This window comes from Pristiophorus japonicus, chromosome 4 (assembly GCF_044704955.1).
Source record: "Pristiophorus japonicus isolate sPriJap1 chromosome 4, sPriJap1.hap1, whole genome shotgun sequence".
NCBI classification, from domain to species: Eukaryota; Metazoa; Chordata; class Chondrichthyes; family Pristiophoridae; genus Pristiophorus; species Pristiophorus japonicus.
Window position 1 is genome coordinate 61360695 of NC_091980.1, and position 144179 is coordinate 61504873.

A 144179-nucleotide genomic window follows, 5' to 3' on the forward strand; every position below is an offset into this window, starting at 1 on the left:
CATTATTGACCAGAAAATTAACTGGATCAGCAAAAGTGGCTCAGAGGCTGAGTATTCTGCAGTGAGTGTCCTCACCTCCTGACTCCCCAAAGCCTTTCCACCCTCTACAAGGCACAAGTCAGGAGTGTGATATAATAATCTCCACTTGCCTGGATGAGTGCAGCTCCAACACCACTCAAGATGGTTAACACCATCCAGGACAAAGCAGCCCGCTTGATTGGCACCCCATCCACCACCACCATAGTAACAAATGGGGTGCCGCAGGGATCAATGCTGGGACCCCAACTATTTACAGTCTGCGTTAATGACTTGGAAGAAGGGACTGAGTGTAACGTAGCCAAGTTTGCTGATGATACAAAGATAGGAGGAAAAACAATATGTGAGGAGGACACAAAATATCTGCAAAAGGACATAGACAGGCTAAGTGAGTGGACAAAAATTTGGCAGATGGAGTATAATGTTGGAAATTGTGAGGTCATGCACTTTGGCAGAAAAAAATCAATGATCAACCATGATCTTATTGAATGGTGCTGCAGGCTCAAAGGGCCGAATGGCCTGCTCCTGCACCTATTTTCTATGTTTCTATGTTTATTATTTAAATGGAGAATGATTGCAAAGTGCTGCAGTACAGCGGGACCTGGGGGTACTTGTGCATGAAACACAAAAGGATAGTATGCAGGTACAGCAAGTGATCAGGAAGGCCAATAGTATCTTGGCCTTTATTGCAAAGGGGATGGAGTATAAAAATTGGGAAGTCTTGCTACAACTATACAAGGTATTGGTGAGGCCACACCTGGAATACTATGTGCAGTTTTGGTTTCCATATTTACGAAAGAATATACTTGCTTTGGAGGCAGTTCAGAGAAGGTTCACTTGGTTGATTCCGGGGATGAGGGGGTTGACTTATGAGAAAAGGTTGAGTAGGTTGGGCCTCTACTTATTGGAATTCAGAAGAATGAGAGGTGATCTTATCGAAACGTATAAGATTATGAGGGAGGGGGCTTGACAAGGTAGATGCAGAGTGGATGTTTCCACTGATGGGGGAGACTCGAACTAGAGGGCATGATCTTAGAATAAGGGGCCGCCCATTTAAAACACAGATGAGGAGAAATTTCTTCTCTCAGAGGGTTGTAAATCTGTGGAATTTGCTGCCTCAGAGAGTTGTGAAAGCTGGGAGATTGAATAAATTTAAAACAGAAATAGACAGTTTCTTAAACGATAAGGGGATAAGGGGTTATGGGGAGCAAGCGGGGAAGTGGAGCTGAGTCCATGATCAGATCAGCCATGATCTTATTGAATGGTGGAGCAGGCTCGAGGGGCCGTACGGCCTACTCCTGTTGCTATTTCTTATGTTCTTATGTTCTGATAATCATTCATGCACTCCTCCACTGGCGCACCATGGCTGCAGTATGTACCATCTATAAGATGCACTGCAAGAACTCACTATAGCTTCTTCAGCAGCACTTCCCAAACCCGCGACATCTGTCACCTAGAAGGACCAGGGCAGCAGGCGCATGGAAGACCAGCACCTCCATGTTCCCCTCCAAGTTACACACCATCCTGACTTTGAAATATATTGCCATTCCTTCATCGTCGCTGGTTCAATAGCCTGGAACTCTCCCTAACAGCACTCTGGGAGTACCTTCACCATAAGGACTGCAGTGGTTCAAGAAGGTGGCTCACCACCACCTTCTCAAGGGAAATTAGGGATGGACAATAAATGATGGCCTTGCCAGCGACACCCACATCCCGCAATGGATTTTTAAAAAAAGACTTTCTTGTTTTGTATTTTATTACCATGGCAATACATCCTAACACTCTAATGATTTTACAATAGTATTGCAACACTGGTCATAGACCTTCACTGGTTCATGCCCTGCAACATCCAGACCCTTCTTCCACTCAGTAACCTTGAGCATGCTTGGTGTTGCCTTATCCAGGTGCACGACATCTATATTTATCTATTTAAAAAAATGCCAGATATGGGCCTATTCCCCCACTGCATCTAGATTTGCCCCAATCAATTGTTCTCATCTGAAGTTCTTACACCCACACATATCTTCATATCATCTGTAAACTTGTGGATAGCTCCCCCCATGCCACCATCCAGATCATTGATAAAGATGCTGAATAGAAATGGCCTTAACAGAGATCCCTGTGGATTTCTACTAATAACCAATTCCTATACAGAATAACTACCTTTTGCAACCAGATACTTATCCATCCCAAAGCTTAGTGTAAATGCAAACTGGGGTTTCAACTCCATGCTTATGCTAACCTTGTGGATTTTGAATGCACATTTAAAAATACAGGCAACTCTCGATTATCTGGGTCCCTCAGGGATTGGGCTATTCCGGGTAAACGATTTTTCCGTTAGGGTGAGTCTACATTTTAAAGTTAAAACTTTAATGAATTAATGCAATTATTAGGGCGAGTTTACATTTATAAGTTAAAACTTTAATGAATCAATACAATCAGCAACAAAAGATGGACATTACCAGCATGCATGTACAGGTTCTGTGCCTGGAACCCAGTGCCGGCACTGCCCCTGTTCCCAATGTCAGCGGCGGCTGCGAGAGACAGCGGCTGCAGCAGCGCACACACACACACACACACACCAGCAAAGCAAGGGCAGAGGAGGGTGATTTTACGGTGACTGAGAGAGAGAGAGAGATTGTGTGAGAGAGAGAATGTGCGAGTGTGAGAGAGAGAGAGAGAGTGTGAGAGAGAGAATGAGCAAATACAAATGAGCACAATGTTTGGAAGGCAATTTTTCCAAATTATTTGGAGCTGTCTTTTCACTTGTTCGCAACAGAATTTTAAATCCCGTTACAATGGTTTCCCGTTGGATCTGTGTACGGATAATCAAGAGTTGTCTGTAGTATCAATGCACAACCAAACTCATACCTATTTCATAAGCAAGCACTCCTTTTCTGTTTTAAGTACCAGTCACAACTTACAATTAATAATTTCAATACAAACACCAGTATTTCCAACAATTTCTGTTTTTATTTCAGAGTTCCAGCATCCACAGTATAAGGTTACGAATCTTCAGGAAAAAGCACAGACCACGAACTAAAAATTGATTGATACAAGCTTTGGAATTAAACTGGACAATTAAGGACATCCTGTGGTCAGGAAATAAAACTGACTTCATGCATAATAACAATGGAGTTGTTACGTGAGATCCTGAACTTGATTGATCAGGGTGGGGAAAACAAACCCACTGGAGATACCAAGTCTGTAAAAGGACCAAACAACAAAGGGCCACCCAGTTAAACGGATCGATAATCAAATTTCGTCACAGCAGGAAACTTATAAGATCAGACAACAAAGGACCAACCAGTTACATGGATCGATAATCGAATTTTGTCACAGCGGGAAACTTGGATATAAATATACGGACACAGACTAGCACGAGAAGCAACAGCAAACAGAGAACACAGCTAAGTTAAGCAAGAGGAAGAACAGGAGAAGCAACAGCTAAGCAGAAGCAGGAGGAGGAACACAAAAAGAAACAGCAAGCAGGCACAGAAGGAAAGGAACAGAAGCTGCAGTTAACGGCCAGAAGAACCATGAACCTACAATAGCTACAGCCAGGGCTGGTGATCGTATGTCTTAGGTCAATTTCTCTTGGCAGTCTAGTCCTGTAGTTTTTAGTTGGTTTTTGTTGCGTAATAAAACGAAACTGGGTTAAGCCTAAAATTTTGTGCCACATGTTGTCCTTTCCCACTATAAGTTCCGAGATCTAAGAATCAGGGTAGAATGAACAGAACAACCACCCTACAGCAGTATTTTGCTTTTGTACCAGTATTTATCATTTGTAAGGAGGAAATTACATTTTAAAAGATATTAAAAAGTAGACATCAGATGGCAAGTATTCTTGCAGGAGCTTTAAATAAAGACATTGTTCTGTGCCTAGAAAATCTAAGTTATCAGGAATTTGCTTCATTGTCAAAGATTTGCTTCAGTCAAATCATAATGGATCTCAGGCAAAGTATAGAGAATTCTCACCAGGTGGTTAGAAATACTGTTAGCAGTAGAATTATGGATTATTACAAATGTTGGTTGTAACCATTTTGAATATATCATCTAGTCGGGAGGACTTGTACTATCACAGAGACTAACTAATGCAATTTTTTGTTGCAACAGTAAGTTCAAACTCATTAATGCTCTTATATCAAAGTCACAAGACACAAATACTTGTCTGTGAATGTTAATATGTATCAACAATTTGATGGCCGAGAAATTGCGGTCAGAGGCGTAGCTTTGGAGTATGCCTCCGATCCACGAAACGATTCCGAAAGTACCTCCTGGCATCCAGATGTACGCCTGTGTAAAGGCCCACGGATCCCATGGGCACAGGTGGTTTGGAAGTGTCCCTGGGATCACATGGGCCCGGTCCTCCAATGACAAAGGAGGATTCCATTGCAATCATTTACAAAGGGAATTCCCTAATGATAGGCAATGAAATCCCAAAATAATTATACAATGTGCAGAATTCTAATAAATATAAATAAGGCTGCAATTTCAGGGCTGATATATCCTGGCTGCTGTCACAGACAATAAATAACTCAGAAATAAAATGTCACCCGTCAAAGACATGAATCTATATAAAACTATCAACAAGTGATGAATTCAAGGCTGTAAATTAATCAGAGTTCAAATCAGAATATAAATTCATATAAACGGGATGACTTTTGAGGCTTATGATCTTATCTGAAATCGTTAAAGTAATTACAGCCTCATAGTTCACTCCCAATTTGCATCAATATCTATGAAAAGAACATAAATATCACCTGCAGAAAGAGGAATATTAATTGTTCTGTTGCTGTTACAAATGTAAAACAAACAGAAATGCTATCTGATACCAAGCAGGGGAATGTTAATCAATGTGCATTGATGCACTGTGAATACAAAATAAACAATGCTACTGAAGCATTCAAACAAATTACAATTCCATTTCATTGTTCAGAGGATTCTGCCAATTAAACAGCATCTGTGTATTCTTATGAACTCTTTTATCTTACAATATTGAGGAACAAAATAATCAGATTTTGTGTACTGAACTGAATTTGGTTTTGATACCGTGGGGGCATGAATTGTGAAAACATATACTTAATATTTCTTTGCATCACCAAATTTTGGTATACCATACAAATATAAAATTTATAATATAGCAACCTTATACTATATTCTCAAACCATAACCCCTGGAAAGGTGGCAGGATTGAATGCTCATAGCACCAATAAGTTGTGGGTTCAGGCCCCACTCCACTACTTGGACACATAATCGAGGCGGATACACTTCATTATTGAGGCAATGCTGAATTGTTGGTTGTGTTGTCCTTTGAATGAGACATTAAACTAAGGCCATGCTGCCCAATCCAGTGATTCAGTTGGATGCTAATTCAAAGACTAGCAGGGAGTTTTCCTGTGGACATAGCCAACATTCCTCCCTCAAACAGCAAGAAAATCAAATGAGCTGGTCATTTATTTCATTGCTGGTTTTACTTCATGGCAGTGGCGCATCACAACGTCCTATCCCATCATTTAAAGGGGAGGGCTGCTGTGAACTCTGCAGCCACTTTAGTGGCAAACACTGAGCCACCAGGGAGGGTTTCGGCCAGGCCAGTGGCCTGGCACCTAACAGGGCGTGCCAGGCTGCCCATCGGCAGCCCAGCCGAATCCGTGGCCATGATTGTCGGCCTGACCTGGCCGTCGGCCGACAAAAATAAACATGACGTCGCCTGCAGTGCCACCTCCTCTTTAAAGGCAGCCACGCCGCCAAGCCACAGAAAGGGTACCAACAGCAAAAGCTGTCGGGGGGCACCGACTGGCGGCAGCGCCGCTCCCGCATGGCAATTCCGGGAAAGGGATAATTTCCCGCTTGCCAATTTCGGGAAGGGGTCGCCGGCAGTCGGTAAGGGGTTGGCGCGTGCATGCCTCAGCAGGAAAATGGGCGAAACTGTCCTCTACACTGCTCCAAACCTGAGGAAGGGAAATTTATTCAATGGCGGCCCCTCCGTGAAGATTCGGCAGCCATTCCGCACCGATCCATGGCTGCCGCTTTCAGGCAGCCATTGGCCTTTATAGAAAGGGGTAATTTCAGCCCCAAAATCTGCTAATATTTACAGTTCCCTTAGAATTACATTTCATTACAGACTGGAGGATAATTTTAAATGTAATATGCTGGCTGCAAAATTCATTTCCATAATGCCCATAGTTTGGGCATTACAGGTGCTTTTTTGGTTCCAAAATGACATCCTCGGTGCCCGCACATTTCTGGTGTGGGCCGTGCCGGACAGCAGCTTGAGTAGGGAGTTAGAGTGGGTGTCGGGAGATTCCGGCGGGAGTGTACAGAGTAGGCAGATCATGTAGTCATTCAGCATGTAACACTGAATTGATGTCAGTTCATTAGATATATTCAAAAGGGAGTTAGATATGGCCCTTACGGCCAAAGGGATCAAGGGGTATGGAGAGAAAGCAGGAAAGGGGTACTGAGTTTGAATGATCAGCCATGATCTTATTGAATGGCGGTGCAGGCGCGAAGGGCCGAATGGCCTCCTCCTGCACCTATTTTCTATGTTTCTATATTTCTATGTTTCTATGATGTCAGTGCTGCCATTTTGGAGCTCAATGCTCCAGCTAACACCTCCTCTTAATGTGTGTTCAGCAGCTTAAGGGAGGCCCCACCAGTGCTATTTAAGGGATCATTGCTGGTTAATTTCTACTGGCTGTTGTTGATTTTGTAGAAGTGTTTGGTGCTTTGTGCAGTTCTTTAAAGTTGCTAAAGTCTACAAGGAGAGGGGTGGCAAGTGCTGAAGGACTTTGTCCTGACTTCAAGGATTCCGCACAGACCACTTGCTCCCAGACATGGATGCAGTAATAGGCATTCCACTTGGCCTGCAGCATGACAGGGAGCATGAGCAAAGGCAACACAGAGCAGGACAAGCTGCAGGAAGAATGAGGAGGTGGAGGGGGAGAAAGGGCTCTCAGCAGGAGGCCGTATCAGTGTGTCAGACATCTGTGCTTCACCAAGGACATCCTCACTGAAAGCTGCCACCCAGAACAGGGTGAGGACCACTTTGCCAGTAGCTGTGAAGGTTACGGTGACCATGAAATGTGAAGCGTCGGGCTGCTTCAAGATTGGAGCAAGAGATATTTGCAACATCTCCCATTTGGCTGTGCACTGTTGTATAAGGGAGGTCACTGAGGATCTGTATTCCAAGAGAGCTGAATACATTTCCTTCTCATGGCTACATGGGGCAGAAATTCAGCATGTAGCGCCCCAGTTAGCGTCTGATGGGGGCGCTAATGGGGCACTCAGGCAGTGGGGACACCAATGGGATGCTCAGGCAGTCGCGCCACAGCGAAGTGAGTCCTGTGCAACACGGTAAATTCAATGGCTCCATAGCGCCGGTGATAGCAGTTTGCACCTCGGCACCTTTCGCCATGCAGATCATGATATCAGCGAGCGTACGATGCTCGCTGGGCGCTGGATCTGAAAACTTCAGTAGCGTTTTACCGTCTATGTGACAGGAAGTGGAGGCATGAACTAGCCGGCTGGCGGCTGGTGGCGTGCTACTTATCGGGATGCGCCCCAGTTGTCAAGGAACTTGCGTTCCAAAGATCAGTTCTAAGTGGCAGAGAGCGCAGGATGTATCTGCAGCATATAAAGGCTGCTTAGTCCCCGGAGTGTTGCAGGCCATCAAAGGATTTTGCATTTCATCCCACAGCTTAACACCCTTCTGAACTCCGCAATTCATTGGGAGCTGGTCGGCAGACTCCAGTGACCCTCCCCATTAATGGCTGGAAGGCGCCTTCGCCAATGCTTACTCCCGATTATACAACACCTCATTTTCATTATCGCTTGGAGCCTAACGCCACTCACCTAGACACTAGTGCCTGATTTAGGGTACCCCTGCATTATTTCAGCGCTGAGACTTTTAGCCGACAGTGAGATTGATTAGCGCCTGGCGCTAAACTTCCAGCTTCTGAAAAGTTAACGCCCTGACTGGGACGATTCTGAATTTCTAGCCCAAGGACTGATATTAGGAAAACTGGGGACGTTCAAAGTGCTGAAAATCCTTTTGAAGAGGAAGAGCTGCAAATCATGGACCGGCAGGCAGGAGAACCTATGGGAGAGGTTGGTGGTAGCAACAGAGGTATGTAAAGGCTGGGAAATACTCATCGTAGGCAATCTCTGATTCATGTGCTTTGTCAAAGGATTGCAATGAACATACACTCAGCAACTATTCCTTCAAGGGAGAAATGTCAGCGTGTGTGCAGATAAACAAGCTCCCTCTGTTACTCATCACAGGGAATGAATGCCTTGCAGGAAGTAGCTGATCATTATGATGACCCTCACTGGGGAATTCCTTACCAGCACAGTGATACATACTTGTCATTGGGTGAAGCACTGTGCAGTAGGGAGAACGAGAACCTGAGATTGTAAATGTTATGTATTTAACCCTTTGCAACCTGTATCACATCACCACCAGAGGGCCTTCCTGTTGGAGTCCCAAGGGATCCCAACATCCCTTGGGAGCATGGTATATAAGCAGGCCACCCACGAGGTACCTGCACTCTGGAGTCTTATTAAAGGAGCTAAGGTCACACTTACTCATTGTTCACAGTAGTCAGTTTCATCCATTATTATGAGCGTATCAATTGGCGACGAGGTAACGAACAACTGCGCAAAAATGCAAAGAACAGTCGGTATCCTGGAGAAGTTCTCAGAAGGGGACGATTGGGAGGTCTTCGTGGAGAGACGCGACCAATAATTCGTGGCCAACGAGCTGGAAGGGGACGAGAACACTGCCAAAGGAATGGCAATTCTCCTTACTGTCTGTGGGCAACAACCCATGGCCTCATGAAGAATCTTCTAGCGCCAGTAAAACCAACAACTAAATCGTATGAAGAATTGTGTACGCTGGTCTGGAAGCACCTAAATCCTAAGGAAAGTGTTTTGATGGCGAGATATCGATTCTATACGTGTCAACGGTCGGAGGGCCAGGAAGTGGCCAGCTATGTCGCCGAACTAAGGCGCCTCCCAGGACATTGTGAATTTGAGGGATTTCTAGAACAAATGCTGAGAGACTTTTTTATACTGGGCATTGGACATGAGGTAATCCTTCGCAAACTGTTGACTGTTGAAACTTCGAATCTAAGCAAAGCCATAACGACAGCCCAGGCATTTATGTCCACCAGCGACAACACCAAACACATTTCGCAGAGTAAAGGGGTTTCGGCCAGTACTATGTACAAAATAATGTCATTTTCGAGTAGGAATATACATGGCAGAAAATAAACGCCGGCTGCTGCTGCATGACCTCAGATGACCCAGAGTCTGCCATCAATCGTTAATGCGAAGCAGTTGTGAAGGTGAAAATCGGGCCCATCAATGTCGCTTCAAGCATTATGCGTGCAACGGCTGCAGAACAGTGGGACACCTCCAGCGAATGTGCAGGCGAGCTGCAAACCCTGCAAACCACCACGTTGCAGAGGAAGATCGATCCACTGTGGATCAGGCTGAATTGGAGACTCGTACCGAGGAGGCAGAAGTGTACGGGGTACACACATTCACCACGAAATGTCGACAAATAATGTTGAAAGTTGAACTGAACGGAATTCCAGTATCCATGGAACTGGACATGGGTGTGAGTCAGTTCATTTTGAGCAAAAAGGCCTTCGACAGGCTGTGGTGCAACAAAGCACACAGGCCCAAGCTCAGCCCCATTCACACCAGACTAAGAACTTACACCAAGAAACTGATCCCTGTAATTGGCAGTGCAGAAGTCAAAGTCTCCTATGATGTAGCAGTGCATGAACTCCCATTGTGGATCATGCCAGGGGATGGCCCCACGCTGTTTGGCAGAAGCTGGCTGGGAAAAATCCGCTGGAACTGGGACGACATCCGAGAGCTTTCGACCGTTGCCGATGCCTCATGTGCCCAGGCTCTGAACAGATTTCCATCATTGTTCGAGCCAGGCATTAGAAGCTTCTCGGGGGCAAAATACATTTGGTTCCCGGTACACGACCCATCCACCACAAGGCACTGGTGATACCATATATGATGCAAGAGAAAGTGGAAATTGAGCTAGACAGGCTGCAGCAAGAAGGCATCATCACACCGGTGGAATTCAACAAGTGGGCCAGGCTGACTCTCCTGGTACTTACAGGTGACGGCACGGTCAGAATATTTGGGGACTATAAAGTAACGATTAACCGTTTTTCGTTACAGACCAGTACCCGCCACCCAAGGCAGACGACCTATTTCTGACCCTGGCTGGAGAGAAGACATTCGCCAAGTTGGACCTGACCTCGACCAACATGATGCAGGAGCTGGAGGAGTCTTCGAAAGGCCTCACCTGCATCAACACGCACAAAAATCTGTTCATCTACAACAGATGCCCGTCTTCCAACGGAACATGGAGAGCCTGCTAAAGTCAATTCCTCGCATCGTGGTTCTCCAGGACAATATACTGGTTACAGGTCAGGACACCATTGAGCACTTGAAGAATCTGGAAGAGGTTCTGAGTCGGTTGGATTGCGTGGGACTCAGGTTGAAACGCTCGAAGAGTGTTTTCCTGGCACCGGAGATCGAGTTCTTGGGAAGAAGAATCGCAGCAGACCCACCAACACCAAGACGGAGGCCATCAAGAACGCGCCGAGACCACAGAATGTGACAGAGCTGCGGTCGTTCCTGGGACTCCTCAACTATTTTGGTAATTTCCTACCCGGGTTAAGCACCCTGCTAGAACCACTACATGTGCTACTGCGCAAGGGAGACGACTGGGTATGGGGGAATTCACAAGATGCTGCCTTTGAGAAAGCCAGAAATCTGTTGTGTTCAAACAAACTGCTTGTCCTGTATAACCCTTGTAAACGATTAGTGTTAGCTTGCGATGCGTAGTCATATGGGGTCGGATGTGTGTTACAACAGGCTAACGAATCAGGGATCTTGCAACAGGTCGCTTATGCGTCCAGGAGTTTGTCTAAGGCCGAAAGGGCCGACAGCATGATTGAAAAAGAGGCTCAGGCGTGTGTTTACGGGGTAAAAAAAATGCACCAGTATTTGTTTGGCCTCAAGTTTGAGCTTGAAACTGACCACAAGCCGCTCATATCGCTGTCCTCTGAGAGCAAAGGGATTAACACAAATGGCACAGCCTGCGGACTTGCTCATGATGATGGATGCAATCGAAAACGAAAAGTCACCCGTTACGCTTGCCAGATCAGGGCGTGGACCAGCCAGTATCCTTTATTGTCCTTGGTAAAACACTGTGTCCTCCGTGGGAGCTGGTCCAGCGTCCCAGCGGAGATGCAGGAGGCGATTAAGCCATTCCACAGGCGCAAAGACGAAATGTCCTTGCAGGCAAACTGTCTGTTGTGGGGTAATCGCGTGATCTTGCCCAAGAAACGTTCATTTGTGAGCTACACAGCACCCAACCAGGCATTGTAATGATGAAAGCCATAGCCAGATCCCATGTGTAGTGGCCCGGCATTGACTCAGATTTAGAGTCATGCGTGCGCCAGTGCAACACTTGCTCTCAGCTGAGCAATGCACGCAGAGAGGCACCGCTAAGTTTGTGGTCGTGGCCCCCCCAAACCATGGTCGAGGATCCACGTGGACTATGCGGGCCCATTTCTAGGCAAAATGTTCTTGGTTGTCGTGGATGCTTAATCAAAATGGATTGAATGTGCAATAATGTCTGTAAGCACGTCCACTGCCACCATTGAAAGCCTACGAGCCATGTTTGCATGCACGGCCTGCCTGATGTCCTAGTCAGCGACAATGGGCCGTGTTTTACCAGTGCTGAATTCAAGGAATTCATGACCCGTAATGGGATCAAGCACATCACATCTGCCCCATTCAAGCCCGCATCCAATGGCCAGGTAGAACGGGTAGTTCAGACCATCAAGCAAAGCATGAAACGCGTGTCGGAAGGCTCCCTGCAGACCCGACTGTTCCGCGTGCTGCTCAGCTACCGCACCAGACCCCACTCACTCACCGGGGTTCCCCCAGCTGAGCTGCTCATGAAAAGGGCACTCAAAACAAGGCTCTCGCTTGTCCACCCTGATCTCCATGATCACGTGGAGGGCAGGCGGCATCAACAAAGTATGTACCATGACCGCGCAAATTTGTCACGCGATATTGAGGTCAATGACCCTGTTTGTACTCAATTATGGACATGGTCCCAAATGGCTCGCTGGCATGGTCATAGCCAAAGAGGGGAGTAGGTTGTTTCAGATCAAATTGGCCAATGGACTAACGTGCAGAAAACATTTGGACCAAATAAAACTGTGATTCACTAACAGCTACGAACAACCCGAAGAAGACATCACCAACTTTGACCCTCCAACACACACACAAGTGGCAACCGACATCATGGTTGACCATGAAGCCGAACTCACCATTCCCAGCAGCCTGGCAAGGCTGGCTGCCCAGTGAAGAAATAATCAAGTCACCCACACCCGCATGTGTACCGAGACGATCGACAAGGGAGCGAAAAGCCCCAGATCATCTCATCCTGTAAATAAGTGTACTATTTACTTTACGACAGAGTGATGTTATGTATTTAACCCCTTGCAACCTGTACCACCAGAGGGCCTACCTGTTGGAGTCCCAAAGGATCCAAGCATCCCTTGGGAGCACTGTATATAAGCAGGCCTCTGTAAGGGGTTTTTCCAGGGTTGTTGTTGTGCCTTGGGTGTCTCTCTCTGGGCTTCTGCCCTCACAGCTTATGCCTGGCCTGTGAGGTACCCTGAGTGCTGCAAGAGCACCCCTGGAGAGACTGTGTCCACAGCTTATGAAGGGGGTTTTGAGACTCGTGCGTCCCCACAGCTTATGCCTAGCCTGTGAGGCACCTGTGAGTGTCAAACACTCCTAACCCCTTCTTCCCTAGCCTGTGACACACAGTTGAGCGTTTTCGAGGCGCTCCTAGCTTCCCTTACACGGTTCTGACATAAGACTCACGATCAGGAGATGTAATACAATAGAACTGAGACAAGGTTATTCCAAGAGGAACTTTAGGCTTCCAATTTATTTGGCAAGGTGTAACTCAACAAACAGCAATACACCAACAAAACAATCCCCCTAAATCCCACTAAACGGACACAACGAAAATCTTTACACCAGTTTAGCAGTACAATGCCCAACCTCCCACCTTTCCTGGCCTAACTGAGTTGGGAGTTCTGGGGACCAGAGGTTATACTCACTACTGTGCCTTCCGCAGTCTGGTGGTTTGTTTCTTCTATCTTCGGTGTCTTCGGACACTGGTTTTCCTTCCATGTCGAGAGGCCTGTGGTTGTGGTTGTTGAATCACCAGGGCAGGGAAAATCATCACTCCTCTCTTTCACTACGTCAGAAACCCCTTTTTTATAGCCAGATTATCCAGTCCGCCTCTCCTGCTGAAGTCGATTCTTCTCATTGGTGGACTTTTGATTTTGAAAAATGCAGCAGTATGAGGTTTTTAGTTTTTTTTCCCACTGATCTTAACCTACTCAAGGTTTGAGTGGGTGTTGATTGCATTGGCCTCCTGTAGCCATTGTGCTAGTCTGGCCTGAGCCAGATATTTCTATGCCTGATGAAAAAGGTGTTGGAATATGTATGTGGCATTGTTTCAATGCTAATGTTTTCAAGGGGCAAGTTTCGAGGGTATACAGTTCCCAGACAATTTGGATTAGTTCCAATGTCCAAACTGGCCCTTTTGATATTGACTCCACCCCTTTTCTTGCAGACCTTTAAAAAAATCCCAAATTCGATTAAAGTTCATAGTTTCTTCCATGTGCACTTTAGGATTTCAAACTTTCTGGTAGATAGTTCCAAATTACATTCCCTTTCCTATGAGTCCAAACACTGGGGGGGGGGGGGGGGGTCTCCATTTGTGTCCCAAAGTTTTCCTTCCATCGGTTTCAATTCACAGCACAGACTGATCCCACAGCCCTTTTCCTTCTGGGTAAAATGAGGGGGTTTTCGTCCTCCCCTACACCTCCCATGCTGTACCAACACTCTGGAGTTTTATTAAAGGAGCTAAGGTCACACTTACTCATTGTTCACAGTACTCAGTTTCATCCTTTATTATGAGCGTATCAGTAAGGGAGGGTTATCTCCATGGAGTTTGGAGGAAAAAACACCTTCTGCCGATGAGCCTCAGAATCTGGATTTCAGGGATCCAGTTTTCTGAAGAGCTAAGATTAAGGAGCATGATCTCAAGTGGAGGCAGTGGAGATGGTTTCCACTCATATGATTAAAATGACAGACAAATGGGAAGGGTTCACTACCCACATCTGTAACACATTACAGGAAGTTACCAACGACCTACAAAACACCCTGAAAATGATGAAGCCCAGGATATTTCTGCAGCATCAAGGTGCCAGGAGCTGCTTCTAAGGTAATTGATGGCTTCTGCAGTGAAAACTAACAACACTCGCATATAAGCTGAACAGGACTTTCGCCCCCTGGTTGGGACTATTTGGTCGGTACTGACACTGACCAGTAGCTCATCGGAGTCTGTGCCTAGCTCCATTGAGCTGCAAGGAGAGGTCACATATGTTACTCTGGATAGTAACATTGAGCCTGCTGCTTGAAGGTTCCCTCCAATGGTACACACGAGGCAGCTTCACTCATGGATCTTGAACCCTTGCCACTGCAAGAGAAAAGCTGCAGGAAAACCCTGAGACAAATACCGTGGCTCATTTTCTCAGAGCAGGTGCTATTGCAAGTCTGTGGTCACAGAGATGAGGCTTTTGAAATTAAGATGTTATTGGCCATCGGTTTTGTAAGAGAGTCATTTGGGTAATAACTTCAACGTGCAGGCTTTTCATATCGCTGCCACTTGCCTTATCAGCAGCAGCACATGAATGCTTTACTGGCATTCATAATCATCCAGGCTCCAATTTTGAAAAATATATATAGTTTGTTCTCAGGATTTCTACTGCTGCTGCCAGTAGCTGCAAATCTTGTAGAAAATAACGATGAAATAAATGAACTCTGACAATATTCAGATGTTCTTCCCACACTCCCATGTAGTTCGATTGATTTTTTTTCTTGCTGCAGATGTGTTCCCATTTTCTGAATCTTCAGGATTTATTCATCCTTCGTTCAGAATGGTGGACAGACTTGACAATTGACTTCCATATTGTTAATCTAACCACAACACTTTCTTCTCTTTGTCCACCAATAGTCATTTTTTTGCCCCATCTCTTCGAAAGTTGGTGCTGTGATAATGCTCATGGCTGCCATTAGCAGTACCTCGCTGAAGTGAGCATTTTTCATCGACAACCTGAGGCAATGGACGTTAACAGTTGTCCTATCGGGGGAGCGATAAGAGCAGAAATCATAGCTGAGCCCACGTCCAGCATTCATGCACATCCATTTCTAGTATGGATCATTAGATGGTGATCGCGATTCTTGACTGCCTTATTTTTTTATGTTAACCCATGGACACCAAGTCCTATCATACATACCAACTATTTGGGGCCAAAATTCAGCCCCGCCCCAAATGGGCGAACCTATCATTTTTAAAAGTTTTTCTCTGCCCTAGTCCATGGAGCGGAGATACCGGAGAAATTCAGCTCTTTGAAACATTTCCTTCCTCGGTGCAGTGTTCTGATGGGATGCGGGCCGGAAGTGACCTTGCAGCGAGTCCGCCGTCCCGACCAATCATCAGCGCCGTGCTGATGCGTCACAACATCTCTATCCTTCAGTTAAAAGGGAGGACCACAGCGAACTCTACAACCACTTCAGTGGCAAAAACTGGGCCACCAGGGTGGGTTTCGGCCGGGCCAGCGGCTTGGCAACAAAGTGAGGGTGCCAGGCTACCTGTTGACGGCCCAGCCGAACCCACGGCCATAATTGTCGGCCCGCCCTGCCAGTCAGCCGATTTTAAAAAAAATATGGTGTTGCTGCAAATGCCACCTCCTCTTTAAGGGCGGCCATGCCGCCAAGCCACAGGGAGTACCAACAGCAAAAGCTGTTTGGGGCAGCAACCGCTGGCAGGGCTGCTCCTGCAGGGCAATTCCAGGAAAGGAGCAATTTCCCGAAGGGCAATTTCTGGAAGTTGGTAGGGGTCGGTGCGTGCACGCTGCAACGGGAAAATGGACGGAGCAGTCCCGGACACCGGTCCAGACCTGAGGAAGGTCAATTTTTAAATTGGCGACCCCTCCGCAGAGACTTGGCGGCCATTCCTCACCGATGCATGGCCGACGCTTTCAGAAAGGGGCAATTTCAGCCCCTTTGGTGTTTTATGTGGACAGCCACTGTTTTGTACCTGATGTCCGTGCTTGATGTCCAACCTTCTCCCGTTGAACTGAAGTTGACCCATGAGACACTTTGGCCGGAATCTTCCCAGCCCTGCAAGTGCAGGTTTGGAGGCTGTCAAAATAGCCCTGATTGACAGCGGGGCAGAAGTCCGCTCTAAACCCGCCTCCGTATCAGTTTCTCAACTGTCAAGTCTGCGTGCGGATCACAGACCCGACACCAAGCAGCGGGCCAGTCAATTAAGATGCTAAAGAGGTAATTTAAAGGTATTTAAAAGAATTTTACCCAGGCACTTAACATTTTACCAAGTTTTCAATGAGTTTGTCATCCCTCGGGTTTCACATCAGGTAAGTGCAGTCGGGTTCTCAGTGACTCTCCATTGCCTTGCCTTGTTGACAGCTGCAGAAGTGGTATAAAAGCTACCATTTCACAGCTGTGCACTTTCCAATGAACTCTTTATTCACTGTCATCTGCTTGGAGCAACCTGATTTTGAGGGGCTGAGAATAGAACTTGGGATAATAAAATGGGCAAAAACATTGGCAAACAACGATGTAGAACGGCAATGGGAAATATTTAAAACGGTATTCAACAGAGTGCAGCAACAATATATTCCACTAAAAGGAAAGAACAAACTAAACACTATTGAGACTCCATGGATGAATAAATGTATAAAGGAAAAATTGAGGGTAAAGAAAGAGGCATGCGTTAAGTACATGGACAGCAGGAAGGAATGTATGATAAGGGAGTATATGAAGAGATTGGGGGCTGAAATTGTCCCTCCCGATAAGGCCTCTGGCCATCAGAAAGTGGCGGCTACAATGTGGCGTGGAATGGCTGCCGGCTCTCCGTCGAGGGGCCGCCATTTTATAAATTGCCCTACCTCAGGAGCGGAGCGATGACCGCTTTGCCCATTTTCCCACCGCGGCGTGCACGCGCCGACCCCTTACCGACTGGCGGGTATCCCCTCGTGAAATTATCCTTGTGAAGTTGGCACTTACCCGAAATTGCCCCACAGGAGAGGCCCCGTCACTGGCTGGTGCCGCTGACAGCTTTTGCTGTCGGTGCACTCTGTGCGAAACAGCACCACAGCCGCCCTTAAATGGGAGGGCACCATGCCGCAGCCGCCATGTTATTTTTTTTGTCGGCCGACTGCCAGGTCAGCCCAAAAATTACGCCCCCAGGTTTAGCCAGGATGCCATCAAGCAGCCCTCTTGGGTGCCAGGCTGCTGGCCCGGCCGAAACCCACCCCGGTGGCCTAGTGGACCTAACTAAAATATCTGCAGAGTTCACAGCGGCTCTCCCCTTTAACTGAAGGGGAGAGACGTTATGACGCGCCAGCGCGATGACGTCATCAGCACTGCGCTGATGACTGACAGCTGCGGTCATTCCGTCCCGGCCCCATTTCCGCCCCCATGATGACTCACTTCTGCCCCGCTGGGAAAAAAACCCCAAGGAGCTGAATTTCGGTGGATAGGCCGCCACATCCATTGCGGTGGCCAGCACACTTCAGAAAGGGTAGGTGCGCCCTGGTTCTGACAGAGGGCAATTTCTAGCCCTAGGACAGAAATCAAAAAAATAATTAGCAAGGCAAAAAGGAACTATGAAATTAAATTATCAAGGAACATAAGACAAAATAGTTAAATATTTTACAGGCACATCAATAAAAAAGGAAGGTTGGGACGGGAATAGGGCCATTAAGGGATAGACAGGATAATAACACAAGTAATGATAGAGAGGTGGCAGAAATATTAAATAATTATTTTGCTTCAGTATTTACCAGGGAGATAGAACAGGTGGACATGACATTGGATGATGAGATTAGTAATGAGATAAATGCATTTAAAATAAAAAGAGGGGATATATTAAATAAACTAATCAAACTCAAAGAGGATAAAACCCCTGGTCCGGATGGATTGCATCCTTGCATTTTAAGATGATCTAGGGAAGAGATAGCAGAGGCATTACTACATATATTTAATAATTCGTTTGAAAAAGGTGTAGTGCCAGAGGACCGGTGGATAGCTAACATAATACCTTTATTCAAGAATTGGGATAGAACATGTCCAGGGAACTATAGACCAGTCAGATTAACATTGGTAGTGGAAAAATAATGGAATCCCTACTAAAAGAGAAAATAGAAGAACATTTAAAAAACAAAAATATAATAATGAATAGTCAGCATAGATTTCAAAGGGAAAGCCTTGCTTAACCAATCTCATTGAAGTTTTGAAGAGATAACAGAACGAGTAGACAAAGGTGATGTAGTAGATGCAATTTATCTAGATTTTCAAAAGGCCTTCGATACGGTACACCATAATAGACTGATGAACAAGGTCAGAGAATGCAGAGTCAGGGGACAAGTAGCAGAATGGATAGCTAGCTGGCTTCAAGACAGAAAGCAGAGAGTAGGAGTAAAAGGTAGCTATTCACAGTGGCAGAAGGTGGGTAGTCGTGTTCCACAAGGATCAGTGCTGGGATCACTGTTGTTCACAATGTATATTAACGATTTAGACTTGCGAGGATGACATCAAATTGGGGTATAGTCAATACTGAGGAGGACTGCAACAAATTACAGGAGGACATTAATAAACTTGCAGAATGGGCATATAATTGGAAAATGAAGGTCAACACAGATAAATGTGAGGTATTACATTTTGGTAGGAAGAATAGGGAGGTCACTTATTACTTGGAGTGTGAGAGTCTCGGTGGGGTAGAGGAACAAAGGGATCTCAGAGTACAAATACACAAATCACGAAAAGTTGTGACAGCAAGGCCATAAAAAAAGCAAACAAAGCACTAGGGTTTATTTCTAGAGGGATAGAGTTGAAAAGTAGGGAAGTTATGCTAAACCTGTATCAAACCTTGGTTAGACCACACATCACTGCGTACAGTTCTGGTCGCCATATTATAATAAGCATATCGAGGCACTGAAGAGGGTGCAGAGAAGATTTACAAGGATGATACCAGAAATACGAGTGTATATTTTCAAGAAAGGATGAACAGACTAGATCTCTTTTCTCTTGAAAATAGAAGGCTGAAAGGTGGCCTAATAGAGGTCTTTAAAATTACGAAAGGTTTTGATAGAGCGGATACAGAGCGAGTGTTTCCACTGGTGGGGAAAAGAATAACTAGAGGCCATCAATATAAGATAGTCACCAAGAAATCCAATAGGGAATTCAGAAGAAACTTCTTTACCCAAAGAGTGGTGAGAATGTGGAACTCGCTAAAACAGGGAATGGTTGAAGTGAATAGTATAGACGCATTTAAGGGGAGGCTAGACAAGCATAGGGAGAAGGGAATAGAGGGTTATGTTTACAGATTTAGATGATGAAAGACGGGAGGAGACTCGAATGGAGCATAAATGCCGGCATGAACTGGTTGGGCCGAATGGCCTGTTTCTGTGTAGTATATCCTATGTAATCCTATGAGTCCATTTCCAACATGAGCATCACAGGCGATGGTGACGATGTGTTGTTCCATGGAAAGGATGGCCACCTGCACGGAGCAGCAAATGCGCTAGTCCAACAAGAACATGCGTGCTGTGAACAACAGATTGTAGTCACTCATTGACCACATCTCGAGGAGGGATATTAATGTAGGCTTTGGCATTCATCGCCCCACTGATGTGCAGCAGGGTGCCCTCCAGTTCCTTGCTAGCAGGGAAGTGTGGGTGGCCCATGAAAGAGATGGTGGTGAGAGGGGACATGGAAGTGGGGCTTTTCTTAAAGCATTCCCACTTGGAAAGTGAGCAGCCTGCCTCGACTTCAGCTGGAGCCACAGGGGTTGTACCTCATAGAAGTACTCGGAAAAGAAAAAAAGAAAAGAAAGAAAGACTTGGATTTATATAGCGCCTTTCAAGACCACTGGACATATTAAAGCGCTTTACAGCCAATGAAATACTTTTGAAGTGTAGTCATTGTTGTAATGTAGGAAATGCGGCAGCCAATTTGCGCACAAGCAAGCTCTTACAAACAGCAATGTGTTAATGACCAGATAATCTGTTTTTTTTGTCATCTTGATTGAAAAATAAATATTGGACAGGGAACCGGGAATAACTCCCCTGCTCTTCTTCGAAATAGTTCCATGGGATCTTTTCTGTCCACTTGAGACAGCAGACGGGGCCTTGGTATAACATCTCATTCAAAAAACAACACCTCCAACAGTACAGCACTCCCTCAGCACTGCATTGGAATGTCAGCCTAGATTGTTATGCTCAAGTCCCTGAAGTGGGACTTGAACCCATAACCTTCTGACCCACTTAGCCACAACTGACAAACGACACAATCCTAGATGCACAAGGGTATACACATGGGTGCATGAAAAAATGTTAATGTTAAGTTTCAGTTTTATTTTTAATGCACATCAATTTATTTATTTGCACAACTTTCTCGTCTTGTCCATTTTTGCCTGTTCCCTGGGAAGTGGCTTTATCTTTTGGAGTGAATGGTAAGACATTACCTAACGTCGAGCAATGGGGGTTTAGGTGACAGGAAATGTAGGGATGCTTTATGCTGTTGGTTGCCGGGGGCGGGGTAAGTTGATACAGCATCTGGCAGCCATATGGGTGCACTGGTGCAAGTGGAGCAAATCTGGCCATTATGAGGCCATCTTGGGCCTCCCAGGCAACAATGTGCGCCGCTGCTGGTGCCATCTCCACCTCGGGTTCCTCCTCCTCTTCCTGCTCATGTTCCACCTGCTCCTCCTTCTCCTCCTCCTCCTGCTCTGAAGAGGCTCTGTGCTCAGCGCCTTGCTCCTCCTGCAACTCCAATCCTCACTGCTGCACTAGGTTGTGCAGGGCACAATAGACCTTGATGATTCTGGAGATCCTGGCTGGTGCGTACTGAAGGGCTCCTCCAGATCTGTCAAGGCATCTGAAGGGTATCTTCACCATGCCTATTGCTTGCTCTGTGACACATCTGGTCAACTTGTGGCTGTCATTATAGTGCCCTCAGTCTCCTCAAAGGTGTCATCAGTCACGTCTTCAGTGGATAGTCCTTGTCTCTGGGCAGCCAGCCAGTAAGTCTGTTTGGAGGTGCGACGAACTGAGGGAGGGTGGACTGGCGCAGCATGAAAGAGTCATGACAGTTGTCAGGGAATGACGCACACGCATGCATGATCTTTTTATGGTCGCAGATGAATTGCACATTGAGGGAATGGAAGCCCTTGTGGTTCACGGACACTCCTGGGTGATATAGGGTGCCTTGATGTCCACATGTGTGGCATTGATGGTGCCCTGCCCCTGTGGGAAGTCAGCCAGAGCTGCAAAGCCAAGCATCCACTAAGTAACACTGGTTTCATCAATGGCAAAGTTCATATAAGTGGCTGACTTATGAAACATGGCATCGGTCACCTGCGTGATGCATCTGTGGGTGGCTGTCTGTGAGATCCCACAAATGTCTTTTTCAGATCCCTGGAACGAACCTGCGGTGAAGAAGATGAGGGCGGTGGTTACTTTGACAGCCCTGGGGGTAAGGCATGTCCACCAGGGCCTCTGGGCAGCAGGTCTTCTTCCAGCAAGCTACAAATGTCTGTGATGACCTGGCGCGATAGCCTGAGCCTTCTGAAACACCGCTGCTCAGTCATGTTGAGGAAGCTCATCCTCTGCCTGTATACTCTGTGTTGTGGGTATTGCCTCTGGTGCGGTGCAATCCTGTGGTTCCCCCTCACACCTGCGGGACATCAGGTCATTGAGGAGAAGGCTGCTGTTGTGGCTGCTGGTGTGGCTAGTGCAGTGGGGGCAGGAGCAGCGAGGTTGGGGAGAAGGAGCGGCAAGAGTTCGTAGAGGGTGATCGGGGCCCAGGAGAGGCAACAGTTCGGGGCCCAGAAGAGGCGAGGGCCATGGGGCAGCACGTACCAGTCCAAACTGCACTAGGTCCGTGCAGCAGAGCTGGTCTCCAGTCATCTTGGTTAATCCTTGCCACTGGACCAAGACCTAGCTCTGTCAAGCCCGTGTGGTGGCTGGGGTGCAACGGTCACCACACGTTAAAAAAATCCACGCACAGGCATCTTCCACCCTTCAAGATGTAGTTCAGGATCCAGAATATTAGGTCCTTCATTGAAACACCTGTGAACTCATCCCTTTTCGGCGCGGAAGCAGGTCAACCCCGTTTCGAGGGACTGCCTATGATGATGATGATGGCTGGTGTTGTTGTTGCCTTCAAAATGAAGTTCGGGTCCTGGACATCAGGATCCACATGGACAACCCAAACTGTGACAGACCAGAACGTCCACACTGCTATTGTTGCCCGTGAACTCAGAATTTATGATGTTGACATCGCCGCCTGAAACAAGACCCGGTGGGCAGGGCAAGGCCAGCTCAAAGAACAAGGTGATGATTACACCTTCTTCTGGAAAGGGAAACCAGAAGCAGAATGTCGCCTGCACAGAGTTGGTTTCACCATCAAGAATGAGCTGGTCAGCCGTCTCAGAGACTCCCCCTACAGGATAAACGAATGTCTCATGAGTCTTCGGCTCACCCTAGCCCGGAACCAGTGCACTACGGTCACCAGTGCGTATGCCCCAACACGGGAAGCTACAGATGAGACCAAAAAGGAATTCTACTCCAACTCGAACAATCCCTGTCCTGAGTCCCAACGGACAACAAGCTGATCCTCCTTGGCGATTTCGACGCCAGAATCGGAAAGGACACAGGCCTCTGGGGAGGTGCGATCGGCAGAGAGGGGGTAGGGAAATTCAACTCCAGCGGTACCTTGCTCCTGACAAAATGCCTAGAACACGGCCGAGTTACTACCAACACCTTGTTCTGTCAGAGAGACAAGTACAAGGCATCGTGGCAACACCCTCGCTCCAAGCACTGACAGCTGCTTGACTACGTCATCGTCCGAGCAAGGGACAACAAGGACATGCCATGACAGGAGCCGATGACTGCTGGATGGACCACCGACTAATCCGCTATGTCATCATCATCAATATAGCTCCAAAGCACCCAGGGCAACAGAGACAATGCCGCAGGAAAATCAGCGCTGGGGCACTCAAAGACCCTGCTATGAAAGCTCTATTCAGCCAGCACCTCACTGCCAACCTGATAACATCCGTTGATCCAGAGATGCAGTGTGTCCACAACGCCTGGTGTGTCCTCACGGCCTCCATAATCAGCACCTGTGAAGAGACATAGAAACATAGAAATTAGTTGCAGGAGCAGGCCATTCGGCCCTACGAGCCTGCACCGCTATTCAATAAGATCATGGCTGATCATTCAACCTCAGTACCCCTTTCCTGCTTTCTCTCCATACCCCTTGATCCCTTTGGCCGTAAGGGCCATATCTAACTCCCTTTTGAATATATTTAACGAACTGGCCTCAACAACTTTCTGCGGTAGAGAATTCCACAGGTTAACCACTCTCTGAGTGAAGAAGTTTCTCCTCATCTCAGTCCTAAATGGCTTACCCCTTATTCTTAGACTGTGACCCCGATTCTGGAACTCCCCAGCAATGGGAAAATTCTTCCTTCCTCTAACCTGTCCAATCCCGTCAGAATTTTATATATTTCTATGAGATCCCCTTTCATTCTTCTAAACTCCAGTGGATATAAGCCAAGTTGATCCAGTCTCTCCTCATATGTCAGTCCTGCCATCCCAGGAATCAATCTGGTAAACCTTCGCTGTACTCCCTCAATAGCAAGAACATCCTTCCTCAGATTAGGGGACCAAAACTGAACACAATATTCCAGGTGTGGCCTCACCAAGGCTCTGTACAACTGAAGTAAGACCTTCCTACTCCTATACTCAAATCCTCTAGCTATGAAGGCCAACATGCCATTTGCCTTCTTAACAGCCTGCTGTACCTGCATGCCAAACTTCAATAACTGATGTACCATGACACCCAGGTCTCGTTGCACCTCCCTTTTTCCTAATCTGTCACTATTCAGATAATATTCTGTCTTCCTGTTTTGCCACCAAAGTGGATAACCTCACATTTATCCACATTATACTGCATCTGCCATGCATTTGCCCACTCACCTAACTTGTCCAAGTCACTCTGCAGTCTCTTAGCATCCTCTTCACAGCTCACACCGCCACCCAGCTTAGTGTCACCTACAAACTTGGAGATATTACATTCACCCCACTGGTCACTGCCTGCCATTCTGAAAAGGACCCGTTTATTCCAACTCTCTGCTTCCTGTCTGCCAACCAGTTCTCTATCCATGTCAATACATTACCCCCAATACCATGTGCTTTAATTTTGCACACTAATCTCTTGTGTGGGACCTTGTCAAAAGCCTTTTGAAAATCCAAATACACCACATTCACTGGTTCTCCCTTGTCTACTCAACAAGTTACATTCTCAAAAAATTCCAGAAGATTTGTCAAGCATGATTTCCCTTTCATAAATCTATACTGACTTGGACTGATCTTGTCACCGCTTTCCAAATGCGCCTCCCTTTCATCTTTAATAATTGATTCCGACATTTTCCCCATCACCAATGTCAGGCTAACCAGTCTATAATTCCCCGTTTTCTCTCTCCCTCCTTTTTTAAAAAGTGGTGTTACATTAGCTATCCTCCAGTCCATAGGAACTGATCCAGAGTCAATGGATTGTTGGAAAATGATCACCAATGCATCCACTATTTCTATGGCTACTTCCTTAATTACTCTGGGATGCAGCCTATCAGGTCCTGGGGATTTATCGGCCTTCAATCCCATCAATTTCCCTAACACAATTTCCTAATTAATAAAGATTTCCTTCAATTCCTTCTTTTCGCTAGACCCTCGAACTCCTAGTATTTCCGGAAGGTTATTTGTGTCTTCCTTAGTGAAGACAGATCCAAAGTATTTGTTCAATTGGTCTGCCATTTCTTTGTTCCCCATTATGCGAGACGCTCAGTCACTCGACCAGGAAATACCAAGACTGGTTTGACGAGAACGACCAGGAGATCCAGGAACTAATAAGCCGCAAGCGCATGGCATTTCTGAATTTAAAACAGCAACCCAACTCGAGAGCAAGAAAGCAGCTCTACAGATGGCTGAAGGCCGAGGTCCAACAAAAAACCCGCAACCTAAAGAACAGATGGTGGGTGGAGAAAGCACAGGAGATCCAGCAGTTCGCCGACAAACACGACGTACGAGGATTCTTTAGCGCAGTCAAGACTACCTACGGCCTACGCACCCAAGGCCCCACCCCACTGAGGGCCAAGATTGGCGAGGCAATCATCAAGGACAGAGTGACAGTCAGTGCCCATTAGAAGGAACTTTTCGAAGATCTCCTTAACCGAGACGATGTCTTCGACGCGAGTGTCCTCGACTCCATCCCGCAGCAAGCTACCCGCCATCATCTCAGCACAACCCCAGCCTGGCACGAGGTAGAAAAGGCCATCCATCAGCTGAAGAATAACAAGGCAACAGGAGCAGATGGAATTCCTGCCGAAGCACTAAAGCATGGCGGAGAAGCACTATTGGCGCGGATTCATGACCTCATTTTTCTTATCTGGAAGGAGGAGAGCATGCCAGGAGATCTCGGAGATGCCGTAATCATCACCATCTTCAAGAAAAGGGACAAGTCCGACTACGGTAACTACAGAGGAATCTCCCTGTTGTCAGCCACAGGGAAAGTCATCGCAAGAATCCTCCTCAATCGTCTTCTCCCTGTGGCTGAAGAGCTCCTCCAAGAGTAAGCAATGCAGATTCCATCCACTAAGGGGCACAACAGACATGATCTTCACCGCGCAACAACTACAAGAGAAATGCAGGGAACAGCACCAACCCATGCTCATGGCCTTCTTTGACCTCTCAAAGGCCTTTGACACTGTTAACTGTGAGGGACTATGGAGCGCCCTCCTCCATTTTAGCTGCCCTCAAAAGTTTGTCACCATCCTCCGTCTGCTCCACGATGTCATGCAAGCCATGATCCTGACCAATAGATCCACCATAGACACAATCCATGTCCACACCGGGGCAGGCAAGGCTGCATCATTGCACCAACGCTCTTCTCGATCTTCCTTGCTGCAATGCTTCATCTCACCCTCAGCAGGCTCCCCGCTGGAGTGGAGCTAAGTTGTAGAACAAATGGGAATGTGTTCAACCTCCTCTGCCTTCAGGCCAGATCCAAGGTCGCCCCATCCTCTGTCATTGAACTATAGTAGGCAGACGATGCTTGCATCAGTGCACCCTCGGAGGCCGAACTGCAAGCCATCATCAACACCTTCACCAAGGCATATGAGAGCATAGGCCTCACACTAAACATTTGTAAGTTAAAGGTCCTCTGCCAACCTGACCCCGCCACACAGCACTGCCCCCCCCAGTTATCAACATCCATGATGAGGCCTTGGACAACATGGACCATTTTCCATACCTCGGGAGCCTACTATCAGCAAGAGCAGATGTCGATGACAAGGTCAAACTCCGCCTTCAGTGTGCCTTCGGTCACCTGAGGAAGAGAGTGTTTGACGACCAGGACCTCAAATCTGGCACCAAGCTTATGGTCTACAGGGCAGCAGTGATACCTACCCTCCAATATGGCTCAAAGACGTTGACTATATACAGCAGACACCTGAAAACTTTGGAGAATTACCACCAGTGCTGCCTCCGCAAGATCCTGCAAATCCATTGGCAGGATAGAGGCACTAACATCAGTGTTCTCGCTTACGCCAACATCCCCAGCATCGAAACATTGACCACGTTCGATCTCCGTTGAGTGAGCCACATCCTCTGCATGCCTGACACGAGACTCCCAAAGCAAGCGCTCTACTCGGAGCTATGACATGGCAAGCGAGCCCCAGATAGGCAGAGGAAACGTTTCAAGGACACCCTCAAAGCCTGCTTGAAAAAGTGCAACATCCCCACTGACACATGGGAATCCCTGGCCCAAGACCACTTAAAGTGGAGGAAGAGCATCCAGGAGGGTGCTGAACATCTCGAGTCTCATCACCGAGAGCAAGCAGAAACCAAGCGTAGACAGCGGAAGGAGCGTGCGTCAACCCAGGCTCTCCACCCACCCTTTCCTTCAACCATTGTCTGCCCCACCTGTAATAGAGACTGCAGGTCCTGCATTGGACTCTACAGTCACCTGAGAACTCACTTTTAGAGTGGAAGCAAGTCTTCCTCGATTTCAAAGGACCGCCTATGATGATGATGGTCTGATTCTGAGAACCAGGTTGAGACAACACAAGCGGCACCCATGCAGATCTGATAGATGGCAACTAAAGTGGAGATCAGAGGCTCAATCCCTCAATGTTCTGATAATGACTAGCAATGTGGTGAGAATGGCTTCCGAGGTTGCAGAAATGACCTGCAAACTTCTGACAATTAAATCTCTGCACAAAATGGAGTCAGCAAAGGTCTTTCCATTAGGCAAGTTTGTGAGTTTTTATGTGTTTTTCCCAGCTATCACTTAATGCCTTCGCACAATGGCCACTGAACTTCCGCCTCCCCTTCACAAGCGAGGTTCCCGAGATGTGTGAATCCCGTGTTCAAGAAGTTAAAGCCAAAACGTGATGTTAAAAGGCAGTTAAGCATCTCTCAATAAATAGTTAATGACCGAGGTCACCTGCCTTTCCCGAACGGGATCAGTGCGCACGTCAAAACGCCCCTGAGTTAAATGCGTAAATTAGGGGGATGATGGCGGGTTCCCGATGCACTGAGAATTTCCACAAATTTAACTGCCCCAAACCCGCAGGCTCAGCACCGGGAAAGTTCCAGCTGTAGAGTACAAAAACATGGAAGTTATGCTAAACATTTATAAAGCACTGGTTAGGCCCCAGCTGGAGTATTGTGTCCAATTCTGGGCACCACATTTTAGGAAGGATATCAAGGCCTAGAGAAAGGATGCAGTGGTGATTTATTAGAATGGTACCAGGGATGAAAGACTTCAGTTTCGTGGAGAGAGTAGTGAAAGTGGGGTTGTTTTCCTTAGAGCAGAGAAGGTTAAAGGGAGATTTGATCGAGGTGTTTAAAATTATGAAGGGTTTAGACAGAGTAAATAAAGAGAATCTCTTTCCAATAGCTGAAGGGTCGATAACCAGAGGGCACAGATTTATGGTGATTGGCAAAAAAAAGAGGCTATAAGAGGAAACATTTTTTTACACAGTGAATTGTTGTGATCCGAAATGCACTGCCTGAAAGGGTGGTGGAAGCATATTCAGTGGTAATTCTCAAAAGGGAATTGGAAAAATACTTGAATGGAAAATTGTATAGGGCTATGGGGAAAAAGCACGGGTGTGGGATTAATTGGATAGCTCTACCAAAGAACCAGCACATGCACGATGGGCTGAATGGCCTCGTTCTGTCCTGTATCATTCTATGATTTATAGGATGGTGCGGGCCACCCTGAATTAAAATGAAAAATGTGCACTATTCAGAGACTTCAATCATATTCTGAGAAGGCCCCCTCATTTGCATAATTTTGGGGGCCTTAATGAGCCTTGTGCACAATTTGTGTTCAGGAGTTGAACCTACGTTCGGGGATGCAGAGTACATCGTGCATCCGGCATTGCATTATTGGTCCCATTTCTAAGAAGTGCTTTTGAAAAAAATAAATGAGCAAAAAACTTTTAATGTTTGTAATGTGAAAAATGCTTTTTGTAACATAATATGATTCATAATGAAAACTGTGAAATGAGTGCCTTTGTCAGTGACAGCTAAAGAGCTGATACATCTATTCTTGGTAATTCTCATATGTCACATCCTTCTGAAAGCACATAGATTTTATTTCCCCATTCTTTAATTGAGAGATTCATGGGTCAATCCGGATGCAGCCCATGCCACTGTCTCCTGGTCAGTTGGAGCAAATAGACAGGAACGCTGCACTATCACATCCATCACTGTACTACAGTCTTCCTGGGAATAGCATCAAGCTGCATATGGATGGAAGCAGTTTGTTCAGCCCCAACCATATGCAAAATAATAGCCTTCATCATTGGGATAAAGAAATCCTGTTGGAAATTAGAGTGCTTTTATAAAATTTAAAAATGCACTACGATTGTTCGCAGTACCCTTGGATTTGGACGGAATCGGTGGCAGATCATCTATCACTCCCAATTGCTACCCATGTTTGAAAGTACACAAGTCGACAGTATGCAAGTTGAATGAGGGCAGGATAATCTTGGCTATGGATTTTCCCAATGATCAGACAGCTTGCCAACACCCACTGTCTTGGCTCACACATGAAAATGGTGACTTGGGTGAGATATCAGAGGATGTTGGTGCCCGCAGAAGCAGAACTCAGCATTCTCAGCAGGGAAGGAAAGAATTTGCTAAATTGTAGACTGCGGAGCCACATAATTCCTAATTACAATATACATTTCCTCCGAGCTAGTCAGAAAATGTTTAACATATTAAAAGAATGCTCAGTTAAAACAAATGCTGAAATAAACATTTCCAAGGTTATTGGAGGAAGTAACTGAGACCATTTCAATGAAGGGGTCAAAGTTTAATTAATTGTTTTGAAATAATTGTCACCTAATCCTCTTACATGGTTCAATTAACCTGTTGACCTAGCCTGCCTTGTTTTTTCTATTTTATTAAACCACAACATGTTGATGGATCCCAAAGTGTCACCGAATTTAGAAATACCACCATTGGCAGTAAAAATCAAAGTAAGAACTAAAATCATAAGTATGGGGGCAGGGGTGGGGGGGGAGAGAGGTGCTGCTGGTGGTCATGGGGGGTCGTGGGGGAGGCCGGGGGTGGGGGGGGGTGCTGCTGGTGGTCGTGGGGGGTCGTGGGGGAGGCCGGGGGTGGGGGGGGGTGCTGCTGGTGGTCATGGGGGGTCGTGGGGGAGGCCGGGGGTGGGGTGCTGCTGGTGGTCGTGGGGGGTCGTGGGGGAGGCCGGGGGTGGGGGGGGTGCTGCTGGTGGTCATGGGGGGTCGTGGGGGAGGCTGGGGGTGGGGTGCTGCTGGTGGTCGTGGGGGAGGCCGGGGGTGGGGTGCTGCTGGTGGTCATGGGGGGTCGTGGGGGAGGCCGCGGGTAGGGTGCTGCTGGTGGTCATGGGGGGTCGTGGGGGAGGCCGGGGGTGGGGGGGGGTGCTGCTGGTGGTCGTGGGGGGTCGTGGGGGAGGCCGGGGGTGGGGGGGGGTGCTGCTGGTGGTCGTGGGGGGTCGTGGGGGAGGCCGGGGGTGGGGTGCTGCTGGTGGTCGTGGGGGGTCGTGGGGGAGGCCGGGGGTGGGGTGCTGCTGGTGGTCATGGGGGGTCGTGGGGGAGGCCGGGGATGGGGGGGGTGCTGCTGGTGGTCATGGGGGGTCGTGGGGGAGGCCGGGGGTGGGGGGGGGTGCTGCTGGTGGTCGTGGGGGGTCGTGGGGGAGGCCGGGGGTGGGGGGGGGTGCTGCTGGTGGTCGTGGGGGGTCGTGGGGGAGGCCGCGGGTGGGGCGTGGAGGCGCAAAACAAGTTTTAAAGCTTCTAAAGCAGTTAGATATATTACTTCATTGATACGGCTCAGTAAGAATAGTTAATGCAAGAGCAAAATACTGCGGATGCTAGAATCTGGAATAAAAACAGGAAATGCTGGAAATCTTAGCAGGTCAGGCAGCATCTGTGGAGAGGAAGCAGAGTTAACGTTTCAGGTCGATGACCCTTCGTCAGAACTGGAGAGTGTTCGAAAAGAGCAGATTCTTAACAAGCACTGAAAGGTGGGGGGGAAGAAAGAACAAAAGGGAAGGTCTGTGATAGGTTGGAAGACAGGAGAGATTAGAGAGACAAAAGGGATGATGGCCCAAATTCAAATGGTAATGTCAGGAGTTAGAAAAACATTCGTCGATATAGTGTGTGAATGGTACTGCCATTAGAGAGAAGGAGAAAAAAAGAAAGAAAGAAACAGGTTTTGAGAGACGGGTGGGTGCAGGAACAGGGAGCCAAAGATTGGCAGCGGTTATGTTCTGAAATTTTTGAACTCAATGTTCAGTCCAGAAGGCTGGAAAGTGTCTAAACGAAAGATGAGGTGCTGTTCCTCGAGCTTGTGTTGAGTTTCATTGGAACAGTGTCAGAGACCGAGGACAGAGAGGTCAGAGAAGGAATGGAGTGGAGAATTAAAGTGACAGACGGCTGAAAGCTTTGGGTCACAGTTGCAGACTGAACAGAGGTGCTCCGCAAAGTGGTCACCCAATCTATGTTTGGTCTCTCCAATGGAGAGGAGACCACATCGTGGGCAACGAGTACCGTACACTAATTTGAAAGAAGTACAAGTAAATCGCTGTTTCACCTGGAAGGAGTATTTGGGGCCCTGGATAGTGGTAAGGGCAGAGGTAAAAGGGCAGGTGTTGCATCTCTTCTGCTTGCACGGAAAGGTGCCGTGAGAATGGGAGGGGGTGCTGGGGGTGACTGCAGAATGAACCAGGGTGTCGCGGAGGGAGCGGTCCCTTCAGAATGACTAGAGGGAAGGGGAGGGGAAAATGTGATTGGTGGTGGGATCATGCTGGAGATGGCGGAGGATGATCCATTGAACGTGGAGGCTGGTGGAGTGAAAGATAAGGACAAGGGGAACCCTGTCATGGTTCTGAGAGGGAGGGGAAGGGGTGAGAGCAGTGGTGCGGGAAATAGAACAGACACGGTCGACGGCTATGTTAAACACGGCGGAGGGGAATCCTCTGTTGAGGAAAAAGGAATACATGTCAGAGGCACTAGTGTGAAAGGTGGCATCGTCAGAGCAGATGCGATGGACACAGAAAACTGGGAGAATGGAATGGAGTCCTTACAAGCTATGAGGTGAGAGGAAGTATAGTCCAGGTAGCTGTAGGAGTCAGAGATGGAGATGGTGAAGTCGAGGAAGGGAAGGGAAGAGTCGGAGATGGAACATGTGAAGGTGAGGAAAGGGTGGAAATTGGATACAAAATGAATGAAATTTTCAAGTTCAAGACGAGAGCAGGAAACGGCACCGATACAGTCATCAATCTACTGGAAAAAGATGTGCGGGAGGGGACTGGAGTAGAACTGGAACAAAGAATGTCCCATGAAAAGGCAGGCATAGCTAGGACCCATGCAAGTTTCCATGGCAACACCTTTAATTTGGAGGAAGTGAATGGAGTTGAAGGAGAAGTTGTTCAATGCGAGAACAAGTTCAGCGAGGCGGCGGAGGATGGTTGGGCCTCTGCTCGAGGAAGAAGCGGAACACCCTCAGGCCATCCTGGTGGGGGAATGGAAGTGTAGAGGATTGGACGTCCATGGTGAAAAGGAGACGTTTGGGGGCAGGAAACTGGAAACTGTTATAAAGTGACGGAGGGCGTCGGAGGAGTCGCGGATGTAGGTGGGAAGCGAGTGGACAAGAGGAGAAAAAATAGAGTCGAGATAGGAAGAAATAGGTTCTGTGGGGCAAGAACAGGCTTAAACGATGGATCTACCGGGGCAGTCCTGTTTGTGGACCTTGGGAAGGAGGTAGAAGCGGGCTGTGCGGTGTTGGGGAACGATGAGGTTGGTGGCTGTGGAGGGAAGATCTCCAGAGGAGATGAGGTCAGTGACGGTCTGAGAAATTATGGCTTGATGTTCAATAGTGGGGTCATGGTCCAGGGGGAGGTAGGAGAAGGTGTCAGAGAGTTGGCGATCAGCCTCTGCAAGGTAGTCGGTTCGCCAAACAACAACAGCGCCACCCTTGTCAGCAGGTTTGATGACAAGGTTAGGGTTAGCAACATAGAAGCACAGAAAATAGGTAGGTCATTCGGCCCTTCGAGCCTGCACCACCATTCAATAAGATCATGGCTGATCAATCCCTCAGTACCCCTTTCCTGCTTTCTCTCCATACCCCTTGATCCCCTTAGCCGTAAGGGCCATATCTAACTCCCTCTTGAATATATCCAATGAACTGGCATCAACAACTCTCTGCGGCAGGGAATTCCAAAGGTTAATAACACTCTGAGTGAAGAAGTTTCTCCTCATCTCAGTCCTAAATGGCCGACCCCTTATCCTAAGACTATGTCCCCTGGTTCTGGACTTCCCCAACATCGAGAACATTCTTCCCGCATCTAACCTGTCCAGTCCCGTCAGAATCTTATAAGTTTCAATGATATCCCCTCTCATCCTTCTAAACTCCAGTGAATAAAGGCCCAGTTGATCCAGTCTCTCCTCATATGACAGTCCTGCCATCCCTGGAATCAGTCTGGTGAACCTTCGCTGCACTCCCTCAATAGCAAGAACGTCCTTCCTCAGATTAGGAGACCAAAACTGAACACAATATTCCAGGTGAGGCCTCACTAAGGCCCTGTACAACTGCAGTAAGACCTCCCTGCTCCTATACTCAAATCCCCTAGCTATGAAGGCCAACATACCATTTGCTTTCTTCACCGCCTGCTGTACCTGCATGCCAACTTTCAATGACTGATGAACCATGACACCCAGGTCTCGTTGCACCTCCCCTTTTCCTAATCTGCCACCATTCAGATAATATTCTGCCTTTGTGTTTTTGCCCTCAAAATAGATAACCTCACATTTATCCAAGTTATACTGCCATGCATTTGCCCATTCACCTAACCTGTCCAAGTCACCCTGCAGCCTCTTAGCGTCCTCCTCACAGCTCACACCGCCACCCAGTTTAGTGTCATCTGCAAACTTGGAGATATTACACTCAATTCCTTCATCTAAATCGTTAATGTATATTGTAAAGAGCTGGTGTCCTAGCACTGAACCCTGCGGCACTCCACTAGTCACTGACTACCATTCTGAAAAGGACCCGTTTATCCCGACTCTCTGCTTACTGTCTGCCAACCAGTTCTCTATCCACGTCAGTACATTACCCCCAATAGCATGCGCTTTGATTTTCCACACCAATCTCTTGTGCGGGACCTTGTCAAAAGCCTTTTGAAAGTCCAAATACACCACACCCACCGGTTCTCCCTTGTCCACTCTGCTAGTTACATCCTCAAAAAATTCCAGAAGATTCGTCAAGCATGATTTCCCTTTCATAAATCCATGCTGACTTGGACCGATCCTGTCACTGCTTTCCAAATGCGCTGCTATTTCATCCTTAATGATTGATTCCAACATTTTCCCCACTACTGATGTCAGGCTAACCGGTCTATAATTACCCGTTTTCTCTCTCCCTCCTTTTTTAAAAAGTGGTGTTACATTAGCTACCCTCCAGTCCATAGGAACTGATCCAGAGTTGATAGACTGTTGGAAAATGATCACCAATGCATCCACTATTTCCAGGGCCACTTCCTGAAGTACTCTGGGATGCAGACTATCAGGCCCCAGGGATTTATCGGCCTTCAATCCCATCAATTTCCCTAACACAATTTCCCGCCTAATAAGGATATCCTTCAGTTACTCCTTCTCACTAGACCCACTGTCCCCTAGTACATTCGGAAGGTTATTTGTGTCTTCCTTCGTGAAGACAGAAGTGAAGTATTTGTTCAATTGGTCTGCCATTTCTTTGTTCCGCATTATAAATTCACCTAAATCCGACTGCAGTGGACTGACATTTGTCGTCACTAATCTTTTTCTCTTCACATATTTATAGAAGCTTTTGCTGTCCATTTTTATGTTCCCTGCAAGCTTCCTCTCGTACTCTGTTTTCCCCCTCTTAATTAAACCCTTAGTCCTCCTTTGTTGAATTCTAAATTTCTCCCAGTCCTCAGTTTTGTTGCTTTTTCTTGCCAATTTATTTGCCTCTTCCTTGGTTTTAACACTATCCTTAATTTCCCTTGATAGCCACTGTTGAGCCACCTTCCCCGTTTTATTTTTACTCCAGACAGGGATGTACAATTGCTGAAGTTCATCCATGTGATCTTTAAATATTTGCCATTGCTTATCCACCGTCAACCCTTTAAGTATCCTTTGCCAGTCTATTCTAGCCAATTCACGCCTCATACCGTCGAAGTTACCTTTCCTTAAGTTCAGGACCCTAGTTTACGAATTAACTGTGTCACTCTCCATCTTAATAAGAATTCTACCATATTATGGTCACTCTTCCCCAAGGGGCCTCGCACAACAAGATTGCTAATTAGTCCTGTCATGTCTTCAACCAGCATTGTAACCCATGTATAATCTGACCTAAGTTGTACACTGTGAGAATAATGTTGAATCTCTGTCCCAACCATTCTTTAACACAGTACCTCTCGTCTGTTCTGCTAGTGGCCATGCTTGCGTGGTTTAAATCCCAGTTTCTTGTCGCCATTGATATGTCCTTACTCTACAGTATAAATGCACACGAGGCCCATGCTTGAGAGAAGGTCAGTCAGTCCTTTATTCCTTAGCACTCAAGTGATGGAAGTGGGTGGAGCTTCCCCTTTCTGCCTGGGACAGACTTCTGAAGGCATAAGCTACCAGCTGTAACTGACCCTTGGCATTGACATGCTGCAACACACACCCGACACCATAGGACGATGCATCGCATATTAACACAAGTTTCTTACATGGGTCATATAGCATTAACAGATTGTTGGAACATAACAAATTGCGTGCTCTATTAAAAGTCCTTTCCTAGCTGTCCCCCCAGACCCATTCGCGACCTTTGCGTAGGAGCACGTGTAGCGGCTCTAACAGTGTGCTCAATTTGGGAAGAAAGTTACCAAAATAGTTCAGGAGCCCCAGGAATGAACGCAGCTCTGTCGTATTATGGGGTCTGGGTGCTCTCTGGATCGCATCCGTCTTGGACGCAGTAAGGCTGATCCCGTCTGCTGCTACCCTCATCCCCAGGAATTCTACCTCTGGAGCTAGGAAGACGCACTTCACCTTTTTCAATCGCAGCCCTACCCAGTCCAGTCTGGGTAGCACCTCCTCCAGGTTGCGGAGGTGTTCTTCAGAGAACTCCACAATGAGCACCCGGGCATTGTCATGATGAAGGCAATTGCCAGGTCACACGTTTGATTGCCAGGGATAGACGCAGATCTGGAACTTTGTGTTCGCAGGTGCAACACGTGTGCCCAGCTGGGCAATGCGCCCAGGGAAGCCCCCCTTAGCCCCTTGCCATGGCCCGCCAAGCCGTGGTCACGCATCCATGTGGACTACGCAGGTCCTTTCATGGGAAAAATGTTTCTGGTTGTAGTAGATGCCTACTCCAAATTGATCGAGTGTACCATTTTAAATTCAAGCACATCCTCTGCCATGGTAGAAAGTCTACAGGCAATGTTCGCCGCCCACGGTCTACCGGACATCTGGTCAGCGACAATGGCCCGTGCTTCACAAGCACTGAATTCCAGGACTTCATGGCAGGCAATGGAATCAACCATGTCAGAACGGCACCATTCAAGCCGGCCTCAAACGGCCAGGCGGAACGAGCAGTGCAGATAATCAAACAGGGGATGCTCAGAATCCAAGGGAGTTCCCTACAAAGCCGCTTATCACGCTTCCTGTTGGCCTACAGATCCCGACCACACTCGCTCACAGGGGTTCCACCTGCAGAGCTGCTAAGAAAAGGACTCTCAAAACCCGGTTATCCCTTATACACCCCACCATGAAGAAAATTGTCGAGAGCAGGCGCCAGTCACAATATGACTACCATGACAGGAATACGAGGACGCGATGTATTGATGTAAATGACCCTGTTTTTGTCCTCAACTGCGCTGCAGGGCCTAAATGGCTCGCAGGCACTGTGATTGCCAAAGAGGGAAATAGGATTCTGGTAGTTAAACTTACCAATGGACAAATCTGCTGCAAACACGTGGATCAAACAAAAAGGAGGTTCAGCAACCATAGAGAAGAAGCAGAGGAAGAACACGATGTAGAGTTCACTCCACCACAGGTGACCGAACACCGGAACCAAAGGGAGGAGAGCCCCGTCACTGTGGGCAGTCCGGACAGGCCTGAGGCACCGCAAACAGCAGACACTCAGGCCAGCGCCCAACAACCGGAGCCCCAACTCAGGCGCTCTACAAGGGAGCGTAAACCACCAGAGAGACTCAAGCTGTGATCCCAAAAAGACTTTAGGGGGGAGGTGATGTCATGTATTCAACCAGCATTGTAACCTATGTATAATCTGACCTAAGTTGTACACTATGTGAACAATGACCACTAGGTGGTGATCTTGTGTGAGACACTCCTAACCTGGACCTTCAGGTATAAAAGGGGTTGAATACATGACAAGCCCCTTCTCATTACACATCACCCAGTCTAGGATGGCCAGCTCTCTAGTTGATTCCTTGACATATTGGTCTAGAAAACCATCACTAATACACTCCAGGAAATCCTCCTCCACTGCATTGCTACCAGTTTGGTTAGCACAATCAATATGTAGATTAAAGTCGCCCATGATAACTGCTGTACCTTTATTGCGCACATCCCTTATTTCTTGTTTGATGCTGTCCCCAACCTCACTACTACTGTTTGGTGGTCTGTACACAACACCCACTCGCGTTTTCTGTCCTTTGGTATTCCACAGCTCCAGCCATACCGATTCCACATCATCCAGGCTAATGTCCCTCCTTACTATTGCATTAATTTCCTCTTTAACCAGCAACACCACCCCGTCTCCGTTTCCTCTCTGCCTATCCATCCTAAATGTTGAATACCCGTGGATGTTGAGTTCCCAGCCTTGGTCACCCTGGAGCCATGTCTCCGTGATGCCAATTACATCATACCCGTTAACTGCTGTCTGCGCAGTTAATTCGTCCACGTTATTCCGAATACTCCTCGCATTGAGGCACAGAGCCTTCAGGCTTGACTTTTTAACACACTTCGCCCCTTTAGAATTTTGCTGTAATGTGCCCCTTTTTGTTTTTTGCCTTGGGTTTCTCTGCCGTCCACTTTTACTATTCTCCTTTCTATCTTTTGCTTCTGCCTCCATTGGATCTGAGTGAGCGGTGTGCTGCAAGTTCAGAATGAGGTAGGTTGGAGTGAGTGAGGGGAGCAGAGAAATTGAGACGGCCGATGTCCCATAAGAACATAAGAACTTAAGAACATAAAAAATGGGAGCAGGAGTAGGCCATTTGGCCCCTCGAGCCTGCTCCGCCATTCAATAAGATCATGGCTGATCTGATCATGGACTCAGCTCCACTTCCCTGCCCGCTCCCCATAACCTTTTACTCCTTTATTGCTCAAAAATCTGTCTATCTCCGCCTCAAATATATTCAGTGACCCAGCCTCCACAGCTCTCTGGGGCAGGGAATTTCCAACCCTCTGAGAGAAGAAATTTCTCCTCATCACAGTGTTAAATGGGAGGCCCCTTATTCTAAGAGTATGTCCCCTAGTTTTAGTTTCCCCTATGAGTGGAAATATCATCTCTGCATCCACTTTGTCGAGCCCTCTCATTATCTTATAAGTTTCTATAAGATCACCTTTCATTCTTCTGAACTCCAATGTGTATAGGCCCAACCTATTCAACCTACCTTCATAAGTCAACCCCCTCATCTTCGGACGGAATCAACCTAGTGAATCTTCTCTGAACAGCCTCCAATGCAAGTATATCCTTCCTTAAATATGGAGAACAAACTGCATGCAGTACTCCAGCTGTGGCCTCGCCAATACCCTGTATAGTTGTAGCAGGACTTCTCTGCTTTTATACACTATCCCCTTTGCAATAAAGGCTAACATTCCATTTGCCTTCCTGATTACTTGCTGTACCTGCATACTAATTCTTGTGTTTCATGCACATCACCATCATAGGCTGTCCCTCGGAATCGAGGAAGACTTGCTTCCACTCCCAAAGTGAGTTCTTTGATGGCTGAACAGTCCAATACGAGAGCCACAGAACCTGTTATAGATGGGACAAACATTCGTCGAGGGAAGGGGTCGGTAGGGCTGGTTTGCCCCGCACCCCTTCCGCTGCCTGCGCTTGGCCTCTTCTTGCTCTTTACGTTGGGACTCGAAGAGCTCGACGCCCTCCCGGATGTACTTTCTCCACCTCGGGCGGTCTTTGGCCAGGGTCTCCCAGGTGTCAGTGGGAATGTCGCACTTTATCAGGGAGGCTTTGAGGGTGTCCTTATAACGTTTCCGCTGTCCTCCTTTGGCTCGTTTATCATGAAGGAGCTCTGCATAAAGCATTTGCTTAGGGAGTCTCGTATCTGGCATGCGAACTATGTGGCCTGCCCAGCGAAGCTGATCGAGTGTGGTCAGTGCTTCAATACTGGGGATGTTAGCCTGGTCGAGGACACTAATGTTGTTGCGCCTGTCCTCCCAGGGGATCTTGCGGAGACATCGTTGACAAACCGTAAGACATCCGTAAGACAAAGGTCCTCCACCAGCCTGTCACCACCGCTCAGCACTGCTCTCCAATCATCAAGTTCCACGGCGTGGCCCTAGACAACATGAACCATTTCCCATATCTCAGGAGCCTCTTATCAACAAAGGCAGACATTGATGCGGAGGTTCAACATCGCCTCCAGTGCGCCAGTGCAGCATTCGGCCATCTGAGGAAAAGAGTGTTTGAAGACCAGGCCCTCAAATCTACCACCAAGGTTATGGTCTACAGAGCTGTAGTAATACCCACCCTCCTGTATGGATCTGAGGCATGGACGATGTGTAGAAGGCAACTCAAGTCGCTGGAGATATATCACCAACGATATCTCTGCAAGATCCTGCAGTTCATGTACAAGGACCCCTAGGTCTCTCTGTACTGCAGCACTTTGCAATTTTTCTCCATTTAAATTATAATTTGCTTTTCTATTATTTCTGCCAAAGTGGATAACCTCACATTTTCCCACATTATACTCCATCAGCCAAATGTTTGCCCTCTCACTTAGCCTGTCTATATCCCTTTGTGTCCTCTTCACAATTTGCTTTCTCACCCATCTTTATATCATCAGCAAACTTGGCTACATTGCACTTGGTCCCTTCATCCAAGTCATTAATATAGATTGTAAATAGTTGAGGACCCAACACCGATCCCTGCGGCACCACACTAGTCACTGTTTGGCAATCAGAAAATGACTCATTCATCCCGACTCTCTGTTTTCTGTTTGTTAGCCAATCCTCTATCCATGATAATATATTACCCCCAACCCCGTGAACTTTTATCTTGTGCAGTAAGCTCTTATGTGGCACCTTATCAAATGCCTTCTGAAAATCCAAATACACCATATCCACTGGTTCCCCCTTATCCACACTGCTCATTGCATCCTCAAAGAACTCCAGAAAATTTGTCAAACATGATTTCCCTTTCATAAAACCATGCTGACTCTGCTTGATTGAATTATGCTTTTCCAAATGTCCCGCGACTGCTTCCTTAATAATGGACTCCAGCATTTTCCCAACGACAGATGTTAGACTAACTGGTCTATATTTTCCTGCTTTTTGTCTACCTCCTTTTTTAAATAAGGGCGTTACATTTGTGGTTTTCCAATCCACTGGGACCGCCCCAGAATCCAGGGAATTTTGGTAGATTACAACCAATGCATTCACTATCTCTGCAGCCACTTCTCTTAAGACCCTAGGATGTAAGCCATCAGGTCCAGGAGACTTGTCCTCCTTTCGTTCCATTATTTTACTTAGTACTACTTAATTAGTGATAGTTATTGTATTAAGTTCCTCCCTCACTATAGCCCCTTGATTATCCACTATTGGGATGTTTTTAGTGTCTTCTACCGTGAAAACCGATACAAAATATTTGTACAATGTCTCTGCAATTTCCCTGTTCTCTATTATTAATTCCCTAGTCTCATCCTCCAGGGGACCAACATTTACTTTAGCCACTCTTTTCCTTTTTATGTACCTATAGAAACTCTTACTATCTGTTTTTATATTTCGTGCTAGTCTACTTTCATAATCTATCTTCCCTCTCTATCATTTTCTTAGTTGTTCGCTGCTGGTTTTTAAAAATTTCCCAATCCTCTAGCCTCCCACTAGTCTTGGCCGCATTGTATGCCTTTGTTTTGAATTTGACACCATCCCTTATTTCCTTAGTTAACCACGAATGGTTATCCCTTCTCTTACAGTCTTTCCTTCTCATTGGGATATATTTTTGTTGCGAGTTATGAAATATCTCCTTAAATGTCGGCCACTACTCATCAACCGTCCAATACTTTAGTCTATTTTCCCAGTCCACTTTAGCCAACTCTGCCCTCATACCTTTGTAGTTTCCTTTATATAAGCTTCAGACCCTGGTTTGAGAACCAACTTTCTCACCCTCCAACTGAATTTGAAATTCAACCATATTATGGTCATTCATTCCAAGAGGATCTTTTACTATGAGATCATTTATTAATTCTACCTCATTACCCAGTAGTAGATCTAAGATAGCCTGTTCCCTGGTTGGTTGCACAATGTACTGTTCAAGGAAACTATCCCGGATACACTCTATGAACTCCTCCTCAACATTATACTGGTCAATTTGCTTTGTCCAATCAATATGAAGGTTAAAATCACCCATGATTATTGTCGTTCCTTTATTACAAGCCTCCATTATTTCTTGATTTATACTCCATCTAACCGTGTAGCTACTATTAGGGGGCTATAGACTATGCCTACCAGCGACTTTTTCACTTTATTAATCCTTATCTCCAACCAAACTGATTCAACATCTTGATCTTCTGAGTCAATATCATTTCTCATGATCATCTGAGCCAGTATTGTTTCTCACCCCGTCGGCAGTTTGCAATGACTAGATCTAGAGAGGGTAAGAGACCAGAGGGAGGGGTCCAGGGAGACTGAGAATTCTGAAAACAGGAGAAAGGGTCAGCTGTGCAGGGGGAAGACTCCTGGCCGAAGAAGTGGGCATGGAGGCGAAGGGGGTGGAAAAAGAGCTCAGCATCGTGCCAAGCTTGAAATTCATTGAGGTGGAGTGTAAGGGGATGAAGCTCAGGCCTTTGCTGAGGACTGATCGTTTGAGGTCAGAGAGGGGTAGGTCAGAGGGGATAGTGAAAACACGGCAGGGGTGAGATTGGAAGAAGAGATGGGATCAGAGGAAAGTGTGGGGGAAGAAGAGGGGCGTTGGTGTCCAAGAGTTCTTGAAGTTTACGATCCTTGAAACCTGAAAGGAAGGAAAAAATGTTATGTTTAAAGCCCCGGATGGGGCGAAGGATGAAATGGAACTGCAGACCAGGACAGCTTAGAGATAGAGTGAGTCGATGCTGCTGAAGAGACAGGTCAAGAATGTGCATGTGGCCGCACATTGCGTTGAGTGTGGATCCCAGGATGTGACGAGAACAGTGATTGGAGGCACGCTGAATATTTCGGGTGGATCCTGGATGGATCCAAAACAGGAAAGGTAGAATTTCAGTTGGAATCCACACGGATTATGTCTGAGGCGAAGACAGTTACTGAGGAAAGAGATGTAACTGTGAAAGTGAGTCTTTAATGTACTGGTATTACATTACTCTGTGTGTTACTTTTAAACAGGCATTAAGCCTGTCAAAATAAAATAAAGAGATTAATGCAGCCTAAATATAACAAACAATACAAGTGCATATTGTGAGATCATTAAAATGTCATGGCTAGATATTCAACCATGCCCATTAATAGGCACAGGGGGCACACAGAGCACAGTCCCTGCACCTGAATATTGAGGCCTGAAGTGCCCCTGATTTTGAGTCTCAGGCCTTATTTCAATGAAGCGGGCGAGCTGCACAGAATGAGAGACAGCTCGCCTGGTGAAGCATCACTGAAAATCGGGCCAGGGCTGGGGGCATGGGGGGTGACCCACAGTCTTTTAATGAGGGTTGGAAGGAGCTCCGTATTCAGGTAACTATGAGAGCCTTCCTGTCAGTTAGCACTCAGGAGTGAAGTGCTGGGACATTTGAAAATCGAGAACATGTCTGACAAGAATAGCAGGTACATTAACTTAAATAAATTATTTCACCATTGAATATTTTACAACATTTTTAGAACATTTACAACCAATGAAGTATTTTGAAATAAAGTTGCTGATGTAATGTAGCAAACATGGCAGCTAATTTGTACACAGCAAGGTCCCACAAACAGCAATGTGATTTTTTTTGTAGTTAAGCTGGTTGAGGGATAAATATTGACAGGACACTGAAGAGAGTTCCCCTGCTCTTCTTCGAATAGCACTGCCTCAGTACTGCACTGGATTGTCAGCCTAGATATGTGTTTAAGTCTCCAGAGTGGGACTTGAACCTATAATCTTCTGACTCAAAGGCGAGAGTGCTACCCCTGACTGGAGGATGCCATGGTGGGGTTTGAATTCAGGTTCTCTGGACTTAGTCCAGGCCACTGGATTACGAGTTCAGTAGTGGAGGTTTGTTGCTTATTGGGGCCTGGCCAATCCAGGCTAAAATGTGAGATCTGCTCAATTAAATATTTTTTGATGCTCTTAATGCATATGACTAGGAGCACATGCAGGACTATGGCTGGTGTGTCGGGCAGCAACAGCCAGTGAATGGCTGACAGTTGCTCATCAACACTGGCAATGTTTAGACTCAAAATATGGTGGAGTTTGTGTCCCCTTACAGGCATTTGAGCATTGAAAGACAAAAAGGGGCTGAGTCCTGATATGAGTATAGGAGAAGTAAGATAAGACAGGTTAACACTTGACTGGAGAATTGGTGCAGAGGGAGAGCTTCAGGTTCCTGGGGCATTGGAACCAGTTCTGGGGCAGCAGGAATCTGTACAAGATGGACAGGTAGCACCTCAACAAGGCTGGCACCAATGTCCTCGTAGGATGTTAACTAGTGCTGTGAGGGAGGGTTAATCTAAATGTGCAGAGGTAAGAACACCAGGATGAAGCATTACACAGTAGATACAAGGTGTACAGAGGACTGAGAGAGACAAACAGCAAGTTGTGCTGTGCAAGTTCAGCATGTGGCGAGCGAAAATCGAGAATGGGTCCTAGAGGAATTGCAACTTAAATAAATATTTCACCTTTGAATGTTCCTGATGTGTGCTCCTGATGCCAATCTCCTTTTTCAATGTGGTAAACGGTGCACTTCTGGGTGGAAATGTGCATGCGCTTACTGCACGCTGTATTGGAGGCTTCGGAGACATTGAATGCCCAAAGGACTGACATTGCGCAGCTGAATCTCTAGCTCCATATCTGAAACTTTGGCAATTAGAAAATGTACCCTCGTTCAAAATATATTTTTAAGTAGTTTGACTGTAAAAACGATAACAAAAAACTTCCATTTATATAGCCCCTTTAATGTAGAAAGGCACTTCACAGAGGTGTAATCAGATAAAATGGAATCCGGGCCAAAGAAGGAGATATTGGCCCAGAAATTCCGGTCGGCTGCTTCCCACGTGCAATCGGGTAAAAAAGTTTTTAAAAGATGCGCACCTACCTGTTACTGCTGCGCCCAGGCGAGTTGCCGGTCCTGAGGCCTCCACTGACTGCACGTCGGAGCGCGTGCATGCCAGGACGTGTGCAGGGCTGGAGCTGCAGTCACATGGCTCTGGGCAGCCAATCAGGTAAAGTATATTCTCATTCCTAACAATGGGAACTCCGTAAGCTCCAGCTTGACAGATCGAAAAAGCCTGTTTTCAGTTCATGCGCATTGTGCGCTGAAAACCGGCTTATGTGATGCCTTCCTGGGTCCGTACATACTCCGTACGGACCTGGGAGGCCAGAATCTCTGGGTCAATAGTTAACATAAAAGGGAGCCCAAAATCTTCTACCAGCATGTAAATAGTAGGCGGGTAGTAAAAGACAGGGTGGGGCTTATTATTGACAAAAATGGTGATAGATGCATCGAGGCGCAGGGCAAGGCTAGAATATTTACATATGATTACTTTGTATTGGTGTTTACTAAGGAAGAGGAAGCTGACAAAATACCGGTAGAAGCGGAGATGGTTCGAGGTAATGGATGGGGTGAAAATTGATAGGCAGGATGTATTGGAAACAGTCGCCTGGTCCACATGGTTTGCATCCCAGGTTGCTAAGGGAAGTGGGGGTGGAGATAGCGGAAGGGCTTGCCATAATCTTCCAATCTTCCCTAGATGCGCGGGAGGTGCCAGAGGATTGGAAAGTGGCAAATGTGACACCCTTATTCAAGAAAGGGTGTAAGGACAATCCTCGTACCTACAGGCCGATCATTTTAACATCAGTGATGGGTAAGGTTTTAGAAACAATAATCAGGGAAAAAAATTAACAGGCACTTGGAGAAGTTTAAGTTAATTAAGGAGAGCCAGCACAGATTTGTAAAAGGCAGATTGTGTTTTACTAATCTCATTGAATTTTTTGATGAGGTAACAGAGAAGGTTGATGAAGGGAATGCAGTAGATGTTGTCTATATGGATTTTAAGAAAGTGTTTGACAAAGTACCACATAAAAGGCTGGTTAACAAAATTGAGACTCAAGGAAAAGGAGGGTCAGTGTTAGCTTGGATATGAAATTGGTGTAAGGACAAAAAACAGCAAGTCATGGTAAAGGGACTTGGGAGAAGGGACTGAGTGTAACGTAGCCAAGTTTGCTGATGATACAAAGATGGGAAGAAAAGCAATGTGTGAGAATGTAAGGTTCGAAAATCCACGGCCGCATTTTATTGGAACACTGTAAGGACAAGAGAACTAAATGGGATCGTTCTATACATTTTAAATGAACATTTTTGGCCAAGTAAAATCCTCAGACCAGGCAGGCTGGGAAACGTGTGGGCGGATACAGACATTGTGGAGTCTGGCTCACAAGCAAGACAGAGGCACTGGTCAACGGGGGAAAAGTGCATTCTGGCAGGCCAATCAGGGGTCGAGTCAGGCCTGAAGCAGGGAAATCCTCAACCAATGGGGACTACCCGGCCCAGTTTGAAAATATGACTCACCCCTAATCAAATTATGAACATCTTCTGATTAAACATTCAAAGCTATCTCCCTGCCCAAACTTACACAATTGGGTACAAATATAGCACCTAGAGAAGCACTGGGAGAACAGAGAGGAAGCCACTGGAGCAGTGAGGAAGGAGAGAAGCTGCTGGAGCAGTAGGAGAAGGAGTCGAGAAGCAGTAGCAGTCACAGACCGACAGAAACTGAGAGAGAATGGAGACGGACTGTTACCGGCTGGGAAATCTACCATCGAACGGGCCCCGGACTCGGCTTGTGTGCAGAATGTACAACCCAACTACCGAGATTCCCAACAGCATTTCAAGAAGCCGAGCCGCACACCGAACAACGCTCCAAGGCCAACCAGCTGAAGAACCGGAGACCGAAGTAACTGGGAGAGGCAACATTCACTCCAGCTATCCCGTAAACCAACCATCCTAAGGCTAAAAGGAATAACTGTCAAAAAGGGATCGTAAGCATTATAAGAACATAAGAACATAAGAATTAGGAACAGGAGTAGGCCATCTAGCCCCTCGAGCCTGCTCCGCCATTCAACAAGATCATGGCTGATCTGGCCGTGGACTCAGCTCCACTTACCCACCCGCTCCCCGTAACCCTTAATTCCCTTATTGGTTAAAAATCTATCTATCTGTGATTTGAATACATTCAATGAACTAGCCTCAACTGCTTCCTTGGGCAGAGAATTCCACAGATTCACAACCCTCTGGGAGAAAATATTCCTTCTCAACCCGGTTTTAAATTGGCTCCCCCGTATTTTGAGGCTGTGCCCCCTAGTTCTAGTCTCCCCGACCAGTGGAAACAACCTCTCTGCCTCTATCTTGTCTATCCCTTTCATTATTTTAAATGTTTCTATAAGATCACCCCTCATCCTTCTGAACTCCAACGAGTAAAGACCCAGTCTACTCAATCTATCATCATAAGGTAACCCCCTCATCTCCGGAATCAGCCCAGTGAATCGCCTCTGTACTCCCTCCAAAGCTAGTATATCCTTCCTTAAGTAAGGTGACCAAAACTGCACGCATTACTCCAGGTGCGACCTCACAAATACCCTCTACAGTTGCAGAAGGACCTCCCTGCTTTTGTACTCCATCCCTCTCGCAATGAAGGCCAACAACCTGCTGTACCTGCAAACTAACTTTTTGGGATTCATGCACAAGGACTCCCAGGTCCCTCTGCACCGCAGCATGTTGTAATTTCTCCCCGTTCAAATAATATTCCCTTTTACTGTTTTTTTCCCCAAGGTGGATGACCTCACATTTTCCGACATTGTATTCCATCTGCCAAACCTTAGCCCATTCGCTTAACCTATCTAAATCTCTTTGCAGCCTCTCTGTGTCCTCTACACAACCTGCTTTCCCACTAATCTTTTTGTCATCTGCAAATTTTGTTATACTACACTCTGTCCCCTCTTCCAGGTCATCTATGTATATTGTAAACAGTTGTGGTCCCAGCACCGATCCCTGTGGCACACCACTAACCACCGATTTCCAACCCGAAAAGGACCTGGGGTTTTCTTTTCCCAACTGTCAGCCGAGGTCAGTCAGGTAAAAAGGGGGGTGGGGGTGGTGTTGGAACTGTCTTGTAAAGATAAAATTGTGTAAGGTTTTCGTTGTGTCCGTTTCTTCCCATAGATTTTCATAGTTTATAAGTGTGCGTCAGATATGTGTTTTGATGAAGTTTGACCTTGTTCGAAACTTACCATGGTTAATAAATTGGACTTACCCATTTTTTTTTTGTTCCCAGGACCACTTGTCTCTGAGTGTTTTGTTTTCCCTTGTGGAAGCTCATAATCCACCAAAAGTCTGAGCTTAGAACCAGATAGCGGTGCTCGGGCGCTTCGCAACCACCAGTTTAGTGGTCAGCGAACCATAAGCTGCTGGACTGTCCCCTAGAAGAGACCAAGAGGCCCAATACACCAACAGTCACCAAAGGCCCCCGTAATTGGGCAGAGCAAAAAACCCCTACAGAGGAGGACACAAAATCTGCAAAAGGACATAGACAGGCTAAGTGAGTGGGCAAAAAATTTGGCAGATGGAGTATAATGTTGGAGAGCGTGAGGGCATGCACTTTGGCAGAAAAAAATCAAAGAGCAAGTTATTATTTAAATGTAGAAAGATTGCAAAGTGCCGCAGTACAGCGGGACCTCGGGGTACTTGTGCATGAAACACAAAAGGATAATGTTATGTATTTAACCCCTTGTAACCTGTATGACACCTGACCACCAGAGGGCCCACCTGTTGGAGTCTCAAGGGATCCCAGCATCCCTCGGGAGCATGGTGTATAAGCAGGCCACCCACGAGGTACCTGCACTCTGCAGTCTTATTAAAGGAGCTAAGGTCACACATGCTCATTGTACACAGTACTCAGTTTCATCCTTTATTATGAGTGTACCAATTGGCGACGAGGTAACGAATAACCGCTCGAAAATGCAAAGAACAGTCGGTATCCTGGAGAAGTTCTCAAAAGGGGACGATTGGGAGGTCTTCGTGGAGAGACTCGACCAATACTTTGTGGCCTATGAGCTGGAAGGGGACAAGAACGCTACCAAATGAAGGGCGATCCTCCTAACTGTCTGTGGGGCAACAACCTATGGCCTCATGAAGAATCTTCTGGCTCCGGCAAAACCAACAGAGAAATCCTACGAAGAATTGTGTATGCTGCTCCGAGAGCACCTAAATCCTAAGGAAAGCGTTTTGATGGCGAGATATCGGTTCTACGATCGGAGGGCCAGGAAATGGCAAGCTATGCCATCGAATTAAGGTGCCTCGCAGGACAACGTGAGTTTGAGGGATTCCTATAACAAATGCTCAGAGACTTTTTTGTGCTGGACATTGGACATGAGACAATCCTTCACAAACTGTTGACTGTAGAAACTCCGAATGTAAGTAAAGCCATAAAGATGGCCGAGGCATTTATGTCCACCAGCGGCAACACCAAACAGATTTCGCAGAGTAAAGAAGTTTCGGTCAGTACTGTGCATAAAGTAACGTCGGTTTCGAGCAGAAATGTACATGGCAGAATGTACACGCCGGCTGCTGCTGCCCCATCTCAGTTAACCCAGAGTCTGCCATCAATCATTAATGTGAGGCAGTTAACAGCTTGTTGGCGTTGTGGAGGTGATCATTGGCCCCAATCAATGCCGCTTCAAGTACTATGCGTGCAATAGCTGCAGAACAGTGGGACACCTCCAGCGAATGTGCAGGCGAGCTGCAAACCCTACAAACCACCACGTTGCAGAGGAAGATCGATCCACTGTGGATCAGGCTGAATTGCAGACTCGTACCGAGGAGACAGCAGTGTACGGGGTACACACATTCACTACGAAATATCCACCAATAATGTTGAAAGTTGAACTGAACGGTATTCCAGTTATCTATGGAACTGAACACGGGTGCAAGTCAGTCCATAATGAGTAAAAAGGCCTTCGACAGGCTGCGGGGCAAAAAGGCACACAGGCCCAAGTTCAGCCCCATTCACACCAAACTAAGGACTTACACCAAGGAACTAATCCCTGTAAATGGCAGTGCAGAAGTCAAAGTCTCCTATGATGGATCAGTACACGAACTCCCTCTGTGGATTGTGCCAAGGGATGGCCCCACGTTGTTTGGTAGAAGCTGGCTGGGAAAAATCCGCTGGAACTGGGATGGCATCCAAGCGCTTTCATCTGACGACGACGCCTCAAGTAACCAGGTTCTGAGCAAGTTCCCATCGTTGTTCGAGCCAGGAATTGGAAGCTTCTTGGGGGCAAAACGGCAAATCCATTTGGTCCTGGTATGCGACCCATCCACCAAAAGGCACAGGCGGTACCATATAAGATATATGAGAAAGTGGAAATTGAACTGGACAGGCTGCAGCGAGAAGGCATCATCGCGCCGGTGGAATTCAACGACTGGAGCAGTCTGATTGTCCCGGTACTTAAAGAGGAGGGCACAGTTAAAATTTGTGAGGACTATAAAGTAACGATTAACCGTTTTTCGCTACAGGACCAGTACCCGCTACCCAAGGCAGACGACCTATTTGCGATCCTGGCTGGAAGGAAGATGTTCACCAAGCTGGACCTGACCTTGGCCTACAGGGCGCAGGAGCTGGAGGAATCCTCGAAAGGTCTCACCTGCATCAACACCTGCTCAAAGGTCTGTTCATCTATAACTGGTGCCCGTTTGGGATTCACACGGTCGCAGCGATCTTCCAGCGGAACATGGAGAGCCTGCTAAAGTCGCTTCCTCGTACCGTGGTCTTCCAGGACGACATACTGGTTACAAGTCGGGACACCATTGAGCACTTGAAGAATCTGGAAGAGGTTTTTAGTCGGTTGGATCGTGTGGGGTCAGGTTGAAACACTCAAAGTGTGTTTTCCTGGCGCAGGAGGTCGAGTTCTTGGGAAGAAGAATCACAGCAAAAGGCATCAGACCCACCGACGCCAAGGCGGATGCCATCAAGAACATGCCGAGACCACAGAACGTGACGGAGCTGCAGTCATTCCTGGGACTCCTCAACTATTTCGGTAATTTCCTACCTGTGTTAAGCACCCTGTTAGAACCCCTACATGCGCATCTACGCAAGGGAGACGACTGGGTATGAGGGAATTCACAAGAGGCTGCCTTTAAGAAAGCCAGAAATCTGTTGTGTTCAAACAACCTGCTTGTCCTGTATAACCCTTGTAAACGATTAGTGCTAGCTTGCGATGCGTCGTCATACGGGGTCGGGTGTGTGTTACAACAAGCTAACGAATCGGGGATTTTGCAATGGGTCGCTTATGCATCCAGGAGTTTGTCCAAGGCCGAAAGGGCCTACAACATGATTGATAAAGAGGCTCTGGCGTGCGTTTATGGGGAGAAAAAAAATGCACCAGTACTTATTTGGCCTCAGGTTTGAGCTTGAAACTGACCACAAGTCGCTCAGATCGTTGTTCTCTGAGAGCAAAGGGACCAAAACCAATGCCTCTGTCCGCATCCAAAGATGGGCGCTCACGCTGTCAGCATACAACTATGTAATCCGCCACAGACCGGGCACAGAGAAATGCGCAGATGCTCTCAGTCAGCTGCCATTGCCCACCACCGGGGTGGAAATTGCACAGCCAACGGACTTGCTCATGGTCATGGAGGCATTCAAGAACGAGAAGTCCCCTATTATGACCCGCCAGATCAGGACCAGGACCAGCCAGGATCCTTTACTGTCCTTAGTAAATAAATGTGTCCTCCATGGGCACTGGTCTGGTGTCCCAGCGGCGATGCAGGAGGCATTTAACCGCTCTACAGACTCAAAGATGAGTTGTCCCTGCAGGCGGACTGTCTATTGTGGGGCAATCACGTGGTCCTGCCCAAGAAAGGCAGAGATATGTTCATATGTGAACTGCACAGCACCCACCCAGGCATGGTAATGATGAAAGCCATCGTCAGATCCCATGTGTAGTGGCCTAGCATCGACTCAGATTTAGAGTCATGCGTGCGCCAGTGCAACACTTGCTCTCAGTTGAGCAATGCACCCAGAGAGGCATCGCTAAGTTTGTGGCCATGGCCCTCCAAACCATGGTCAAGGATCCACGTGGACTATGCGGGCCCATTTCTAGGCAAAATGTTTTTGGTTGTCATGGACGCTTACTCAAAATGGATTGAATGTGCACTAATGTCTGTAAGCACGTCCACGGCCACTATTGAAAGCCTACGAGCCATGATTGCCACGCACGGCTTGCCTGATGTTCTAGTCATCGACAATGGGCCATGCTTAACCAGCGCTTAATTCAAGGAATTCATGACCCGCAACATGGGATCAAACATGTCATATCTGCCCCGTTCAAGCCCGCATCCAACGGCCAGGCAGAACGGGCAGTTCAGATCATCAAGCAAAGCTTGAAACGCGTGTCGAAAGGCTCCCTCCAGACCCGGTTGTCCCGAGTGCTGCTCATCTATCGTACTAGACCCCACTCACTCACCGGGGTCCCCCAGCCGAGCTGCTCAATAAAAGGGCGCTAAAAACAAGGCTCTCTCTTGTCCACCCTGATCTCCATGATCACGTGGAGAGCAAGCGGCATCAACAAAGTGTGTATCATGATCGCGCAAATTTGTCATGTCATATTGAGATCAATGATCCTGTGTTTATGCTCAATTATGGACGTGGTGCCAAATGGCTCGCTGGCACGGTCACAGCCAAAGAGGGGAGTAGGGTCTTTCAGGTCAAATTGGCCAATGGACAAACGTACAGAAAACATTTGGACCAAATCAAATAGCGGTTCACCAACAGCTACGAACAACCCAAAGAAGACACCACCAACTTTGACCCTCCAACACACACTCAAGTGGCAACTGACATCATGGTTGACCACAAAGCCAAACTCATCACCCCCAACAGTCCGGCAAGGCCGGCTGCCCAACAGCCCAGTGAAGAACTGACCAACTCACCCACACCCGCATTTGTATCGAAACGATCGACAAGGAAGCGAAAAACCCCAGATCGTCTCACCTTGTAAATAACTGTACTTTTGACTTCAAGGGGGAGTGATGTTATGTATTTAACCCCTTGTAACCTGTATGACACCTGACCACCAAAGGACCCATCTGTTGGAGTCCCAAGGGATCCCAGCATCCCTTGGGAGCATGGTATATAAGCAGGCCACCCACGAGGTACCTGCACTCTGGAGTCTTATTAAAGGAGCTAAGGTCACACTTGCTCATTGTACACAGTACTCAGTTTCATCCTTTATTATGATTATACCAGATAGTATGTAGGTACAACAAGTGATCAGGAAGGTCAATAGTATCTTGGCTTTTATTGCAAAGGGGATGGAGTATAAAAGCAGGGAAGTCTTGCTACAGCTATGCAAGGTATTGGTGAGGCCACACCTGCAATACTGCATGCAGTTTTGGTTTCCATATTTACGAAAGAATATACTTGCTTTGGAGGCAGTTCGCAGAAAGTTCACTCGGTTGATTCCGGGGATGAGGGGTTTGACTTATGAGGAAAGGTTGAGTAGGTTGGGCCTCTACTCATTGGAATTCAGAAGAATGAGAGGTGATCTTATCGAAATGTATAAGATTATGAGGGGGCTTGACAAGGTGGATGCAGAGAGGATGTTTCCACTGATGGGGGGAGACTCGATGTAGAGGGCATGATCTTAGAATAAGGGGCGGCCCATTTAAAACAGAGATGAGGAGAAATTTCTTCTCTCAGAGGGTTGTAAATCTGTGGAATTCACTGCCTCAGAGAGCTGTGGAAGCTGGGACATTGAATAAATTTAAGACAGAAATAGACTGTTTCTTAAACGATAACGGGATAAGAGTTTATGGGGAGCGGGTGGGGAAGTGGAGCTGAGTCCATGATCAGATCAGCCATGATCTTAGTGAATGGCAGAGAAGGCTTGAGGGGCCATATGGCCTACTCCTATTTCTATTTCTTATGTTCTTATGTTCTTCAATGGTTGTTTTTCAGACTGGAAGATGGTAGATAGTGTTGTTCCTCAAGGGTCAGTGCTAGCACCACTGCTTTTTTGGATATATATAAATGACTTGGATATTGGAATAAAGAGTAAAATTTCAAAATTTGCCAATGATACCAAATTCGGAGGTGTGGCAAACAGTGAGAATGATGGGCAGACAGGTGGCAGATGGAATTTAATACAGAGAAGTGTGAGGTGATGCATTTTGTCAGAAGGGATAGGGTGAGGCAATATAGACTGAATGGCACAGTTCTAAAGAGTGTGCAAGGACAGATGGACCTGGGGGTTCATGTACATAGATTCTTGAAAGTGGCAAGACATATTGAGAGAGCAGTTAGCAAAGCATATGGGATCTTAGGCATCATAAATAGAGGTATAGAGTACAAAAGCAGAGAAGTTATGCTGAACCTTTATAAAGCTCTGGTTAGACCACAACTAGAGTATTGCATCCAGTTCTGGTCATCACAATTTAGAAAGGATGTGAAGGTCCTTGAGAGGGTGCAGAGGAAACTTATCAGAATGGTTCCAGGGATGAGGGATTTTAGCTATAAGGTTCGGATGGAGAAGCTGGGGTTGTTCTTTTTGGAGCAAAGGAGGTTGAGGGGAGATTTGATAGAGGTGTACAAGATTATGATGGGTTTGGATAAGGTAGACTGAGAAAGGCTGTTCCCATTAGCTGATGGTACAAGAACTAGGGGACACAGATTTGGGGAAGAGATACAGGGGGGATGTGAGGAAGAACTTTTTTACGCAGCAAGTGGTAATGACCTGGAACTCGCTGTCGACGAGGGTAGTGGAAGCGAAGACGATCAATGATTTTAAAAGGAAATTGGATAGGCACTTCAGGGAAATAAACTTGTAGGGCTACGGGGATAGAGTCGGGGAATGGGACTGACTGGATTGCTCTACAGAGCGTCGTCATGGACTCGATGGGCCGATGGCCTCCTTCTGTGCCATAATGACTCTATGACTCAATTAAGAAGGGTGACCACAACCTTGCTCAAACAGATGGGTTCAAGGAAGCTCTTAAGGTATAAGAGGGAGGTGGAAAGGTTTAGGGAGGAAATTCCAGAGCATGGGACCGGAACAGCTGAAGGCACAGTTACCAATGGAGCGACAAAGGCGGGGGTGGATGCACAAAAGGTCAGAGTCAGAGGAATGGGAATTTCTGGAGGGTTGTCGAATGGAGGAAGTTCAAGGAGGGGCAAGGCTATAAATGGATTTAAACATGAGAATGAAAGTGCTAAATTAGGCAACCAGGGCCATTGTAATTCAACAAGGCCAAGGATAGTGGGTGAATGGGACTTGGTGCAGGATAGGAATCAGGCAATGGAGTTTCAGATCAGCTGAAATTTGTTAGCAATGGAGGATGTGGGGCTAGCCAGGAGAGCATTGGAATAGTCAACTCCAGAGGTGACAAAAGCGTGGATGAGTGTTTTAGCAGTAGATTGGGAGAAACAAAGGCGGACATAAGTAATGTTACAGAGATGGGAGTAGGCAGTCTTTGCTGATGGAGAGTATAGGAAATTGGGGTGGAATTGAACGCCGAGATTGCAAACCATCTGGTTAAATTTGAGACAGTGGTCGGGTAGGAGGTTGCAATGGATGGTAAAGTGTAGACTTTGTGGTCCGGACCAATCTTCCCAACATTTACTGAAGGAAATTTCAGCTTATCTAATACTGGATGTCGACCAAGCAGTTTGACAACAGAGGTAGTGGAAGGTTCGAGATAGCAGAGATATAGAGCTGGTTGTCATCAGTATACATGTAGAAGCTGATCCCATGTCTTTGGTTGATGTCGCCATGGAGCAGCATATAGATGAGAATGAGGAGGAGTCTAAGATATCTCCTTGGTACACGCTAGAGAATTTGGGAGGTATCAATATTTGAAAGACTTTGGAAAGGAAAGGGAGGTTCAAGATGGGGTGATAATTTGCAAGGACAGAGGGGTGTAGTGTGTGTTTTTTAATGAGAGGGTTATGATGGTGGTTTTGAAAGGGAGGGGCAAGTAACTGCGAAGTTAAACCATTTACAATGTCAGTTGGTATATGTGTCAGGAAGGGAAGTTTGATGGTCAGCAGATTAGTGGGAATAGGGTCAAGTGAGCAGTATGTGGATTTGCTGGACACAATAAACTTGGAGAGGGCATGAGCAGAGATAAGAGAGAAACTAGAGAAAGATGTAGGCCCGGGGCTATGACTTCACCATGAAGTTGAATTTTGCCACTAGCATTTCTAGCTTTGGTATCCCATGAAAGATTAATCAAGTATGAGCTGCTGTGGGGAAAAACTTTGCAAACATAGAGCTTGAAACAAAAAAGATTAATGAAAAAACCTGCTGATTAGAGAACTGGTCCAGTGACTATATAATTGGACAAAATGGCATAAAACTAAACCTTTCCCTCTGCAGGCCAGTCCTGCTTTGATTTGTCTTTTGTGCAGATAATTCAATGACATTCTGTGAAAGATTTTTCTCTCAATGTGTATGAGCTTGAGCATCATGATAATTACCTTGTTTCGCTCAGCACACTGACAATACCAAATCTGGAACACAAATTATACCATAATTGGGGCAAGCTTTGGGTTAATCATGGTGTATCTCATTTTTATGGCATCGACATCCTTTTGCCTACATGCAGTAACACAGTTGAAACTCTGTACACTCTGTGGATGGCCTGCAGCCTTTTATTCACCCTATTTTTTCTGACTAAGTGCCTTGCCATATCAAAACGCAGTGAAGCCTTTCTGTTGAATTACAGTCACTGCTTGTGCAGACAGGCATGTCCTGAATCCAGTGTTTCTCTTTTGATGCAACTATTCCATTCCCATTGCTTGGTATCAAAAAAAATCTTATGAACAGAGAAGGTAAATTGGTCCCCTGCGTAGTTTGCTTTCCCATCGCAGGGATTCTGTTGCCATGGTTGCATTCCGCTCCAACAGGACCAGAACGCAAGCTCCCAAACTATTCTAAATTGGCTAGTAATGGGGAAATATTCATTTTATTTTAATGCATCAAAAATATCGGTTCTAATTTCCAGTGCCACAGATTGTATTCATGAGTCCATTGGGCATCATATACTGTGGAACCGGATTATGGCACCCAATATTAGAACAGCTGAAACAGCTGAACCTCTGCCTCTGATTCTAAACTTACTACACAAGATTTCCGATGTCTTTTCCGTAGTGCAAAATTTAAAAAACTGGTAGTAACCTGACCATATCATCAGAACTGCTGTGCTCTTCTCAAAATCCTCCTCTGACTATTGCTTTGGCCATTGCCCCCTGCCCAACCCCCCGCCCGAACATCTCCATTTTTCCCTTTTCTCCTCTTGCTCAGCACTGATGTTAAGCACTTTCTGCACCTGAAAAGCAAAAATGGATGCAGATGTTATTTATACCACTATGGTTCCTCTGAACATATTCCTCCTAAGCTCCAGATGTCCTGTCCTATCCACTCTACCTTCCACGTGAGGCACCACCTTTAGAGGTGGAGAGAAGAAATAGAGGGTAAAACTACAAAAAAATTATCTTGACCTCATGTCAGTAATTTTCCAGTATACTATGGGCCATAAATTGCGGCTTCTCCGGGTGTGTACGATGTGCACATGCCCCGCAAGTTCTGGGTGCAGCCACGAAAAGCGTTCGCGCCAAAATCCGGCACTTGAGAACTGTCAATATGTCTTTTGACAGATCCAACGCATAAAAAAGTAAAGGGCCTCCATGAGCGGAGATTTGGGCTATTTTCCTAACTCTTGCCCAGCAAATGTCTTTAAAACTCTTACGCCTGGTAAAAGCAGGTGAAAGGAGTGCTTTTATCAGTGCAAGAGTTTTAAAAGGTAGAAAAATTAAATTTTATCACTAATTTTTATATTAAAAACCATGTCCATTAAGGTAAGTAAATTTTAAACCCATTAAAACATTTTTCAAACATTTCAATTCATTTTAAATATGTGAGGTGTTTTTTTTTATGGGGGTAGTCTCATTGATAGTAATAGGAAGCCTAACCTCAGTGGTGGGATAATTAATGGAGAAAATTCTGAGGGACAGGATAAATCTTCATTAGAAAGACACAGATTAGTCAAGGACAGTCAGCATGGATTTAAGTGAAGGTTATGTCTGGCTAACTGGATTGAATTTTTTGAGGTGGTAACAACAAGGGTCGATGAGGGTAATGCGTTTGATGTAGTGTATATGGAGAAAATTAAGGTCCCACATGGCAGACTGGTCACTAAAGTAAAAGTCCATGGGATCCAGGGCAAAGTGGTAAGTTGGATCCAAAATTTGCTCAGAGACAGGAAGCAAAGAGTAATGGTCGATGGATATTTTTGTGACTGGAAGGCTGTTTCCAGTGGGGTTCTGCAGGGCTCAGTACAAGGTCCCTTGCTTTTTGTGACATACAACAATGATTTAGTCTTGAATGTAAGGGGTATGATTATAAAGTTTGCAGATGATACTAAAATCAGCTGCGTGGTTGATAATGAAGAAGAAAGCTGTTGACTGCAGGAAGATATCAATGAACTGGTCAGGTGGGCAGAACAGTGGCAAATGGAATTCAATCCGGAGAAGTGTGCGGTAATGTATTTGGGGAGGGCTAACATTGTTTTTATTAGCCGAGGCATAGAATACAACAGCAAGAAGGTTCTGCTTCAACTGTATAAATCACTAGTTTGGCCACAGCTAAAGTACTGCATGCAGTTCTGGTCACCACATTACAGGAAAGATGTGATTGCACTAGAGAGGGTACAGAGGAGATTTACGAGGTTGTTGTCTGGACTGGAGAATTTTAGCTATGAGGAAAGACTGGATAGGCTGGGGTTATTTTCTTTGGAACAGAGGAGGCTGACGGGAGGCCTTATTGAGGTGTACAAAATTATGAGGGGCCCAGATAGAGTGGATAGGACAGACATTTTTCCCTTAGCAGAGGGGTCAATAACCAAGGGGCATAGATTTAAAGTAATTTGTAGAAGGTTTATAGTGGATTTGGGGGGAAATTTCTTCACCCAGAGAGTGGTGGGGGTCTGAAACTCACTACCTGAAAGATTGATCGAGGCAGAAACTCTCACCACATTTAAAAAGTACTTGGATGCGCACTTGAAATGTCATAACCTACAGGGCTACAGACCAAAAACTGGAAAGTGGGATTAGGTTGGATCATGATCATCAAAGGCAGTCCCTCAAAATCGAGGAAGACTTGCTTCCACTTTAAAAGTGAGTTCTTAGGTGACTGAACAGCATCATCATCATAGGCAGCCCTCGGAATCGAGGAAGACTTGCTTCCACTCCCTAAGTGAGTTCTTTGATGGCTGAACAGTCCGATACGAGAACCACAGACCCTGTTACAGGTGGGACAGACATTCGTCGAGGGAAGGAGTCGGTGGGGCTGGTTTGCTGCAAACTCCTTCCGCTGCCTGCGCTTGGCCTCTTCACGCTCTTTGCGTTGAGACTCGAAGAGCTCAGCACCCTCCCGGATGTACTTTCTCCACCTCAGGCGGTCTTCGGCCAGGGTGATGTTGCACTTTACCAGGGAGGCTTTGCGGGTGTCCTTATAACGTTTCGGCTGTCCTCCTTTGGCTCGTTTACTATGAAGGAGCTCCACATAAAGCATTTGCTAAGGGAGTCTCGTATCTGGCATGCGAACTATGTGGCCTGCCCAGCGAAGCTGATTGAGTGTGATCAGTACTTCAATACTGGGGATGTTAGCCTGGTCGAGGACACTGATGTTGGTCCGTCTGTCCTCCCAGGGGATTTGCAGGATCTTGGCGAGACATCATTGGTGATGTATCTCCAGCGACTTGAGGTGCCTTCTGTACATCGTCCATGCCTCAGATTCATACAGGAGGGCAGTTATTACTACAGCTCTGTAGACCATGAGCTTGGTGGTAGATTTGAGGGCCTGGTCTTCAAACACTCTTTTCTTCAGAAGGCCGAAGTCTGCATTGGCGCACTGGAGGCGATGATGAATCTCCGCATCAATGTCTGCCTTTGTTGGTAAGAGGCTCCCGAGATATGGGAAATAGTCCACGTTGTTGAGGGCCGCGCTGTGAATCTTGATGATTGGAGGGCAGTGCGGTGCGTCGGTGACAGGCTGGTGGAGGACCTTTGTCTTACGGATGTGATTCCAGGAGGAGCTCCTCGGCCACAGGGAGAAGTCGATTGAGGAGAAGTCTCGCAACAACTTTCCCAGTGGCTGATAGCAGTTGCCTGTAGTTGCTGCAGTTGGACTTTTTAAAAATGGTCACAATCACTGCGTCTCTGAGATCTCCCGGCATGTTCTCCTCCCTCCAGATGAGAGAGATGAGTTCATGTATCCATGCCAACAGCGCCTCTCCGCCATACTTTATCGCCTCAGCAGAGATTCCATCCGCACCCATAGCCTTGTTATTCTTGAGCTGTTTTATGGCTTTGCCTACCTTGTGCAGTGTTGGGGTTTTACTGAGTTGGTGGCAGGTCGCATGCTGCGAGATGGAGTCGAGAACACTCAAGTCAAAGGCAGAGTCTCGATTGAGGAGATCTTCAAAGTGCTCCTTCCATCGAGCCCTGACAGCCTCGGTGTCCTTGATGAGTGTTTCCCTGTTCTTGGCCGGGAGTGGGGTGGGGCCTTGGGAGTTTGGACCATAGGTGGCCTTGACTGCAGTGAAGAATCTTCACATGTCGTGGCTGTCGGCCAGTTGTTGAACGATCCAATATGGGAATTACAGTCTCTATCACAGGTGGGACAGACAATCGTTAAAGGAAAGAGTGGGTGGATAGACTAGTTTGCCGCATGTTCCTTCCGCTGCCTGCGCTTGCTTTCTACATGCCCTCAGCAATGAGACTCGAGGTGCTCAGCGTCCTCCCGGATGCTCTTCCTCCACTTAGGGCGGTCTCTGGCCAGGGACCCCCAGGTGTTGGTGGGGATGCTGCATTTTATCAAGGAGGCTTTGAGGTGTCCTTGAAACGTTTCCTCTGCCCACCTGGGGCTCGCTTGGTGTGTAGGAGTTCCGAGTAGAGCGCCTGCTTTAGGAGTCTTGTGTCACGCATGCGGACAATGTGGCCTGCCCAACGGAGCTGGTCGAGTGTGGTCAGTGCTTCAATGGCTGTTTTGTTCTTTGTTGGCCGGCACGAACACGATGGGCCGAAATGGCCCCACTCCGTGCTGTAAATTTCTATGATTCTATGATTTTGTACAAACAGAACTCACCGTTACTAACAACGAGTGGTTCATTGGTGGTCTAGGCCCATGTGATCTCAGGATGCCTGTACACTCCCGGGATGCGTGGGCATCTCCGGTGGGCTGCGCATCTAGGCCTCGAATCAGAAGTGTTCCTTCCTCTGGGACTTCTGGATACTTTCGTAATTTCTTTTTCGGTCAGAGGCATCCGCCACAATTTTTTGTCCCTTTGTGTTTGCATTATAGATTATGCAACAGAATGCATCTAAACCAAACAACAGATAAAGAGAAATAAAAATTGTTGCACAGGAAAAATGATCATTACAGAAATGTGCATTTCCAGCATCCAGCAGTACAGCAGACTGAAAATTAATTTCATATAGGGAAAGACTGTTTAATTTTTCAGGCTGCACAGACTCATTTGCAAGTTCTTAGAATTTAACATTTTAAAACAAAAATGTGGCAGACCGTTTGGAGAAGATTGGCTCTGTTAATGTGATGATAAAGAAAACATTTTTAAAACAGAATTGAAACTCATAAAAAAAACTCCGAAAAAGAAATTATTTTTTAGAATTCCACGTGAAGTTGAAAAAGGTCGACCGGATGTTCTCCGAAAAGCAATTTTCGAATTGCAGAGAAAGGAAGCATGATGAGTTATTAAGCACAAGCACAGGGATTTGTCACTTTTAAACAGTGACTGGGCAGATAATATCTGGACAGGGTGTGATTAGAAACAGCAAGCCCTTTTTTGCCATTTCATTTATCTCAAAAAGTCAGGACTCTGCTGAGGAATCTTTCTCAAGGCAAACATCTGCTGCTTGCGATTACAGAATTAAGGCGAAGGTAATTGTAGGGAGCCGTTTGAATAATGGTGCATGACAAAAGGATTGCAGACTGTCTGGCAGCTCTGAGCATTCAAGAAACAACAGCAATACTTCACCAAATGACCACCTTTAGATAAACTGATTTGCTTAACTCAGAATTTGCAAATAAAACTCCTTCAGAAACATCAATGGGCAAATGCTTTACATGATTTCACTTTCAAATGATCATAATTTCTACATATGAAGGATTGCTGGTTGTGACTTACAAATCCTGAGAGCCCGAACCTTTATTAATTGTCCACACACGTCTCCTTAAATTCTCATTAGTTGCCGACTGGCTGATAAATATTTAAGTTAAGAGGCAACTTGATAGTTTTATTAGAAGTACCACTGAAAGAATTAAATATAGATAGCAGATACCTGTGACCTGGTACACCAATTGTATCATTTAATCCAGCAATTTGGTCATTTTACTTATGCAACTGGGCTTCGTGGAGTTCTTGATGTCATTGTCCTGTGTGAGTGTGATTTGTACTGCACAGCATGAACATGCCTGAGAACAGTCAAGAGAGTGCTTCAAAGTGAGAAGAAACATCAGGTCAACTGAATAAAACTCAGCTAATTCTTAAATGTGGTTGCATTAAGGTAATCACCAAATTTGCTAATTATGCTGCACTAAAACTTCCTTAAACAAAATGAAAATCTAATGTCTGTCCACAAATTTCAAATAAAAAGAAATAAAAGCAGTTTAGAATGTTCTGAATTCTGATTTGAATAACATTATTTCTAATGGGACTTTGGCTATTAATCAGGATTGGCTGGCATATGAGTGTTTAACTCTTTGAGAACAGTGGAGGTAACACCACCGAATAAAGATGTTAGAAGATTAACTTTGATTTAAAATGGGATGGGGCAAATTCAAATTAATTGGGTTCTCAACACATATATCCCCAGCTGAGAAGCCATGTGGGCAACCCAACCCTAGACCTCTTGTCATTGCTGAGTCCAAACTAACAGCAAGAAGTGTAACAAATATTACAAGAAAAACTAAGGTCACCTTTGTGATTTCTCCAACAAGGATATGAGAATTGAAGGAGAAAATAATTAATGTTCGGAACAAACTATAAGACACAGAAGAGAATGACCGCAGTAAATTTCTTGGTTAAAGCAGCAGAACTTATCAATCACATTGCAAGGGTAGTTCCATTAGCCTCACAGTTAGAGCACTGCATTCCCAGATGCTGTCAACGTGATGAAGATATCAATATAGACACTGGGAAAAACTACATTTGTGATTTTGACGGAATTCTCTGAACAGCTTCAAACTCATCTATATTGATGAATTCGTAAAGAGGGGAGAGTACAATGACAGGCCCTTACATTTGGGATAGTTAGAGTAGTGACCCATTGTCCTTATTAAAACCACAATATCTAGGAAAGTAAACAATTTCATTTGATGACAAAATGTCAAATTCATTGAATATTGTTAGACCATTTGCTATGTTTAAAAATGCAGCACAAAAGGATATTTAGGCCAAGAAATTTTTCTTGGGTGCTGCGCAAAATGGGCGGTATCTGATCAGCACCTCGTGCTGTGTATAACAGGCCGCCCAGTGCTGTGTATAATGGGTGCTGTGTATAACAGGCTGCCCAGTGCTGTGTATAATGGGTGCTGTGTATAACAGGCCGCCCAGTGCTGTGTATAATGGGTGCTGTGTATAACAGGAGGTATCAGATCAACACCGGGCGCTGTGTATAACGGGCGGCGTGTATAATGGCCGGTGTGTATAATGGGTGATATCAGATCAGCACCTGGTTTCTGTGTATAACGGGCAGTGTGTATAACGGGCTGTGAGTATAACGGGTGGTATCGGATCAGCGCCGGGTCTCTGTGTACAACGGACGGTATTGGATCAACACCTAGTTTCTGCGTATAACGGGCAGTGTGTATAACGGGCTGTGTGTACAATGGGCGGTATCGGATCAGTGACAGGTTTCTGTGTATAACGGGCAGAATCGGATCAGCGCCTGGTGCTGTGTATAATGGAAGCTGTGTATAACGGGCGGTGTGTATAACTGGCGGTGTGTATAATGGGTGCCGTGTATAATGGGCGGTGTGTATAACGGGCGGTGTGCATAACAGGCGGTATCGGATTAGCGTCTGATGCTGTGTATAACGGGCAGTGTGTATAATGGGCGGTGTGTGCAACAGGCGGTGTGTATAACGGGCGGTGTCAGATCAGCATCTGGTGCTGTGTATAATGGGCAGTGTGTATAACGCGCGGTGTGTATAACGGATGGTATTGGATCAGCGCCTGTCACTGCGCATAACGGGTGGCCGATTTGATCCCACCCATTCTAGCCCTTAATGTTTGTTCGATTATCATATTTCAGGATGTTAATAAAAATATATATTTTTAGTCCCCATCTTTCTCCTCTTCTGAAATTGATAACTCAAAAGTGCATATGGCACAATGGATAACAGCAGCCCTCCAATATCTCGCCTGTGCAGCTGTTTTTTATTTGTCAATCTAGAAGGACAAGGGCAGCAGGCACATGGGAACACCATCACCTGCAAGTACCCCTCTAAGTCACGCACCATCCTGAATGGAAATATATCACTGTTCCTTCGTCGTCGCTGGGTCAAAATCCTGGGATTCCCTCCCTCTCAGCACTGTGGGTGTACCTTCACCACACGACTGCAGTGGTTCAGGAAGGCAGCTCACCACAACGTTCTCAAGGGCAATTAGGGATGGGCAATGAATGCTGGCCTTGCCAGTGATGCTCACATCCCGGAATGAATAAAAAAAGAACCTAAACAATGGACGTGAGTAAACTACTCAGTCATCACAGCTTAACTCTGGCTTCACCAGTCATCCACAGCCATGCATTTCCAGAAAAAATCTCATCCTCGCCTGGTAACATTGAGAATTGCAGTGACCGCCATCTCAGCACTACCTTCGGATCTTCCTGATCTATATGGCTCAATATCACACTATCCAGAATTTTAAATTGAGGATTTGTGTACAATAAAATATAGAGAACATGGTACAGGTAAAATATGCAGCACTCAATACCCTGTGAATTGCTTTCACTCAAAGAGCATCAATGTAGCCAAGAGGCTCAGCAAATGAGACCTTAAAACCACTCGAGGTAGAGTTTAAGAATCTTCTTGCCCTGAAGTGAAAGGTCCAGAACTCATTCCTCGTAACTTAATTGTCCAAAGCTACTTGTAATAATTCCTTACCTCTGGTATGACAGCAGGTAGTATAATGAAGTAATGAAACAAAATACAGTATTGTCATTTACATTCTTTTCTTCTATTTACTTTGGATGATTTTTAATGTCTAAGCTTTGAGGGGGGTTAAATTGGATAACCCCCGAAAACAGATGCGGCGATTGTGATGCGCGACTAACATGGGCCCGTTAATTGCAATGCAGGTAGGATGCCAACTTCATGCTGTCTGTGCATTATCATGGGGCACAATATCGTGAGTACCTAGCACTACTTAAAGCTAGCCTACACTATTTAAAACCAGCCTGTAGCTCTTACAGGGGAGGAGCATTGTGGCTGCTGTAGGTGCTGAGATCACTGGGAATAGAATGCTGGGCAACAATCAAAATGGCTGACCATGGGAGAGAGCAGGTACCAATGTATTTGGATGCTACACTTCTACTTTCCCCTCACTACAACCCTTGTCCTTTTTTCTTTTCAGATACCCAAGCACGATATCCTGCCCAGGCAGTGGAGTAAGAGCAAGCAGACAGCAAACCCGCGACCTCTACCATCCAGAAGGACAAGGGCAATAGGCGCTGGAAACACCATAACCTCCAATTTCCCCTCCAAGTCACACACCATCCTGACTTGAAAATATATTGCTGTTACTTCATCGCTGGGTCAAAATCATGGAACACTCTCCCTAACAGCACTGTGGGAGCATCATCACAACAAGGACTGCAGTGGTTCAATATGGCAGCTCACCACCATCTTCTCAAGGGCAATTGGGGATGGGCAATAAGTGCTGGCCTTGCCAACGATGCCCATATCCCAGGAATGAATTTTAAAAAAGATGAAGATGCACTGTCACTCGATTTCACAATTGCAGCCATCAGCTCAGACACTGACAATGCACGCAGTTTGGAGGATAGCACAGAGGCAGGATCTGCACATGGTGAGACACTAGGCACAACTGCGCTGTAGCCAGGGCAGGGGGAAAAGATAACACAGGTGCCAGCTCGCCGGAGGGAAAAGTCGCACACTAGTTCTGCTGCAGAGGACTCAGATGATGACTTCAATGAGTCAGGCTGCAGAAGAAGGCTGATGGATGCACACACCCAAATGCTTGATGCACTGGAAAGCCTGCCAGAAAGCCTGTGTTTAATGTCAAGGAGCATGGAGGAATCCGGCACTAACTTCGCACAGGGTTTTATGCAGAGCTTGAAGCCCATCATTTCCAACATGTAACGGGTGGCCACCTCCATCAACACATCTGTGGAACCAACCATGATATACCGTCTGATGGCCAATATCTCAGCTTCCATTGCAGCACAAGCAGCATCCACCAATGTCTGAGTGCTGCAGTAGAAGCTCAGACTTGTGTCATGCAAGCTATGCTTGTTGTCATGCAATCTCAGACTGCTGCCTTCATGTCTTTGGAAAACACTGTTCAAAGGGGCATCCACGGCATCACAGTACTCCAGCAATCTGCTCTCCAACAGAGTATTAGGTTTGCTTATGCGCCACCCCGGGAGAGTGACAGTGGCTCCATGGAGTACGAACCTGCTGTCCTCTCTCAGGATGACAGCATTTGTTATCGCACCCCTGCCGCTCCACCAGTGTATTTGCAGTTGCCTGTCAGCCAGCCAGTCCAGACTGCTGCAGCCCAGGCCGTGATGGTGCAGTCTGCAGCCAGGCCTTCTAGACCGAGAGCTGCTCAAGGTCATCCTCCATGGTCATCCGTCGTCTTCTCCACTGAATGTCAGCAGCCTTCTACCAGCCATGCTGTAGCCACGAAGGAAGTGCCTCAAAGGAGCACTAGGGCAGGCAAAGGCACACGAAAGAGGCACAAAGGGAATGCACAAAGGTGATTCATATATTTTTGAATGCACTATACCATGATGTAATTTATAAATTTTGATTGAAATGTGTATTTTGTGTTGGCTTTTATTTTTGCATTGTGGGAAAGAGGACGATATGATGGTCAGGAACAATGAAAAATAAGGAGTGTGGGACTGTTGCTGAATGGGGAATTGGAGTTGAGGTTAGACATAGAAACATAGAAAGTAGGTGCAGGAGTAGGCCATTCGGCCCTTCGAGTCTGCACCGCCATTCAATGAGTTCATGGTTGAATATGCAACTTCAATACCCCATTCCTGCTTTCTCGCCATACCCCTTGATCCCCCTAGTAGTAAGGACTACATCTAACTCCTTTTTGAATATATTTAGTGAATTGGCCTCAACAACTTTCTGTGGTAGAGAATTCCACAGGTTCACCACTCTCTGGGTGAAGAAGTTTCTCCTCATCTCGGTCCTAAATGGCTTACTCCTTATCCTGAGACTGTGATCCCTGGTTCTGGACTTCCCCAACATTGGGAACATTCTTCCTGCATCTAACCCCTCAGAATTTTAAACGTTTCTATGAGATCCCCTCTCATTCTTCTGAACTTCAGTGAATACAAGCGCAGTTGATCCAGTCTTTCTTGATATGTCAGTCCCGCCATCCCGGGAATCAGTCTGGTGAACCTTCGCTGCACTCCCTCAATAGCAAGAATGTCCTTCCTCAAGTTAGGAGACCAAAACTGTACACAATACTCCAGGTGTGGCCTCACCAAGGCCCTGTACAACTGTAGCAACACCTCCCTGCCCCTGTACTCAAATCCCTTTGCTATGAAGGCCAACATGCCATTTGCTTTCTTAACCGCCTGCTGTACCTGCATGCCAACCTTCAATGACTGATGTACCATGACACCCAGGTCTCATTGCACCTCCCCTTTTCCTAATCTGTCACCATTCAGATAATAGTCTGTCTCTCTGTTTTTACCACCAAAGTGGATAACCTCACATTTATCCACATTATACTTCATCTGCCATGCATTTGCCCACTCACCTAACCTATCCAAGTCACTCTGCAGCCTCATTGCATCCTCCTCGCAGCTCACACTGCCACCCAACTTAGTGTCATCCGCAAATTTGGAGATACTGCATTTAATCCCCTCGTCCAAATCATTAATGTACAATGTAAACAGCTGGGGCCCCAGCACAGAACCTTGCGGTACCCCACTAGTCACTGCCTGCCATTCTGAAACGTCCCCATTTACTCCTACTCTTTGCTTCCTGTCTGACAACCAGTTCTCAATCCATGTCAGCACACTACCCCCAATCCCATGTGCTTTAACTTTGCACATTAATCTCTTGTGTGGGACCTTGTCGAAAGGCTTCTGAAAGTCCAAATATACCACATCAACTGGTTCTCCCTTGTCCACTCTACTGGAAACATCCTCAAAAAATTCCAGAAGATTTGTCAAGCATGATTTCCGTTTCACAAATCCATGCTGACTTGGACCTATCATGTCATCTCTTTCCAAATGCGCTACTATGACATCCTTAATAATTGATTCTATCATTTTACCCACTACTGATGTCAGGCTGACCGGTCTATAATTCCCTGTTTTCTCTCTCCCTCCTTTTTTAAAAAGTGGGGTTACATTGGCTACCCTCCACTCCATAGGAACTGATCCTGAGTCCATGGAATGTTGGAAAATGACTGTCAATGCATTCGCTATTTCAAAGGCCACCTCTTTAAGAACTCTGGGATGCAGTCCGTCAGGCCCTGGGGATTTATCGGCCTTCAATCCCATCAATTTCCCCAACACAATTTCCTGACTAATAAGGATTTCCCTCAGTTCCTCCTTCTTATTGGACCCTCTGACCCCTTTTATATCCGGAAGGTTGTCTGTGTCCTCCTTAGTGAATACCGAACCAAAGTACTTGTTCAATTGGTCTGCCATTTCTTTGTTCCCCACTATGACTTCCCCTGATTCTGACTGCAGGGGACCTACATTTGTCTTCACTAACCTTTTTCTCTTTACATATCTATAGAAACTTTTGTAGTCCGTCTTAATGTTCCCTGCAAGCTTCCTCTCGTACTCTATTTTCCCTGCCCTAATCAAACCCTTTGTCCTTCTCTGCTGAGTTCTAAATTTCTCCCAGTCCCCAGGTTCACTGCTATTTCTGGCCAATTTGTATGCCACTTCCTTGGCTTTAATACTATCCCTGATTTCCCTTGATAGCCCAGGTTGAACCACCTTCCCTTTTTTATTTTTACGCCAGACAGGGATGTACAATTGTTGTAGTTCATCCATGCAGTCTCTAAATGTCTGCCATTGCCCATCCACTGTCACCCCCTTAAGTATCATTCGCCAATCTATCCGAGCCAATTCACGCCTCATACCTTCAAAGTTACCCTTCTTTAAGTCCTGGACCATGGTCTCTGAATTAACTGTTTCATTCTCCATCCTAATGTAGAATTCCACCATATTATGGTCACTCTTCCCCAAGGGGCCTCGCACAATGAGATTGCTAATTAATCCTCTCTCATTACACAACACCCAGTCTAAGATGGCCTCCCCCCTAGTTGGTTCCTCAACATATTGGTCTAGAAAACCATCCCTTATACACTCCAGGAAATCCTCCTCCACCGTATTGCTTCCAATTTGGTTAGCCCAATCTATATGCATATTAAAGTCACCCATGATAACTGCTGCACCTTTATTGCATGCACCCCTAATTTCCTGTTTGATGCCCTCCCCAACATCACTGCTACTGTTTGGAGGTCTGTACACAACTCCTACTAACGTTTTTTGCCCTTTGGTGTTCTGCAGCTCTACCCATATAGATTCCACATCATCCAAGCTAATGTCCTTCCTAACTATTGCATTAATCTCCTCTTTAACCAGCAATGCTACCCCACCTCCTTTTCCTTTTATTCTATCCTTCCTGAATGTTGAATACCAATGGATGTTGAGTTCCCTGATCATCCTGGAGCCATGTCTCCGTAATCCCAATCACATCATATCCGTTAACATCTATTTGCACAGTTAATTCATCCACCTTATTATGGATACTCCTTGCATTAAGACACAAAGCCTTCAGGCTTGTTTTTTTAACACCCTTTGTCCTTTTAGAATTATGATGTATTGTGGCCCTTTTTGTTTCTTGCCTTTGTTTACTCGGCCTTCCACTATTGTTTTTTACCTTTCTACCATCTGTTTCTGACTCCATATTACTTCGCCCTGTCTCGCTGCATAGGTTCCCATCCCCCTGCCATATTAATTTAAACACTCCCGAACTGCATTAGTAAATGTTACCCCTAGGATTACTGGTATCACTCTTGAATTAGTTGTTCATGTACAACCCAGGCAGAAAGGGGCTGTCTAGGTTGCAGCCTCCCTTCCCCATCCTCCTCCTCTTGTGCCTCCTCCTCCACCGAGGCTGCTTCTCTGCCTCCTCCTCCGCATTTCACCTGATAGGCGGTGGCAAGTTATTCCCTCATGATGGTAAGATTTGCAGCATGCAACATACCATGACAAATCTTGAGACCCGCTCAGCCGAGTAGTGCAGAGCAATAAAAACAGAAAATGCTGGAATTCTTAGTGGGTCAGACAGCATCTGTGGCGAGAAACAGAGTTAACTTTTCAGGTTGATGACCCTTCATCAGAAAAGGTAAAAGTTCGAAAAGTAACAGATTCTTAAGGAATTGCAAGGAGCACTGAAAGAGGGAGGAAAGAACAAAAGGGAAGGTCTGTGATCAGCTGGAAGGCAGAAGAGATTTGAGAGACAAAAAGGATGATGGGCGAAATTGAGATGGTAATGGCACAAGTTGGGAAACAAAAGATGTCGAGATAGGGTGTGAATGACGGAATAATGACCAGCTGCTATGGGAAACAGAAAAAAAAATAGGGAGTGGTGGTGGGTGCGGGGACGGGGGCAGGGGGGTTGCAAACAAAAGGGAGGAAAGGGAACAAATATGGACAGAGGTTATGGTCTGAAATTGTTGAACTCGATGTTGAGTCCAGAAGGCTATAAAGTGCCTAAACGAAAGATGAGGTGCTGTTCCTCGAGCTTGCATTGAACTTCATTGGAACAGTGGAGGAGGCTGAGGGCGGAGAGGTCAGAGGAGGAGTGGAGTGGAGAATTAAAGTGACAGACGACCGGAAGCTCGGGGACACGCCTACGGACTGAACGGAGGTGTTTAGTGCAGGGCAATGTTGCCCATCACTTTTTTGTTGGGTGTGTGGCCCCTTTAAAGGGTTGCATGGCCCATTCACAGGTTAATGCATGCACGGATTTTAATGTAGGAAAAGCTGGTCCCTTGCTGTGCGGGATTCGCAGAGTGCTACGCGGTCACACGGCCACTCAGCTTATAGGGAACATTGCTGCAGAGTTCCTCCAGAGCAGACCAGGCAGTGCAATCATGGGTTTAGGAAGCCAATGGTCTGCTCTATAAAATATCTTGTGACAACATGGCTCTCGATGTTCTCCAGTATTGCTGCTATTTCCTTGGAGCTAAGCTGCTGGCATCGACTTCCTCAGCGACATCTTTCCAGAGTTGATGCCTGGACGGCTTTTTGCCCCCTGGGATGAAGAGTTTCCCCTTCTTCCGGTTCGCTGCCTGCACCAAGCCCTCCAAGGCAACATCAAAGAACCTTGGTGCCCTCGCAGTGCTTGCTACAGCAGTTTCTGTGCTGAAAAGATTTTCCTGGTGTCTGCAGCCAGATGCATCTCCCCTTCAAGAGGTGCTGGCCGCCTTTAAGTGCCGTCAGAGGCGCCCAAAATCCAGCCTACCAAACAGGGGTGCAGCCCATAACTAATGCACGTAATGCTGGCTGGACAGGTCTTGATAATTAGTAGGAATGTTACATGCTGCCTGGGGCAACATGAACAGGGATGTGCAGTCTCCTGTGCAACCATTTTGAACGTGATTTAATTTCTAGGCCATCCGCTCCACTTGACTGCCAGTGGAGAAAAGTATTATAGACCATCTTTGATAGAAAATGAATAAATACCAAGAACATTTTTTTTCTCTGTTCTTAACCAACAGGTACATCAACAAAAAAATAACATTGTACATCCAGAGAGAGAAAAAACAAGTAAATGAGTGCAAATTTGTTGTGCTATTTTAAAAATAGCATTCTCATCTAAATCTAAGGATCCCTGAATTATCAAAATAATTGGGATTTCCCCTCCCCTTTCAATTTTATCCCGATTTAGGTCACTTTTGCTTGAGTTCTTATTTGGCAGACACTCAACCTCATATTATGTTGAATACTTCAAGCTGTTTTGAGACCATCTCTGAAACATGAGTAGTTCCCAGAGGTGACTGTTACAGGGAAAGTACAAGCCTGAATCATTATCTTACTGCTGAAGCTGGTTGCTGTTATAGCTGCCTGCATTTTATTACTGAAAAGTTGACAGTGAATCTCTGAATGAAATCTCCAGGATGAAATTATCAGATCTTTCACACACTGAGTTCTTGTGAGCCCTAATTAACTTCAGTGGAATTTATTAACCTGCATTTTGTCGCTTATTATTTTCAATAAAAATAAATGCTGCATTTGCTAATCTGAAATGATGTGGAGTATGATAGCTCGTGAATTGCATGGTTCTGCATAATTTCCAGCCAGCTGATATAAAATGCAATAAGGTCTGTCAACGTTAAGTCTTATTATCGCAAGAAATTCAAAAGGATATTTGCTTCATCTGCAATGTAGGGGACAGATAACACAATAAAAAGGAGAAATTAAAGTTCAGACACGTAGGAAGAGCTGGTCAGATTGTATTTGAATGTGATTAAACCCATTTCCCACTTTAATCAATCTAAATCTGAAAGACTGACAGATTCACTATTGACACTGTGATTTACCTGATCACTGTGCGGTGTGAAGGCAAGTGTGTTCAGTTTCAAACTTATCAGACAATCAAACCCAAATGTTCAACGATACAATAATGTGTTACAACACAACTTACAAATGAAACAATGCGCAACTGCATTTTCACAAGGGCATTGTAGGTTCATTTAAACTGAATCTTTTTAACCTTTGAGTAATGTGCGATCTTCATGTTGTTCAGTTTTTCAAAGATTCCTACATTTCTTAAATATGATGCAGCCCCACCTAGTTTTAATTTGGTAAAAATCAACAGCAAAAAACTGGCTCTAATTTAGCATTCAGAGAACCCACTGGAGTGTCTCCTGTGGGGTAAGGAAGTGTTGCAATGTTGCAGCATAGGGTGGAATGAAGACAGTATATAGGTAAGCCAAGATAAACTGTAAAGGAAGTCTTTGATTAATGCAATTAAATGAAACTTTAGTGTACATCTGATCAACTCTGCATGTATATTTTACAGCCGACAAAGAAATTTTAGTATTTAAAGGGATATGTCACAGTTTATTTAAATTAATCGCAGATAATTTAAGTCCTTGGATTTGTTTAAAAGAGACTTTTCCTTTCATTATTTGATATTCATTTTAGTTAACTCACATGGAAAATGTTGGTCAACCTCTATAGGGCTCATGTCATAGAAGTCATTCTGCAGGCATTGACATCCTCAGCGATAATCTTTCCATTGGTAACAGAGTTGTTACCCGGAGGTTAACGCAGCATCAGCCTAAGCAAACCTTCCAGTGAATATGAGCAATTTGATGGTAGCTGTCTTTAACTCCGACCTCCAGCAGTTTGCTATCTTTGTTCTGTGCATGACATACATTTTCTGCTGATATTGTTTGATCTCCTAGTTACATGTCATTACCTCAGCAGGATCCTTCTGCTCAGAGCCCACCCAATTCTGTTGAATCATATCTTTATAAGATCAGCGTACTTTTCATGTCTTATTACATAGAAGGGTTGATTCCAAACAGTTAACCTGGAGATTAAATAGCTAGATATATCATACTTCAATGTAGACCAAAACTAGGAGCCATAAATATAAGATAGTCATGAAGAGATCCAATAGGAAATTCAGGACAAACTTCTTTACCCAGAGATTGGTTAGAATATGGACCTTGCTACCACAAGGAGTAGTTGAGGTGAATAGCATTGATGCATTTAAGGGGAAGCTAGATAAACACTTAAGGGAGAAAGGGATAGAGGATAACTTGACAGCGTTAGATGATGTCGGGTGGGAGGAGGCTCGTGTGGAGCATGAACATCGGCATGGATCAGTTGATCCTAATGGGCTGTTTCTGTGTTGTACCTTCTATATAATTCTATGTAACTGGCACACATGAACTGTAAAGTGATTAGGTGGAGAACAGAAGATGGTTAAATGACACTTTTCACCAGGTCATACTCTTAGATCGGAGGTGGGGAAGGGAGTGGGGGCAATTGTTTTGAGATCGTGACAATCAAAAATGATTAACATTTTTTGTCTCCATTTCCTGGCCGCAGCCAGCCAGATGAGAAGGTCTTCAGCACCAGATCACAGCTAGGGAACGGAGAGGAGGGATCGGAGGCCTCGGGGTGAGAGCGCAAGGGTTGGGATGGGGATAAAAAGGTTCAGAGAGGAGATTGAAAGAGTTGGTGGTGATGGAGATTGTAGGCCTCAGGAGAGGGGTAAATTGGAAGATTGGTGGGGTGGGGGGGAAGATCGGAAGGGCTTCGGGGGCGAGATCGGAAGATTCGGTATTGGAGGAGATTAGAGGCCTCGGGGAGCTGGGGAAATTGGAAGATTCGGAGACGGGGGAGAGATTGGAAGGATCAGGGGAGTTTGGAAAGGTCGTAGGGTGTCCAATCGCGGGGGTAGGTGAAGCAGGTAAACCGGAATCAGCAGATAAGGGGAAAGGCACATCTCCTGGATCAAGCAGTCCCTGCCTCCTTTTCACTGATATGTTTTCTGAGGCCTGGGAAACCTAGCCAGCTAGGATTAAATTTAAAATGGTGGTTAATTCTGAAACACGAAGCTTCATTATAATATTTAAATGACCAACCTGCCCGCCTTCCCCCCCCCCAGTCGCCATCCCGCCTCTATTAAAGTGGGAAGTGGGAAGGTTGGAGGTGGGCTGGGGTCGGGTTTCAGATTTTTTAAATTTTTACATGCTGCCTGACCCAAACCCACCCATCTTTAGGGGTTAAAAGTCCACCCTTATCTCTCACCAAAATCCTCTAGCATCCAACAGCTCTGTATGTGCACTGGAATTGAATGAGAACATGAATAAATTGTTATTGGAATGCCTTAATTAACCACGTTCCATTAATGTAGAAGAATAATGTAGCAAAGAATAAGTAACAATATACCCCCTTACACTAGAAGTACAGCTCATTTCTTATGTCCCTCACACCTAGGACGATAAGAAAAAAGATAATATAGTGACAATTATCATTAAGTTTGTCACGAATTGCTTAGTACTGCAGTGCCTGTGCATTGATGTGGCCTCAGCCGATACGCTGAAGAGAATTTATTGCACTGAACATCATATGGTCCATATTTATGGTGCAGTCAGAAGCTAGACTGATTTATGGGAGATCTGTGAGGAAAAAGAGGATGGCTAAATGAGTTACAATCTTAGCTGGTCTTAGATGGTTGTAGTGATGCTGCTATGTCAGGGTTGGGTAAATTGGAATTTATAGGTGAACTGGAAGGTATTTGTCAAGTTGCATTAATTCCTTTATAAGGGAACAGAGGACCTTAATGGAACTAGAGATAGGGTCAAGTACACGTGGGTTAATGAGGCCAGTGAATTTAACTAAGTAGCACTGAATATTTAGTTTGTGGATAATTATTTCAGGCATTTATTTAATGAATGTTTTAAATAATTTCAGGTAATACAGATGTGACATAAAGACATGAATCGATAATGGCATTGCTTTTAATTTTTAAGATGCTAAGAAGACCCATGAGATAAAGTTCCATAATAACAAAGGGCAGAATATTCTGGGGGGTCAGCGAACGCGATCAGTCGGTTGGAAAAATGCTATTTTTTTGACTGTTGGTCGGGACCATTCTGTATTGAATATTGAATAAATATAGAGAACAAAGGATGACTTGAGCACATAGAATCATAGAATTTTACAGCACAGAAGGAGACCATTTGGCCCATCTCATCTGCACCTTCTGACTGAAACAATTTATTCACTTAATCCCATTCACCAAAACAAGATCCCACCAGTTTTCTGACAATTTTAGGATGGACTCAGCCAGAAATGTGTTTGGGGATGCACTCTACCATGTCCCTATCTTTCCCCACACCCCCCGTTTTCCCAAAAGATGGGCCTGGCAGCCTGAAATGAACTCCCCTAGATGTAGGTAAACACATGGAAATCACAGCATAATGAGGGAAATAAATGCTGTGCCATTCCTACTATTTGCCTTGACTGAATGCTGGACACAAGAGCAGACTGTTAGGATCCATCGTCCAGAAATCCAAGGTTGATGGAGGAACAAAGGAAATGTTGCTGGCAGCAAGGACCTGTATTATTGCTCTAGAAGCATCAATTTTTTTTTTAATTACCAGCAGCTGCCAGCACACCCATACAGTGTCAATTCTTCATGGCCTTCTACTACTGTGTGCCACCCCTAACCCTAACCCCAACCCTAACCCTGGCTGGATTTGCAATAATCAACACATAGAATTCATCATCCTCACCTACTCTGAAGGTAAAACTGAAACCAGCTTAATTTCTTGACCCCTAATTCCTGATTCAACCTGCATAAACATTCAGTCAGAAACAAAGATATGTGATTTTGATCATTTTGTTTCTGCCAATGAAGTGGGGATATGAAGTGCATGAAAATGGGCATCATAAATTACACTTCTGCATTGCCTTGTTACGAAAAATAATAGCAGCTCTCTGTAATGTTTTCGCCATCAAAACAATTGCCATAATCTTGTTCAGCAGCATGCATTCATTGCAACTGGGACAGCAGCATGTCATATCAGTTAGGCTACATTGTTTAGACCTAGTTATTTGCTAAAATTGGATATTATCCATGTACGATCATAATAGCTCTACATTTCAAGGTCTCTCAGATTGGGATAAATATAGCAGATTTTCATCATACCTCAGTTCAAGTATATTTTGATGTCAATCTGTGGGGCAGAGGCTCACACCCATCTCCTGCTGTTTCTTCTTTTCTGGATCCTCTCCCTCGCTGTCACTGTCTCTCTCCTTGACATTTTGCATTATCTTTTTCATTGGCTACTTGCCATGTTTGCCATTGTTTTTTAAAAATATTCCTTGTGTTTTTCTGCACTTTCCAGATACTAAACACACTTGGCTCTTGTCCACTTTACACCCAATGTCAGCATCAAGGTCATGAAAAATATGTGTCACATGCAGATCAATACTTCTATATTGCATATCTTTTGAAGAGTCATTTGACTACAATACGGTGATCTTTCCATTGGTTATAGTTAGCGAACAAGTGCATGTTTCAGGGCAGTTTTGTGTTGTGGGGCCTTTCTGCTGGCAGTTAGACTTTGTGTTGACTCAAATTATATATTTTATCCAATCATTCCACCACCAAACATTGTTTTTAAAGTGTGCAAGGCGCTGATTAAACCTGTCGGTCATTGTGCCAAAGGTAGAAAATGCTGTATTTTACTTCTGCTGTTGTTATCCCAGACAGTATTTGCAAAAGTATAACAGTAGTTTGAAATTTAACAATTTACAAATCTGGTGGATTTGTTGATGCAATTTGAATGGTTATGCAGTAAAAACATGTTCAATATTTTAAGTACCCCTTTTCTTTCTGCACTTACATAGCTTTGATTTAATAGCCATTATGGAGACATGATTGCAGAGTCACCAAGGTTGGGAAGTAAATATTCTACGATTCTTGACTTTTAGAAGAGATAGGCAGAATGGAAAGGAGGTTAGGTAACCTTGATAATAAAGGATGGGATAAAGCCAGTAGGGAGAAGGGATCTTCGCTTAGAAAATCACAATGTAGAATCACTTTGAATGGGTCTAAGAAACAAAAAGGGACAGAAAACACTAGTGGGAGTTGTTTATAGGCCGTCTAACAATAGTTGTAGTGTCCGGCAGGGTATAAATCAGGAAATTAGAGGTGCATGTAACAAGAGTAATACAGTAATCACGGGGGACTCTAATTTTCCTGTAGACTGAGCAAACCAAATTTTCAGTAATAGTGCAAAGGATGAACTTATAGAATGCATTCAAGATAGTTTTCTAGATCGGTATGTCGAAGAACCAACTCGGCAACAGGCTATGTTAGATCTAGTATTGTGCAATGAGAAAGGGGTAATTAATAACCTTGTAGTAAAGGAGCCTCGGGGGAACAATGTTCATAATATGATAGAGTTTTATGTTGATTTTGAGAGTGATTTAGTTAAATCCGAAACTAGGGTATTAAATCTAAACAAAGCAAATTACATACGTATGAGAGGCGAGTTGGCTAAGGTAGGTTGGGAACTAGATTAAAAGATATGACGGTAGATAAGCAATGGCAAACATTTAAAGAAATAATTTATAATTCAAAACAAATATACATTCCCTTAAGGAATAAAAACCCCACGAGAAAAATTGTCCGACCATTGCTAACAAGAGAAGTTAAAAATAGTATTAGATTAAAAGCATATAATGTTGCCAAAAAGAGCAGTAAGCCTGAGGATTGGGAGGATTTTAGAATTCAGCAAAGGAGGACCAAGAAATTGATAAAGAGAAAATAGAATATGAGTATAACTAGCAAGGGACATAAAAACAGATTTTTAAAACTTCTACAGGTATGTAAAAAGGAAGGGATTAGCGAAAGTAAATGCAGGTCCTTAAAGGCAGAGACAGGAGAAATTATAATGCGTAATAAGAAAATGGCAGAGACATTAAACAAATACTTTGTATCTGTCTTCACGGAAGAAGACACCAGAAACATTCCAGAAATAATGGGGAACCAAGGAGCTACTGAGAATGAGAAACTTAAAGAAATTAGTATTAGTAAAGAAATCATGGGGAAGAAATTCCGACGTCCTGGGCCCGCATGAAGTTTCTACTTGATAGATCATAGCCATATCTGGAGCGAGGACATTTGTACAGGCAAGATTGGGCTATTTGCCCATATCTTGCCCAGCAAATGTCCTCAAAAATCTTGCGCCTGAAAAAGCAGGCGCATAGCCTACTTTTACAGGCGTAAGTGTTTTAAAACACACAAAAAGAATTGTAAAGTAAAATTATAAACACATAGTTTATTGTTAAAAACCCTCCCCACTACGGTAAGTTTATTCTTAAGCATAATTTTAAAAACTTTTTTAAAAATCAGGAAAATATCTTATTTCTGTCAGACATAATAACTTTAATTTCAAATAATTCTAAATATGTGTAATCTATTTTTTATTATTTTGTGTGATTGCTTTTGTTCCTATTAATAGCACTGAGAACTCGTAGATACACGAGTCTCAGTGCTATTAATGGGAACCTGTGAAATACTTACCTAATTGGCTGAGCAGTCACACATGACTGCATCTTCTGCATCGGGACCCTCTGCAGGGAGCGCGCTTCGCAACGCGGGAGGAGAAGGCCTCCCCATCGGAAATCAGGGCACCTCCTAGACCACCAGGTAAATTCGTAAAAAATATCCAGCGAGGAGGCAGTTACCCGCGGGAAGACCACCAGAGGAATTTCTGGGCCAATGTTGGAGAAATCAATGGGATGAAAATCCAACAAATCTCCTGCACCTGATAGCCTACATCCTAGGGTTTTAAAAGAGGTGGCTACAGAGTCAGTGGATACATTAGTTTTGATCTTCCAGAATTACCTAGATTCCAGATGGACTCAAGGATTGAAAGATTGCAAAGGTAACTCTGCTATTCAAGAAAAGAGGGAGAGAGAAAGCAGGGAACGATAGAGCAGCAGTTAGTCTGACATCAGTAGTGGGGAAAATGCTAGAATTTATTATTCGGGATATGGTAGCAGGGAACTTAGAAAATCATAATATGATTGGGCTGAGTCAACACTGATTTATGAATGGGAAATCGTGTTTGAAAAATCTGTTAAGAGTTTTTTGAGGTTGTAACTAGCAGGGTAGATAAGGAGGAACCAGTGCATATAGTGTATTTGGATTTTCGAAAGCATTTGATAAGGTGCCACACAAGAGGTTATTACACAATATTTTATTGGGGCTACTATATTACCCTGGATTGAGGATTGGTTAATGGACAGAAAACAGAGAGTAGGAATAAACGGGTCATTTTCGGGTTGGCCGGCTGTAACTAGTGGGGTGCTTCAAGGATTGGTGATTATAGCTATTCACAATCTATATCAATGATTTGGATGAGAGGACAAAATGTATTATAGGTAAATCTCCTGCGCTTGCATGGGAAGGTGTCGTGGGATGGAAAGGGGATGCTGGGGGTGACTGCGGAATGGACCAGGGTGCCATGGAGGGAGCGGTCCCTTCGGAATGCTGAGAGGGGAGGGGAGGGGTAGATGTGATTGGTGGTAGGATCATGCTGGAGGTGGCGGAAATGGAGGAGGATGATTCATTGAACATGGAGGCTGGTGGGGTGAAAGGTGAGGACAAGGGGAACCCTGTCATGGTTCTGAGAGGGAGGGGAAGGGTGAGAGTAGAGGTGCGGGAAAAGAAACGGACACGGTCAAGAGCCATGTTAACCAGGGCGGAGGGGAATCCTCGGTTAAGGAAAAAGGAAGACACGTCAGAGGCACTAGTGTGAAAGGTGGTGTCGTCAGAGCAGATGCGACGGAGACAGAGAAACTGGGAGAATGGAATGGAGTCTTTACAGGATGTGGGGTGGAAGGAAGTGTAGTCCAGGTAGCTGTAGGAGTCAGTGGGCTTATAGTGGATACTGTTCAAAAGCCTATCCCCAGAAATGGAGACAGAGACATCAAGGAAGGGAAGGGAAGAGTCAGAGATGGACCATGTGAAGGGTGGAAATTGGATGCAAAGTGAATGAAATTTTCCAGTTCCAGGCGAGAGCAGGAAACAACTCCGATACAGTCATCAATATACCGGAAAAAGAGGTGAGGGAGGGGACCCATGTAGGACTGGAACAAAGAATGTTCCACATATCCCACGAAAGGGCAGGCATAGCTAGGACCCATGCTAGGCCCTAGGAAGATCTCCAGAGGAGATGAGGTCAGTGATGGTCTGGGAAATGAAGGCTTGATGTTTAGCGGTGGGGTCATGGTCCAGGGGGAGGTAGGAGGAGGTGTCAGAGATTTGTCGATCAGCCTCTCCAAGGTAGAGGTCGGTTCACCAAACAACAACAGCGCCACCCTTGTCAGAGATGGACAACCTTGTTTAATGACAAGGTTGGGGTTGGATCTGAGCGAACCATGTGCTGCAAGTTCAGACGGAGGTAGGTTAGAGTGAGTGAGGGGAGTAGAGAAATTGAGACGGCCAATGTCCCGTCAGTAATTTGCAATGACGAAGTCTAGAGAGGGTAAGAGGCCAGAGGGAGGGGTGCAGGTAGAGTGGGAATTCTGAAAGTGTGAAAAATGGTCAGCTGTGCGGGGGGAAGACTGCTGGCCAAAGAAGTAGGCACAGAGGCGAAAGCGGCAGAAAAAGAGATCAGCATTGTGCAAAGCTTGAAACTCATGGAGGTGGGGGTGTAAGGGGATGAAGCTCAGGCCTTTGCTGAGGACTGATCGTTCAGGGTCAGAGAGAAAGGTCAGAGAGGATAGTGAAAACATGGCAAGGGGTGAGATTGATAGAAGGGATGGGATCAGAGGGAAGTGTAGGGGAAGAAGGTTCCGGAGGGGCTTTGGTGTCCAAGAGTTGTTGAAGTTTACGATCCTTGACACCCTGTCAGTTGGGTCTAGGTCATCCAAGCTGAGATATGCAGTTGTGAGCCTCGTGGATGAACTGGTAATGTGTAGTATGATTGTTAAACCTTTGTTAATAAATGAACAAGTTCTTAATAGCAATGAGTTGTTATGAATTCTTAAGCAAAGAACCCTTGAAGCAAATACATTACAAAGGGATATGGAGATAGTGCGAGAAGATGGTATTGAAGTCGAAGATCAACAATAATCTTATGGAATCTTTATCGAAGGGTAAAATGGCCTAGTCCTGCTCCCATTTCCTTTGTTCTTATGTTCTTAAGTACAGCTTTATTTTTTTCAACTGGCAGAGGTGACCAGTGAGTTGCCAGCTCTGTGTCTGCTTCATGCGAGCACACAAGACCCCAACAGTAATGCTCAGCACAGAAAGATTTGAATTTATATAGTGCCTTTCATGAGCTCAGGACGTCCCAAAGCGCTTTACAGCCAAGAAGTACTTTTGGAGTGTAGTCACTGTTGTAAGGTAGGAAACTTTGCATACAGCTAGGTCCCACAGCAGCAATGTGATAATGACCAGATAATCTATTTTAGTGATACTGGTTGAGGGATAAATATTGGCCAGGACACTGAGGAGAAATCGCCTGTTATTCTTTGAAATAGTGCCATGGGAATTACGTCAACTTGAGAGGGCAGATGGAATCTTGGTTTAATGTTTCATCTGAAAAACGTCTCTTCCGACACTGCAGCACTCCCTCAGTACTGCACTGAAGTGAGAGCCTGGATTTTGTGCTCAAGTGTCTGGGGGAGGACTTGAAGACACAATCTTCTGACTCAGAGGCAAGAGTGCTAGCACTGTGACATGGCTGATAACTACAATTATATAACGGGACAGAATACAATCAATGCTCTGATTTCACCTTAAGGCATCGGCAATATGCAATCTAATCTTTCATTTGTTGTCATTGTCTAGTATGACATTGTTTAAAATAATATTACGTAAAAATATGAATAATATTTTGAATTTTAAATATCTTAGTTTGTGAATGAGCTACAATAATGCTTTTGGCTGTACAAGCATTACTTACTTAGTATAAAGTACTAATTATCTAAAACTCTTTTCTCATAGACAGAAGTATTTTGCGTGTTTTATTAAACAATTTGAAAGGTTTTCTATGACTCGGTTCAAAATATAGTGCCATATCTTGTTCAGGTTGATATTTTTGCTACTAGCCCAGAATAGGGGCAACATCATTTTTTTCGTAGTTTTCCTTATTCATACATATGTCGGTTTGGATTTTATTGTCATTGGTTAGCCTGCATAATCCCCTTCCCTCTGCTGTAATTCATATGGCAGTTTAAAGATATTGGGGGGAAAATTGCGGTCGGATGCTTCCTATGTGCGCATGTCACCGACCCGAAAACAAACTACGAAAGTACCTGGTGGTCCCGGAGGAACGTAGGATTCCGGTCAGAGGCCCAGATTCGCTGCGCAGCACACGCGAAAATGTCTTTCAGATATGTACATACTAGCTGGAGTCACGTGGGCCTGGATCACCAATCACTATGCAGTATTCTCATTGATAATACAAGATGTCACATAAAAGGTTACTGCACAAGATAAAAGTTCACGGGGTTGGGGGTAATATAAGAACATGGATAGAGGATTGGCTAACTAACAGAGAACAGAGAGTCGGGATAAATGGTTCATTCTCTGGTTGGCAAACTGTAACTAGTGGGTTGCTGTAGGGATCAGTGCTGGGACCCCAACTATTTACAATCTATATTAATGAAGGGACTGAGTGTAACGTAGCCAAGTTTGCTGATGATACAAAGATGGGAGGAAAAGCAATGTGTGAGGAGGACACTGTAAGGGGAAAATGGGAAGGCTTCTCCTCCCATGAGTGGGCCCCCTGATATAGAGGGTCGACGCTCGTCCCAACCCACGTAACAGTCCCCGGAGTTAGCAGACAGAGACGAATGGCAAGGTATAACGATCTTTTATTACGAACGTCCGGGAACACCTTTCATCACAACCACCTGTGAGTGGAGATGCTCCCCGAACAGCAGAATCATACAACTTTTATACATTTCAAAAACCCCTCCGTTCCCGGGCAAGACCTCCCTAGATTTCTAATTGGACTACCTTATCAGTGCTACTTCTCTAATTGGACTACCTTATCAATACTACTTTGGATTGACAGGCCATGAGCTCGGATTGACAGGCCATGATCTCATAACCATCTTAGACCGTACCCAGAATGGTATCATTAGGTTGGAATTTGTTATACATTTCCTTTGGTGCCATGAAGTCTATCTCGGGCCTCTTCACAAGGCCTTATCAGCCGTCTGTTTATGTTCTCTCACATTGACATTTCTTGTTGGAATACTATTGAATTAATAACTTCTGGAGCCTTGGTACAAGGCCGAAGAGAGGCTTTTTACCTCCTTATGGGTCGATGCAGGAACCAGCACTTTAACCCTTGTCCCGCTGGTACCCCTAATGCCAAATTTCGCTTACAATTCCCCCTTTTGGCCCTTGGCTATATGCCAAGCTAGCCATATTTCCCAATAACTATCTCCCTGTAGGCAAGTTCCAGATAGGTCCGTTCACCTGGGTGGCCATCTCCCAAGCTTCGGGATCTCCTGAAACCTATCCCGCAGAGTTATATAAGGTAAGTCCTTCCTGTAGGACTGCTTAAATTTTCATCCCTTATGGTCTTAATCATAGCGCGTGCTCTACCGTGTCGTTTGGCCTGGTTAATTCGTGCACATGTTAATCCCATCATGACCATCAGAACCAGGCCCTGTATTACTACAAGTACATGAGATATTATTCTTATCCATGGGTGAATTTGAATATTAAATCCAATGTTCCACAGTTTTGAGTACCAAGACTGGTTGGCCAGCATCGCATTAGTGTCTCTTTGTAGGTTTATCTATTTCTTCCATCAGCTGGATATTGCACCAATCGTTCCTCACTTAATTCGGGTATCTGTTTTTCTTGCGGTTCCCATATTGCCTCCTTGTACCCTTCTCAGAGGGTATCCGTGACCGTTCCGTGGATGATTTCCATTGTCTCGAGATGCATGTGGTATCCATTTATGTCTATTTTTCCCAAAGGCCTGAAACAGAAGATAGGGTTGGTGATGACACAGGGGGTGACTCCTCCCCTGGTCTTAATCGTCGGGTTGGCTGCTACTGTGCTCATGCACCAATCTCCATTCCCTTGTGGAGCAGCGATTGTTTCGGAATCATGTTCGAGAGGAGTGATACTCAGCATGCATCAGTTTGTTTGGTGGAATCTGTAATCATCATTCGTCATTCATGGCGTACCATGACATAAAATCACTTGATTATTTTTATAGCAATCGGTTATGTCAATGCCTTTCGTACTAATCTAATTTTAATCACCCGTCTGGCAGGCTGATGGTAACGCAACCGAGTTTGGTTTCTTACTTCACCGATATTATCGATCTGGTATAAGGGTCTCCTTTTGTTACATCATACTGTGGTATGGACAACACAAATCCGATCATATTCACCCACCCAGAAATACATCTGAATTTTGGCACCCATGCATGACTATTCCTTCGTATCTCGCACGTGTTATTCATTGTTAAGTATGCTGTTCGGGATCCAATCTGGTATGTCCCCATTCTGGAGTTGCTCCAAGTTATGTTATAGCTCACTTAAAAACCAGGCCCCATACCCAGAGCAAACTATCTCAGCTTGTAATCAATTACTTATATCGTTCCCCATTGCGTGGATCAAATTTATTGTCTTGGCATGTTTCTGTAATGTATGAGCCAGTTCCCCTTCCGCGCCATCTCCCAACCACGCTTGTAGGGCTTGGTTATCCATGTCCCTCCCCAGTAAACCCCTCAAGATTTACGTTAAGTTGTTAACCCAGTCGTATATTGCATACAGGTCTATGGAATTCATTGTCGTAACCCCTGCCACATAGCCCGTGCCTAGTGTTCCCAGTATTCCCCTTTTTGTTCAACCTTGTCCTGTTCCCTTTCTGACATTAAATCTCAGGGTAGTGGATTCCGGGCCTTCGAGGATCCGTTGTGTCAGGTTCTGATATAGACTTATAGTTTCATTCTCACAGAAGCTAGGATGAATGATAGCCATTAGGTTTAGGTTAAGTAGTCGCTGACGTACCCCAAATTATATCCTTTCCTTAGATTCTTTTATTACTAGCCCCCCTTTTTAGGTTGTATTCCTTCTTGTTTGCGCTGCGCATGATCAATACCGGCTTCTCCGTGTTATAACCGTGTCACGCTTCGGGACATACACCTTATATTCCAGAGACCTCCCTTGGTCTTCATTTTATCCCACTGGCCAGTTTTCCTAAACATCCTGGGGTCCCACCCCCCTTTTTACTCCGTTCTGTTCCCACCCTTCTGTTTCTTGCGGGGTGGATTTGGCTGCTTGATTTGCAGCTTCGTCCGTCCAGGCATGAGCTTCTAGAACTGAAATTCCATCCAGTTGGATTTCTGCGCCCTTCCCCTTTTGGTCCTATGAACTTGCTTCTGTCCTCAGAATCTACTGGCGCCCATGGCATCGGCAGCCTGCTGCATTACAACCTTACTTAATACACTATACATAGCCATGCGTTAAAATAAGTTCCGTCCTTGCTCCAGTCCTTGGCTGCTGGGATGCATATTAAACAAAGCTAGTTCATGTAGTTGTGTCTTTCCTGCGTGTGCTATATCTCTCGTAGTCCATCTGTATTATCCAGTGCTTGCGTGGGCCTTAAGGTTCCCAGTATCCTGAGTCTCCAGGGTCGAAGTAGCCGCTGCGGTCCCATCTCGGTGAGTGTTTTATCTGCAAATTTTAAACAGATAGCCTGGTCGTCACCAGGTGTTAGGTTCTGGTATACTCATCTTTTATCCATGCATGTTGAGGTCACTCTGTGAAATCGGAGGCAAGGGTTAGGTTGGGTTTGTGGACTATACTTACCATGGACCGTGGGGTACATTGGCTCTATTGCCATAGGTGATGGTGCTATGGCTGCGCACTGCACTTTCCGTCTGGCCCCGTTTAAAAAAAAATCTCTTCCAGCTTATTTATCTTAGCTTTTAACTCTTGAATTTGTTTTGTTTGAGTATATTTTATTTGTATCAGGCGAGTATTATTACTTAGGGTAGTTCTGTTTTATTTTTATTCTGATTATCCCAGCATTTCCTCTATCTGTCAGATGAGTCCTTTTTATTCTATTAAGAAATCCAAGTTAATAATGTCCAGTATAAAATAGCTGTCAATTGAAAGGGTTAACTCCTTTATAGGTTTGTAAGAAGGCCTGATGTCATTCGCGTAATCATCCGAAAAACATTTTTTTTTAAGTCTTTGTAACTTCAAAACTTGCTTAGAAATTAGGAATCCATTAAAACAGCAGAAATCACTAGTAAAGCCGTCATAATAAAAGTCTTCTTATCAGGAAAGATGGCATTTTAGATTAAACTCCAATGTTTTCTTAACTTCTAATTCAAGTACTTGCCAAAGATTTTTTTTAATTGATTTAAAATGAGACCACACATTTTTAATAGCTATTTTGTTTACTGAAATCCAACTTTCACACAAGCTGTATACATTCCAACATTTCGTTTTTTTTTATGATCCCGTTCACTGGGCAAATCTTGTGTTTTATTTCTCTCTCAGCACAAAATCTAAACTTCCGTGCCAGTTCCATTCAGTAAGGTTCTCTAATTCCCAGTTTTTTTCTTTCTGTGCTGAGTTCGCATAGCTTGTTTCCTCGTTATTTTCAAAACCCTCCTGCTTGTTTAGACTGTTCGAGACTTTTCTTGATAAACAACGTCCATTTTGGAAATCTTTCAAACTGCAGTGAAACTTTCTCGTAACTTAAAATCATTATCAATGGAGAGTGTCTTTTACCTCTTCAAATTCTTTTTTTTCAATTAAACCAATATCTTTTTCACAGCCGATATCAACTAGTATTTAGTAAGTTATGTCTTTTTCTATCGCAAACACCCCTTTTTTTCCAGCACCTATTTAGTACGTTGCGTCTTTTTTTTTCAGATCTCCTTTCTTCAAATTAGGTTTTGTATTTTACACGGAGGGCTCATGCCTCCGTAAATTTGTTAATTTAAAATCATCAGACAATCGAAGACACTTTTCCTTTCAAATTCGTTCAATTTGTTTACTTTCAAAGTTGCGTCTTTATCTTTTTTATTGTCTCCATAACTAGAACGGAGTCTAGCACATAGGCTTTGAGGGCTGCTTTTCGTTATCTCAAATGTTCCAGTTTCAAGGCCGTTACAATGTTTTTTTTCTAAACTGCTAAAGCTTGCCGTTTTAACATTTTCTCAAAAGTCCCTTTTGATAGCAGATAGCTTGCCACTCGCCCAGGAGTTTGACCTGATACCTGAAGGTATTTTTAGATTGTTTCCAAATCTTTTAGTTTTATTTCTCTTTTTTTTAAGAGATCAGATTTAATGTAATTTTTTTTTAGTTTGAATCCATCTCAGTATTTTGCTGTGCCTTCTCTTAATATCTCAAAATCCCAATTCAAATTTTGTAATTTCAATCTTTATTTAAAACTCTTTTTTTACTGAGCTAGAAGCTTTCGCGTCAAGGTTTTACACAAAGGAAAATGGGAGCGTACTTCCCCAGCCCGCAGCTTCGAGAGACCTTCGCAGGCTTTTTTAAAAGGCATTCTTTATCTCAGACTAAATTTATGTCTTTCAACCCAATGTAATCAATGATTGCATGTTTTCTGTCGACAAGTAAGTGAGCGTGTCAAATAAATTCTTTTTTTTTTAAACCACCGAGACCATGTATTTTTTAACTTTTGCTCAACAAACCTATCTTTTGTGCATTTCCTAGCTCCGTAACTTATCATCCGAATAAATCCACACCTGCGTTTCTAACTTAAAATGTCTTAAAACTTCCCACATACAGGACAACACTACAAAGGGTTAAAAAAACTTTCACTCTGTTTGGAAAAGTGGGTGGAGCTAAAATAAACAGACAGTTACACTATTTTTCCAAACAGGCTTTCAGAAACATGAAAAATTCATTCCGCAGTCAAAAAATCACACAAGGACTCTCACTCAACGACAGACATTCACAAAAGCCTCTCTTCATTCAACAAAGCCTATTAATTGTTTGGCCGGCTCTATTTTTGGATCCATATGTCACTTAAGATAGTTACTAGCAGCTTTTTTATGGCATTACGTAGTTACGCAAGTTAGGATTAATGATTGGTTTTATTCGCCTTTTTACTAGCCGTGTTACCCATCTTCTTCGGGGCTATCTTGGGCACTCCCTTTAATTCATGTTAGGTATGCAGGACGTTATTTATGTCTATATGTCTTCCCTTGGCACTGTACATTCGTACTGCCGCGATTTGGGCCAATATATCCCGTCACTGCAGGGACGTCGTCTCCTCCATGTCCTCAATATCTATATGTCTTCCCTTGACGCCGTACACTCGTACTGCCATGCTTTGGGTCAATATGTCTCGTCCCTGCACTGTGCGCTCGTACCGCTTCGGGTCAATAGACCTTCCTCTATATCTTCCCTTGCGTCATACCCTCACACTGCCATGCTACCTCCATGCGCGCGTTTTAGGATGCACCTTTTGATCCCTTCTACCCCTAGATCACCCCTGTTCTCTGTCTCCATCCCTCCTGGACCTGCTACAAATGGTTCTTTGTACAGATGTCCTTCCCTTGAGGTTTACAATGACACAGCTCTAACTTGAAGGTGGTAAATTAAAACATACTCACCCCGACAGCTGGGTCATTATTCCATTCGGGAAGTCCGTACCCTGCTCGCAGCGCCAAATGTAAGGGGAAAATGGGAAGGCTTCTCCTCCCACGAGCGGGCCCACTGATATAGAGGGCCGACGCTCGCCCCAACCCGCATAACAGCCCCCGGAGTTAGCACACAGAGATGAATGGCAAGGTATAATGATCTTTTATTACGAACATCCGGGAACACCTCTCTTCACAGGCGCCTGTGAGTGGAGATGCTCCCCGAACATCACAATCATACAACTTTTATACATTTCAAAAACCCCTCCGTTCCCGGGCAAGACCTCCCTAGATTTCTAATTGGACTACCTTATCAGTGCTACTTCTCTAATTGGTCTACCATATCGGTACTACTTCGAATTGACAGGTCATGAGCTCGGATTGAGAGGCCATGATCTCTTGACCATCTTAGACCGTACCCAGATTGGTGTCATTAGGTTGGAATTTGTTATACATTTCCTTTGGTGCCATGAAGTCTATCTCGGGCCTCTTCACAAGGCCTTATCAGCGGTCTGTTTATGTTCTCTCATATTGTCATTTCTTGTTGGAATACTATTGAATTAATAACTTCTGGAGCTTTGGTACAAGGCTGAAGAGAGGCCTTTTACCTCCTTATGGGTCGATGCAGGAACCAGCGCTTTAACCCTTGTCCCACTGGTACCCCTAATGCCAAATTTCTCTTACAACACAAAGAAATCTGCAAAAGGACATAGACAGGTTAAGTGAGTGGGCAAAAATTTGGCAAATGGAGTATAATGTTGGAAAGTGTGAGGTCATGCACTTTGGCAGAAAAAAAATCAAAGAGCAAGTTATTATTTAAATGGAGAAAGATTGTAAAGTGCCGCAGTGCAGCGAGACTTGGGGGTACTTGTGCATGAAACACAAAAGGATAGCATGCAGGTACAGCAAGTGATCAGGAAGGCCAATGGTATCTTGGCCTTTATTGCAAAGGGGATGGAGTATAAAAGTAGGGAAATCATTACTACAGCTTTATAAGGTATTGGTGAGGCCACACCTGGAATACTGCGTGCAGTTTTGGTGTCCATATTTACGAAAGAATATACTTGCTTTGGAGGCAGTTCAGAGAAGGTTCACTAGGTTGATTCCGGGGATGGGGGTGTTGACTTATGAGGAAAGGTTGAGTAGGTTGGCCCTCTACTCATTGGAATTCAGAAGAATGAGAGGTGATCTTATCGAAAGATATAAGATTATGAGGGGGCTTGACAAGGTGAATGCAGAGAGGATGTTTCCACTGATGGGAGAGACTAGAACTAGAGGGCACGATCTTAGAATAAGGGGTCGCCCATTTAAAACAGAAATGAGGAGAAATTTCTTCTCTCAGAGGTTTGTAAATCTGTGGAATTCGCTGTCTCAGAGAGCTGTGGAAGCTGGGACATTGAATAAATTTAAGACAGAAATAGACAGTTTCTTAAACAATAAGGGGATAAGGGGTTATGGGGAGTGGGCAGGGAAGTGGAGCTGAGTCCATGATCAGATCAGCCATGAACTTATTGAATGGTGGAGCAGGCTCGAGGGGCCGTATGGCCTACTCCTGTTCCTATTACTTATGTTCTTATGTTCTTATAAAAATGGGAACTCCGTTCGTACGAATTCCCATTACTATCAATGAAAATAACCCCCTAATACACCGAAACACAGCATAATAAATAAATAAAACACCTCACATATTTAAAATTAAATGAAATTAAATGTAATTAAATGTTTTAGAAAAAATATATATTTTTGGAATGTTTTTTAACGTGTTTTAATCGGGTTAAAATAAACTTACCTTAATGGACAGGGTTTTTAATATAAAAATGAGTGTTTAAATTTACTTTTTATATGTTTTAAAAGTGTTACACTAGCAAAAGTAAGCTATGTGCCTGCCTTTACCAGGCATAAAAGTTTGAAGGACATTCGCTGGGCATGAGTTGGATTAATAGCCCAAGTTCTCCCACGCGGATGTCCTTCTCCCGTGGATGTGGAGGATCTGTCTAGAGAAACCTTGACAGATCGGTAAAGCCGTTTTTTTCAGCTTTTGCGAGGCCGCAATTTTCGGCCCAATCTATAAATTGGGAAAAGTCAGAGGTCAGACGAATATACGAACATACGAACAATGACGGACAAGCAAAGGCCATCTGGTCCATGCAGCCTGTCCCACACAATTGCAATACCTTGTGTATCACAACATATACACTCCACCCCACCCAAAGCCATGTGATTTCGTGGGAGAGGCAAAAAAACAGATAGAAAACCTAGGCCAATTTGGGGAAAAAAATCTGGGAAATTCCTCTCCAACCCAGCTAGGCCAGGAGATCACTCTGGCCATTAAATTCACTGCAGTCATCATAGGCAGTCCCTCGAAATTGAGGAAGGCTTGCTTCTACACTAAAAGTAAGTTCTCAGGTGGCTGTACAGTCCAATATGGGAATTAAAGTGTCTGTCACAGGTGAGACAGACAGTGGTTGAAGGAAAGGGTGGGTGGGTAGCCTGGTTTTCTGCATGCTCTTTCCGCTGCCTGCGCTTGATTTCTGCATGCTTTCGGCAACAAGACTCGCGGTGCTCAGCGCCTTCCCGGATGCACTTCCTCCACTTAGGGCGGTCTTTGGCCAGGGATTCCCAGGTGCGTGTAAGGATGTTGTATTTCATCAAGGAGGCTTTGAGGGTGTCCTTGAAATGTTTCCTCTGCCCATCTGGGGCTCACTTGCCGTGTAGGAGTTCCGAGTAGAGCACCTGCTTTGGGAGTCTCGTGTCAGGCATACGGACGATGTGGACGTTCGTGAAACAAATGTCCTCCACCAACCTGAAACCTGCCTCACAGCACTGCCTCCCCCGGTCATCAAAATCCATGGCACGGCTTTGGACAACGTGGACCATTTTCCATACCTCGGGAGCTTACTATCAGCAAAGGCAGACATCGACGACCAGGTCCAGCACTGCCTCCAGTGTGACAGCGCAGCCTTCGGTCACCTGAGGAAGAGAGTGTTTGAAGACCAGGACCTCAAATCTGGCACCGAGCTTATGGTCTACAGAGCACTCGTGATACCTGCCCTCCCATATGGCTCAGAGACATGGACCATATACAGTAGACACCTCAAAGCATTGGAGAAGTACTACCAGCACTGCCTCCGCAAGATCCTGCAAATCCACTGGGAGGACAGACGCACCAAAGTCAGTGTTCTCAATCAGGCCAACATCCCCAGCATCGAAGTACTGACCACACTCCCTGCAGTACCCACTTTCTGTAAGAATTAATTTCCACCGCAGCCAGAAACAAATCCAGCTTTTGCTTGAAGGAGTTCAGTGAGTCTGTATCCACCACATGAAACGACAGCTTGTTCCAGAGGTCTACTATACTCTGTGAAAAGAACCTCCTCCTGACATCTAACCTAGATCTAGCCTCATACAACTTAAATTTGTGCCCCCTGGTCCTGCCTAGCCTATTTAGTTGAAATAAACAATCAGCTGGAACACTGTCTATTCCCTTCATTATCTTATAAACCTCAATCATATCCCCCCTAAGTAGAGATTATTTTAGAAATGGTTTAAACCACAAATCGAACAAAACATTTGGAGAAAGAAAAAATTACCATTGTGCTTTGAGGAAAGAAGTGTCACTTAGGAACTTGCATCGCTCGCAAGTTATCATGTTTCTTATTTTGTAACAAGCTTGTTACCGAATTTCATATTCTACCCTGGATTCCCATGGGTCTTAATTTAATTGAAGATCTTTCATGTGTGACTTTATGAAAAATTTTCCAAAATATATCACAGAACTGTCACTATCTACTTTATCTAGAATGTCCTTAAAGAAATCAAGAGATATGTCAGGTTGATGCTTCCTCTTCCTAAACCCATGCTGAATTTTAAATTATTCACGCACAGATATTCCTCAGGCCTACTATTCAGAATATAATCCATTATTTCATCTGTTGTTAATGTTGAGCTAATGATTCTGTAGTTGGTCATTCCTGGTGCCATTGAAATTTGCTTTTAAAAAAAATCTTAATTTAAAATTTAACAACATTGTGATCAATACCTCCTAGGGGTTTCTAGGTCCACTGTTTCTACATTAGTCTGATCACTTGTAAGAACCAAATCTAGATTTGAGTTATCCCTTATCACTGCTCTCCTGAAGACTGTAACTCATGTTGTGATGTAGCTCCATGGCTGCTAGCAATGCTCTGGTACTCGGCATTTTCTTCAGGTGAGAGCCTGTACTGTGAGTATTGGTAGAGTATTCTATTATAGGAGCCATTACAGCCAATCCCAACTTTGTCTTCACCTGGGGGGAACATTTCCTCTGTGTACTATTTGTAACAAACTTGTAAACACATTTATATAAATCGTATTAAATGTTTCACTTTAATAATGAACAGAGGAAACATTACCTCCTCTATCCTGCCTCGGGACATTCATACCTGTAGAGTTCACTGTATGGTGATAAGGGCCGGAATCCTTACCTTACGGTCGGGTCGGGTGCGTGCAGGCCACGTGGCGGGTCGGAACCCGATGATTAAAGTCCCCCATGATTACTGTTTTCATACGTATTCTGCACTCCGCATTTAACTCAATGGCCCAATTAAAAGAGTACTGCATGTTTCCCAGCCCGATTAAAGGGACCAGGGTCTGACTCGTTTTCAGCGTGGATATTTAAAGCAGCTTTACACACAACTCAATTGACGGTTGCTGTAGGAGTGTAGAAGGTGGTTTCAAGAGCTCAAAATTATGGAATAAGACAGATAAATCTGTGAGTCATGGAGACAAGACAGAAGGCAGCGCCAAGATTCACAGATGCCTCCCTGGAAGTGTGGTGCAGGGAGTAAGAGTTCACAGGGAGGTCCTCTTCCCTGGGGATGGATGAAAACGACCAACCAAAGAGAGAAAAGGGGCATAGCTAAAAGATCGCAGAGGAGGTCAGTAACAGGGATGTTATGAGGAGGATGTGGACCCAGTGCTGGAAAAGATTCAATGCTCTCATGAGGTCAGGAAAGGTGAGTGCAATGCCATGCTCACCCGTATCCTGATGTGCCTGTCACCCCAACCCCATCAGTCAGGAAGATGGTTGTGGTGGTTGGAGGTCAATCATTACAGCTCCAGGATATCACTGCAGGAGTTCCTCAGGGAGTGTCCTCGGCCCAACAATCTTCAGCTGCTTCATCAATGACCTTCCCTCCATCATAATGTCAGAAGTGGGGATATTCACTGATGCCTGCACAGTGTTCAGTGCCATTCGCAACTCCTCAGATAATGGAGCAGTCCATGCCCGTAAGCAGAAAGATCTGGATGACATTCAGGCTTGGGCTTGGGCTGTTAAGTGGCAAGTAACATTTGTGCCACACTAGTGCCAGGCAATGATTATCTCCAACAAGCGAGAATCTAATCACCACGCCTTGACATTCAACGACATTACCATCGCTGAATCCCTCACAATCAACATCCTGGGGGGATCACCATTAACTTGAAACTTAACTGGACCAGTCACATAAGTACTGTGGCTAACATGAGAAAGTCAGAGGCTGGGTATTCTGTGGCAAGTGTCTCACCTCCTGACTCCCCAAAGCCTTTCCACCATTTACAAGGCAGATGTCAGGAGTGTGATGGAATACTCTCCCCTTGCCTGGATGAGTGTAGCTCCAACAACACTCAAGAAGCTCGACACCATCCAAGACAAAGCAGCCTGCTTGATTGGCACCCTATCCACCATCTTAAACAATTCACTCCCTCCACTACTGGCGTACAATGGCTGCAATGTGTACCATCTACAAGATATACTGCAGCATCTCGCCAAGGCTTCTTCGGCAGCACCTCCCAAACCTGCGACCTCTATCACCTAGAAGGACAAGGGCAGCAGGCACATGGGAATACCACCACCTCCAAGTTCCCCTCCAAGTCACACACCATCCTGAATTGGAAGTATATCGCCGTTCCTTCATCGTCACTGGGTCAAAGTCCTGGAACTCCCTCCCTAACAGCACAGTGAGAGTACCTTCAGCACACGGACTGCAGCGGTTCAAGAAGGTCACCTGCTCAAGGGCAATTAGGGATGAACAATAAATGCGGGCCTTGCCAGCGACACCCACATCCCATGAACGAATTTTTTAAAACTGCCTTCCTAAACCTCCTCCTGCACATCACTCCTCACACCAAACTACCTTGCAGGTGCAACCATCCCTCTCTGTCTATGCATCTACTCACATCCCATCTAACTAACCCTCAGCCTAATACAACTATAGCAAGTAACAGCACAGAAGGAGGCCAGTTGGCACTGTCATGCCACTCCCTCATAGTCACCTTCTGCAGATGTAGACCATCTATTGCTTACACTCTCACTCAAGGTTCTCTTCTTTCCATCCTTGTAGGAGATGAGAGCTCACAACAAAAGGGAGTGACAGAGAACCGGAGGTGGTCCTCCAGTCTTCAGTAATTTGACACCAACAGAGGAGCATGCCCTCGAAATCTCCAGAGATGGAGAGAGGGGAACCTCCCAGTAACCTGATGACAGAATTAAATCTCATACAGCGATATGGCATAATACAACAGTAACTCATATGGTGACTGATGTCAGCAGCCAGTGAAATGTCACCATGTGCACAATGGTAACGTTACCCATTCTTATTATAACATTTCTAATTCATCTCTTTACTCTCCCACAGGTCTATCAAGTGCTGCCCCCACTGTCCATCCAGAGGAGGAAGGCAACTCCTCAGAGGAAGTTCCAGCCTTTGAGGATGCACCATGCAGACACAAGTGCACCCAGCACCAACGCAGATACATACACCTCGGTGCGTGCTGTTCGAGATAGAATAGTGTTGCCACCTGATGTCTCACACTGCAAAAGTGAGCAAGAGCAGATGGTGTTAACAGGGACAGCAGTGGAGACTCCTCGTCGGAGGGTGCAGAATGCTCCAAGCTCGGCTGAGCTGCATGATGATGCTGAACCTCGGAGGCCATCGAGAAAGAGGGTGATCTTGGAGGGGCAGCAACAATTACATGAGTGTCTGCCAGCTTTTGCAGCCGCGATATGTGTAAATGTACAGAGAATGGAGGAGTCCATCTTGAACTTGAGCACCACCACCTCGCAGGCGATGGCGACTGTCATGTATTCAACTATCATTGTAACCCATGTATAAGCTGACCTAAGTTGTACACCTTGAGAACATTGACCACAAGGGAGTAAACTTGTGGGAGACACTCCTAATCTGGACTTTCAGGTATAAAAGGGGAAGCTCCAACCACCTTCATCACTTGAGGTCTTGGTAATAAAGGTAACTGGTCACAGAGTGACCTTCTCTCAAGTATGGGCCTCGTGTGCATTTATACTGTATAGTAAGGACATATCATTGGCGACAAGAAACTGGGATTTAAACCACGCGAGCATGGCCACTAGCAGCACAGAAGAGAGGTACTGTATTGGTGATGATTGGGATGACTATATTGAGAGACTACAGCAAAGTTTTGTCACTAAGGAATGGTTGGGACAGGATTCGGCCGACAAACGCAGGGCTCATCTCCTGACGGTTTGTGGATCCAGAACATATTCCCTGATAAAGAACCTTCTAGCACCAGAGAAGCCGGTGGACAAGATGTTCGAAGAGCTCAGTAAGTTGATCGGGGAACACCTTCAACTGGCGAGCAGCATGCACATGACGAGACATCGGTTTTACATGCACCGGCAATGAGAAGGGCAAAGCGTTCCAGACTACGTGTCAGACCTCCGGCGACTGGCGAGCCTATGTAAGTTCACAGACGCATGCAGAGCGGAGATGCTGCAAGACTTTTTTATTGAGGGCATCGGGCACGCTGGGGTTTTCAGGAAACTGATTGAGACCAAAGATTTGACCTTGGAAACGGCGGCTTTGATGGCCCAGACATTTATCTCAGGGGAGGAAGAGACCAGAATGATGTATGACAAAAGTCTTGGCTCAAATGCGGCAAACGACCAGGGAGTCAACATTGTTAAAGCGGCACACAGTTCTCTAGGCAGACAAGGGCAATCGGACATGTCCCAGCATGTAGTCGAACCCAAAGGGGAAATTCAACAGAGACAATGGCTAACTGAACGGCGATTCATGCCATCACAATGGACAATACGGCCAGTAATTGGACCATCAACACCTGTTAATGGTGCGCTTAAGGACAGTTACAGAGACAGTCAGAGATGATCGACTGGTAATGGACCTTTTGTTTCCAACAACGGGGCCTCCAGCTCATGCTGGAGGTGTGGAGGCAAACACCCAGCCAGAACTTGCAGGTATCAGCAATACACCTGCAGAAACTGCAACGTCAGCGGTCACTTGGCGCGTATGTGCAGGAAGCCTGCAGCCAGGTTGATGTGCGAGGAGGACGGGCCCGATGTAAGCCCTACGAGGCCAAATGAATACTGGGGGAAGCTGAAGTTCAGCGAGTTCATGTGGAGCACATATACAGTTCATATACCAGGACACCACCGATAATGATGAAAGTGTTCCTCAATGGCATCCCAGTATTAATGGAGCTAGACAGTTCGAAAGGTTGTGGGTGTGCAAGATCAGGAGGCCAAAATTATTGCCGATTGACATACAGCTACGGACATATACAAAGGAGATCATTCCGGTGCTAGGCAGCGCCACGGTAGTCATGACCCACAAAGATTCAGAGAACAGGTTGCCATTCTGGATTGTCCCGGGGGACGGTCCCGCACTACTGGGGAGGAGTTGGCTTGCTGCCATGAACTGGAAATAGGGCGATGTCAATGCAATTTCTTCTGTGGAGCAAGTGTCATGCTCACAGGTCCTGGACAAATTTTACTCACTATTTCAACCCGGCATCGGCACTTTCATGGGGGCCAAGGTAGTGATTCACATAAACACGGATGCCAGGCCAGTACACCACAAGGCCAGAGCGGTGCCGTACGTGATGCAGGAAAAGATAGAATGCGAATTGGACCGCCTGCTGAGGGAAGGCATCATCTCGCCAGTCGAATTCAGTGACTGGGCGAGCCCGATCTTGCCGGTGCTCAAGGCGGATGGGTCGGTCAGGATATGTGGCGATTACAAGGCCACCATCAATCGGGTGTCACTCCAAGACCAGTACCCGCTACCGAGAGCAGAGGACCTCTTTGCGATGCTCTCCGGTGGCAAACTTTTTTCAAAATTGGACCTGACCTCAGCTTACATGACCCAGGAGCTGGCGAGTGAGTCAAAGAAGCTGACCACCATCACGACACACAAGGGGTTGTTTGAGTATAACAGATATCCGTTCGGGATTTGTTTGGCCACCGCGATCTTTTAGCGAAATATGGAAGGCCTCCTCAAGTCGATTCCAGAGACGGTGGTTTTTCAAGACGATATCCTCATCACGGGTTGCGATACTGAAGAACACCTCCACAACCTGGAGGAGGTGCTACGCAGACTGGACCGGGTAGGGCTGCGACTGAAAAAGGCTCCAGAGGTAGAATTCCTGGGGAGGAGGGTAGCAGCAGACGGGGTCAAACCTATTGCGTCCCAAACGGAAGCAATCCAGAGAGCACCCAGACCCCGTAACACGACGGAGCTGCGTTCGTTCCTGGGGACTGGTGGCACCCCACCCGTTCGCCTCTGCACGGATCTCATCGTCGATAGCTTCTTCTGTAAAATGTGACAGGACGACATGGTATGAGATCGTTGTGTGATATCATTGCTAGGCACTGTCACAGAGACTGATAGAACAAATAGTAATCATGATTACATCTGTTGGTTATGAAAATGATCATTCTTTACCTAAAGATGTACACCGTGACTGCAGGCTTTGAGTAAAACATTCCCGGTAAAAGTGAAAGACCTCACATCTGATGATAGTGACTCATGACTGTTACAAATCAAATTATATGAATACATAAGTACATGTCAGTCAATGTAGTACTTACTCTTGCAGATCCCACAAGGTCGTTCCATCGTTTGTGGCATTGGTTGCCCTCACCTCGTTGTCCCCAGCGAGAGCACCTCTGCTATCTCGGTCCATATCCTCTGGCAGGCCTTTAGGGTGGGCTTCCCACGCCCTCCCTGTGTCAAACCACCCCAGCATGACTTGACCTCCTGCAGGAGGGAGGCATTTTCCTCGTCCGAGAACCTCCTGGCTCTTTTGCGCCCTTCAATGTGCTCCTGTCCCACCTCACTGATCTCTCCAGCGTCAGTCTCCACAGTGTGCTGTGATGCCTCCTCCTCGCTCTCCATTATAGGCAAAATTCAGGCAAATATGTTGCTGGTAACAGCTAATTTTTGTTTGCCTACTTGCTGTGAAACTCTAAAGTCTCCCTCCTTCCTCCCAAAGCAGCCACATCACACCCAGCCACGCCTTCAGTCCCTCTGAGCTCCCTCTCTCACTGTCTCCTCTTCTGTGCATGCCATGATGACCCTTGACCTCCTGAATCACGGGAATTGAGCATTGCCATGCCATTGCTAAGGACGGCCACACCTTACAGCAGAAGGTCAAAAATATTTATCGCTATCACCCAGTCAGTCGAGGAGGCGGGAGCTCGGAGCAGCGCGAGTCCGGGGTCGGCGAGAGGCCTATAAAGGCCAGCGGGAGTCGAGCAGTTCGAGCAGTCAGTCGAGGAGGCGGGAGCTCGGAGCAGCGCGAGTCCGGGGTCAGCGAGAGGCCTATAAAGGCCAGCGGGAGTCGAGCAGTTCGAGCAGTCAGTCGAGGAGGTGGGAGCTCGGAGCAGCGCGAGTCCGGGGTCGGCGAGAGGCCTATAAAGGCCAGCGGGAGTCGAGCAGTTCGAGGAGGCGGGAGCTCGGAGCAGCGCGAGTCCGGGGTCGGCGAGAGGCGTACTGGTGCAGCTACAGGGAGAAGGCAAAGAAAGAAACAAAGGTGACGTCACAGCCGAGGGGATAAGTGATTGGCTGGTGATTGGTGAGTAGTTTTTCTTTTTCTTCTTATATTAGTCAGTAACTTTTAACATTGTTGTTGCCAATTTAAGTGTATCTAAGGGTTAAGTCATGGCAGGAGAGCTCGGTCGGGTGTTATGCTCCTCCTGTACCATGTGGGAACTCAGGGACGACTCCGGTGTCCCTGACGACTATGTGTGCAGGAAGTGTATCCACCTCCAGCTCCTGACGGTCCGCGTTGCGGAGTTGGAGCTAAGGGTGGATTCACTCTGGAGCGTCCACGATGCTGAGAATGACGTGAGTATCACGTGTAGTGAGTTGGTCTTACCGCAGGGAAAGGGTCCACAGCCAGCTAGGGAATGGAAGACCAGCAGGAAGAGTAGTGCAAGGAAGGTAGTGCAGGGGTCCCCTGTGGTCATCCCCCTGCAAAACAGATACACTGTTTTGAGTACTGTTGAGGGGGATGACTCATCAGGGGAGGGCAGCAGCAGCCAAGTTCATGGCACGGTGGCTGGCTCTGCTGCACAGGAGGGCAAGAAAAAGAGTGGGACAGCAATAGTGATAGGGGATTCAATGGTGAGGGGAATAGATAGACGTTTCTGCGGCCGCGACTGAGACTCCAGGATGGTATGTTGCCTCCCTGGTGCAAGGGTCAAGGATGTCTCGGAGCGGGTGCAGGACATTCTGAAATGGGAGGGAGAACAGCCAGTTGTCGTGGTGCACATTGATACCAACGACATAGGTAAAAAAAGGGATGAGGTCCTACGAAACGAATTTAAGGAGCTAGGAGCTAAATTAAAAAGTAGGACCTCAAAAGTAGTAATCTCGGGATTGCTACCAGTGCCACGTGATAGTCAGAGTAGGAATCGCAGGATAGCGCAGATGAATACATGGCTTGAGCAGTGGTGCAGCAGGGAGGGATTCAAATTCCTGGGGCATTGGGACCGGTTCTGGGGGAGGTGGGATCAGTACAAACCGGACGGTCTGCACCTGGGCAGGACCGGAACCAATGTCCTAGGGGGAGTGTTTGCTAGTGCTGTTGGGGAGGATTTAAACTAATATGGCAGGGGGATGGGAACCAATGCAGGGAGACAGAGGGAAACAAAAAGGAGGCAAAAGCAAAAGACAGAAAGGAGATGAGGAAAAGTGGAGGGCGGAGAAACCCAAGGCAAAGAACAAAAAGGGCCACTGTACAGCAAAATTCTAAAATGACAAAGGGTGTTAAAAAAACAAGCCTGAAGGCTTTGTGTCTTAATGCAAGGAGTATCCGCAATAAGGTGGATGAATTAATTGTGCAAATAGATGTTAATAAATATGATGTGATTGGGATTAAGGAGACGTGGCTCCAGGATGATCAGGGCTGGGAACTCAACATTCAGGGGTATTCAACATTCAGGAAGGATAGAATAAAAGGAAAAGGAGGTGGGGTAGCATTGTTGGTTAAAGAGGAGATTAATGCAATAGTTAGGAAAGACATTAGCTTGGATGATGTGGAATCTATATGGGTAGAGCTGCAGAACACCAAAGGGCAAAAAACGTTAGTAGGAGTTGTGTACAGACCTCCAAACAGTAATAGGGATGTTGGGGAGGGCATCAAACAGGAAATTAGGGGTGCATGCAATAAAGGTGCAGCAGTTATAATGGGTGACTTTAATATGCACATAGATTGGGCTAGCCAAACCTGGAAGCAATACGGTGGAGGAGGATTTCCTGGAGTGCATAAGGGATGGTTTTCCAGACCAATATATGTTGAGGAACCAACTAGGGGGGGGAGGCCATCTTAGACTGGGTGTTGTGTAATGAGAGAGGATTAATTAGCAATCTCATTGTGCGAGGCCCCTTGGGGAAGAGTGACCATAATATGGTGGAATTCTGCATTAGGATGGAGAATGAAACAGTAAATTCAGAGACCATGGTCCAGAACTTAAAGAAGGGTAACTTTGAAGGTATGAGGCGTGAATTGGCTAGGATAGATTGGCGAATGATACTTAGGGGGTTGACTGTGGATGGGCAATGGCAGACATTTAGAGACCGCATGGATGAATTACAACAATTGTACATTCCTGTCTGGCGTAAAAATAAAAAAGGGAAGGTGGCTCAACCGTGGCTATCTAGGGAAATCAGGGATAGTATTAAAGCCAAGGAAGTGGCATACAAATTGGCCAGAAATAGCAGCGAACCTGGGGACTGGGAGAAATTTAGAACTCAGCAGAGGAGGACAAAGGGTTTGATTAGGGCAGGGAAAATGGAGTACGAGAAGAAGCTTGCAGGGAACATTAAGGTGGATTGCAAAAGTTTCGATAGGTATGTAAAGAGAAAAAGGTTAGTAAAGACAAACGTAGGTCCCCTGCAGTCAGAATCAGGGGAAGTCATAACGGGGAACAAAGAAATGGCAGACCAATTGAACAAGTACTTTGGTTCGGTATTCACTAAGGAGGATACAAACAACCTTCCGGATATAAAAGGGGTCAGAGGGTCTAGTAAGGAGGGGGAACTGAGGGAAATCTTTATTAGTCGGGAAATTGTGTTGGGGAAATTGATGGGATTGAAGGCCGATAAATCCCCAGGGCCTGACGGACTGCATCCCAGAGTACTTAAGGAGGTGGCCTTGGAAATAGCGGATGCATTGACAGTCATTTTCCAACATTCCATTGACTCTGGATCAGTTCCTATCGAGTGGAGGGTAGCCAATGTAACCCCACTTTTTAAAAAAGGAGGGAGAGAGAAAACAGGGAATTATAGACCGGTCAGCCTGACCTCAGTAGTGGGTAAAATGATGGAATCAATTATTAAGGATGTCATAGCAGTGCATCTGGAAAATGGTGACATGATAGGTCCAAGTCAGCATGGATTTTTGAAAGGGAAATCATGCTTGACAAATCTTCTGGAATTTTTTGAGGATTTTTCCAGTAAAGTGGACAAAGGAGAACCAGTTGATGTGGTATATTTGGACTTTCAGAAGGCTTTCGACAAGATCCCACACAAGAGATTAATGTGCAAAGTTAAAGCACATGGAATTGGGGGTAGTGTGCTGACGTGGATTGAGAACTGGTTGTCAGACAGGAAGCCTAAGAGTAGGAGTAAACGGGTACTTTTCAGAATGGCAGGCAGTGACTAGTGGGGTGCCGCAAGGTTCTGTGCTGGGGCCCCAGCTGTTTACATTGTACATTAATGATTTAGACGAGGGGATTAAATGCAGTATCTCCAAATTTGCGGATGACACTAAGTTGGGTGGCAGTGTGAGCTGCGAGGAGGATGCTATGAGGCTGCAGAGTGACTTGGATAGGTTAGGTGAGTGGGCAAATGCATGGCAGATGAAGTATAATGTGGATAAATGTGAGGTTATCCACTTTGGTGGTAAAAACAGAGAGACAGACTATTATCTGAATGGTGACAGATTAGGAAAAGGGAAGGTGCAACGAGACCTGGGTGTCAAAGTACATCAGTCATTGAAGGTTGGCATGCAGGTACAGCAGGCGGTTAAGAAAGCAAATGGCATGTTGACCTTCATAGCGAGGGGATTTGAATACAGGGGCAGGGAGGTGTTGCTACAGTTGTACAGGGCCTTGGTGAGGCCACACCTGGAGTATTGTGTACAGTTTTGGTCTCCTAACTTGAGGAAGGACATTCTTGCTATTGAGGGAGTGCAGCGAAGGTTCACCAGACTGATTCCTGGGATGGCGGGACTGACCTATCAATAAAGACTGGATCAACTGGGCTTGTATTCACTGGAGTTCAGAAGAATGAGAGGGGACCTCATAGAAACGTTTAAAATTCTGACGGGTTTAGACAGGTTAGATGCAGGAAGAATGTTCCCAATGTTGGGGAAGTCCAGAACCAGGGGTCACAGTCTGAGGATAAGGGGTAAGCCATTTAGGACCGAGATGAGGAGAAACTTCTTCACCCAGAGAGTGGTGAACCTGTGGAATTCTCTACCACAGAAAGTAGTTGAGGCCAATTCACTAAATATATTCAAAAGGGAGTTAGATGAAGTCCTTACTACTCGGGGGATCAAGGGTTATGGCGAGAAAGCAGGAAGGGGGTACTGAAGTTTCATGTTCAGCCATGAACTCATTGAATGGCGGTGCAGGCTAGAAGGGCTGAATGGCCTGCTCCTGCACCTATTTTCTATGTTTCTATGTTTCTATTTCATATTGCTCGCGGTTGTAGTATATGTAGGCACCTTTAGTAATGACTCCACAAGGCAGGGTATGATACTTAAACTGTGTAGACCTGTTGTCCTTTATTTGCAGCTCCTGAGTGAGCACAACAAGCTGTGTGTTCCTTTTTATACTAGGTTACCTGCAGTGTGCAGGTAACCCTTAGGTCTCCAGCAGCAGCACCCTCTGGTGTACAGGTAAGGTGTATACAGTGTAAGTGTACATTCAGTGTTGCATAACAGTGTTACAGACATCACACAGTAAACAGGAATGCCTGCACAACAACACTTCCCCCCTAAACATTTTTCATATTCTTATTCTCATGCCCAGGGGAGGTGATCAGTGGTGGTCTATGGGAGGTTGTGGTGAGGGTTGTGTGGTTGCCAGGTGTGAGACGCCTGTGCTTGAAACTGGCCTTGTACGTTTCCCCTCCCTCACACACAGACCATGTGGATGTTACTGTTGTGGGATCCCTCGGGGGGGTAGCCACGGCAGCAGTGGGTGGTGTGTATACACTGTGATGTGGGTAGTTGTGGGCAGGGCCACAAGACTGGGTTGGCTCCTTGTCCACCAATTGGGATGAGGGTCAGGTCATCCCAGGGTTTGCCAGGGAAGCTGGAGGGTATTGGTCTCATGCTCCTGGTGTTGGTACTGGTGGCCAGGAGTTGTGGGGCTGATCTGGTGCAGGTTGCCATTGGTGGTGGCTGGGCTGCCCATTGACCACTGTCCCTGTAGTGGGTCTGCTCCCACTGGCTGTGTGTGTCCTGCAAGGGGCATCACATTAATTCCAAAGGTCCAGGCTACATGGTCAGGTAGACTGCTGGACCTGGGGGTCTCCCACAGGGGGATTCCATTGGCATCAGCATGGTCCCTGTAGGACCCAATGTCCTTTGGCAGTGTCCTACCAGCATACATGATACCTTGACTCTGATCACCCATAGTTGAGCTTGCATTATACATTCTAGCATTTGCATCACTTTTGGGTGTCCTGGTTTCAACAGACATGGTTACATTAGGCATTTCACATTCGTTATCATTATTGTTAAGCACAATAAACTTGTTTTTAACCTTACTGACACCTGCATTCATCTCATTAGTCACATTAGTTAAACCAGCATCACAATTCATGGTTACATTGCATACTTTAATTGCATCTTTAGCTTTATAGTCCGTGTACTCAAATAGTTGAAACTTCCCCTTTAAATTTCTTTGGTTTCCGGTCTCCTTTAAGGGAGCCTTCAAATCCAATTGGCCGCTCGATGTCACATGATGCTCCTCCATGTTCACTCGTGGCATGGCGGAGGCCATTTTGATTACAGGTTCTGCTGCTTGTGATGCTGCAGCCATTTTCTGGTCTTGCTGCACGTAGGCTGTGGTGCTCTTTTCTTCCACAGGTTCGATCCTAGATGTTGGGAATCCATCTCTTTCATCGATGTTCACCTCTTGGAATGCTGTCCCGGCCCGGAAAATGGAGTTTGGATCCTCGGTCTCGGAGATTTTGCTGGGGTGCTGAGGGCAGTCGAGCTGAACAGTGGAATCTCCAGATACTGCGATGGATCCATGTTCGAGGTCGATTGCCGGAGCCCGGAGGCCTGGGAGCAGCTTCGCTTGGGCAGGCTGCCATTGTGGTCGATTGGCAGGATTCATCCAAAGTTCTTCAAAGGTCGCTTGGCTCATCACAGACTGGCTCACCCCTGAGTCACTCTCCACAGAAACTGGGACCCCATTGACGTCTACTTTCATTGCCCATGGAGCAGGTATGAGTTCCATACTCTTCTTCCAGGGGTTGAGCAACTTCACCTTCCTCTGTGTCGGAGCCCCGGTGATCAGCCAATTCACCGAAACGCGGTAGTAAAGCTTTCTCTGCACATCCTTTGAAGGTGCCTTTTCCCTTTGCATGCATAGTCTTTGTAGTGGCACTGCTGAGCCCTGTGGTTTCCTCCACAGCGCTAGCACGGGGCTAGCCGGTTTGCCCCATGTGGCGGACTCAGGATTGCGGGACTCGGGGCAGCGTTTCTGCCGTTAGAAGTATCAATGCGGTGCACTGCACTCGTCGGTTTAGAGTCCCTTAGTGCTTCATTTAGGTGGTCGCCAAAGTCGCACGGTGCAGCCAGTCTCCTTAAGTGTTCCAATCTTTCTACAAAAGCGTCCCAATCTTCCCCATGGGTAAATTGCTGAAAGATGCTGAGATTCGACATGCTGAGCGTGTGGTTCGTGACCTCGTATTCCCGTCGCCAGTTGTAGCGTATGAAGGCACCTTTAGTAATGACTCCACGAGCAGGGTATGATACTTAAACTGTGTCGACCTGTCGTCCTTTATTTGCAGCTCCTGAGTGCAGACAAGCTGTGTGTTCCTTTTTATACTGGGTTACCTGTCATGTGCATCACACAGTAAACAGGCATGCATACACAACAGCGGTAACCTCCATTTTCAAAAATGGGGACTAGGTGCTTTGAGAATAGGCGAGAAGCTGGTGATCTGAAAACCCTTTTTTACCACCCTTGCCGGAAATAACGCCCATTTTTGGGCAATAAGCACAAAAGTGGAGGTTCTAGCCCGTAAGAATTTACAAGTTAGTAGTACCCATAACAGCCTGCTCTATGTGCACAACAGAAGATGACGAATTTGACCATATATACTAAGAATTCCGATAAAATTGCTGTAGGATCATCGCAGGGCAGAAACAGCCAACATTATTGGTCTCAGTAATTGCTTGGTCTCTGTTTTCAGGATTTAATTTGTGACAATAAGATAGTCATACTCTATAAAGAACAATGATTATTTTTTGTCTTCTACGTGTACATATTGCATAAAGTTTCAACAGAATTTATTTTACCTGAAAGACAAAACTATATGCAAATTATTCACTCTTCAAACTGCCGAACATGTCGAAGCACAAAGTGTTGCATGCTCTTGGGAAGTAACAACCAGTACCAATATTTTGACAACAGGGGGTGGGTTTCTTTCTTCCTGGCACTTGAACCATAAATTCTAGGGCGCTCGACTCTCAGTTGGTTGAGTGTTCTGAGGAAGGGTCTTAGATCTGAAACCTCAACTGACTGACTTCTGTTTCTCCACTGTTACTTTCTGACCTGCTGAGTTTTTCCAGCCATTTTTATTTTTATTTTCAGAGTTCCAGCATCAACAGTATGTTGCTGTTTGTTTATCTTGGTTGGTCCACCATTTATCTAGACTATACCATAGAACAAGATCCTATCTCTTCAGGGTAGGAAGAATAAGAAGGGAACACACAGAATATATATTGTTTTTTAACTTCCCATGCTTATTGACTAAACATATGATCAAAACAGTGTGGTATCCATTTTACTCCAACTAAATTTATATATCTCATGAGTTAATGTATTATCCTCATTTATTGAATACACCCTGTTCATCATTGCTCGATTTGAAATATACTGAATATATACTGAAAATAATAATGTTACAGTATCTGCTGCATGGTATCATGTACCTTCAAATCCTGCGATAGTTTGACTACCTGTTGGTCAACATTCTGCAGTCCAAAGAGAAAAAAGACAAATGCTAGAAATAGGTCCATTTGCATCTGAATAACAAAGAGCTAGGTTCACATTTAGATCCTTTGTCAGAAATGGACAGTGGGAAGATAAATAATCTCCAAATCTCACTTATCTTTCAGTTTCCAGCTCTCACAAAGGATCTACATCTGAAACCTTAACCTAGGCTATGAATGCTGACAGTCCTGCCTCGTATTACCCGTTTTTAATTCAGACTTCCAGAATTTGCAGTTTTCTTAAAAATCATACTGCCTGTATGACAGATCTATGTTCAGAAAGCTGTAAAACAACCTTAATAAACATTAAGCACATACAGTTATTGTTATCTTAATGAGGTAGAAATTGCAGTCAGAGGCTTCCCCGCGGGCAGTTGCCTTCAACCTACAAAAAATCGGTGCGGTCCCGGCCTGCAAGACCATCAGCAGGCCGGGGACATTGAAGGGAGCAGCATGTGATGGCATGCCACTGCAGGGAGCAGCGCGTGCTGCTGTAGGAGGGCGACGGCTACGAAGCCAGGTCGCTGATTGCAGTGCGGGCAGGCACAGCAGGAGGGGCGAAGGAGCAGCAAGAGTCCATAGAGGGAAGTGACCGGGGCCCAAGAGAGGCATGAATCTGGGGCCCAGAAGAGGTGAGGGCCCAGGGGCAGCACGGGCCAGCCCACACTGCGATATGTGTGCGCGCTCGATCTGTGCAGCAGAGCTGGTCTCCAGTTAGTCTTGGATAATCCTTGCCACTGGACCAAGACCTAGCTCTGTCAAGCCCGTGTGGTGGCTGGGGTGCAACGGCCACCACAAGTTAAAACAATCTAAGCACAGGCATCTTCCACCCTTCACAATGTATTTCGGGATCTGGAATATTAAGTCCTTCATTGAAACACCTGTGAACTCATCCTTTTCTGGCATGGAAGCAAGTCATCCTCGCTTCGAGGGACAGCCTATGATGATAATAATGACAAAAAATCTAAGAATTTACTTGGTGGTCCTTGAGGTTGTAGATTCATGCTCCTGGGCCTGTCCGGGTACCCCTGGATAGAAACCCAGGTATCGTAGGGGTGCATGCAGTTCACAAGTACACTGGGATCACGTGGACTTGCCCAACAAATAAAAGAAAGGGGATTCCCAATCATACCTATGGGGTTTCTGTTTGTATGGAACTCCTATAGGATTTAGAGGGGAATTGAGGGGTACTTTTTTCATCCAGAGGGTGGTGGGGGTCTGGAACTCACTGCCTGAAAGGGTGGTAGAGGCAGAAACCCTCACCACATTTAAAAAGTACTTGGATGCGCACTTGAAGTGGTATAATCTACAAGGCTACAGACCAAGAGCTGGAAAGTGGGATTAGGCTGGATAGCTCTTTGTCGGCTGGTGCAGACACGATGGGCCGAAATGGTCACCTTCCATGCTGTAAAGTTCTATGATGGGGATCACTTAAAAAATACATGAACACATGAAGTAAATAAAATTATATAATTAAAATGAATAAAAATGCAAATTAATTAAATATTTTAAACATAAATGTAACATTTTGAAATAATAAAATTACGGGGGTGAAATTCCGTATGCCCTGTTTGGGGGCGATAACATCTGGGAGGTGGGACATTTTGCGGCAGACGTGGAAGACCAGCTCCACTAGTTAAATTCAAATTCAGGAAATGGAGCACGTAATAATGTGCTACACTTCCTTTCTGGGGCAGTAGTGGGGCGGACGGGTCAGGAGCAGGGCTCAGCTCTACGCACTGGGCCGCATAGCGCTGCCGTGTAGGTGGGGCTCTTCCTTTCATTAAAGGGTAGGCCCAAGCTTGAAACTCTGCATGATGAAACGGGTCTCCATGGACCACTGGGGAGCGGGGGTGCCATGACAATAGCAGAGTGTCGGGCTGACTGATCGCGGCATGGACCCCGCGATCAAAGATGCAACAGGATGCTGGAAAAAAAAGGCAAAATGTTTTTTCCAATGGTCGACACCTCACCTTTAACTGTCACCCCACGAGCGGCCTGCCACCCGTTTCGCATCCCTTGAAGCTATCGGTAGCCTTGCCCGGCGCAGTTTCAGGAACCGATACACAATTTAGGGCCCAGAGTAATAATAGTGATGACATCATCATTGCTGGTACAGTGGAGCAAGGCGCTATGGGTTAACCCTGCCACCGAACCTCCACAGAATTTAGCGAGAGCCGTAAGTGGAGTCACACCTGTGCGCTAACGGGAGCCGCAAATGACCTGAATTTAAAGGCTTATAATTAATGGGGCTAAAAATAAACTAACCTTATTGGACAGGGTTTTTAATGTATAAATGAGTGATTAAATTTTATTTTTCTATTTTTTAAAACTCTTATGCTGGTATTCAGTCAGGCAGAGTCAGCATGGATTTATGAAGGGGAAGTCATGTTTGACAAATTTGCTGGAGTTCTTTGAGGATGTAACAAACAGGATGGATAAAGGGGAACCAGTGGATGTGGTGTATTTGGACTTCCAGAAGGTGTCTGACAAGGTGCCACATAAAAGGTTACTGTACAAAATAAAAGTTCACGGGATTGGGGGTGATATCATAGCATGGATAGAGGATTGGCTAACCAACAGAGAAAAGAGAGTAGGAATAAATGGTTCATTCTCTGGTTGGCAACTAGTAACTAGTGGGGTGCCGCAGGGATCAGTGCTGGGATCCCAACTATTTACAATCTATATTAACGACTTGGAAGAAGGGACTCAGTGTAACATAGCCAAGTTTGCTGATGATACAAAGATGGGAGGAAAAGCAATGTGTGAGGAGGACACAAAAAATCTGCAAAAGGACATAGACAGGCTAAGTGAATGGGCAAAAATTTGGCAGATGGAGTATAATGTTGGAAAGTGTGAGGTCATGCACTTTGACAGAAAAAAATTAAAGAGCAAGTTATTATTTAAATGGAGAAAGATTGTAAAATGCCGCAGTATAGCGGGACCTGGGGGTACTTGTGCATGAAACACAAAAGGATAGTATGCAGGTACAGCAAGTGATCAGGAAGGCCAATGGTATCTTGGCCTTTATTATAAAGGGGATGGAGTACAAAAGCAGGGAAGTCTTGCTACAGCTATATAAGGTATTGGTGAAGCCACACTTGGAATACTGCATGCAGTTTTGGTTTCCATATTTACGAAAGGATATACTTGCTTTGGAGGCAGTTCAGAGAAGGTTCACTAGGTTGATTCCAGGAATGAGGGGGTTGACTTATAAGGAAAGGTTGAGTAGGTTGGGCCTCTACTCATTGGAATTCAGAAAAGTGAGAGGTGATCTTATCGAAAGGTATAAGATTATGAGGGGGCTTGACAAGGTGGATGCAGAGAGGATGTTTCTACTGATGGGGGAAACTAGAACTAGAGGGCATGATCTTAGAATAAGGGGCCGCCCATTAAAACAGAGATGAGGAGAGATTTCTTCTCTCAGAGGGTTGTAAATCTGTGGAATTTGCTGCCTCAGAGAGCTGTGGAAGCTGGGACATTGAATCAATTTAAGACAGAAATAGACAGTTTCTTAAACGATAAGAGGATAAGGGGTTACGGGGAGCGGGCGGGAAAGTGGAGCTGAGTCCATAATCAGATCAGCCATGATCTTATTGAATGGCGGAGCAGGCTCGAGGGGCCGTATGGCCTACTCCTGTTCCTACTTCTTATGTTCTTATGTTCTTAAAAGCGGGCCTAAGATTTCAAGGGCATTCGCTGGACAGAAGTTAGGCTAATAGCCCAACTCTCCGCCTGCAAATGCCCATTTCTTTCAAATTCGTACGATCTGACAAGAGGATCAAAACTTCTGGGTTTTAGCGTATGCGCAGTGCATGCCTAAAAACGGAACTTGCAGGGCCCCATGGGCATGTGCACACCTCGCACGCACCCGGAGGAGCCCAAAATTCAGCCACATAGTTCTCTATTGTCAGCATGAATGAAATTGGCCACTTAGCACAAACCTAAGACTGAAGCACAGCTTTCCTGCTACATTTGACAGCACTGAGTCTTTAGGGAGTGGAGCTGAAATATATTCAGCCACTTCAAAATTAAATTCAAAAAGGATGAACAGAAACAACAGCAAAGACTTGCAGTTATATAGCACCTTTAATGATGGACAGGTAAGAACATAAGAACATAAGAAATAGGAGCAGGAGTAGCCCATTTGGCCTCTCGAGCCTGCTCCCCCATTCAATAAAATAATGGTTGATCTAATTTCCCTTATGCTAAACATCTATAAGACAAACATCCTCCACCAGCCTGTCCTCGCCGCAAAGCACTGCCCCTCAGTCATCAAGATCCACGGCGCAGCCCTGGACAACATGGACCATTTCCCATATCTCGGCGGCCTCTCATCAACAAGAGCAGTCATTGACGACAAGATTCAACATCACCTCCAGTGCACCAGTGCAGCCTTTGGCTGCCTGAGGAAAAAAGTGTTTGAAGACCAGGCCCTCAAAACTGCCAACAAGCTCATGGGCTACAGGACTGTAGTAATACCCATCCTCCTGTATGGCTCAGAAACATGGACCATGTACAATAGACACCTCAAGTCGCTGGAGAAATACCACCAGCGATGCCTCCGCAACATCCTACAAATCCTCTGGGAGGACAGACGCACAAACCTTAGTGTCCTTGACCAGGCCAACATCCCAGCATTAAAGCACTGACCACACTTGATCAGCTCCGCTGGGCAGGCCACATCGTTCGCATGCCAGACACGAGACTCCCAAAGCAAACGCTCTACTCGGAACTCCTTCAGGGCAAACGAGCTAACGTTGGGCAGAGGAAACGTTACAGGGACAATCTCAAAGCCTCCCTGAAAAAGTGCAACATTCCCACTGACACCTGGGAGTCCCTGGCCAAAGACCGCCCCAAGTGGAGGAAGTGCTCCGGGAGAGTGCTGAGCACCTCGAGTCTCATCGCCGAGAGCATGCAGGATTCAAGCGCAGGAAGCGGAAAGAGCATCCGGCAAACCTGTCCCACCCAAACTTTCCCTCAACGACTATCTGTCCCACCTGTGACAGGGATTGTGGTTCTCGTATTGGACTGCTCAGCCACCTAAGGACTCATTTTAAGAGTCGAAGCAAGTCTTCCTCGATTCCGAGGGACTGCCTATGATGATGATGGTTGATCTGATCCTGGCCTCAACTCCACTTTCCCGCCCGCTCCCCATAACCCTTGACTCCCTTATCATTCAAAAATCTGTCTATCTCCACATTAAATATATTCGAAGACCCATGCCTCCACAGTTCTCCAGGATAGAGAATGCCAAAAATTCATGACCCTCTGAGAGAAGAAATTCCTCCTCGTTTTAAATGGGCAACCCCTTATTCTGAAACAATGTGCCCTAGTTCTAGATTCCCCCACGAGGGGAAACATCCTCTCTGCATTTACACTGTCAAGCCCCCTCAGAATCTTATATGTTTCAATAAGATCACCTCTCATTTTTCTAAACTCCAAGGAGTATACGCCCAACCTGCTCAACCTTTCTTCACATAACAACACCTTCATCTCAGGAATCAACCTCGTGAACCTTCTCTGAACTGCCAAAAATGCAAGTATATCCATCCTTAAATAAAGAGACCAAAACTGTACGCAGTACTCCAGGTGTGGTCTTACCAATGCCCTGTACAGTTGCAGCAAGTCTTCCTTACTTTTTTGCTCCATCCCTTTTGCAATAAAGGCCAACATTCCATTTGCCTTCCTGATTACTTGCTGTACCTGCATGCTAACTTTTTGTGTTTCATGCACAAGATCTGTCTGTACTGCAGCATTTTGTAATCGCTCCCCATTTAAATAATAATTTACTTTTTAAATGTTTTTTTACCAAAGTGGATAACCTCACATTTTCCCACATTATAGTCCATCTGCCAATTTTTTGCCCACTCACTGAGCTTATCTATATCCCTTTGTAGATTCTTTGTGTCATCCTCACAACTTGCTTTCCCACCTATCTTTGTATCATCAGCAAATTTGGCTACATTACATTCAGTCTCTTCATCCAAGTCATTAATATAAATTGTAAATAGTTGAGGCCCCTGTGGCACCCCATTAGTTACTGTTTGCCAATCTGAAAATGACTAATTTATCCCGACGCTCTGTTTTCTGTTAGTTAGCCAATCCTCTATCCATGCTAATATATTACCCCCAACACAGTGAGCTCTTATCTTGTGCAGTAACCTTTTGTATGGCACGTTATCAAATGCTTTCTGGAAATCCAAAAATATGACACCAACTGGTTCTCCTTTATCCACTCTGCTCATTATATCCTCAAAGTACTCCAGCAGATTTGTCAAACATGATTTCCCTTTCATAACGCCATGCTGACTCTGCTTGACGGCATTATGATGATTTTCTAAATATCCTGCTACTACTTCCTTAATGATGAACTCCAGCATTTTCCCAATGACAGATGTTAGGCTAACTGGTCTATAGTTTCCTGCTTTCTGTCTTCCTCCTTTCTTAAATAGAGGTGTTGGATTTGCAGTTTTCCTGTCTACTGGGACCTCTCCAGAATTCAGGGAATTTTGGTAGATCGCAACCAATGCATCTACTATCTCTGCAGCCACTTCTTTTAAGACCCTAGGGGACATGTCCACCTTTAGTCCCATTAGTTTTCCTAGTATTTTATCTCGAGTGATAGTGATTGTTTTAAGTTACGCCTCTGCAATTGCTCCTTGATTATCAATTATTGGATGTTTTTAGTGTCCTCTACCGTGAAGACCGATACAAATTATTTGTTCAAAGTCTCTGTTATTTCCCTGTTTCCCATTATTAATCCTCTAAGGGACCAATGTTTACTTTAGCTACTCGTTTCCATTTTATATACCTGTAGAAGCTCTTACTGTCTGTTTTTATATTTTTTGCTAGTTTACTCTCATATGCTATCTTCTCTGTCTTTATCATTTGTTTAGTCATCCTTTGCTGGTTTCTAAGTATTTCCCAATCCTCTGGCCTTCCACTGTCTTTCGCAACATTGTATGCCTTTGTTTTCAATTTGATACCATCCTTTACTTCCTTAGTTAGCCAGCGATGGTTCATCCTTATCTTCGCATCTTTATTTCTCACTGGAATAAATCTTTGCTTAGAGTTATGAAATATCTCCTTAAATGTTTGCCACTGCATTTCTACAGTCTTACCCTGTAATATATTTTCCCAGTCCACTTTAACCAACTCTGCCTTCATACCTTTTTAATTACCTTTATTTAAGTTCAGGACACTAGTTTGAGAACTAGTTTTCTTACCCTCAAATTGAATTTGAAATTCTACCATGTTATGATCACTCTTCCCAAGAGGATCCTTCACTACAAGATCATTAATTATTCCAGACTCATTACACATTACCAGATCTAAAATAGTCTGCTCCCTGGTTGGTTCCACAACGTATTGTTCCAAGAAACCATCCTGCATACACTCTATCATTGCCAATTTGATTTGTCAAATTAATATGAAGATTAATATTGTCCATGACTATTGCTGTACCTTTCTTGCAAGCCTCCATTATTTCTTGATTTGTACTCTGTGCCACTGAGTGGCTACTGTTTGGGGGCCTGTAGACTACTCCCACCAGTGAATTATTTCCCTTATTACTTTTTATCTCCACCCAAACTGACTCGACATCTTGATTTTCTGAGCCAATATCATTTCTTACTACTGCACTGATCTCATCTTTTATTAACAGAGCTACTCCTTTTCCTTTCTGCTTATCCTTACAAAATGGCAAATACCCCTGAATATTTAGTTCCCAGCCTTGGTCACCTTGCAACCATATCTCTGTAATGGCAATCAGATCATACTCATTTATTTATGTTTGTGCCATCAATTCATCTATTTGTTACGAATGCTTTGTGTGTTCATAAATAGAGCTTTTAATGTTGTCTTATGTGTATACGCTCTATCCCACTCTAGTTATCATTACCCCTATCGCTGCTCTGCAATTTTGCCTTCTCCTTTTTCTTTGACTTTTTATATTTCCACTCACCAGAACCCTTCCCCATTCCTGCAAACCACCCCCACTCCCCCGCCCCACTATTTAGTTTAAAGCCCTATCTGCAGCCCTAGTTATTCGATTCACCTGGACACTGGTCCCAGCCTGGTTCAAGTGAAGTCCATCCTGACGCAAGAGCTCCCTCCTATCCCAGTACTGGTGCCAGTGCCCCATGAATTGAAACCCATTCCTCCCACACCAATCTTTGAGCCACGCATTTATCTCTCTGATCCTATTTACCCTATGCAAATTTGCTCGTGGCTCATGTAGTAATCCAGAGACGATTATCTTTTGTGGTTCTGCTTTTTAATTTAATCCCTAGCTGCTCATACTCCCTCAGCAGAACCTCTTTCTTTGTTCTACCTATGTCATTAGTACCCACGTGGACCACGACAACTGGATCTTCCCCCTCCCACTGGCACAGGGCCGGCAACATAGCCTTTGGGACTCACATTCTCGGCTGCAGAGAACCGTATCTATCCCCCTAAAGACCCTCTGGTACATTGAACCTGTCCCACACAATTACGATGCCTTGTGCATCACAATATATACACTCCACTCCACTTGAAACCATGAGATCTCCTGGGAGAGACAAAAAAAGAGGAAAAAACCCAGGCCAATTTAAGGAAAGAAATCTGGGAAATCCCTCTCTGACCCATCTCGGCAATCAAAACAAGTTCAGGAGAACGCACTGGTCCTGAATTTCCTGTAGTACCTACCTTCTCGAAGTAGTGATTTCCACCTAAGCCAGAAACAGGTCCAGCTCTCGCTTGAAGCGAATCAGCATTCATCGCCGAGACATCCAGAGGTCCACTATTCTCTGGGAAAAGAACCACCTCCTGACATCTAACCAAGATCTAGCCTATTAAACTTAAATTTGTAACCCCTGGTCCTCCCTAGCCTATTTAATTGAAACAAATTGTCAACTGGAGCAGAATGTAATCCCTTCATTATCTTATAAACCCTAATCAGATCACCTCTAAGTCTACGTTTCTCTAGAGTATAGCGTTGCAACTCTTTTAGCCTATCTTGATAACTAAGATTTTTTAAACTAGGAATTAGACCCGTGGCCCACATCTGCACCCTTTCCAAAGCCTCAATACAACCCACCATGTGAGGATACCAAAACTGGACACAGTATTCTAAGTGCAACTTGACTAAGATCTTGTACAAGGACAAAACAGTACGCCTCATCTTACACTCAATTGTCCTATGGCTACACCCCAGCACCCTATTTGCTTACCTATCACTTCATGGCATTGCTCATGCACCTTTAAAGACGTATGCACTAGAATGCCCAAATCTCTTTCTATCTCCACCTTCTTTAATGCTTTTCCCTGAAGGGGGTATGAATGTTGAGCATTTGCCCTGCCCACATGTATATCACTGCATTTATCTAAGTTACACATCATTTTTCAATCATGCGCCTAATCTCCCAATACAATAAAGTCAGCCTGAAGAAAACAAGCATCATCTACAGTCCTAATATTTGCACCAATCTTGGTGTCATCTGCAAATTTGCAAATATCCCAAGGTGCTTCACTGGAGTGTTAGAAAAACAAAATTTGATACCGAGCCACATAAGGAGATATTAAGGCAAATAATCAAAGGTTTGATCAAAGAGGTAGGTTTTAAGGAGTGTTTTCTTCAAGGAGGAAAGAAAGGTCGAGATGGAAAGATTTAGGGAGGGAATTCCAGAGCTTAGGGGCTTGGCAGCTGAAGGCATGGCCACCGAAGGTGGAGTGAATAAAATTGGGGTTTGCTCACGAGCCCAGAATTAGGGGAGCACAGATACCTCTGAGGGTTGTAGGGCTGGAGGAGGTTATAGAGATAGGTAGAGGCAAGGCCATGGAGGGATTTGAAACATATGAGGATTTTAAAATCGAGGCATTGCTTAACCGGGAGCCAATGTAGGTCAGCGAACACAGAGGTGATGGATGAATGGGACTTGGTGCGAGTTAGGATATAGCCAGCAGAGTTTTGGATGAACTTAAGTTTATGGAATGCGGAAGATGGGAGGTCAGCTAGGAGTGCATTGGAATAGTCAAGTCGAGAGGTAACAAAGGCAGCAGATGTGCTGAGGCAGGGGCAGCGTCGGGAGATGTTACGGAGGTGGCAATAGGCGCAAATATGTTGTCGGAAACTCATCTCGGATCAAATACAACACCAAGGTTACAAACTGTCTGCATCAGTCTCAGACAGTTTACAGGGAGAAGGATGGAATCGGTGGCTAGGGAATGCAGTTTGTGGCAGGGTCTGAAGACAATGGCTTTGGTCTTCTCAATATTTAGTTGGTGACATTTCTGGTCATCCAGTACTAGATATCAGTCAGGAAGTCTGTCAATATAGAGAAAGTGGAGGGGTCAAGAGAGGTGGTTGTGAGGTAGAACTGGAAGTTGTCAGCGTACACGTTGTGATATATTCTTACAACATCACTAAGAAACAAACTCAACAAGATGGTTCCAAGTATCATCATGTGACATTGTCCTTTTATTATATTTACATCAATAGTTGCAATGCCACAGTAGTCCACTAGGTGGAGCAGTAGTCCACAAGGGGGAGCGCTAATACACTTCTCCCTCCTTAATGAAGAAGTACTCATAATAAAATAATCACCATACATAACTTGCATGGTATACACAACAAAAGATATGGACTTATTTTGAGATATTTATAAATCAAACTTAACCACTGGTTTACTATTTCATAAAGGATACCTTCGCTCTTGAATAGAACTTTCCAAACTTGGTGTCGAATTTAGAGTCATTCTAGGCTGAGCCTGAGGAGAGTTTTTCTCCAAGGGTAACTCTTGATCTACATTTTGATTCTCTACAACTTTAAACAGTTTGTCTGCCTGACTCGGACTCAGACTTAAATTCTGACTTTCTCTCGGACTTGTTTCTAGTACATCTGATGTAGCATTTGCTACTGGTACTATACTTGTAACAAGTCTATCTGACTCATCAGAAATAATCGAAGCATTCCAATTTTTAACTCCGTCCACATCTGTAGGTAAAATATGCTCAATGTGAACAAACCTAACCTTTACATAATCAAACATCTTAACCAAATATGTGCAAGGGCCACATAACTTTAGTAATCTTCCAGGTAACCACTTTAACCATTTATGGCCATGGATCATAACACACTTTCACACTTCTCTCTCTTACTCTACCTCTATCATGATTCGCTTTCTGTCTTAATTGTTTCGCTTCTACTGACTGTGTCAGGTTTGGCTTTAACATCAAGAACCTGGTTCATGGCTGTCGTTTTTGAAATAACACTGCTGGTGATCTGACAGTCTGAGGAGTATTACAATAAGTAATTCAAAAATTTGTCAATTTGTGGTCCAATGACAACTGCCATTTCCTTGGATTTGAATTCAACATTAGTTTGATGAGGGCACGTTTTACAATTTGTACTGTGCGCTCTGCTGCACCATTTGGAGCAGAGTAGTTTTGTGGAACCGTGACATGTTTCACACCATTTCAGCTCATGAACTGTGCAAATTCTTCTGAACAAAATTGTGGCCCATTATAAGACACAATTTATTTTTGGAACCCATATGAAGAAAACAATCTTCGCAAATTGTCTAGAGTTTTATTTGTTGTTATTTTCTGCATCGGAAACAACTCTACCCAGTTCATAAGAACATACGAACATAAGAAATAGAAACAGGAGGAGGCCATATGAACCCTCGAGCCTGTTCCGCCATTCAATAAGATCATGGCTGATCTGATCATGGACTTAGCTCCATTTCCCCGCCCACTCCGCATAACCCCTTATCCCCTTATTGTTTAAGAAACTGTCTATGAGAGGAAATTTCTTCTCCCAGAGGGTTGTGAATCTATGGAATTCTCTACCCAAGGAAGCAGTTGAGGCTAGCTCATTGAATGTATTCAAGTCACAGATCGATAGATTTTTAACCAATAAGGGAATTAAGGGTTACGGGGAGAGGGCGGGTAAGTGGAGCTGAGTCCACGGCCAGATCAGCCATGATCTTATTGAATGGCGGAGCAGGCTCGAGGGGCTAGATGGCCTACTCCTGTTCCTAATTCTTATGTTCTTATGTCTTATGTCTATTTCTGTCTTCAATTTATTCAATGTCCCAGATTCCACAGCTTGCTGAGGCATTAAATTCCATAGATTTACAACTCGCAGAGAGAAGAAATTTCTCCTCGTCTCTGTTTCAAATGGGCGACCCCGTATTCTAAGATCATGCCCTCTAGTTTTTGTTTCCCCCATCAGTGGAAACATCCTCTCTGCATCCACCTTGTCAAGCCCCCACAATCTTACACGTTTCGATAAGATCACTTCTCATTCTTCTGAATTCCAATGAGTAGAGGCCCAACCTACTCAACCTTTCCTCATAAGTCAACCCCCTCATTCCCGGAGTCAACCTAGTGAACCTTCTCTGAACTGTGTCTAAAGCAAGCATATCCTTTCGTAAATATGGAAACCAAAACTGCACGCAGTATTCCAGGTGTGGCCTCACCAATACCTTATATAGCTGCAGCAAAATTTCCTTGCTTTTATACTCCATCCCCTTTGCAATAAAGGCCAAGATACTGTAGCTGTATACTATCCTTTTGTGTTTCATATAATTATAGACCAGTTAGCCTGACATCAGTAGTGGGGAAAATGTTGGAATCAATCATTAAGGATGAAATAGCAGCGCATTTGGAAAGCAGTGATAGGATTGGTCCAAGTCAGCATGGATTTATGAAGGGGAAATCATGCTTGACAAATCTTCTGGAATTTTTTGAGGATGTAACTCGTAGAGTGGACAAGGGAGAACCAGTAGATGTGGTGTATTTGGACTTTCAAAAGACTTTTGACAAGGTCCCACACAAGAGATTGGTGTGCAAAATCAAAGCACATGGTATTGGGGGTAATGTACTGACGTGGATAGAGAACTGGTTGGCAGACAGGAAGCAGAGAGTCGGGATTAATGGGTCCTTTTCAGAATGGCAGGCAGTGACTAGTGGAGTGCCGCAGGGCTCAGTGCTAGGACCCCAGCTCTTTACAATATACATCAATGATTTGGATGAAGGAATTGAGTGTAATATCTCCAAGTTTGCAGATGACACTAAATTGGGTGGTGGTGTGAGCTGTGAGCGGGACGCTAAGAGGCTGCAGGATGACTTAGACAGGTGAGGTGAGTGGGCAAATGCATGGCAGATGCAGAATAATGTGGATAAATGTGAGGTTATCCACTTTGGGGGCAAAAACGCGAAGACAGAATATTATCTGAATGGCAGCAGATTAGGAAAAGGGGAGGTGCAACGAGACCTGGGTATCATGGTTCATCAGTCATTGAAAGTTGGCATACAGGTACATCAGGCGGTAAAGAAGGCAAATGGTATGTTGGCCTTCATAGTTAGGGGATTTGAGTATTGGAGCAGGGAGGTCTTACTGCAGTTGTACAGGGCCTTGGTGAGGCCTCACCTAGAATATTGTGTTCAGTTTTGGTCTGCTAATCTGAGGAAGGACTTCCTTGCTGTTGAGTGAGTGCAGCGAAGGTTCACCAGACTGATTCCCGGGATGGCCGGACTGACATATGAGGAGAGACTGAATCAACTGGGCCTTTCTACATTAGAGTTTAGAAGGATGAGAGGGGATCTCATAGAAACATACAAGATTCTGACCGGACGGGACAGGTTAGAGGCAGGTAGATTGTTTCCGATGTTGGGAAAATCCAGAACTAGGGGACACAGTCTTCGGATAAGGGGTAGGCCATTTAGGATGGAGATGAGGAGAAACTTCTTCACTAAGAAAGTTGTTAACCTGTGGAATTCCCTGCCTCAGAGAGTTGTTGATGCCAGTTCATCGGATATTTCAAGAGGGAGTTAGATATGGCCTTTACGGCTAAAGGGATCAAGGGGTATGGAGAGAAAGCAGGAAAGGGGTACTGAGGGAATGATCAACCATGATCTTATTGAATGGTGGTGCAGGCTCGAGGGGCCGAATGGCCTACTCCTGCACCTATTTTCTATGTTCCTATGTTTCTATGTTACCCAATCCTCTATCCATGCTAATATATTACCCCCAACCCCATAAGAACATAAGAACATAAGAATTAGGAACAGGAGTAGGCCATCTAGCCCCTCGAGCCTGCCCCACCATTCAATAAGATCATGGCTGATCTGGTCGTGGACTCAGCTCCATTTACCCGCCCTCTCCCCGTAACCCTTAATTCCCTTATTGGTTAAAAATCTATCTATCTTTGACTTGAAAACATTCAATGAGCTAGCCTCAACTGCTTCCTTGGGCAGAAAATTCCACAGATTCACAACCCTCTGGGAGAAGAAATTTTTTCTCAACTCAGTTTTAAATTAGCTCCTCCGTATTTTGAGGCTGTGCCCCCTAGTTCTAGTCTCCCCCACCAATGGAAACAACCTCTCTGCCTCTATCTTGTCTATCCCTTGCATGATTTTAAATGTCTCTATAAGATCACCCCTCATCCTTCTGAACTCCAAGGAGTAAAGACCCAGTCTACTCAATCTATCATCAGAAGGTAACCCCTTCATTTCTGGAATCAGCCTAGTGAATCATCTCTGTACCCCTTCCAAAGCTAGTATATCCTTCCTTAAGTAAGGTGACCAAAACTGCACGCAGTACTCCAGGTGTGGCCTTACCAATACCTTATACAGTTGCAGCAAGACCTCCCTGCTTTTGTACTCCATCCCTTTCGCAATGAAGGCCAATATTCCATTTGCCTTCCTGATTACCTGCTGCACCTGCAAACTAACCTTTTGGGATTCATGCACAAGGATTCCCCCAGATCGGGGGGCACGGTTTAATGTTTTTCCGTTAACTCCCTAAAAGAGTTTCATGCACAAGGACCCCCAGGTTCCTTTGCACCACAGCATGTTGTAATTTCTCCCCATTCAAATAATATTACCTTTTACTGTTTTTTTTCCCAAGGTGGATGGCCTCACACTTTCCGACATTGTATTCCATCTGCCAAACCTTAGCCCATTCGCTTAACCTATCCAAATCTCCTTGCAGTCTCTCTGAGTCCTCTACACAACCCGCTTTCCCACTAATCTTAGTGTCATCTGCAAATTTTGTTGCACTACACTCTGTCCCCTCTTCTAGGTCATCTATGTATATTGTAAACAGTTGTGGTCCCAGCACTGATCCCTGTGGCACACCACTAACCACTGATTTCCAACCGGAAAATGACCCATTTATCCCGACTCTCTGCTTTCTGTTTGCCAGCCAATTCTCTATCCATGCTAATACATTTCCTCTGACTCCGCGTACCTTTATCTTCTGTAGTAACCTTTTGTGTGGCACCTTATCGAATGCCTTTTGGAAATCTAAATACACCACATCCATCGGTACACCTCTATCCACCATGCTCGTTATATCCTCAAAGAATTCCAGTAAGTTAGTTAAACATGATTTCCCTTTCATGAATCCATGCTGCGTCTGCTTGATTGCACTATTCCTATCCAGATGTCCCGCTATTTCATTCTTAATGATAGTTTCAAGCATTTTCCCCACTACAGATGTTAAACTAACCGGCCTATAGTTACCTGCCTTTTGCCTGCCCCCTTTTTTAAACAGAGGCGTTACATTAGCTGCTCTCCAATCCGCTGGTACCTCCGCAGAGTCCAGAGAATTTTGGTAGATTATAACGAATGCATCTGCTATAACTTCAGCCATCTCTTTTAATACCCTGGGATGTATTTCATCAGGACCAAGGGACTTGTCTACCTTCAGTCCCATTAGCCTGTCCAGCACTACTCCCCTAGTGATAGTGATTGTCTGAAGGTCCTCCCTTCCCACATTCCTGTGGCCTGCAAATTTTGGCATTGTTTTTGTGTCTTCCACTGTGAAGACGGAAGCAAAATAATTGTTTAAGGTCTCAGCCATTTCCACATTTCCCATTATTAAATCTCCCTTCTCATCTTCTAAGGGACCAACATTTACTTTCGTCACTCTCTTCCGTTTTATATATCGGTAAAAGCTTTTACTATCTGTTTTTATGTTTTGCGCCAGTTTACTTTCGTAATCTATCTTTCCTTTCTTTATTGCTTTCTTAGTCATTCTTTGCTGTCGTTTAAAATTTTCCCAATCTTCTAGTTTCCCACTAACCTTGGCCACCTTATACGCATTGGTTTTTAATTTGATACTCTCCTTTATTTCCTTGGTTATCCACGGCTGGTTATCACTTCTCTTGCCACCCTTCTTTTTCACTGGAATATATTTTTTTTGCGCACTATGAAAGAGCTCCTTAAAAGTCCTCCACTGTTCCTCAATTGTGCCACCGTTTAGTCCTTGTTTCCAGTCTACTTTTGCCAACTCTGCCCTCATCCCACTGTAGTCCCCTTTGTTTAAGCATAGTACCCTCGTTTCTGATACAACTTCCTCATCCTCAATCTGTATTACAAATTCAACCATATTGTGATCACTCATTCCGAGAGGATCTTTTACGAGGAGATCGTTTATTTTTCCTGTCTCATTACACAGGACCAGATCCAAGATGGCTTGCTCCCTTGTAGGCTCTGTTACATACTGTTCTAAGAAACAGTCCCGTATGCATTCTATGAATTCCTCCTCCAGGCTACCCCCTGCGATTTGATTTGACCAGTCGATATGTAGGTTAAAATCCCCCATGACTACTGTCGTTTCTTTTTCACATGCCTCCATTATTCCCTTGATTATTGCCCGCCCCACCGTGAAGTTATTATTTGGGGGCCTATAAACTACGCCGACCAGTGACTTTTTCCCCTTACTATCTCTAATCTCCACCCACAATGAATCAACATTTTGTTCATTGGAGCCAATATCATCCCTCACAACTGCCTTGATATCATCCTTTATTAACAGAGCTACCCCACCTCCTTTCCCTTCTTGCCTATCTTTCTGAATCGTCAGATACCCTTGTATGTTTAATTCCCAGTCTTGGCCACCTTGCAACCATGTTTCTGTAATGGCCACCAAATCATACCCATTTGTAATGATTTGTGCCATCAATTCATTTACTTTATTTCGAATGCTGCGTGCATTTAGGTAGAGTGTTTTCATCCTAGTTTTTAAACCATGATTTTTAGTTTTTACCCCTCCTGCAGCCCTTTTATATTCAGTGGCCCTTTTTGTTTCTTGCCTTTGGTTTCTCTGCCCTCCATTTTTACTCATCTCTTTTCTGTTTTTTGTTTTTGTCTCCTTTTTGTTTCCCTCTGTTTCCCTGTATTATTTCCCATCCCCCTGCCATATTAGTTTAACTCCTCACCAACAGCACTAGCAAACACTCCCCCTAGGACATTGGTTCCGTTCCTGCCCAAGTGCAGACCGTCCAGTTTGTACTGGTCCCACCTCCCCCAGAACCTGTTCCAATGCCCCACGAATTTGAATCCCTCCCTGCTGCACCACTGCTTAAGCCACGTATTCATCTATGCTATCCTGCGATTCCTACTCTGACTAGCCCGTGGCACTATAGCAATCCCGAGATTATTACTTTTGAGGTCCTACTTTTTAATTTAATTCCTAGCTCCTTAAATTCGTCTCGTAGGATCTCATCCCTTATTTTACCTACGTCGTTGGTACCAATGTGCACCACGACAACTGGCTGTTCTCCCTCCCTTTTTAGAATGTCCTGCACTTGCTCGGATACATCCTTGACCCTTGCACCAGGGAGGCAACATACCATCCTGGAGTCTCGATTGCAGCCGCAGAAACGCCTATCTATTCCCCTTATGATTGAATCCCCTATCACTATCACCCTCCCACTCTTTTTCATGCCCTCCTGTACAACAGAGCCAGCCACGGTGCCATGAACTTGGCTGCTGCTGCTCTCCCCTGATGAGTCATCTCCCTCAACAGCACTCAAAGCAGTGTATCTGTTTTGCAAGGGGATGACCAGGTGGGACCCTTGCACTACTTTCTTTGTACTACTCTTTCTGCTGGTCTTCCATTCCCTAGTTGGCTGTGGATCCTTCTCATGCGGTAAGACCAACTCACTAAACGTGCCACTTATGTCATTCTCAGCATCGTGGATGCTCCAGAGCGAATCCACCCTCAGTTCCAATTCCGCAACGCGGTACGTCAGGAGATGGAGGCGGATACACTTCTCACACACATAGTCCTCAGGGACACCGGAAGCGCCCCTGAGTTCCCACATGGCACAGGAGGAGCATATCACGTGACCGAGCTCACCTGCCATGCCTTAACCCTTAGATACCCTTAAATTGGTAATAACAATGTTACAGTTCACTTACTGATATCAAAAAGAAAAAGAAAAAAGAAAAAGAAAAGCTACTCACCAATCACCAGCCAATCACTTACCCCATTGGCTGTGACATCACCTTTTGATTCCTTTCTACTTCTATTTTGCTTTCTCTCCCGCTGTAGCTGCACCGGTACGCCTTTTCTAGGCCGCTCCCGCCTCTCACCAACTGCCGCTGGCTCTCGATCTCCCGCTGGGCCTTTTATAGGCCGCTCCCGCCTCTCACCAACTGCCGCTGGCTCTCGATCTCCCACTGGGCCTTTTATAGACCGCTCCCGCCTCTCACCAACTGCCGCTGGCTCTTGATCTCCCGCTGGGCCTTTTATTGGCCTTTTACCTTGTGCAGTACCCTTTTACGTGGCACCTTGTCAAATGCCTTCTGGAAGTCCAACAGCTGCATATCCACTGGTTCCTCTTTATCCACCCTGTTCATTACATCCTCAAAGAACAACAGCAAATTTGTCAAACATGACTTCCCCTTCATAAATCCATGCTGCCTCTGCCTGACCGAATTTTGCTTTTCCAAATGTCCTGCTACTGCTTAATTAATAATGAACAACATTTTCCCAACCACAGATGTTAGGCTAACTGGTCTATAGTTTCCTGCTTTTTGTCTGCCTCCTTTTTTAAATAGGGGCATTACATTTGCAGTTTTCCAATCTGCTGGGACCCCCCCAGAATCCAGGGAATTTTGGTAAATTACAACCAATGCATTCACAATCCCTGCCACTACTTCTCTTAAGACCCGAGGATGAAAGCCATCAGGTCCAGGGGATTTATCTGCCTTTACTCCCATTATTTTACCGAGTACCACTTCCTTAGTGATTGTGATTGTGTTAAGTTTCTCACCCCCTATAGCCCCTTGACTATTCACTGTCGAAATATTGTTCATGTCCTCTACCGTAAAGACTGATACAAAATATTTGTTCAGAGTTTCTGCATCTCCATAGTCCCCATTACTAATTCCCTGGTTTCATCTTCTAAGGGACCAACATTTACTTTCGTCATTCTTTTTCTTTTTATATATTTATATATCTGTTTTTATACATTGTGCTAATTTACTTTCATAGTCTATTTTCCCTTTCTTAATCATTTTTTTAGTCGTTCTTTGCTGGCTTTTAAAAGCTTCCCAGTCTTCTGTCCTCCCATTAGTTTTGGCCACTTTGTATGCCCTTGTTTTTAATTGGATACCGTCCTTTATTTCTTAGTTAGCCACGGATGGCTATCTTTTCTCTTACACCCTTTCCTCCTCACTGGATTATATTTTTCCTGAGAGTTGTGAAATATCTCCTTAAGCATACACCACTGTTCATCAACTGTCCTACCCTTTAATCTATTTTCCCAGTCCACTTTACCCAAATCTGCCCTCATACCTTCATAGTGTTATAAATGCAGACTATAGATATACTCTCTGTGTAGTCACTGTGTAGTTGCATAAGGTGGAGACTTGTTGCCTGATGTACTATCAATAAGGTTTACACTGTGTATTTACTGTGCTGGCACCACTAGAGGGTGCAACTGGTGGAGACCGGGTTTTCCTGCCATTGTGGCAGAGGCTGTCCACCAGAGGGCACTGCGGTGGGAGACCTGAGGGTCACCTGCATTGGTGTGCAAGGCCCAGTATAAAAGGCTGCCCACCATGCCGGTGCCTCACTCTGGAGTTACGAATAAAGGACCAAGGTCACTACAGTTTGAGTACAACACATTGCCTCGTGGAGTCATTCATAAGTGCATTACAGACATAATATCTGGTGACGAGAATACAGACTTTAAAGCGATTATGGCTACCTTTGGCACAATAAAAGACTTCGCAGAGGGTGATGATTGGTATGCCTTCATGGAAAGGCATGAGCAATATTTCATAGCAAACGACCTGGCAGGTGAGATGGACACATTGGCGTATAAGCGCAAGGCTATACTGACCAGTTGTGGGCCCAAGGTCTACCGCCTCATCGGGGACTTGCTGGCACCCACGAAGGCCAAGGATAAGACATACAATGAGCTGACTGAACTAATTCGCGACCAACTAAAACCAAAACAGAGCATCCTCACGGCCAGGCACAGATTCTACACTCACCACAGACCTGAGGGCCAGGAGATTGCAAAATATGCTGCCGACCTCAGGAGACTTGCAGCACCATGTGATTTCGGCAAGCACCTCAAGGAAGCATTGTGAGACATCTTCGTTATGGAAATTGGCCACGAGAGCCTCCTTCACAAGCTATTATCTGCCGACACCACAGTCAACCTGCAGAAGGCCATCAGCATCAGTCAGGCATTCATGACCTCGATCTGCAGCACCAAGCAAATTATTCATCCTGTGGACTCAATCCTGGCAAGTACTGCACACAGAATGATGACTTTCACAGGCAAGACTGTAGAACGTGGCTCTGCCCAGGGCAGAGAGCACAGACCTCAGGGGTTCCAGAATTCAGAGTCCGCCAAAAGGTGCTAATCGAGTAGCACCATGCTGGTGTTGCGGAGGAAACCATAGGGCTCACCAGTGTCGGTTTGCTGAGTATGTATGTAAAGCTTGTAACACAAAGGGCCACCTCCAGCATAAGCATAAAAGAAATACGACTCACCGTCCAGTAGAGGAGTCGGTAGATGACTTTGAATCCAGCGGGGAGTATGATGATTTGGCCAGAGAGGCAGCTCAGCCCCAAGAAGAAGTGTATGGAGTGTATACCTGCGCCACTGATTGCCCTCAAGTGAAGATGAAAGTAGAGATAAACGGCGTTCCAGTCTTCATGGAAGTGGACACGGGAGCGAGCCTGTCAGTGATGAGCCAGGATGCCTTTGAGAGACTACGGAACAAAAAACAACCCGATCTAGTTCCAGTACAGGAAAAGTTGCGCACCTACATCAAGGAGCTGATCCCAGTCGTTGGTAGTATGGACGTAATTGTAATCCATAATAGCGTGGTGCACAAGTTACCTCTGTGGATTGTTGCAGGTGATGGTCCAACGCTACTCAGAAGAAGGTGGATGAGGAAGATCCAGTGGAAATGGGAAGATCTCTTCACTCCAGCAATCGATGTCCCCCATGCTCAGAGGCAGAGCAAAACCTCTGGGCCAGGCACCAGAGAACAGACCAGCGTAGCACCTGAAGCACAGACTGGCCATCATGACTGCGTGGCAATGATCCGACTGGAACGACCTAAAAGTATCTTCCTGGCTCCAGTGGCAGGACTCCTGTGGAGGAAAATCGAATTCACAGGCACTCTTCCAGCTTTTGTGGCAGAATCACGGGAGAGAAGGATCAAGGCAGTCGACCTTGAGGACAGAGGCAAGATGGCATCCCTGCTGCAGCGAGATGCAGCTTGGTTAAAAAAAAATATGGCCACGGCAATACCATGAGGTACAACGCTGAGGGACCAACACATGGTGCCCAACAAAGGATTTGATTGGGGTAAAGCCAGCAGGGTTCTCCTAAAGGAGACCTGCAACCAACTGAACTTAAAGAGACTTTGTATGCATGGCAATCAGTGTAATGAACCGATTAAGATTGTGAAAAAAATGTTGTTGCGAGATGTCGGTACTATTCCTAATGTAAAGAACAAAATGTTGTTGCGAGATGTCGGGAATAGAGTGTCCCCAAAAGGAGCAAGCGAGCGAATTCGGGAGTGTAACGGCGCTGATCCTGCTACCCTGCCCGAGGTCTATCCCACGCTTCAGGCACCCAATGGCACTATTTGCCACGAACCTGGAAATGAAAACTGCGCCAATACACGCAGTCGGCCATCGTTGCCCACCACCCGGGTGGAGACGGTGCAGCCCCCAGACTCAGTCGCTACCTCGGCCATGTCCGGAGCGAAAGGTCAGAATCAACGAGTTCCCCAAACGGGACCTGGACCAGTCAGGTTCCCAACACCGTTAGAGAGCAGGCAGAAGATCCTGCAACCCACAAAGGAGGACACGGAGGCCACACACATCTGTGGCTCTGCCCACCACTAGGCAACGGCAATGGCCCTGAGTCCTGGCAAGGTGAGCGAACCAAGCCCACCCTGCTAGCAGGGGGCGCAGCGTCTCCATCAGATGACTAGGATCCCGTCTGGTTGCTCTGGAACTAGCGTCCTCGCATACTTGTACTGCTACCTCAGTACTGACCATGACTGTACTATGAATGCAATCTACCCAATCGTGGCGCACGACGGTAAAATGTAACGAATGTAAGTCACTGAACCAAGGTGTCACGATACAAACTGTAAAGAAAAAAAACATTTTCTTTTGTCCTTTCTTTGTACTTGCATTGTGTCTGATCCTGTATGTTAATGTAATAGGCCAGCTGCATGATCTCGCTTTGGAGAAGTGGGGAAATGGATGTATGTAGCCATGGACTCACACATGGATCACACCCAGGACCCACTGGAACCTCCACTGCATCATCGAACCATCCAAACTGATAACTACTACCCAACATTGTGGCAAAAGAATTTGGGGGTTAACAGGGAGAGAGCCAAGCCAAAGCACAGCCAAGGTGCAAGGGCTATTGGCACTTAAGCCTGGGGGAGAGCTAAGCCAGAGCACTTAGTGCAAAGGTAATTGGCACAAAGGACTTGGGGAAGAGTGATGTTATATATGCAGACTATAGATATACTTTCTGTGTAGTCACTGTATAGTTGCATAAGATGGAGACTTTTTACCTGATGTACTATCAATAAGGTTTACACTGTGTATATACAATGCTGGCACCACTAGAGGGTGCAACTGGTGGAGACCAGGTTTTCCTGCCATTGTTGCAGAGGCTGTCCACCAGAGGGCATTGCGGTGGGAGACCTGAGGGTCACCTGCATAGGTGTGCATGGCCCAGTATAAAAGGTTGCCCACCATGCTTGTGCCTCACTCTGGAGTTACGAATAAAGGACCAAGGTCACTACAGTTTGAATACAACAGATTGCCTCGTGGATTCATTCATAACTGCATTACAGACATAAAAATAGTTTCCTTTATTTAAGCTTAGTACGCTGGTTAGAGATCCAAATTTCTCACCCTCCATCTGAATTTTAAATTCAATCAGGCTATGATCATTCATTCCGACGGGATCCTTTACTAGGAGATTGTTTATTAATCCTGTCTCATTATACAGGACCAGATCTAACATAGCCCGCCCCCTAGTTGGTTCCGTTACATACTGCTCAAGGAACCCATCCCTTAAGCACTCTATGAACTCCTCCTCAAGGCTACCCTGACCAATTTGATTTGTCCAATTAATATGGAGGTTAAAATCACCCATGTTGTGCCCTTTTTCCAAGCCCCCACTATTTCCTGGTTTATGCTCCGACCAATAGAGTTGCTGCTGTTAGGGGGCTTATAGACTATGCCCATTACTGACTTTTTCCCTTTATTGTTCCTTCTCTCCACCCAAACTGTTTCAACACCCTTATCAGTTGAGCCAATATCGTTTCTTACTATTGCAGTGATTCCATTCTTTATCAATAGAGCTACCCCCCTCCTTTTCCTTTCTGTCTATCCTTCCGGATTGTCAAGTACCCTTGAATATTTAATTCCCAGTCCTAGTCACCTTGCAACCATGTCTCTGTAATGGCTATCAGATCATAACCATTTGTTTCACTTTGTGCCGTCAACTCATCTATTTTGTTACAAATGCTACGTGCATTTAGGCAAAGTGCCTTTAAGTTTGTTTTTTTTTACTCTTTTTTCCTGCTTGTTTCCTCTCTCCTTCAAACTCACTTTTTTTATTTTTGCTTTCTAATTCCAACTTCGAATGACTATCAATCACAATGAACAATGTTATCCTTCTAGCTCAGCAAAATTTACACGTAACCTTTGCCATACCCTGGGAGGCCATTTCCATGGCTTTAATGGCACTAATGGTGGTTTCTTGCCTACCGATTGACATGTTGTATACTGACTAATGATGTACTCTACTTCTTTATCTAAACCTGGCCACCATAAGCAACTGCTTGCAAAACTCTTGGTCAAGCACATTCCCAGGTGCTGGTCATGAAGATCTCTGAACAATTTGGACCTGAACTTGCTCTTGCACCCCACATAATACAATCTTTATCCATCATCATCATAGGCAGTCCCTCAAAATCGAGGAAGTCTTGCTTCCACTCCTGAAATGAGTTCTTTGGTGGCTGAACAGTCCAATACAAGAGCCACAGACTCTGTCACAGGTGGGACAGAAAGTAGTTGAGGGGAGGGGTGGGTGGGACTGGTTTGTCACACGCTCTTTTCGCTGCCTGTGCTTGATTTCTGCATGCTCTCAACGTTGAGACTCGAAGTGCTCAATGCCCTCCCGGATGCACCTTTTCCACTTTGGGCGGACTTTGGCCAGGGACTCCTAGGTGTCAGTGGTGATGTTGCACTTTTTCAGGGAGGCTTTGAGGGTGTCCTTGTAATGTTTCCGCTGCCCACCTTTGGCACGTTTGCCGTGAAGCAGCTCCGCATAGAACAATTGCTTTGGGAGTCTCGTGTCTGGCATGCAATCTATGTGGCCTGCCCAGTGAAGCCGATCGTGTGTGTTCAGTGCTTCCACGCTGGGGATGTTAGCCTGGACGAGGACACTGATGTTGGTGCGCCTGTCCTCCCAGGGGATTTGTAGGATCTTGTGGAGACATCGTTAGTGATATATCTCCAGCAACTTGCAGTGTCTTCTGTACATCATCCATGCCTCTGAGCCATACAGGAGGGCAGGTATTACTACAGTACTGTAGACCACGAGCTTGGTGGTAGATTTGAGGGCCTGGTCTTCGAACGCTCTTTTCCTCAGACGGCTGAAGGCTGCACTGGTGCATTGGAGGCGGTGTTGAATCTCCGCATCAATGTCTGCTTTTGTTGATAGGCTCCCGAGGACTGCGCTGTGGATCTTCATGACTGGGGGGCAGTGCTGTGCAGCCAGGACAGGCTGGTGGAGGACCTTTGTCTTACGGATGTTCAGCGTAAGGCCTATGCTTTAGTATGCCTCAGTAAATACGTCGACTATATTCTGGAGTTCAGCCTCAGAATGTGCGCAGACGCAGGTGTCGTCCGCGTACTGTAGCTCAATGACAGAGGTTGGGGTGGTCTTGGACCTGGCCTGGAGACGGCGAAAGTTGAACAGCTTCCCACTGGTTCTGTAGTTTAGTTCCACACCAGCAGGGAGCTTGTTGACAGTGAGGTGGAGTATGGCAGCAAGAAAGATTGAGAAAAGGGTTAGGGCAATGACGCAACCCTGTTTGACCCCGATCCGGACATGGATTGGGCCTGTAATGGATCCGTTGGTAAGCATCACAAGCTGCATGTCATCATGGAGCAGGCGAAGGATGTTGACAAACTTTTGGGGGCATCCGAAATGGAGGAGGACGCTCCATAGACCTTCGACCTCCATAGACCTTTGTAAGGTCGAAAAAGGCCACGTATAAGGGCTGGCTCTGCTCCCTGCATTTTTCCTGCAGCTGTCGCGCTGCAAAAATCATGTCCGTTGTGTCCCGTAGGGGATGAAATCTGCACTGTGACTCTGGGAGGAGCTCCTTGGCCACAGGGAGAAGACGGTTGAGGAGAACTCTAGCGACAACTTTCCCAGTTGCTGATAGAAGGGAGATTCCTCTGTAGTTGCCGCAGTCGGACTTGTCCCCTTTTTTAAAGATGGCATGCTCTCCTCCCTCCAGATGAGAGAGATAAGGTCATGTATCCGCGCCAACAGCGCCTCTCCACCATACTTTAGCGCCTCAGCAGGGATTTCATCTGCTCCCATAGCCTTGTTGTTCTTGAGCTGTCTTATGGCTTTTCCTACCTCGTGCAATGTTGGGGTTTCACTGAGGTGGTGGTGGGTAGCATGCTGCGGGATGGGGTCGAGAACACTCGATTCAAAGGCAGAGTCTCGATTGAGGAGATCTTCGAAGTGCTCCTTCCAGCGGGCCCTGAGAGCCTCAGTGTCCTTGATGAGTGTTTCCCCGTTCTTGGCCAGCAGCATGGTGGGGCCTTGGGAGTTTGGACCATAGGTGGCCTTGACTGCAATGAAGAATCCTCGCATATCGTGGCTGTCGGCCAGTTGTTGTTTCTCCTGTGCCTTCTCCATCCACCACCTGTTCTTTAGGTCCCGGGTTTTTGGTTGGATCTCAGCCATGAGCCGTCTGTAATGTTGCTTTGCTGCTCCCGAGTTGGGTTTTTGCTTGCGGCTCAGAAATGCTCTGCACTTGCGATCTACTAGTGCTTGGATCTCCCGATCATTCTCATCAAACCAGTCCTGGTGTTTTCTGGTTGAGTGACGAAGTTTCTCTTCACAGGCACTGGTTATGGAGGCCTGGAGGGTAGACCAAGTGCTGTGGGCATTCAGCATCTCAGGGTCATCAAGGCACGGCAGGTTAACTGTGAGGCACTGGCTGTATAGGGCTCTCTTAGCTGGGTCTTTAAGTGCCCCGGCATTGACTTTTTGCGGCACTGCTTCTGCTGTCCCCTCTGTGATGGATCAGATTAGGCAGTGGTCCATCCAGCAGTCATCAGCTCCTGTCATGGTACGGGTGATGTGCACATCCTTGCGATCCCTGGCTCGGACGATGACATAGTTGAGCAGGTGCCAGTGTTTGGAGCGAGGGCATTGCCACGATGCCTTGTATTTGTTCCTCTGGCGGAACAGGGTGTTGGTGATGAGGAGTTCATGTTCTAGACATTTTGTCAGGAGTAGGGTACTGCTGGAGTTGGCTTTCCCTACCACCTCTCTGCCAATCATGCCTCCCCAGAGGGCTGCATCTTTGCCAACCCTGGCGTTGAAGTCACCTTGGAGGATCAATTTGTCGCCTGCGAGGACGCGGGACAGGGATGTTTCAAGATTGGAATAAAAACCCTCTTTGGTCTCATCCGTTGCATCGAGTGTTGGAACATACACACTGATGACTATGGCGCATTGGTTCCAGGATAGGGTTAGGCGAAGCATCATGAGGCGTTAATTAACCCCGCAGGGGGAGTCTTTGAGGCGGTCGACCAGCTCATTTTTGATGGCGAAGCCGACTCCATGAAAGCGGCTTTCTTCCTCCGGGTTTCCTTTCCAGAAAAAGCTGTAACCTCCATCTTGTTCCTTATGCTGGCCTTCCCCTATCCGCCGGGTCTCGCTTAGGGCGCCGATATCAATGTCAAAGCATCTAAGTTCCCGTGCAACTATGGCGGTGCGGCTTTCCGGCTTGTCGCTGTTGGAGTTGTCCATGAGGATCCTGATGTTCCAGGTCCCGAACTTCATGTTAACGAAGTGGAAAATGCCTGTGCTATGTGAGTTCTTTTAACGTGGGGTGGCCATTGCACACTGGCAACCACACGGACTTAGCTGAGCAAGGTCTTGGTCCAGTGGCAAGGGGGTCCAAGACAACTGGAGACCAGGCACTGCTGTATAAGCCTAATTGCCTACGGCGAGATGTTGGCCACAAGCTTGGCGCCGAGTAGCGCCCTTGATGGTAGATGGCCCTGGGCTTGGTTGGAGGTAGGCATTAGGAAGGTCAGTTGTCCGCTGGAATTGTGAGGGATGTTTTAAAAGTTGCTTGCAAAGTTTTAAAAAAAAGTTTTGCAAAGTTAATTAAAAGTTTCTCCACAGGTTTTAAAAAAAAAAAAATTTCTCCAGGTTGTTTAAAAGCTTAAAAGTTTCCAAATTGTTTAAAAAGTTTCTCAAGTTGATTAAAAGTTTAAAAGTTGATTAAAAGTTGATTAAAAGTTTAAGATGTAGGTTAGTAGTAGGCTACTCCCTTGGCACTGCTCCATGGGGCGCTGCTCGCATTCTGCAGCTGCAAAAAGCCTTGGCCAGGCCATACCCGGAGCACCGCGGGGAAGTAGAGGCCCAGTCATCCCCGAAGGGAGCCCGGACACCTGGACGCCGCCGGAGGCCCCAGCGTGAGCTGAGTGTGTTGAGCAATAGTTTCCGGTAGTTTTCTGTGCTGTCCTAGGCCGGTCCCGGAGTCCCTTCGGCCGGTTAAACGCCGGTCTCGGAGTCCCTTTGGCCAGTTAGTCACTGGCCCCAGAGTCCCTTTGGCCGGTTAAACAAAGTATGAATGAATATTTTCTTCTGATACCTGGTTTGGCCAGCCATTTGCTATGTAATCATACACCTGTGACATAACTGGGTCACGTTTGGTTGGCTCTACCAATCTCTACACCTGTGACTGGCAGTTCATCATTGTATGAAAAATAGAACACTTCTTCTATTTTAGAGATAATGTTCTCAGTTTCTAGCCTTTTGTGTTCTTACTCAACTTTCTCCTTGAGTGCGTATGGTGTGGGACGTGCCTTGCCGTAAACTGGTCTTGCATCTTTCCGCACTCTGACACTAGCCTTGAAGTCTTGGATCAGACTGCCTGTTTCACAGAACACCTTCAGGTACCGCTTGATGACATCATCTTTTTGTTTCGACATGAAAATACAAATTCCAATCCAGCTTCAGTGATCCCAACCAATTTCTACCTATCAAGACAGGCTTGTCTCCTGCCACTACTATAAGAAACTTGCATTTCACCAGTATGGTGATACGTCCTACCACAGGGATTTCCTCTCGTGAGTAGCCTTGCAGCTTTATCTTCGATTTCTCCAGTGGAACATCATGAAACTTGATGAGATGTAGCGATTCCGGTACTACGCTCACAGATACATAGTGTTGATTTCCATGACTATCCTGGTGCCTGCAACATCTACTTGGATGATGATACATCACAAATCTTTGTCAGATACCCTCGTGTGCCTGATGACATGTATCTCCATAACCTCCTTGTCCCGTTGCTTCTCTTCAATGCTATGTAGTCTCTGGTGATTACTACTTATAACATTGAACATCGGTTTACTCTTCAGTTGGCATGCCTTCACAAGATGCCAGTTTTCTTGCAGTAGAAACAAACTGCATCACATATGGAAAGCTTTGAGCAAGGTGTTGTCCCAGACACTGATAGCACAACTTCAATGTGCTGTTACCTTGTCCAGTTGCTGAGGCCTTGAGGCCCAACTGCCTTTTACTTTTAATCTGCAGGCGATTCCCCTCAGTTGTCTGACGATTGGAAATGGTACGAAATTCTCGGCATTTTTGGTCAGCCATATCCATCGACATAGCTGTCTGGCAAGCTAAATCTAAAGTCAAGTTAGGGGTTGTCAACAATTTCCTTCTGATTTGTGAATTTTTCATCCTACAAACAAAGCGGTCACGCAATGCTCGGTCCTGAAAGTTTCCGAAATGACAGTGAATCGATAGTTTTTTTTAAAGCTACAATGTATTCACTGATACTCTCATCAGTTAACTGATCTCGTGTTATAAATGATAACTTTCAGCAATGTCCAGGGGCTCAGGACTGTAATGCTGTTTTAATTTGGCTAGAATCTCCGTCCTTGGCATGTCCTTTGGCTTGGCAGGAACAAACACATTTTTCAGGGTTTCATACACCTGCTTCAGTCAAGTAAATAGTCTGTTTTCTTTCTAAAATCACCTGGTTACGGTTTTTATCATCGGGGAATTTGACAATACTATTTGCAATGAAAAACATTTCTAGCCACTCCACAAAGTCTCTTTGTCATGATGAAACTCACCCAAGCATTCTATTATTCCCATAGACTTCACCATCTGGACTCTTCAATTCAGCTAAGTGTGTTTGTAACTTACCTTGGAGTTTTAGCTGTTCTGAAAAATAAAGAACCTCTCAAAGTCTCTCTGTCGATTGACTGGATTATTCACCAACAAAAATTTCAGCTAGGGAATCCAATTATCCTATTCTCATTTGCCAATGTGATATAGAAACATAGAAACATAGAAAATAGGTGCAGGAGTAGGCCATTCGGCCCTTCGAGCCTGCACCGCCATTCAATGAATTCATGGCTGAACATGAAACTTCAGTACCCCATTCCTGCTTTCCCGCCATACCCCTTGATCCCCCTGGTAGTAAGGACTACATTTTATCTCCTTTTTGAATATATTTAGTGAATTGGCCTCAACAACATTCTGTGGTAGAGAATTCCACAGGTTAACAACTCTCTGGGTGAAGAAGTTTCTCCTCATCTCGGTCCGAAATGGCTTACCTCTTATCCTTAGACTGTGACCCCTGGTTCTGGACTTCCCCAACATTAGGAACATTCTTCCTGCATCTAACCTGTCTAAACCCGTCAGAATTTTAAACGTTTCTATGAGATCCCCTCTCGTTCTTCTGAACTCCAGTGAATATAAGCCCAGTTGATCCAGTCTTTCTTGATATGTCAGTCCCACCATCCCGGGAATCAGTCTGGTGAACCTTCGCTGCAATCCCTCAATAGCAAGAATGTCCTTCCTCAAGTTAGGAGACCAAAACTGTACACAATACTCCAGGTGTGGCCTCACCAAGGCCCTGTACAACTGTAGTAACACCTCCCTGCCCCTGTACTCAAATCCCCTCGCTATGAAGGCTAACATGCCATTTGCTTTCTTAACCGGCCTGCTGTACCTGCATGCAAACCTTCAATGACTGATGTACCATGACACCCAGGTCTTCTTGCACCTCCCCTTTTCCTAATCTGTCACACCATTCAGATAATAGTCTGTCTCTCTGTTTTTACCACCAAAGTGGATAACCTCACATTTATCCACATTATACTTCATCTGCCATGCATTTGCCCACTCACCTAAACTATCCAAGTCACTCTGCAGCCTCATAGCATCCTCCTCGCAGCTCACACTGCCACCCAGCTTAGTGTCATCCGCAAATTTGGAGATGCTACATTTAATCCCTTTGTCTAAATCATTAATGTACAATGTATACAGCTGGGGCCCCAGCACAGAACCTTGCGGCACCCCACTAGTCACTGCCTGCCATTCTGAAAAGTACCCATTTACTCCTACTCTTTGCTTCCTGTCTGCCAACTAGTTCTCAATCCACGTTAGCACACTACCCCCAATCCCACGTGCTTTAACTTTGCACATTAATCTCTTGTGTGGGACCTTGTCAAAAGCCTTCTGAAAGTCCAAATACACCACATCAACTGGTTCTCCCTTGTCCACTCTACTGGAAACATCCTCAAAAAATTCCACAAGATTTGTCAAGCATGATCTCCCTTTCACAAATCCATGCTGACTTGGACCTATCATGTCATCTCTTTCTCAATGCGCTGATATGACATCCTTAATAATTGATTCCATCATTTTACCCACAACCGATGTCAGGCTGACAGGTCCATAAATCCCTGTTTTCTCTCTCCCTCCTTTTTTAAAAAGTGGAGTTACATTGGCTACCCTCCATTCCATAGGAACTGATCCAGAATCGATGGAATGTTGGAAAATGACTGTCAGTGCATCCGCTATTTCCAAGGTCACCTCCTTAAGTACTCTGGGATGCAGTCCATCAGGCCCTGGGGATTTATCGGCCTTCAATCCCATCAATTTCCCCAACACAATTTCCCGACTAATAAAGATTTCCCTCAGTTCCCCCTCCTTACTAGACCCTCTGACCCCTTTTATATCCGGAAGGTTGTTTGTGTCCTCCTTAGTGAATACCGAACTGTTCCCCGTTATGACTTCCCCTGATTCTGACTGCAGGGGACCTACGTTTGTCTTTATTAACCTTTTTCTCTTTACATATCTATCGAAGCTTTTGCAGTCCGTCTTAATGTTCCCTGCAAGTTGCCTCTCGTACTCTATTTTCTCTGCCCTAATCAAACCCTTTGTCCTCCTCTGCTGAGTTCTAAATTTCTCCCAGTCCCTGGATTCGCTGCTATTCTTGGCCAATTTGTATGCCACTTCTTTGGCTTTAATACTATCCCTGATTTCCCTTGATAGCCACCTTTCCTTTTTTATTTTTACGCCAGACAGGGATGTACAATTGTTGTAGTTCATCCATGCAGACTCTAAATGCCTGCCATTGCCCATCCACTGTCAACCCCTTAAGTATCATTCGCCAATCTATCCTAGCCAATTCACGCCTCATACCTTCAAAGTTACCCTTCGTTAAGTTCTGAACCATGGTCTTTGAATTAACTGTTTCATTCTCCATCCTAATGCAGAATTGTACCATATTATAGTCACTCTTCCCCAAGGGGCCTCGCTCAATGAGATTGCTAATTAATCCTCTCTCATTACACAACACCCAATCTAAGATATATTCTTAAGACATCTCTAAGAAACACACACACAAGATGGCTCCAACGGTCATCGTGTCACATGACCCTTTTATTGTATTTACACCAGTGGTTGCATTACCACAGTCATCATCATCATCATAGGCAGTCCATACCAAAAAGGGATGAGTTCACAGGTCTTTCAATGAAGGACCTAATATTCCAGATCACGAACTACATCATGAAGAGTGGAAGATGCCTGTGCTTGGATTTTTTTAACATGGCTTGACAGAGGTTGGTCTTGGTCCAGTGGCAAGGATTACCCAAGACTAACTGGAGACCAGCTCTGCTGCACAGACTGAGCGCGCACACATATCGCAGTGTGGGCTGGCCCGTGCTGCCCCTGGGCCCTCGCCTCTTCTGGGCCACAGATTCACGGCTCTCCTGGGCCCCGGTCACTTCTCTCTACGGGCGGGAGCTATAATACACAGTTGGAAACTGACGTTGACTTTTCGGATTATGCCACCGAGGGGTGGGCACGCGCCGCCAGTGATTCGGCTATGTTTCCAACCCAGCCTCATTCAACAAGCAAAACCCCTACTCTTGTAAACCCCCCCACCCCCCCACTTTCACTTCGGGATGTACCGGTATTAATCACAGGCAAGCCGATTGGTCGGTGGGCTTCTGATTTCGTCATCTCCTCCCCCACCACCCATCAAAATTCAAAATGGTCACAATTCTCAAGCCGATTGGTCGGTTGATGACAGTTTCGTCCAATGATTCCATTAATATATGGCATGTTTATTTTTGAAAAGAACGGTTGGCAATGCTCGAGCACAGCAGAGACCAAAGGTCAAGTGTCAATATCAGCCTGCAGCAGTGCAGACAGTGAGTACGAAAATCTGATGTTCCTGATCAATGTTATTGTATTATGTATAAATGAAGTCTGAATGCGCTTCAATAGCATGATGTCACATCTGCAGTAATTATATGCATACTTGTTTTGCATTTGCAATGTATATGTGCAACTGTTAAAATATCACCTGCTAAAAAATGTTGCCTCACTACACTGTGCAACCTACATTTTCTGTCCTGGCTACTTTGCTGTGCTCCCACCCTGTGTGTCGCCGGATTTGGTTTTGAAAATATGGTCACTCTAAAATAGTATCCTTAACTAAGTTTTGGGTGAATGTCTCGTATAATGCATCCTTGCAAAATAGAGAGGCAATATCAAGGTGCAGGTTACAACTATACGAGCAAAAATGACTGGAATATACTAATGTAAAACATTAGAATACTGTTTCCTGTCCACAATCTTTCACCCTATGAGTTCTGAGACACAGGGAGTCCCAGACTCATCAATGCAAGACAGATACTATGAAGATTTTTTCTTTCTTTTTCTCTCTCACTTGACATCACTTTCCCCAAGCTGTCAGAGATAGGATTCTGTCCCCAGAGAGGTGCAATGCAGCAGGCAAACCCAATAAAACAACTGCACTCCCATTTAATTATCCTCAGGGGGGCATGCTGAAGAATTTCACCTCAATTAAGACTGTTTTTCTTTGGAGTAACCCTTTGAGTGTCGAATGTCTTCTGCTCGCTTAAACATTGTCATGTTCTCCATTATATTGCAGGTACAGAAATGGGGCTCAAACTCACAACCTTATGACCAAGGGGGAAAATAACTTTCAACTAAGATAAGTTGATACAATTTTAAATAACTTTTGATTTTGTTTCTGAATGCCTGCTGCTGTCATTGAAAGAACAGTGTCTGCATAACAGTGTTTGGCAAGCCTGTATTTAATTGAGATGAAAGAAAAGCCAGAGGTGACACATATTATTTTTGTCAGAGGATATCATTGCCAAAATGGTGTAATGATGGATGTCACTGCAGTTTACAAAAGCATATTTGTAAGCAAATGAAAAAAGGTTTGTCATATACTGTTCCTTTACAACATTTTCCCGCCAAGGTCCCAATCCCATCACTGAAATGCAACATTTCAGTTGGTTGAATAGTGTAAGAAAAAGCACAATGCTTTTAAGTGAACAAATTATGGCCAGAGCAGTCTTTTCCTCAGACTTTTTGCCACAGTTGGAATGAATTCAATCAGTTGTTCAGTCAGATTCCCTCATTCAGCATTTGTCAGAAAATTGTAAATGCAATTGTAAAGAGCATATTTACAACTTGGCTACACTTAACACCCAGAGGAATTCTTCTCCTAGGTGATATGTTTGGATAGTCAGCTCTTACATCTTTAGAAAACGGAAACATGGACACTACCATTGATCGTAGATTTGCATTGGTGGGGTTAAAAAGGATGGTGCTCTTTAAGCTGTGATTTAAATGGTAGGCCTAATGTACACCAGAGAGAAACTGGGTTATGTGTTACTACAAAAATGCTTTACAAAAATTAGATTTTTTGATATAAAAATACTGAAAATCAATTTTAACATATCGTTTGTGCCATAATCCAAGAGTTTGAAAAGTTTTAAAGAGGCATTGGCCGGGGAATTTCTCAGAACTGCTCCTGCTCTTGTGGTGAAGTAATTTCCTGGGTGTTGTCACAGCATCGGACATTTCTGACTGAATTAATCTCCTGCATAATCCCAACTAAAATGTCCTGCTCAAACAAATCTTACAATTGCATCATCTGTTATTTAAAAAGCTTTTGACAGTCTCATCAATGAAAAGTTCAAACAGAAATGTCAAAAGTTTAAACTTTCTGAGCTAAAAGAGACAAGTCAACTTTTGGAAAAACTGATCTACATAAACATGACAGTCCTGCCAGAGCATGGTTTCAGCTATCACATTAAAGTAGTTCTGCTAATGTCTCCTAGTTCTGTCATTTGTTGGGGATTATTTGTTCATTCCTTGCAGTTCTGTAGCATATGAGGGAGTCTTTGATCACATCCTGTAATTTGTGGGAAATCAAAATCATAAACTGAAGATGGAAAAGGTTACTCATGAGTACTATTTCAACAGGTTTTCTATCAGGAAGTAGAAACAGAAAAAGGGATAATCAGGAAAAAAAATGTGAGAGTGTTAAAACTATTGCTGTATGTTAAGTAATAATATTTTATGTAGTCAAACGAGTGAGAAAACTCAAAGATACCTCCAAAAACAGATTCATTATTCCCACTCATAATAAAGTAGAAAACATCCAAAAGTCAGGAAACTTAAACAAGAAATGTTATACTCAGCTCATGCCTGGTTGTATCACTCCTGTGTAAATAGTGTATTTCCAACAATGATCAAAAACATGGCATGAAGCTACTCCTCACCAGTATGGAACCATCTATACACAATAAAGATGTTCTTCAATTCCTGACAGACTTCCAGTATCGACAATGTAAAATAAATACTTAAAGTTACTGTGTTGCCACTGCTCAATTACAGCACCAGTAATTGCCAAGAACAGTATTGATAGCAGCACCTGTCCTTAATTGTGTAGTTGGACTCACCGTAGTTCACACATTGCAGTCGGCCTCTCCCAGTTTCATTTCCTCCATGTCGTTCAATAATATTAAAGTGTGAAATCCCTGGAAATGTCTAAATGACCAGGCAGCAGAACCCTGTGAATAATCAGCCTTAACTTTCCATGTTGACAGATTGCTGAGGTAATGCTGTTCACAAAAATGCTAAAATGAGCTTACTGATGATGTTCAACAAAGTAGTCTGACAGTCTGCTATGTAAAAATGGAAAAAAACAGCAGTATGTGTAGAATTTGCAATAAATCATCAAGTCCTCTGAGAAATCAGACCACAAAAAGGTTGTAGGAGCCAGTAAAACACAAAACTGACACTTTCTTCAACTGTCAGGGGTTGGAGCCAATTTTAGTCTTTGCTACACCCTCAAAGAGGCAGAGATTGTGTATCATGCAATGGTAAATCCACCTGATTTCCACCACTCTGAACATAGTCAGATTTTCTACCTGTTGTCCAAGGCCAAATAATGGGGAATGGAGGACCGGCATAAGAAAAAGCCGTCAGGGCAGCTGTTGGGAAAGTAGGGATTGAATTGAAAGATCCTCTGCTGATGGCTGCAGACTAGTTGCACATTGATGGAATGGAAGCTCCTGTGATTCATGTGGGCTGCATTATTGTGAGAATGTGAGTGCAAGGAAGCATGTGTATAATCTAGACTTTGGAAAATCCTGCAATCTGAGAAAAAGCCCCCTTCTGCTGTTTCCAGATTTTCGTGGGGAAAGTGATGAAGCTGTTTGTTCTCGCAAATAATGGGGAGAATTTTAACATGGGGAGTGAGTGGGTTTGGGAGCGAGTGGGGGGTAAAAGTATTGGAATCAACAGCCTCCAAACCATCGACTTCCGTATTTAGCTGCAGCGCGTCAAACTGCGTGTGAGAAAACCTCTCGGGAGAGATGGGTTGTCAATTTAAATATGTTAATAGGTGATTCAGAGCGTTTTTAACAGGGGATTTCAACTTTAACTGTGGGTGCACGATTTTCCCGGCCTTCCTGGAACTCGCCAGTGAAAGCAAGGCGAGAGCACTGTGGCGATTGAAGGGGCTAAGGAAATGACAGGCAAAAATTCCCATAAGTACTGAGACCTCACAGCTCTTTCCATGCCCAATTGTGTGAAAGGCTTTTGCTCACAGTACTTGTTCTGAGAGTTTACTTTCACTACTTGGGAAGTTACTTTCAGTACTTTGGACATTTCACTATATTGTGATCAATACCTCCTCGGGGGTTCCAC

General features: G+C 45.4%; 1 pseudogene; it reads left to right on the plus strand.

The window, feature by feature from the left end:
* Positions 1-11462: 11462 nt before the first annotated feature.
* Positions 11463-95864, plus strand: LOC139262447 (uncharacterized; annotated as a pseudogene).
* Positions 95865-144179: the final 48315 nt, after the last annotated feature.